General features: G+C 41.3%; 2 protein-coding genes across 2 annotated transcripts; both read right to left on the reverse strand.

Annotated features, from left to right (window-relative positions):
- Positions 1 to 27857: 27857 nt before the first annotated feature.
- On the reverse strand, positions 27858 to 34709 carry LOC110940710 (protein tesmin/TSO1-like CXC 5). Its single transcript, XM_022182270.2, has 8 exons — positions 34152 to 34709; positions 33312 to 33419; positions 33029 to 33206; positions 31534 to 31896; positions 31359 to 31462; positions 31014 to 31108; positions 29305 to 29670; positions 27858 to 28384 (listed from the first exon to the last, which is right to left on the reverse strand). The coding sequence occupies exons 1-8, from the start codon at positions 34379 to 34381 to the stop codon at positions 28131 to 28133; spliced, it is 1698 nt and encodes a 565-aa protein (XP_022037962.1). The 5' UTR covers positions 34382 to 34709; the 3' UTR covers positions 27858 to 28130.
- Positions 34710 to 67718: 33009 nt separating this feature from the next.
- Positions 67719 to 114856, reverse strand: LOC110943272 (keratin, type I cytoskeletal 9-like). The gene is made up of 5 exons (XM_035989904.1): positions 114674 to 114856; positions 103981 to 104260; positions 103767 to 103888; positions 68684 to 69269; positions 67719 to 67828 (listed from the first exon to the last, which is right to left on the reverse strand). Exons 1-5 carry the CDS (start codon positions 114854 to 114856, stop codon positions 67719 to 67721), a joined length of 1281 nt encoding a protein of 426 aa, XP_035845797.1.
- Positions 114857 to 144179: the final 29323 nt, after the last annotated feature.

Raw genomic sequence — 144179 nt, forward strand, 5'->3', positions numbered from 1 at the left:
CATAAATACGGCAGGCGCGTTCGTTAACCCGAACGGCATGACAAGAAACTCGTAGTGGCCATAACGAGTTCTGAAGGCTGTCTTGGAGACGTCCTCATCCCGGACTCTCAGCTGATGATAACCAGACCTCAAGTCTATCTTCGAATAGTAACACGACCCTTGCAACTGGTCGAATAAGTCGTCGATGCGCGGAAGAGGATAACGGTTCTTCACCGTCACCTTGTTGAGTTCACGGTAGTCGATGCATATCCTGAACGTACCGTCTTTCTTTTTCACGAAAAGTACTGGAGCTCCCCAAGGCGAAGAGCTTGGACGTATAAAGCCCTTTTCCAAGAGCTCTTGCAGTTGCTTTGACAGTTCCTCCAATTCTGATGGAGCTAGACGATATGGTGCGCGAGCTATGGGTGCTGCTCCTGGAGCGAGCTCGATCTGAAATTCGACCTGACGATGAGGCGGTAAACCAGGTAAGTCTTCAGGAAACACCTGAGGGAAGTCACGTACAATTGGAATATCCTCCAATTTCTTTTCTTTTGCTGATGCGTCTGTAACGAGTGCCAGAATAGCAGTGTGACCTTTACGTAAGCATTTCTGAGCCTTCAAGAAAGAGATGATGCCAACCACAGCACCACTCTTGTCGCCTTGAACTTTTAGGGGTTCCTGACCCGAACGAGGAATGCGAATAACCTTCTCGCTGCATAAGATTTCTGCCTGGTGTTGGGATAACCAATCCATCCCAATCACGACGTCGAAACTACCCAAAACTATGGGAATGAGGTCGATAGAGAAAGCTTGGCCAGCTAGGATAAGATTACAACCCTGAACTACGTGCGTGGCTTCTAGACTTTTACCGTTAGCTAACTCTACTACATGTTTGGTGGGTAAAAGTGTTGGTGCACGTTTTAGCAGTTGACACATTTTCACAGACATATAGCTTGTATCCGCACCCGAATCAAATAAAACAGTAACGTAAATATTGTCGAGGAGAAACTTACCCATGACAACGTTGGGATCGTTCACTGCGTCTCCTCTTCCCAAAACGAAAGCTCGACCTCTTGCCTCGTTGCCATTATTGTTGTTGTTCCCGCCGTTGTTGTTGCCGTTGCCCTGGTTGTTATTTTTGTTGTTGCGGTTCTGGTTCAACTGAGGGCAATCGTGTTTGAAGTGACCTTCAGCCCCACACTGGAAACATCCCCGGTTTCCACGCTGTGGCTGCTGTTGCTGCTGCTGGTTCTGTGGAGCTGGTTGCTGAGGCTGCTGATTCTGATTCGCAGGACGAGGGCTCCTACAATCTTTGGCCTCGTGGCCCATCTTTAGACACCTTTGACAACGACCCTTGTTACACGGGCCATGGTGATGCCTGTTGCAGTTGTGGCACCTAGGTTGACTACCCTGATATCTCCTCTGTCTGTGACCACTAGAAGATTGCTGACTGGGACTCTGATAGTGGTCAATCTTCTGCTGCTGAGATTGTGGCTGAACAGATGCTGAACCTTTACTAGAATCTCCATCCCATTTTCTTTTACTGTCACCAGATGTAACAGGAGTAACTGAGGTGGTGACGTTAGCAGTAGCATTAACACGCTTGGGCAGTTTATTCTGATCCACTGCCTGATCGGTGATACGGTGAGCGAGACGTTGGATTTCCTGGATGTTTTCGAGGTTAGCCGACGTCACGTGGCTCTGAATTTCTGGCGCCAATCCCTTGAGATACAATTCAATGCGCTTGTATGGAGGGTCCACCATAGTTGGACACAGAACGGCCAGCTCATTCGACCGTTTAGTATACGCTTCGATCTCTGATCCAACCATTTTCAGATTATACAGCTCGTCTTCTAGCTTGTGTATGTCTTCACGCGTGCAATACTCACGCTTGATGAGTTCCTTAAAATCGTTCCATGGGGTGGCGTTAGCAGCTGCCAACCCTAAGATCTGAACTTGGGCGTTCCACCAAGTTAGTGCTATTCCTTCTAAAGTGCCGGTGGCAAACTTGACCTTGCGAGCTTCAGGGCACTCGCACATTTCGAATACTGATTCTAACTTTTCAAACCAATGGAGGAGTCCCACTGCCCCCTCTGTGCCGCTGAAGGAATTCGGACGACAGTCCATGAAGTTCTTGAAAGTGCAGACAGGCTGCTGCGCGTGTTGACCTATTGTGTACGAATAGGACGAAGTTAAATACTAGAGTTAATGTAGGATCTAAAGATCCTAGTGTGTGCCTAGACTGCAGGATATACTACCTGCTTGAGCTGCTGCAACTGCCGCAGCAACTTGAGCTTGAACGAGAGCCTCTAGCTGGGCTTGTGTCATGTTGATTCGTCCAGACATGATCTTCATAGTAACAAGTAGCATAGGTAAGAATGGTTCGCGAGTAGGGCGATGACAGAAAAGTGTAAGCACATAGGGATTCTCATGCTATGGTATCATGTGTATCAAGGCGTAATGCGAGCAAAGTTCTAAACAGTTCTAGCAAACAGGCAATAACATAAACCTTATTACCTAGGATGTCGAGTCTTGCACGTGGAGCGAAGCGTCGTTGTGGATCGTTGAGAGCACTGTACTGGTTATAGTCCGGTTTTAATAAAAACGTTTTCCCATATTAAAACCAAGTTCTCTATAACCAATGGCTCTGATACCAATCTGTCACACCCCCAAAATCCACCCGCGGAGTACCACCGCTTGGGAGCGTGACTGACCAGGATCAAGCCATCAATCATATCAAACATAGCATTTAATAATAAAAGTAATCAATGTAAATCATCATGACATGATTGATGTTCCAAAACCAAACATCGTTTAAATAGCGGAAGCATAGTATGTAATCTCAAAATAATTATAAGTTCGAATAACGTTCATGAATCCAAATCCCACAACGACCTGCTCCTCCCTGTGCAAGCTCCATAAAGAACCTAAGGTCCTGCAAGGCATGCAGCAAATAATCAACAAACTAGTTGAGCGAGTTCACAGAAAGTAAGTTCATAACATAGTGCATAAGTATAGCTAGTGGGGGTTTCCCATACTAGTGTGTACTGGTGGGGGCTTCCCATGTTTATCCTGGCTAATGAGGGCTTCTCATTAACGGTACTTACTAGACTAACTTCCGACCATGTGTTCTTCTTTACCGAGAACAGGAAAACGTACAGGGTCACGTAGGCTTTACGTGACGTGCCCTTCCCCGAGGACAGTGGTACGCGTGGGGCTACGTAGGCTTTACGCAGCGTGGCCTTCCGACCTGGAAGCCAGCGGATGGTATTGGGTTACGTAGGCTTTACGTAACGTGTCCTCCCGACCCGGGAGACAAATGGCAAATAATCTGGGTTACGTAGGCTTTACGTAACGTGTCCTGACTAACCTGAGGACGATGGTCTATAGTCTAGAGAATGCGTAAGTACGAGTAACCCTTTTAACAATAACATATCCAACCCAATTCCCAACCCGGGAATCCCATGCCTTGGCTGTGTGAACTCACCTTGGTTTGCTCGGCAGATACACAAAAAGTACAGGTAGCAAGTAAATGGTCAACCACGTCCTATCATGGTTATTTATGCAAGTTAGGTTCGTATATAGCACGTTTGTATCACTTATGGTATCAAGTATGATCATGGCAAATCACATAACGTATCAGCAGTTCATATCGTGTAACGAGTCCAAGTAATCGGCCCAATAAATACAAGCAGTCCAATAACAATCAGTTAAACAGAATCCAAGTGTTCGGCCCAAACAGATAAGCAGTCCAATAGAATAGCAGTCATAAGTTTGGGCCCGTAACAATGAAGGCCCAACAGTGTACGTGCATAGCCGGTCTCGAGTCGCAACGGGGATCTCGATTCGCAACCGGAGTTTACGAGTCGCAACAGCTGGTTGCGAGTCGCAATGGTGATCTCGGTTCATCATGGTCTAGTTACGAGTCGCAACGGGACTCGCAACCGTGGTCTCGGCTGGTGCTGTTTGTGGTCTCGAGTGGGGTTCCGACTCGCAACGAGTGATACCGAGTCGCAACCGTGTGTGTAACTGGTTTTCCTGATTTCATGCAGATCGGTTACAATCACATAATAGTTTCCAATTATACTCAACTCAATTAACAGATTTCTAACAATTCGTTTAGCATGATATCGATCAAACAAGGTATTTTATCAAGAACTTCTCATGAACCCTAACAATCATATGAACAATTTTTAACAATTCGCATGAACATATATCATAACATTTAATCCGAATCGTCTAGCACATCGACTGCTTACAAGCATTCCGATTACCGTTTAACTTATATCATACCATCCGATTTCTTGTGACCCTTGACTATACACATGAGCCGATTAACATCATACAAAACACATATATCCGATTTCATGAGTAAGCCAATTACATGGACATTATCTATCATCGACCCAATCTAATAATATCATACACAACAAGTTTCGGTATCAAGAAATCATCAACATACAAATCATAACACACAATCAATCAATACATAACCACTAACCGGATTGGAGAAGAAACAAGGGTGATCCGAATAGAATCCCTGTGCCGTCGGGTTCCAAGTAAGCGAGAGAGAAAAGTAGCAACTAGGGTTCTTGCGTGAGTTATGTGTTTGTAACAAATGAAATCGTAAACCCCATAGGGGTGTTTACACGTTTGAAGGGAGTGGGCCGAGCCCAACTCGGCAACCTATGTGCCCGCTTACAAACCACACGGCCCAAAGAGGCTTGTGCGGTTGTGTTGTGTGTGTGGGTTGTGCGGTTCGGGTCGTGTGCTTAACATACATACATGTAACACATTAGCACATAATATTTATCATTCACGAATGTTCACATAATTGCACATCATAATGTCATGGCATTCAATAATTACATCAAGTTCATATATGTTGCACATAATACAAACGGTTTCGAAATACGAGTTGTCACATCTTGTCTCACATAATTGATTCTATGGGCTGAATTTGGAACACCCATGGTTTTCTAAATCAGGGGGCATACTTATAGGGCTGAGATCGAATCCCATTTACCGAGGAACGGTCCTAACGGCTCTCAAAATCCTATAAATACCCCCTTTGATTTTGGGTTTCACTTGCACCATTCATTCTTTTCTGATTTGCCTGAATTCTTTGAGGGTCTTGAGCTTCTTGAGAACCTCTTTCAGTCCTTTGGACTCTTGTAAGTAATCCCTTCATGCTTAGTTTAATTATTTAGCGTTTTAAACCGAAAAGTCAAGCGTTATCGATAAACGCTTTGAGTTTTAAATGGTTGAGCCATGGTTCGCAACGAACATAACTACGTGACCGTAATTAGGTAGGTGATTAACCCTCAAAAGGGCACCTCCTAATTACCACGTTTACTTAGTTAAATTGTCGGGTCAAATAAAAGTCAAACGGGTTAGTTTTAAATAAAATACATAACTATTAATATAAAAGCCATAAAATCAGTTTTCTCACTTTAATAACTTAGTAAATATTAGTTGAACATGCCTAAGCATGATTCAACCCGACAATTCTAAGTATAGGCTCGGTTCGGAACCGAAAGTCGCAAAAGTTGACTTTTGCTTTGACTTTCAGTTATGACCCAATTTACTTTGTTTTAGATATGCCTTAGGATTCCATTAGGACCATATTATAGGTTAGTATAACCCTCCGAGGTTATACAACTTGGTTCCATAGAAATCCTAGTTCATGCATGTTTCCGTTAAATGCCTAAATGTTGACCATTATGCCCTCTTGACCCTAAAGCAAGAATTTTGAAAATGTGATAGGACAATAATCTTTATTACTGAATTATAAACTTGTCCCTAAAATTTGACATCAGTTTGAGGTCTAGATTAGGAGTTATGCTCAATAGCGTAATTAGAAAGCTTTTTATTAACTAAACGGCGTAATTAGCATAAAGCCTATTTAAACTCATTTTTTTATACCAAACTTTTTACCTACTGATATAAAATAATATTTTGGGATTTTTAAAGATTTTTATTTATTTTTAGGCTGAGCATAACATAGGGTTCTAAGCTTGATTCAGTAGTTGTCGGTTGTGCCCTTTTTGGCTATAAAATGAGTTTTACAAATCCTTTTGATACCAAACTTTTTTCTACTGATCTAATATGATAAATAAAATATTTTGAGCCTTCTGGAATAATAAAAAAACATCAGCTTTCTTTTGAAAACCCGGAAATGGCTCCAAATCGCCTTTTTAAGCGTTTTTAACGCATAGTATGTATCAAAACTATTTTAAACATATAAGGGTTGATGCCTACTGATATATTTAGTGAATTTTTATATTTTAACAGTAAGGAAAAGTTTTAAACTCAGGTTTTCAGTTTTGACCTTTTAAGCCTATGAGAAATTACCAAAATGCCCCTACGGTGCATAGTATGGTTATAATAAATAAATTTCACATATATGATACCCTACTGTTATAACTTATTAAATTAAGTATATTTACTGATTAAATCAGACTTGTAACTCAGAATAATATTTAATCTCTCTTAAAACCTTTAAATGACCAAAATACCCCTACGGGGCATAAATTTGTCTTAAACTCGTTTTGGGCATAATGGAAGGTATCCTACTGATATCACAACATATTTAAGGCATATTAACTTAGGAAACCTGTTCATGACTCTTGTGGTTACCCGTTACGCCCTTTTCGCGTTCGGATCGGCTTATGTAACTAGTTTGCATAAATTAGCCGAAACGGGTCAAACCTTATCATTTTTATATCAAAATCCAGAATGTATTTAGTTTACCCATATTAAACAAGTATACAAGCTTGTCGGGTCTAAACCACATTCTAATCCGGTCTTCGCATAATAATGCGTTTTGAACCGTATCCTCCTTTAAAACTAACCGGTCTGAGCTTAGGCTTAATTAAAGACCCGTTAGGAATCTAATAGGTTGATAAAAACCTTCGTTCCAGATTTAGGAGCCCAGTAAAAGCTGTCTGTACTTGCTTGGTGGTATTCGGTTGGGATAAATTGTATAAATTTGCTCAGGTAAATACTTTTAACTTATTTTCCTTATACGGGCTTGGGGTACGGTATATAAAATACCGCTTGGTCGGGCATTTGACCTTAATCGATTGGTGGTTAAGTATTATCAAGATGACCCGTTTAAAAATTTGATTTTGTTTGTTTAACGCCTTTGGGAGTTTAATGACCATGTCCCGGATATCATTGGCATCATTCATAGAATGGCCACGACCTTAGCACACAGGTGTAGGTGTACACCCGTCAGTGCATTTATAATTATTAAAGTATAACCACCGGTTACAAGAATAACTCGCCGCGGGATTATACTATGTGGTATGTCTATTAGTCTTTAACCCGACATGAACCGGGCAACTGAACGCATAACAAACATGTAATTCTTTTACAAGTTTATATAGAAATAATTATCCCAAGTTATAAAAATGTTTTTGTGCCTTGTGCATTCAAATCAATTTTCTAAACCTTTTCAAAATGAGTCAGTTAAATTGTATATACCAGTGTAAACTGGCGTATTTTCCCAAAAAGGCTAAGTGCAGGTACTACGCATAATAGGTTGGCCATATTAAACAAGTATACAAGCATAATAGATCGGCTTATGTAACTAGTTTGCATAAATTAGCCGAAACGGGTCAAACCTTATCATTTTTATATCAAAATCCAGAATGTGTTTAGTTTACCCATATTAAACAAGTATACAAGCTTGTCGGGTCTAAACCACATTCTAATCCGGTCTTCGCATAATAATGCGTTTTGAACCGTATCCTCCTTTAAAACTTACCGGTCTGAGCTTAGGCTTAATTAAAGACCCGTTAGGAATCTAATAGGTTATTAAAAACCTTCGTTCCAGATTTAGGAGCCCAGTAAAAGCTGTCTGTACTTGCTTGGTGGTATTCGGTTGGGATAAATTGTATAAATTTGCTCAGGTAAATACTTTTAACTTATTTTCCTTATACAGGCTTGGGGTACGGTATATAAAATACCGCTTGGTCGGGCATTTGACCTTAATCAATTGGTGGTTAAGTATTATCAAGATGACCCGTTTAAAAATTTGATTTTGTTTGTTTAACGCCTTTGGGAGTTTAATGACCATATCCCGGATATCATTGGCATCATTCATAGAATGGCCACGACCTTAGCACACAGGTGTAGGTGTACACCCGTCAGTGCATTTATAATTATTAAAGTATAACCGCCGGTTACAAGAATAACTCGCCGCGGGATTATACTATGTGGTATGTCTATTAGTCTTTAACCCGACATGAACCGGGCAACTGAACGCATAACAAACATGTAATTCTTTTACAAGTTTATATACAAATAATTATCCCAAGTTATAAAAATGTTTTTGTGCCTTGTGCATTCAAATCAATTTTCTAAACTTTTTCAAAATGAGTCAGTTAAATTGTATTTACCAGTGTAAACTGACGTATTTTCCCAAAATGGCTAAGTGCAGGTACTACGCATAATAGGTTGGCCTCTCCTAGCATCAAATAGAAGTCTCGCAAGCTTAGATGCCTAAAGTCTGTTGAACTATGTTTCCTTTTTATTTAGATCCGCCTGTGGATCTGTTTCAACTACTTGTGATACTTAATATTACAATCTATTCGGTTGAAATAAATCTATCTTTTGCTTCCGCTGTGCATTTATATTTGTGTTGTTTGACTATGATGATATCAACTACGTCACGATACTCCCCTCCGGGCCCACCGGTAATACGTGGAAATATCGGGGTGTGACATTTCGCATGGTCCCCAGCAGACATGACCGGCGTGCCAAGAGAAATAACAGAACATTGCTTGAATGTTCGACCTTCCGTAGAATGAGTAGCACAAGGAAAGTGCAGTCTTGGTCCGAAAAAGGCTCGCGCAATGAATGAGCAAGTAGCTGAACTACTTCAGGCTGGGATTCTGCGTGAAGTTCGATATCAAACCTGGGTAGCTAACCCGGTAATGGTGCAGAAGCACAGCGGTGGGTGGTGCATGTGCGTTGATTTCAAAGACCTCAACAAAGCCTGCCCAAAAGACAGTTACGCCCTCCCAGAGATAGATAAGAAGGTGGATTCCTTAGCATCCTTCCATTGGAAATGCTTCTTAGATTGTTACAAAGGACATCACCAAGTACAAATGAAGGAAGAAGACGAAGACAAGACAGCTTTCTGCACAGAAAAAGGTATATTTTGTTACACAAAAATGCCTTTCGGTCTCCGCAACGCAGGAGCCACTTACCAACGCCTAATGGATAGAGTCTTCGGGGAAGATATCGGCGTAATAGTAGGAGTCTATATGGAAGACCTTGTCATCATGAGTCGCGAAGAAGAGTCAATGCTCACAAACATCCAACGCACTTTCGACTCTCTGTGCAGAGTCAATCTAAAACTGAATCCTGTAAAGTGTTCGTTCGGAATGGAAGAAGGCAAATTCTTAGGATTTATCGTAATCAAAGATGGTTTCAAAGTAAACCCAGAAAAAGTAGAAGCTATCCAGCTTATGCCGTCACCAGCATCTATAAAAGAGATGCAACACCTAGCCGGACGGTTAGCTGCGCTTAACCGATTTTTGGCAAATCATGCTGCCAAATCATATCCATTCATCAGCACATTACGCAACTGCGTAAAGAAGAGCTAATTTCAATGGACTCCGAAGGTAGAAAAAGCTTTCCAGCAAATGAAAGAGTGCCTAATTCAACTGCCTACTTTAACATCTCCATGAAAAGAAGAACCATTAATCTTATATCTCTCCGCATCAGAGGTAGCAGTTGGCGTAGTGTTGATGGTCGAAAGGGACGGAGTCCAAACTCCAATTTATTACATCAGCAAAATGTTGACCGGTCTAGAAACGCGTTATTCCATCATGGAAAAACTTGTTCTCGTGCTAGTCCACGCATCGCACAGATTGCGAAGGTACTTTTCTGGCCATGTCATAATTGTCCTTACCAACTACCATCTGGGAAAGATCTTGTCCAAACCAGATGTCGCGGGAAGATTAGCCAAATGGGCCATTGAACTGGGCGGATATAACATTTTGTATAAGCCGCGCCCAGCTATCAAGGGCCAAGTCCTAGCATATTTCGTTACTGAGGTTCCCGTCGATAAGATCCAGGAATGCGAAGCCATACAAAATCCTACCCCAGTCTTCGACGACAGGGTCTGGACCCTACATACAGATGGTGCTTCCAACGATGACGGTGTAAGAGCTGGTCTCCGCCTAGTTAGCCCCGACAACCACGAACTTACCTACGCCATTCGGCTAGATTTCCAAAGCACCAACAACGAAGCGGAGTATGAAGCATTCCTCGCAGGCCTCCGCCTAGCACTCAAAATGGGGGAAAAATGTTGAAGCACATGTCGATTCCAAGTTGGTAGCCGAGCAAATTAATTGTCGTTTCGACGCAAAAGGCGAAGCGATATCTCGAGCAGGCAAGAACACTGATCAATCAGTTCCAGACCTTTAAAATAATCCACATTAACAGAAGCGAGAACAAGCATGCGGATGCGCTAAGTAAGCTAGACGCTACAAGCTTCAAGCACCTGTCAAAAGAGGTCCGCATTGAAGTTCTCTCAAACCCATCTGTTCCTATGAGACACGTGAACGTGATAGAAGTTAGGAATCCATCGTGGATGTCCCCAATTATTATGTATTTGCAACATGGAACTCGTCCGGAGGGGAAAACAGAAGCAAGAAAGATTCCACACAAGGCGTTAAATTATGAGATGGCGGATGGAATTTATATCGCAAGTCTTACATGGGTCCTCTCCTAAGGTGCGTAGACAAGCATGACGCGCAGTACCTTGTCCGGGAAATCCATGAAGGGCTATGCGGAATCCATGCTGGCCCACGCATGGTAGTAGCAAAATTCATGAGTACAGGCTATTACTGGCCTGGCATGCATTTGGACGCAGGAGAGATCCTGCGCAAGTGTACATCATGCCAACGTCATGCTCCAAACACACTTCGCCCAAAGGACCCGTTGGTTCCAGTCACCGCAGCATCGCCTTTCCAGCAATGGGGAATTGACCTAGTAGGTCCCTTTCCCGATGCACCGGGCGCAGTAAAATTTATAATAGTTACCGTGGATCACTTCACCAAGTGGGTAGAAGCCAAAGCCCTAGCATCAACCACCGCAATGGAAATCAGAAAATTAATCTGGGAATATATCATATGCCGGTTCGGATTACCATTGCGCATTATCACTGTTGGAACCTTAAGGTTTATTCATAGAGAAATATGATAGTATAGGGTTGATTTTGTAATGTTTTAACTAGTATGTTTTAGGTCAGATATTGTAATGGGTTTGGGTGATCTCGAGTGGGCCTTGGAATGGTCTCGGTCCATTCTAGTTAGTATATAAGCAGATCTTTGTTATGTTTAGTGGGGAATCGTCTAGTAGAAGGTTGAAGGAGGCCACTCGAGATCAGTTTGTTCTTGTGTCTTGTATCGGTCATCAACTTAAAGGTGAATGCAAGATAGTTTTTATTTGATTATCGCATTTATTAACTTTACTGTTTTCTTGAATCCGCTTGTGTTTGGATTCCGCACTTACACAAGTTAATATTGATATCATTGAGAGATCCTATCGGGTTTTACAATTGATATCAGAGCCAAGAAACCAAGTCTTGGTTCGGTTTTGATATCATTGGATTCAAGAAGGCATTAATTGGTACTGATCTTGTTTGCTAAGTGTTTTACAGAATTTAAGTATTGTTACTGTGTTCGGATTCAACTGTTCTTCACAAATATTGATTAAAGTTGCTGATTTTGGATTGTGATTCGTTGCAAAGGTGTTTGCTGAATTAACAGAAGTTTGTTGAGGATAAAAGATTCAAAGATATCATATCTTTGAATTTTTGGAAGCTGCTGAAAATCAGGAATCACGGTTGCTGTTATCTCATCAATTTGTTTTGCAGGTCTCGATTGAAAGTCTTTGGTCTCGACTCGCAACCTCCCTGGTTCTCAAGTATTGAAGCTTTGTTCTCGACATCGGTCTCGACTCGCAACGACTTTGTTCTCGAGTATTGAAGCTTTGTTCTCGACGTTGGTCTCGACTTGCAACAATTTTGTTCTCGAGTAGTGAAGTTGTGTTCTCGACATCAGTCTCGACTCGCAACATTCTTTGTTCTCGAGCATAGAATTCTTCTGTCTCGAGTGGTCAGTTCATCTTGTCTCGACTCGCAACTGCTGTGGTCTCGGGCTGTCATTTGACTCGCAATTTCAGTCTCGACTTCTGGTCTCGACTCGCAACGTCATTTGCAACGTCATTCAGATTGTTAACTTTGGACACCTGGACCTTTGAACTTAATGAATTAATTAATCAGTAAATTAATTAAGGACTTAAGTAACCATGACTTCGAACAATCAAACTGTGGACTAGGCAGCTATGTCTAAACATCAAGAACTGGATTCTATCATTGGAACTACCACTCGTATTCCCCGGTTGTTGGATGGAAATGAATTTCCTGAGTGGAAGTGGCGTTTCGAGAAACATGTTAAGGTCAAAGATGCAAAAATCTGGCGTAGTATTCTAAGAGGCCCAAGAGAAATTATGATGGATAGTCCTACTGATGAGGGTGTGAAAGTGAAAAAGCCTGTTGATAAGTATACTGAAGAAGATTTTAAGATTGTTGAGGAGGATGAGATGGCATTTTCTTACCTGACCATGGCATTGGGACTAGACATTGCCATTGGTTTTCGCACTTGCAAGTCTGCTAAGGAATTGTGGGAATCATTGATAGACGTCTACGAAGGCAATGAAGATATGAAAGAAAGTCGTAGGAATCTATTGAGTCAAAATTTCAAAAACTTTAACCATATATATGGAGAGACTGTTGATAATCAAATTCAGAGATTCGTTAAGTTGGTTACTCAAATGCAGATGGAGGAAATGCACACGTTGAATGCTTCATCAAATAGGCAGCTTCTAAATGCTTTACCAAAAAGCTGGGATCATCACGTCGCAATGATAAAGAAAACCAAGGATCTAGCAAGATGTAGCTTGTCTGAAATGATTTCTCACATTAAGGCTTGTGAGCTAGATGATAAACAGAGAGAAACAAATTACAAGAATAGCATGTTGGCTGCAGGATTTACCGCAACACCCCCGACTTCAAGCAACAATACTGCTTTTGTATCTCATGCTGGTTTTCAAATGTTCAGCAACTCTGCTTCTGCTAAAGCGATTCCTACCTCACCAAATCTGTACTACTCTGGAACTCCAGCAGGAACTCCAACACCTGCTGTTGCTGCACCACCTTCTGCTAATGCTACTGCTACTGCTACTGCATCGTCAACTCCCACTGCTACAAACGAGATGATTGCTTTCTTCTCGCAACAGTCAAAGGAAAACCTTGAAATAGCTGCTTTTGTCATAAACTGCTTCAATGCTTTTGCTACTGGTAAACTTGGTCCTCCTAAGTTTTCTATGGATGACTTAGACCAAATTCATCCCGAAGATGTAGAAGAAATGGATATAACTTGGCAGATGGCTATGGCAGCATTTAGAGCCAAAAATTTTGTGAGGAAAACCGGGAAAAACAAATGGCAAGGTCTTACCTTTACAGGACCCACAAAAATGCCATTTGAGTTTCGTTGCTACAACTGTCATGAACAAGGTCATTTGGCTAGAAACTGTACCAAACCTAAAATCAATGGTGAACAAACTCCAGCCCAACCTGCTGCACCTGCTACACCCAATCGAGAGAGAGCTCTTGTGACCACATCGAATATGTCTGCTGATGCTGCTAACAATGGAAGTCCTCAACCTCTGGGATTGGCTCAAGCCTTGGTGGTTCAGCCTGATTCGCCCTTTGATTGGAATTCGGAAATTGAACGACTGAACATCTCAGCTCCAGAAAATCAAGCCAATTCAAGCAACATTGCCTTCATGGCCACAGATGATCAAGTTCCAGCGACTGAAGATGAGACGTCAGCACCTGAGGAGGAGATGTCAGCTGAAAATCTTGCCTTCATGACTCAGATTCTTTCAGCTCCTGTCAAGGGTCTCATGAAAGAAGAGGTAATTTCCGTTTTCTGTACCCCTGAATGTAGAGAACGGGTTGAAGCCTATAGAATACACAACGCTGAGCTAATCGAAGATTATAATGACATTAAAAGAAAAAATTTCACCTTAACTAATAACGAAAAACTTTTTAAGGAGAAAATCGAAGCTCAGCGAAAGGACATCATTCAACTTAAGGATGATGTTAGTGTAGCTACGGCCCAACTTTTCATGGTTAAAGAAAAACTATGCGTAGTGACTAAAGAACTGGAGGATATCAAAGATAAATATCAAATAAATGAGCTAAATATTAAAAAGTTTGATTCCTCTAGCAAATTAGTCAAAAACCTGTGTGATCAACAACTAGCATACCATAAAAGGAAAGGAAAGGGTTGGGATTGGGTTATAATCAGGCTCCTCCTCCGTATAATGACAATTATACCTACTTGCCTATGACTGAGGAGGAGATGATGAATGAAAGCAAAATGACATATGGCCCTAAAAATAATAAGTCCTTAGTAAATGTCAAACCTGCTGAAAAACAGGTGATTCCACCAGCTTGTTTTGTATCTAAGGGTACTTTTGATCCTAACGTTTCTTCATCATGTGCAGATAAAGTACCTGAAGTGATTTGGGGAGACTTGTTTGGGAATGAACAAGTTTTAGATTCTGATTTCTCTAAAACTACTTTTGATAATACTGATTCTGGTTGTGTGTTTGGACAAGCGTTTTTGAACTCGTTTCATAGTTATGTTTCGTCTTCTTTTGGGCCTGATGTTTTGGGCAAAACTGTGAATGCTTGTGATGAAACTTTTAATAATGTGTGTGATGATGAATGTTTTTCAGTAGCTGAAAATTGTGATTCTAATGTTTCTAACTCTTCAGCTGATGATAGTGTGACAGGTGAGGTCCCTCAGGACGCATTCAGTGAAACCACTGAAACTGCTTCTCAAGAAAATCAACAGTGTTCTGATTCTTCTTCTGAATCAATCTCAGTGGATGTCCCTAATGTTGAACCTAGAGGGACCCCATTAGAAACCGAGGTTGAAAAGGAACCATTATTAAACTCAGATGATTTATGTGTTGATGAAGTTTCAACATCTTCTGAGATTAAAACTGATACTGATTTTCAAAAAGAGAAAGAGGTTGTTTTAAATGATAAATTGCAAGAAAAGTTTTCTGAAGAGAAAATTAAAACGGAATCTGAAATATCCGTTCAAAATGGTTCTGATGAAGTGGTAAACAAAGATAAATCTAATTCATCCAAATCTCATGCTTGTGCCAGTACTAGTTCTGACCAACAGGTATCTAAAAGCTCAGAAAAGGCACAAGCCAGTCAAACAAAACAGAACAAGCAAGCTCAATCCTTAAGACCCAAGAGACCCGCATCTGCTGTGAAGCATCAAAACTTTCCCACACTGAAACGACAAACTTGTTTCAATTGTGGAATTGCTGGACACATTGCCAGAAACTGTGTTCATCTCCCAAGTGTGCAGTCTAAAAATAAACATGCACAAAATCAGAAAGTCAAGTCAAACCGATATCGTTATTCGGAGTCAGTGACGACTGAAAGGTCTAAGACATTGAGGAATAACTATCGTAAGGTTAGGCCTTCTGATCAAGATTGGAATGCAGCCAAACGTAGAAATCAAAATCAACAAAAGGATTTTTCAAAAAATCAATATGAAGCGTTAGGTCATTACAACTCTAAATGGTCGAATAAGCATTGGAAACCTAAAGCTAAGGCCACGCATTCCAATTCATCTCATACATCTCATCAAAATTCTGCCGTTAAAAATCCTTCGAAATTTTTAAATAAAGACAATTTGGTATGGCAGAGAGTAACTTACGTTGATGCACAAGGGAAACCCAGATCCACTATGGGTTGGGTTCCTAAATCTAACTGATCCCGCTATTCGTGCAGGAACAGCTGTGGAGGACTACCGTGCGCCTCTGGTACATGGATAGTGGCTGTTCCAGGCATATGACGGGAGACTTGTCTCAACTGGTCAATGTAAAAGAATTTGACGGGGGATATGTCTCTTTTGCGGGAGGAGAAAATCTGGAAGAATCACATTGAAGGGAACAGTGAAAAACGGCGTTTTAAGCTTCGAAAATGTGAATTATGTCCCAGAACTGAAACACAATTTGCTGAGCATTTCACAAATTTGTGACCGAGGAAATTCAGTTCATTTTACAAAGAAAGGATGCTATGTATTGAAGCCAGGGATCGTTATTCCTGAAGATTGGTTTTTTATGACAGCTGAGAGACGGGGAAATGCTTATGTCATTGGTATGAACAAGAAGCCGTGTGAAGAAATTACTTGTCTATTTTCGAAGATATCAGAACATGATGGTTTATTGTGGCATCGTCGCCTTGGACATGTGAATATGAAGAATTTGAATCGACTTGCCAAAGGTCAACTGGTCCGTGATCTGCCAATCAAAGACTTTATGTTGGTAGAAAATTGTGTTGCTTATGCTAAGGGAAAAGCTCATCAGAAGCCTCATAAATCCAAGCCTACACCTTCAACCAAAGTTGTGCTTGAATTACTTCATATGGATCTGTTTGGTCTAGTGAACGTGTTAAGTATTGGCAAGAAGGCTTATTGTCTCGTGATAGTCGATGACTATTCACGCTACACCTGGGTGTACTTTCTAAGTCACAAGAGTGAGGTTGCGGGCTTGATCAAACAATTTATTACTTTGGTGGAAAATCAAGCTAGTACGAAAGTGAAGGCTATTCGATCAGACAATGGGACGGAATTCAAAAATGTTACCATAGATACATTCTATGCAGAAAAGGGAATTGATCAACAGTACAGTGCACCACGAACTCCTCAACAAAATGGAGTGGCTGAAAGAGGAAATCGTACTCTTATAGAGGCTGCGCATACTATGCTGGCTGACTCAAAGCTTCCTAGTTTCTTCTGGGCTGAAGCTGTTAGCACGGCCTGTTACGTCCAGAATCATGCTTTAGTAAACAAACTCCTTATGAAAACTCCTTATGTTACTACTTATGGACACCAATGGAAAGTTTGAAGTCAAAGGGGACGACTGTTACTTTGTTGGATACGCTAAAGGTTAAGCCTATAGAGTATACAACAAGGTAACTAAAAAGGTCGTTGAGTCGTGCAACATTGAATGGATAGAAGAAAATGCTACTGATGCTAGAGTTAGACCAGATTGGTCATATGACTATGCTGCATTATTTAAATCATTTAACATGTTGTCAAGTGTCCCTACAGCTGCAGGTATGTCTACTCCAATACAACCGTTGTCATTTGGTGACACTGAAGAAGAAGAACAAGCTGAAGGAAGATCAAGAAATCATACCGTTGACCCACCGGGAATGGTTTTCACTCGACATCCTATGCCTCAGCAAACGTCCCATCAATCCCCTGAAGGTATTTCAACAGGTGGTGTTGTATCTAATGGTTCAGGATCTGCACTATTTCCTGAATCCATTCCTGAAGATTGCATTGTTACCACTCCATTCGTTCATGATACTGCAGCATCTAATGAGGGGGAGTCTAGCAACACCATTGCTGATAATCAAGATGCTTCTCCTGAAGACGAGACCGTACCTGACATGGCAATACCTACAAGTGTCCAACGAAATCACCCTATAGAGAATGTGATTGGTCCTTTAAATGCAGGAGTTTTAACCAGGAGCCAATCAGGAACCATTAATACATGCTTATATTCTTGCTACATTTCACAAATAGAACCTAAAACTGCTGATATAGCTTTGCAGGAACCAGGCTGGGTAGATGCTATGCATGAAGAGCTGAACCAGTTTGAGAAGCTTGGAGTATGGAAACTTGTCGAGTTGCCAAAGGGAAAGCGCAAACTTGGAACTAGATGGGTGTTTCGAAACAAGCAAGATTCTACAGGGGTTATTGTTCGAAATAAAGCAAGGCTGGTGGTTCAGGGTTTTCGACAAATAGAGGGTCTGGATTATGATGAAGTATATGCTCCGGTTGCCCGACTTGAAGCCATCCGGATCTTCTTAGCTTACGCGTCATATATGGGGTTCACTGTATATCAGATGGATGTCAAGACAGCGTTTCTATATGGAGATGTGAAGGAAGAAATCTTTGTTGAGCAGCCACCAGGTTTTGTGCATCCAGATCATCCAGAATATGCCTACAAGCTAGACAAGGCATTGTATGGATTACACCAAGCACCACGAGCTTGGTATGCTACACTAACTGAACATCTTTTGGCTCATGGGTACACATGTGGCACGATAGACCAGACTCTGTTTATCAAGAAAGTGGGCAAGGATCAGATCTTGTTTCAAATTTATGTCGATGATATTATCTTCGGATCTACAAGTGAGGAGCTTTGCAAGGAGTTTGAGAGAGTTATGAAAAAGAAGTTTGAAATGAGTGCTCTCGGGGAAATGACACTGTTTTTGGGTCTACAAGTCAAACAGAATTCTCAAGGCATTCTTATTCATCAAGGGAAGTATGTGGATGATGTGCTAGCAAAATTCAAGTTTTCAGACGCAAAATCAGCTGAAACTCCAATGGCAGAGAGACCGTTATTGACTGAAGATGAAGAAGGATCTCCTGTTGATCAACGTCAGTATAGGTCTATGATTGGGTCGTTGATGTATCTGACAGCTAGCCGTCCGGATATCATGTTTGCTGTCTGCAACTGCGCAAGATATCAGGCTAATCCTAAAACTTCTCATCTTACTGCTGTTAAACGAATCTTTCGGTACCTTAAAGGCCGACCTCGGTTTGGTCTGTGGTATCTGAGGGATTCCAATTTTGACTTGTTTGCGTTTTCTGATAGCAACTTTGGAGGTACTGACAGTGACAGGAAATCTACATCAGCTGGATGCCAATTTCTGGGTGACAGGCTCATTTCTTGGCAATGCAAGAAACAACAAACGGTGGCAATTTCTACAGCTGAAGCTGAGTACGTTGCCGCCTCTACATCTTGCTCTCAAGTGGTGTGGATGCAACATCAATTGCAGGACTACGGTTTGACTTATCTCAATACTACTATTTACTGCGATAATGATGTTGCAATACAAATAGTTAGAAATCCTGTTTTTCACTCCAAAACCAAGCACATAGACATAAAAGTTCATTTCATTAGAGACTGCTTTGACAGAGGTCTTATTACTCTCGAGCAAATCGACACAGATGCAAATGCTGCCGATTTGTTTACCAAACCTGTCAGCAGCTCAAAATTCAAAGTGCTTGTTGATTTTCTGAAAATGATTCGGTATACCGACTGAGCTTGGTTGTTTGTGTTTAAGTAAATTTGTTCATAAAGTTTTCTATTCTTAGGTAGTTTTTATTTATGCACAAATTTAGGGGGAGAAATTCTGAAAAATACAAAAACAATAAAAATTTTAAAAAATCCAAAAAGAAACATTGCCATGACTGGGAAATGAAATGAATTTTCACATTATGGGTGAGGGCTGACTCATGTAAGACCAGTATTGAAACAGTTAGACTCTAGAACGATGTGTTGGTAGGCTCTATCCTTAAAGACTGGAAACATCGGCTGTTCTGTTCAGAACTAATTTAGTACATGACCTCAGGAAAGAAAATCACTTGGGATTAGCTCATTTCTATTTGAATGCTTGAATGTTGTCCCGATACACACAATTTTGGTCTGGCTCTGAAATTTTCTCTGAAAAAGTCATGTATCTCCTTTGCTGCATCCAGATATATGCTGACCTGGAGGTGCTAGGCAACGTCAGCTTCTGCTGCATTCAGATACATGCTGACCTAGCTGTACGTTGTCGCGCTGTAGATCATTTATACACCCGAAAGAGGCCCTCAAGTGCCCAAAAGAAACCCAAAGAAACCTATGTCAAACTGAGAAATTCTCATTTGATTTGTATATTATATCATCTCTGCTTAAGATCTATTCTGTTCCCAGTTAAAATTTCAGAGATCTGGACTGGACTTGTGAAATATGTGGTAGGGAAGCTACCTGCATGATAGAGTGTGCTGTTTATATATTTCCGGGATTTGATTAGTATTTGCTTGGGTGTTCATTGTTAAGGGGTCAAAGCATGATAAAATTTCTTACAGGCAATTATATGAGAAGGTCTAGGGAGATGAGTTTAGGTGGATGAATATATTGGCAATCGTCTAGATCATTCAGTGGTAGATCAGTGTTGATAAGTGTGGTTAAGCCCAAAACCTGTGTTTTGATCCCTGAGCAAATTATGATATTTCCTATTTTATTTTTGTAAATAATATTTAGATATTGATTAATTTTATGTTTGTAGGTTTTTGGTCTAATAAAACATGCTCAGGAAGTTGAAGGGTTGTATAAGGAAATATTGATTTTTTTTTAAAAAAAATTGGATTGCTGAAATAATTGAAAATTATATTTATTTAATTCAAATTTGTGAAATGATTGTGGTCTCGAATCGAGACTGTGGACTCGGCCCATATCATTAAAGGCCGGCCCACAGATTTGGGTATTTAAAGGGATCTCGACTCGAGACCCCACTGTGCTCTCGAAACAAATCACGGTCACTTTCAAATTCTCTCTCATTCTCCGGCGATCTCTTGTGTTTTCCGACAAATAACTCCGGTCTCGACTTGTGGTAAAAGGTAATTTCATGAGTTTGAGCTTGATGATGTTTTGGTGATGTTTTGGTTGAAGTTTTTGCAGGTTTTATTGAAGTTTTGATGAAGTTAGTCTGGAATCATATGAATGTTTGAAGATTCTCATGAACCCTAATATTGGATATATTTTGGTCTTCAAATGATTTTGAAAGTGTTGTTAGATTTTGATCCAAATTTCAACAGATCAAAAGGTGTTTGGGAGATCTCGACTCAGATTGAAGAAAAACTTTTTAGGGACTCGAGATCTGTGTTTGCGAGTCGCAATCTCTTCAGTCTCGACTGAGGTCTCGAGTCGATATCATATTGTTTGCGAGTCGCAATCTCTTCTGTCTCGACTGAGGTCTCGAGTGATTATTTTGTCTCGACCTAGGTCTCGACTCGAAACCGTATGGTCTCGACTTGAAATATCATGGTCTCGAGTGATAAGAAAACATCTTTGTTGACTTGTGCAATCTGAGTTGTTGGTCAATGGTCAGCGTATTGAATGTTGACCAGTTTTGTCTTGTTAATAAACTTCATCAAGTAAGAGATTCTTATGGAATTAATGTTTTTGTTGTGTAGATATCGATCTAAAGTTTATTTCTACGCATAATCAAGCTGGATACTTGGCTGCTCCTCCAGCAAAGCACAAGGGATTATATACGTCACTGATTAAAGGATTGAATAGCTACAGACTTGTTCATGCATTAAGAGAGAATCCCGTTGTCTACGAGAATTTAATTCAAGATTTTTGGAAGACTGCTAGTTTTGACGCTCTTGGAGCTGAAGGAAAGGGAGCTTTAATTGCTGAGATTCAAAAGAAACCAATCATTGTGACTGAACAGATGATCAGAGAGGTACTGCAGTTCAACGACCAGGAAACTGATTCTATTGAGCTGCCAGCAGGAACTGTGGAAGCAATTCTGCCAAGATTAAGCTATGAAGGAAAGTACCCTCCGTTAGTGAAGAAGTTCGTGCATCCCTATTGGTGTCTGTTGGTGCACATGTTTATTCTCTGCATGACAGAAAATCGAGGAGGCACTGATCAATTGAACATCACTCAATCTGCTACTTTTACCTGTCTAATAACCAACGCACCTTTCAATTACTCGAAGTACATATTCGAAGGAATGAAAAGGAATGTGACAGGAGTTCGAAAAGACAAGTTTCTGATGTATCCGAGGTTCTTGCAGATGATTTTAAATGCCCGTTATCCAGATTTAGTGCGATCTGGAGATACTCTGGAGTTGAAACCTATGGGCCCTGCTTGCTTTGGTGCTCTAACTCCGAAAAAGGGTACTGAAAAGAAGTTTGAAGGTTTGATTCCTCTGGAGAAGTTTGGTCAGTTTGCTGAGACAGAGGATGTAGTTGCTGATCCAGTGATGGTACAACCTGTACCTGTGAATGCAATGGTAGCTGAAGAACATGATGTCCAGGGTGCAGTTGCTGATGAGCCTGAGACAGAGATCTTAACAATTAACTCTGACGATGAAGGCATAGAGATTATGTGTGATTCGGGAGATGATGAAGAGCTTCCTCCTGAAAATGAAGCTGAAGTTGCTGTTTCTACTGTTCCAAGGGTGATTACTGCTGAAAATCTGGCTTTGTTATTAAAATCAGTGACTGATAAGATGGGAAATCCTCCTTCCGATCTTACAGTTTCAAATGAAGAGCCTGATGAAAACCCAAAGGATCCTGATTCATTGCCTTTGAAGCGTAAAAGAAGGGATCCTCGACTCGGAATGTATGTTGAGCAAAGCAAAGATCAACCTGTGTGTACTACTGAAGATGATGATGGATTGTATGATTTCGATTTTGAGAAAAAATGTCACTGACACCACCACTACAACTGAAGATATCTTTGAGTTCAACACTGATTCTCAAAGAGATGTTTTGGAGACTGCCACTGCAGATGTTCAGGTTATAAATGTTAATGTTGATACTGTAGGTCCTTCTAGAGTTGATCTTGATATGCCTAGCAGTTCAAGTGGTAAGAGACCTGAAGAGCCGTTTAGAATGCCGTTTGATGATGATTCAAGCGATGATGATGATTTCATTAGTGTGAGAGAAATGAAGAAACGGTTAATGGTGGTTGAGCAAGATTCAATTCATAAAGATGCTAAAATCATCCAACTTGAAGATACTATAGTTCAAAAGAATCAACAAATTGAACTGCTTCAAGGAGATGTCAGTTTGTTATTCAACATGGTATATGATTTACGTGGAAAGTTGGAGAAGAAGTTTGGGAATGAGTTTTCTGACCCAACAGATGTAGAGAACAGAAGAAAAGCCTTTGATAAAGATGATGCTGAGCGAAGTGCTGCAATGGAAAGGTATTTTGAATGGGTGATTGATCCTGTTGCAGAGAAGGAAAAAGGCTGAGAGAATTAAGAAGAAAAGGGAGTTTGTGATACTAAAGAACAAGAATCTTAATCCTGATGATGATGATGATGCTCAGGCAACTCATCATTTAATGGATGTTGGTGAAACTCTCTATGATATGGTTGGAAATGGATCTGGCATTATTAGCTGGGGATTTGATCATGATCGTAGAAGATGGTGGATTAAGAGAAAAGTTGGTCCTGTTGAATGGTACAAAGCTCCGGCTCAGTTCCAGACATTTACCAAGATTGATTTGACAAACTTGTCTAATGCACCTTATGTGGATGACAAGCCTGGAGGTCGTGGTCATTTGTTTTACGAGAGGTTGAAGAGGGAGGTTCTTCGTGGTTTTCCCTCCATGCATACTGCAGAGTCTCTTGTTAAACCAGTTAAAGGTGTTCGAGATCCTTATACAAACAAGCGAATGAAGGTAGTTCACTGGCCTGCAACTGACAAAGAGAAAGTGATTCCCCTAGTAAGAAAGATTCCGAAAGGCGCCTTGAAATCGTTACATTTTTGGGCTTATGATGAACATCTAGGGCAGGCAGTGATCGTTTGTGATGATGATGATGTGAATTTCCGCTTGGTGGATCAAGTCGATTTATTGAATCTTGCTTATGAAGATCTGGAAGTGTTGGCTCAGAATCAAATTAGAGCTACTGAGAAGTACGAAGAAATTGCTAAAGGATGGACTGCAGCTGTTGCTTCAGCTATTCACATTCGTACAAAAGGTTTTGGTGGGCTCAAAGATCGTTTGGGTGGTGCTCGTGATGGTTGAAGTCTCAAGACTCTCTATGCATAAACCTAGGGGGAGATTGTTGGAACCTTAAGGTTTATTCATAGAGAAATATGATAGTATAGGGTTGATTTTGTAATGTTTTAACTAGTATATTTTGGGTCAGATATTGTAATGGGTTTGGGTGATCTCGAGTGGGCCTTGGAATGGTCTCGGTCCATTCTAGTTAGTATATAAGCAGATCTTTGTTATGTTTAGTGGGGAATCGTCTAGTAGAAGGTTGAAGGAGGCCACTCGAGATCAGTTTGTTCTTGTGTCTTGTATCGGTCATCAACTTAAAGGTGAATGCAAGATAGTTTTGATTTGATTATCGCATTTATTTACTTTACTGTTTTCTTGAATCCGCTTGTGTTTGGATTCCGCACTTACACAAGTTAATATTGATATCATTGAGAGATCCTATCGGGTTTTACAATCACAAACAATGGTACCAATTTTGCGTCTGACGATCTACAAAAGTGGATGAAAGAAATGCGCATCGAACATAGTTTCGCCTCTGTGGCGCACCCGCAGGCAAACGGGCAAGTCGAAAGCGTTAACAAACAGATTGTAGATGGCATTAAAGCAAGGTTGGGAACTGCAAGAAGGGGGTGGGTTGATGAACTCCCAAGTATCCTATGGGCTCACCGCACTATGCCAAAGAGTAGTATGGGGGAAACGCCATTTAGCCTCGTTTACGGCTCCGAAGCAGTTATTCCGGCGGAAATCGGCCTCCCGTCACATCGAATACTAGCCATGGAAAAACAAAACAATGAGCATGAGCGCAGACTCGAACTGAACCTCCTCGAGGAGAGACGTGAAAACACAGCCATCAATGAGGTCAGGTACAAATCAAAACTGGAAAAATATTACAATGCTCGAGTGCGCATATGCACTTTCGTACTGGGAGATTTCGTCTTAAGAGACAACGAAGCGTCAACCGCTGAAAAACTGGGAAAACTCGCGCCCAAATGGGAAGGGCCCTACGTCATTAATGATGTTCTGGGAAAGGGCGCGTATACCGTAAGACGGCTCGACGGAACACACGTTCCGCGTACCTGGAATGCGCAACAGCTGCGCAGATGCTATATGTAACCTCAGGACCCTTCGTACTTGGACTACAACGTCAACCAGCATACAGTACAACGGTCATTACTTACATATGCATCATAATTATCGTATTTATTAACTACTTTGTATCTATTGGCCTCTGCGCCCTATCCAAATCAATACAAAGTTTTACTTCCACTATGCTTCTGTGTTTCATTACAAATGCATACAATTCCTTTTGGTAAGCACAAAAACACTATGATAACACAAGTCTCATGAACGGTCCGCGGTCATAAGTACCGCATAAGGTCCAGCCCTACGTTCACACATGAGCTTTATATCATCTTTATTTTTCCTACCTAAACAAAGTAATCGTACCCATGCAAACCTTGTAACTAGAATAAACAGAAACATAACTACTTGTGCAACAGCACATTAACAAAGACGTGCGGAAGCACATTAATACAGTTACTTGCGCAGCAGCGTAATAACAAAGTTGTGCAATAGCACAATAAGCAAAGTTGTGCGACAGCACATTAGTATAGTTACTTGCGCAGCAGCAATAACAAAATTCTACAACAGTACATTACCAAAATGTACGGCGGCACTAATACAACAGCACAGTACAGTATCGGCGCAACAACAGCCGGATTCAACGTCCCAACACAAAACCATTTGGGACAACCCTTACACAACTCGTATAATCATACGCTAAGGTCCTCACCACATCAGGAGGCAGACATAACTGTACATCCTTGATAACAATCAAGAAAACAGCCCTATCCTCACGTGTTCAGTTTCCACGGTGCATAGCTAGTCAACATCACACATTAAGTTTTCTGCTTTGCGCCAAACAAACCCGCTACTTCACACAGCAAAAAGCACACACTTCATTTTATGTAGTCCATTGCTCCACCTACTTGCGTAGAAGCAACACTAGACTGGGGGAACTTGAAGGGGTATGGTCCCAAAAACCTTGCGCAGACGCATAGGACCATACCACATTCCGATTTAAAAAATATCTTGACCAAGACCCTGCGCAGCCGCGCAACGGTCCTAGAACAAGATTTGGAAAGAAACAGATTAATAATGAAGTATCGTCCCCAAAACCTTGCGTAGAAGATCATACCATAAGCCTTATTCCAAGAACATCTTTAACAAACCGTGTGCGGCTGCGCAGCAAGATGTAGAAGAAAACAGTCTTCGATGACCATGCGCCGAAGAAAAGGAAAAACAAACATTCAACTAACACCCTTGCGCAGGCTCGCACAAGAGAACAGTTAGACTTGAAGATAAAATCCTAAACATCTCTGCGCGTCGAAAATCAAGACTTGAGCAAAGAAACCCTTTCTGTTACAACAAGACGGACACGTGGCAAAGGCATGACGGTTTACTACTGTAGATCTTCTAGAAGCCTTAAATGATCATCGTGCATAACCATTCGGTTATAACTAAATGATGACGTGGCATAATCCTAGACGCTCATCTAAATCACAATGATGGCATTAACTTGGAGAAGGATCTACCCAAAACCACTTTCCACGTGGCAACTCCCCAACCGTTGATCTAGGCCCACGATCCGTGGGCAAAGATGGACGGAAGGAAAAATAACCACCAAACGGAAAGCATTTTCCGTTGCTTTCTCCGTCGCACCAGTTTCCCGCGAAAACCGGCTATAAATAAAACGCTGCAGGTATGATCTCAAAAGTTACTTTTACTTCACTCTCACTTTATTACTTCTTCTTCATCAAGATCACTGTACTTATTCTCACGCTGGAGGGTGGTCACGGAGAGAACCCCCATTCTCCCCGTGGCGAGTCTAACGGCTTTCTGTTTTGAAGTAATCACCGGAGAAGAAAATCAGCCAAACCCCCGAATCAACGAGAGGATTAACCCTTTTATGCAGAGACTAAACCCCTGATCTGATTGATTCCGGTCAATTCCGATCATTGTTTCTTCACACATAAAATACTATAATGAAATCAAGTAATCACGTAATGTGTATTCAAAATCACGTAGTCACTTACTGGGTATTTAAAATCACGTAATCACGTAATGAGTATTTAAAATCCTGCAAAATTTTTTAAAGAAAAATATAGCAATATATAGCTAGAAGTAAAGAGAAAGAAATGCTCGTTAACACAGTGTAATTTTAATAAAAAAATTAACGTATGAAAAGATTATAGTCGTTTGAAAATCAAGGGGAAGTGGGTTTATAAGAGCATTCACATCCTATCCACCATTTTCCACCCTATAATTACACTAAAAACAACTACATTTTCTCTCTCCGTCTAATTAAATAATATTTTTATAACTTTATCATTACATTTTCTCTCACCTTCACTCACAACCATTTTCAAAATATATTAAAAAATCATAGAGGGTGAACAGTGTCCCTCAAATATACAGATGAACACTAACATTTTCTCTCTTCTTCACTCACAACCACTTTTTAAAATATAAAAGCATCTCTCTCAGAATTTGATGGATAGGATGCGAATGCTCTAAGTCAACAATATTGGATTTTTCTATTTTACTCTTTTCCTCACATGTTTCCATTGTTTTTAGTTATGTGAATTCTATATTTGGAGACCACTTAAGGGGTGTTTGGTGTTGCATTTTCAAAATAGATTATACGTTTTCAAAATAGAGTTTGCGTTTTTAAAACTGCGTTTTGAAAAAACATGTAGATACATGCTTCTCCAAAACTGCGTTTTGGAGACAGATAATCACTTTTTCATCCAAACACTTTTTTAGATTATTTATGTTTTACAAATGCAATAATCAAATAATCACTTCAAAACGTAATCCCAAACACCCTCTTAATCCCAACCATTAATCTTGCAAATTAAGGGCTAAACTTATCTCCTACACTTTGTACAATTCTTTCCTATTATACAATAACCTTTCTGGTTAAATATATTGTTACATTTGTCACTACTCACAATTTATTACTTTAGTTAAGTATATATTTTGTTATATTTGTCACTACTCACTATAAATATTCATATTTTTATATTATCAAAAAATCTAGCTTTTCACATTTTTTAAGCATGCAAAAGAAATTAGTAAAACAAATGTTTATTAAGACAATAGAACACAGGAAAATATTACATTACACCTTCACTGATCACTACTGTCTATGACAAACCCCATCTTAACGCTGAAAAATAAAAAGAAAAAAATTATGTTAAATTAGAAAAATAAACAATATTCATGTTAGCTTTCTAACAATAGGGAGGGGCAAAAGTGTAATTTCCAACTCTGCATCAAAGAAAAGCCATAAACAAAGAATGGCTTAATTACATAAGATGCAGGCTGCAGCTACTACCATAATTTGATGATCACACTTACTCATGCTAATCATGTTTCTATCTCTTTAATTCAAAATTTAATTTTATTTCTTTGTTTTCAAAACGAAACGGGATTTTCGAAAGTGAACTGTTATCTTCAGATGACCCCACTGCCACATTACCGGCTTGAGGTGGCAGGATTGTTGACCTTGGAAAGCCATTGCTGAAGGGTTGACTTTGAATTGTGTGTGCCGCGGTGGCGTTGCTTTCAACGACTTCCATGTGACTTTGACTTCCTGAATCGCTTCTGGCCAAGGAAGAGCATTGTGTTTCTGCAGGGTGTAAACCATGTTAAAAATAGAGGTATAATATCCTACAGAGAACCTGAGAGTAACAATGCTATGGTGAATTGTACATTGTGCTGTGAAAGTAGTAAATAATTGAAAAAACCTCCCAGAATAGAAAGTAGCACTTTTTAAGAAATTTCTAGGGGTGTAAACGAGCCAAGCTGCTCTCGTGAGATACTCGAGATCGGCTTGTTAAAAACTCGAATCAAACCGAGCTTAAACGAGCCTAAGCTTCACATATCAAGCTCGAGCTGACTCACGAGCATAAGCAAGCTTTCTATTTATATACTTTTAATTTAATCTATTAAATATAGGGTTGGGTTATATATATAGTAATAAAAAAAGTAATAAAAATAAATAACATATATCATGAAAAGGTAGGGATCCTAAAAGAAGTCCACCCTATTTGAGAAACTTGATAAGCATATATACATATATGTGTATTGTCAAATTTTGATTTATACACACATGTATATAGTCTATTTTAAACTATACATATGTATATATTACGAAAAGGTTAGGGAAAATGTGTGGTCCAGAATACTTCTCAAGTTTTTCAAATAACCTAGTGCTTCTCACACAATCCTAACCCTATCATGTAATATATAAAAATTATAATTATAAATATACATGTAAATAATTATAAATATATATAAACAAAATAATTAGATAATTAAATCAATATTAAATAATCAGATGATTCAGATGTATTGAAATAAATCATAGATAATGATGTAGATGTTTAATGTTTGAAATTGTAATAGTTAGATCATTAAATGTTACAAGTGTAATTTTACTGGGTACATTTAGTCTCATCCCTACCAATAGCTCTGCTATAAGTGAGATTTTACTGGGTATGTTTATTTGTATGTTTGACAATAACAAAGGCAGAAACCGAAAACTACCTTTTAACTCTCCTAAAGTGATGAGCTTGTTAAGGCAATCCCGAAAGGCTGTTAAGACAATCTTCTCCTGTGCAGCATAGGTTTCAGTCACTACTTGACCAGTTGGCAACTGAGAAGGCGCATCTGTAGGATTGGGCCCATTAGAAGTTGAAGAGGTGAATACTGTATCTTGTTCATCACACATCAAGGCTAGCGTTCCTGGAGACATGGGCCGCCCTTTTGAACCATCTGAAGTAGTAGTAGACTCATTCGGGCTAGTTTTATCAATCTGGGCCCCACCATCTCGCACCACTTTCTCCAAGTCGTCGGCTTCTTTCTGGTCCTGCATTTGATCCTTGACTGCTTCACTGTTTTCTCTCTGGTCATCTGTATTTTCACAAGTAAACATTGAATTGACAAGAGCAGGCCTGTAAACGAACCGAACGTTCGTGAATTGTTCGCCAACTTGTTCGGCGAAATGTTCATGAAAGTTCGTTTATTTACATTTGTTTATGTTTGTTCGTTTAAATTCAATAATTACATAAATAGTTATATTATATTTATGGAATAATGGATTTTAATAATCTCAACTGTTGCCCATTGGCCGGCAACGGTCCCAACTTCAAAAATTCCCACTGGCAGTCCCATCTTTTCACTTATTAATTTCCAATGGACCTTGATTAACAGAACCCTAACGCCGTTAGTCTCCGGTCCCCAGAAAAACGTTTTTGGCCGGAAAAGTCAACGTTTTCGCCTCAAACCTCTTTGTAATCTTATTACGCACCTTTAGGAACCTTTTCTAGTAAAAATCCCCAATTACTAAGGTCGCCGGAAGAACTCCTTTTTCACGGGAAAACTTCTTTTTGGTCGGAAAACTCAAAGTTTTCGTCCCAAACCTGTTTGTAACCATAGATCAGACCTTTAGGAACCTTTTTCTAACCAAAAACGTTTTACCAACGACCGGAGACTAACGGCGTTAGGGTTCTGTTAGTCAGGGTCCATTGAAGGCCGATATGTGAAAAGATAGGACCGCCAGTGGGAATTTTTTAAGTTGGGACCGTTGCCGGCCAACGGGCAATAGTTAGGATTATTAAAATCCATATTCTTATATTTATATACAAATATGAACACAGAAGTGGCTTTCTAACTACTTATATAAATATAACTAATTAGTAATTGGGCTTTCTAGTAATGAAAATGCACTTTCCAATGGAACTTAACATAGTTAATCTTATTATATAAAAACAACTACTTTACGTTCATTTATGCAGTGTTGCAGAAGTCGGTATAGGCGGCCGATTAATCGGCGCCTAGGCGCTAATCGGCTGTTCATCGCCTAAATTTGAGCAAATCGGCCAATAAATCGGTCCTAGTCGGTCAAGTCGGACTAATCGGACCAGGGTTTTTTGCTCAAAATCGGTCCTAGTCGGTCAAAATCAGTCCTAGTCGGTTAATTTTTTTCTAACCCTTTTGGCCCTTAACATTTAATGGATGAGGTTAGTGTTAGGGGCCAAAAGGGTTAGAAAAAAAGATGTTGGGGGCTCAAATGTTAAAAAATTCTTTTTTGGGCTGAGAGGGTAAAAGTGATATAACCACAGGGGCCAAAATCGTAATTTACTCTTTTGTAACTAATCTTATGGCCGGCAACAAAGAGGTCATATACTAACATTCTAACAAAAAGAATATTATTTTCCATCGAAATACGAGCATCAAGAATGCTATATATATACCTGCAATCATCCTGGCAGCTTCATTTGCATATACAACCAAAACAGAACAAAGCTCCTTCATATCTTCTGGTCTGATGAGATCTGCTAAAAGAGACCTTCACACAATACACAAGGTGAACGGGTCAAATGACGCCCATTTATTTGTAAACGGATCTATTTTGGTTGTGTAATTTAATCTCAGACGAGTAAAATTTAAAAAAAAAAAAAAAAAAAAAAAACAGCTAAAAGGAAAAAGGATCAGAATGTGAAAGTGTGAAACGGGTCAAAATCAGCCAAAGTCTAATTAACAGATTAATTGGTTGAATTTTTTTATTAAAGGGAAAGATATAGTTTTACAACATATACCTGTATGTAAATTTTGAAGGACCTACTGGTGCGGCATTAGCAACACGTGGGCCGGGAATAGAAGACGAGGAAGTAGAAGGGGCAGACGTTTTGATATGATTCGCCTGTTAAACAACAAGTCAAATTCAGAGTCAAAGTCAACTATTTAACAATTGACTGACTATGTACACAATACCTGTTGAAATGATGCAAGCCTGTGATTGGATGAATCTTTTTCTAAAGGCGCACCGAAGAATAGTTCTTGGGCTTTTCTCTTCCTGGAGACTGGTGGAGAACCGTAACCGGAGGTCCCAATCGCACCGGTGATGGCGGCATTTGCTGCTTGCTGAAGATATGCAATATTATTGACTGAATCTCCGTGAAAAAGGGCTTGTCGTTCTTCACTTCCTTCGAAATTCTTGCAATCCATGCATTTGCAATTCTCTGAGCACAAAATGTTGGCTTGAAAACACTCGCAGTATTTCTTTAAGCATCCGGATTTTTTGCAATGGCATCCTTTGTTATGCTTTCCCAATACAACAACTTCCCCAGCCTCTTCCTGAATACAAAAGGGATAAAATGCATCAAATATTGATGACATCATTTAATACAGTGCCCATAATAATACTGGCTCTTGGTAATGACTAATGACCAAAAATTTAAATGCTTTGACTTTGTCACTTTTGTAATTACAAAAGACCATAAAAAGGGTTTCTATAAAGAAAGACAAGTACAAATAAAAGTATATTTTCATTACTCGCAAAATGGGTCATAGAGGCTACGCATTGAAACAAGTTTCTAATACCCACATAAAGATTTTGTTTATTTTATATAAACAGTTGATCTATGCAGTTAAAGCGGTCCAAAATCGAATAGCGGTCAAGGTCCGCTATATGATATATAGGTTATAGCGGTGGTATAGCGCTGATATAGCGGTAATTTTTATACCATGCATAATTTATGTATTTATATATATATAAAAATATATCTTTAAAAAATATTAATAGTAATATCAAAATTCATAGTAATATCATTCCATTATCAAAAACCCGTTGCAAATCAAATACTAATAGTAACTTTGAAGTATTTTATATTTAATTTAAGAATTAACACAATCAAACACTGTCACTGCTATAACCGCTATAGGCCACCGCTATAGCGGTATTTAGCGCCGCTAATAGCGGAACCGCTATAGGCCACCGCTATTTGGACCGCTACACACCCTGAGGTCCGCTAACCGCTATAGCACCGCTATTGACTGCTTAGCAGTTGATGCGTTAAATATGTGGAAAAACTGTGCTATTACAAAAAAAAAAAAAAAAAAAAAAAAAAAAAAAAGTTGTAAGCATTAAATGTACACTTCAGGCAACTTTCCACCAGTTTGACTAACTGAAAGAATTGTTTGACACGTTAAGAATTAACCACGACCCATTCGATCCATTCACAAGTAAATGGGTTGAAAATGCCAACTCAAAGCGAGTGTGAGATGTCTATTTCACTAACGGAAAAGTAGAACTAACTGACAAATCACTCGTCATGCAGTAATAGTTAGTTTAGTAGACAGAATATATTTTTCTATTTAGATATTGTTGACAATCTCCTCCTGTGTAAACATGTAGCAATGTTAATCAAATAATTGTGAAGGTTTTTACATGTCAATCAAGGAAAAGACTGTAAACTGAGAAACTCACTCTATTATCACGATTTCCATGTGGGCTGCTAGCAATTTTAGGCCTAAATGCATTTGGATTGCGATCCAAGGTAGTTTCAACAGCCTCTTTCCTAGCAGGCTCATTTTCCACATTGTTATGACAGTTAACACAGTTGCAACCATCACAGTATATTCCGGATGCAAAACATTCACAATATCTGACGGACCACACGATGATAAATGTGTATAGCGTCAGAATGTAGAAAATTGATCAGGGATTACCAACATTGTGCTTCATTAATTAAGTAGATATATATACTTACAGCTTCAAGCATCGAGAGTGTTTGCAGTTGCATTGCTTTTGCTTCTTTGGAGTACCATCCTTTATTTCCGCATTTTGTCTTGGCCGTGCTTTTGGGGACTCGATTTTCCTGAAATGGCAAAATAGTAATTTTATTATAGTTAATAGATATCGCTGAAGCCTTTTTGTAGCAGAAAGTGTATTGGCAAGAATAAAAGAGAGGCTATGAGTTAATAGCAAATCGTTCATAATGTAGGTTATACTTTTACATTATAATTTATACACAAAACAAACGTCATCGTATGCAAAAAAAAAAAAAAAAAAAAACAGGGTATCGTCATTCCCAGTAACATAAGATAAAGGTGCATTCACCTTTTAAACGGAATTAGTAAGAAAAAGGAAAGATTTTTTAATTGTTTAAGAAGTTTTCTTGTGAAAATAGTTAGCAAAACTAATGCCTTCTCCCATCGAGTGATCATATCTCTACAAGGAAAAGTGAATAGTCCATGTAAAACATGGACTGCTTGAAGGTTATATAAATGAATTCACACATCAACAAGTTGAAGAAATATCATAAGCGTAACGTAATATCGGTTAATAATCTCATATAAAAAAATATGATTAGTTACTAAGGCAGCATAAGCGAATAACAAGTTCTATATCAGCACATACATCTTATGGGCTAACCATAAAGCATCTTACAAATATACTAAGATTGTGTATTGATTCAAGAGTTGAAATTAAAAAAAAAAAAAAAAAAGACTTAAATAACAACAAATTAATTTATTTCAACCTAAAGAAATACCCTTCAAGCTCTAATTACACATGAATTCAAGACCCTTAATTAATGCAAAATACTTACACAGGCCTTAAAGGTGGTTGCTGAAGAGTGGTCATAACATGAGACTGCTGCATCGATGTCATAATCGGTATTGGATGTGGCTGTTGCATCGCCGGTCCCTGCAAAACACCACTAGTCACGGTAGCACCAACACTATTAAAATCCAGCTGGCGCGCGAGCTTCTTAGCCGCCGGGATATCCGTCGGAGGTAAATTCAAACCCCCACCCCCACCCCCTTCACTCTTCTCCATTCTAACCTACCCTATTTCAAATTCCCCAATTCAGCCACTATTCGGATCAAAAATCAAAACCCACATGGACAATCATCAAATCGGTCTATTCCTCAACTCCAGCAGCTCAGATTCAGTGATTCGCAACTCCAATTTGTGAACAGATTCGGCTAAATCTTGAACAAACGCACCGTGGATCCGCTGGGTGTCGTGACAGCATTCGAAGACGTGTGTGAATAGATGAAGAATCGATTGATTTTGATGAAGAATCGAAAAGGGGGAACAGAGAAGCAAAATAGAGAGAGAGAGAGAGGGGCTTTGTTGTTGTTCCTCCCTCTCTTGAGCTTTTGAAATTCAATTTTTCTGAATATTTGATGGTAAGATTGAGTTTTGGTAATCTAATCGGATGGTTGAGGGTGAAGTATGTGATCGGATGGTTGTAGTTTGTAGGGGAGTCAATGGGTAGTTTTGGAACGTTGATTGGTGCAACTAGTAATGCTTTTGAAATAGTAAATTGATGATATAATGTAAAGTGGGAAGTTATGTGATAATTGGTGAAAAATTGTAAGGGTGTCTGGAGTGAGCGGTAAAGGAGTGCGGTAAATTCGGTTTGCCGAGCGGGAACATCGCCGCCGACCTCTTTACCGATCGGTGAGGTTGCGCGGTGAGTGATTGCCGACGCGGGGAGAAGAGAGAGAGAGAGTGAGGGAGCAGGAGAGAGAGAGAGGGAGTGTATGAGAGAGAGGGTATTGTGGGGTGGGGTCCATGCCATCTCTCAACCAATCACACTTTTTTCCTTTTTTTTAAAGTTTACCACTTCACCAAGTGTTTAAACCATTGCCAACAATTTTCAGCAAAGTTTAAACACTTTTGACTGATTGACATGGCGCGCTCTGATTGGTCGGTTTTTTGGTTTGCCACTCCAAAGTGTTTAACCACTCCTTACACCCTAAGTGAAGAGCTTTGTGTGTCATAAAAGGGTATAATCACAACCCCATCCCACATCATTATCATTACTCAATTATTAATTTTTTATTTTTTGTTATTCATTTCTTGATTTATAAAATTAAACACCATTAAAAAAAGTAAAAAAAACATTACAATAAAATTATAGAAAAACTCGAAAACTCAAAGATAACACTTTTTTTCGCTTCGCTCCTTTTGTTGTATCGCCATTTGCAACGCTTTTCCAGTTAGGTGACTGTGCGGTTTTGAATAAAATGCAAAGTCTTTTTTCTATTGTATATCCCGTATAATCTCGGTCACTTCCCGGTTCTCTTGCATACGTTGAGCCCCTAGGTCGCGTATGGCGCTGGTTCATCACCAAAAAGGCATTAGTCAAGTCGGACCCACCGACGATGACTCCAGCCTCCTCGATCTTGCACCGCTTCTTCTACCGTGTGGTCATGCTAGCTCTTCCGCCGGCTCATCCGCCCCAGCCTCCACGGTGAATAACAGATTAACATAGTTTACGTCCGTGTTTTAAGCGTCGAACGTTGGCGTTTCGGGTTCAACCGACTCGGTAGTTTTCGATTTCTTTGACGGCCTTTTATTTGCCGACCGACCCGAAATAGTTCCTACCGTGGTAGGGACGTTGGCCCATTTGAAGCTATTACGAAGAATTTGCCAACACTTCAAGTAGGGGAAATTCCCTTGAGCGACTTGATATTCTATTAAGGCGGCCTGCATAATGTCCTCGTCGTTATGGCCACTTTTCCATCTGTTTTTACCCATTGTTAAACTGATTGAAAATTTATACATTTTTTGTTGATATCGGTCCACTTGCCTGATATTGAATCCAGTAGCCAGTAGTTCTCCCCTACCTATGAGCCCGAAAAATAGTTCTCGGATTCGGTTCCAAAACACGCTTTTATTTTAGTTGTTTGCTAGAAAATGCAAAAAAATAATACAGAACCCTTTAAAAATTTTAAAAATATTACCTATTTCGGGGTCCTCCGACACGTCGAGCCAAGCTCGAGTTAATGTGTACTCCTCTTTATCATCCCATGGTTGCATGTTTTTTTCGTTTGGGTCTCGGTTTTATTTTTATGGTTGCGTTTGGTTTTGTTGCACCTCCTCTACTACCGGTTTTGTTAGGACCGGTTTTGACTCCGTAACGATTGCGAATCGAACGTGTGACGTGCGGAATCCGTACACGAACGTGTCCGAACACATGAGAATGTAATATAAACGGTGATTCTATTGATAGATCTGAAATCGTACAAGAACCTGAATCACGTGGAGCACTCTCTCTCTAGCTTCTCTCTCTAACACCAGAGCTCTCCAAGTCTCCAAATGGCAAAAGTCTCTAAAACTAACCCTAACTCTTCTATTTATAGGCCAAGGCTTATAAGGAAGTTCACCTTATTTACAAATATGCCACCTTGCCTTTCTTATCTAAATGTAACAATATAAGGCTAGTTAGAACAGTTTCTCGGTTTCTTGCTACGGATCGTATTGACAGAGGCGATAGACATAAATGCACCAACAGACTCCCCCTGGATATTGCCGCAGTCAATCCGTAGTCAAACTCGTAGCGACGTGTCTTTCTCTCTCTCTCTCACTGCTTTAACACGTTTTCATCAACGTAGACTCCCTTTTGCTTGAACAGAATCCCGTAGATCTGTCTTCAGCTTCAGCTCCCCCTTTCTGTAGACTCTTTTCTTCAGCAGGCTCCCTCTTTCATCAAGCTTCTGTGCTATTGGGATCGACACCTGGCTTTCCGAATACAAGCTCCTTCAGGATAGTTTCCTGGCACCTTGAATGCACGCTTCCTCTTGCGTTGATCTCGTCTTCAGAATTCCCCTTAGACTCGGCTGTCGGGATCGTAGTCTGGTACAACATCTGCAAATCTCAAACGTTTATAAGTAACAACTATTTGAACATCCAGGATTAATGTCCTGGCTTCCTCAACATATGCTAAAATATTTCGACAATTAAAGCAATTTCGATTTTCCAGGAATCGTAGCCTTGCTCTATTAAACTTTCTAAATCAAGATCTTGGCTCTAAGATATAATAATATGAATATATCCAGAAATACTTGATTCACTCCCCCTATCAACAATCTTCATAGATTTGACAGTTTTAGCAAACAGAATCGGAAACTGGCTCTATTACAGATTTTAACAATATGAGCAACCAAATCCCTCAGAGTTAATCATCCAAGTCCAACTTAATGACCTTGGAGATATCACAAACTGTTTTTTATTTTTGATTAAAAATTTAAGTTTCAACTTAATGAACTTGTTTTATTTTCAGAAACATGATCAGCATACTAAATTTTGAAACTCAGCATTCAGACATCGGTTGTCGAAAATAAAGCAGAAATCAAAATCTTTTTGTATTTTTCTGTAATGAAATGCAGTAAAGAAATATCTACAGACAATATTTTTGTTTGAGTTGCGTCAGAGGATCATATCAGTTTTTGACAATCACTAGCACCGTTGAGCTTTAAACACTTTAAGTTCTAAACGATTCACTTAGATTGTCAGTATATTGATCCACTTAAATTTTCACACAAACTTCAATTGCATCGAGATACGAGATTAGTGTTTTAAGAACTTAAACTTATTCGCGTGTCCCACCTTAGAATATACTCCCATATCAAAATTCCCTAGATTCCGTCTTACAGGTGAGTATACCAATTTGATATCTGTATCTGGGTTAGTGCGAGACCTTGAGAGCTCAGGTATGAACTTCCGTTCAGTTAAAGAGATGAAGGCTCGACTTTAGGTGTGTTCCCTTTAGGAAATCTTTTCTTCAACTGCAATTGATTCATATCTTTCGATATTTTTCAATTTTTATGCAGAGGGTAAGCTTTTAAAGCGCATAAAGTATTATACGAGATCTAGGCCACTGCTTCCGCAAAATCAGAAGACAAAGTATAATACCCCAGATATCAAACAGTATAAAGACCTAGTATCTCAAAATCAGGCAATCGCTCAAACAAGATTTCGAGGGTTACCCATATATCCGAGAGATGTTCCCCACGAGATAAGTAAAGTATTGATATTTAGGTTTATATCTCGAAAACAATCTACTAAGCGTGTAAAAACCTACTGGCATATCATCAGTGAGACCGTTTATCACATTAAAACATTCCATTTCTTTAGCGTACTGTGATTGTCTACTGATGTACTATCATTTCCTCTTTTTACACAAAACTCGTTTTGAATTTTATCATGTTTTTGGCTTTTTCAAATTTTCTAATGTTTTTGTATTTTCTGAAATTTTCTTAGTCCCTTAAATTCAAAACCATTAAAGAAAATTTGACAAACCGATGCTGATAGCTTTGTCTCGCTATCCATTTTCTGCATCTCATGCTCTGTTTTATAGAAAATATAATGTACCCCCATGATTTACAACACATTGATATTTTACAGTTTGAAAACCGTTTTTCAATCTTGTGAAATTAATCATGTTTGTTCAGCCGTGAGGGTTTCGGCATATTCACTCAACATCTATTTGAGTTTTTGAAATTTTTGACAAAATTTAAAAAACAAACATATTTTTTATTTTTTTTTAATTTTTTTGACAAAATAAAAACATATTTTTGGTTTTTAAAATTTTCAATTTTTAGGGTTTTTGAAATATTGTTTATTTATATACAGAAACAAAATCCCTGTTTAACCATTGCAGGGACTAGCAGCCTTTTCTTCTCGTGCCAGGCTGCTCCGACATTCTTCTTGACATTCAAATTTCTTCGGAAGCACCTGCACATTCAACAATTGAATTATTTGAACAATTTAGCCCAGGTCTGTTTGACCTTAGGCATTTCAACACAATATGCTTCATTCAACTTTGGAAAATCTTTGTCATTTTGTACAAAGACTTTTTCAATTTTAGCATCATCTACCGAAGTTAATTGTTTCTTAACAGTCCATGTTTGACCTTTAGGAGCACCTCTTTTGTAAAAATGTGAATCTTTTTGAACATTTTGATTTTGAACAACAACTTTTGGTTTCCAAAACTGGTTTAGTTTTGTTGCATCAACTGTTGTTTTCCAACTTTGTGTTGTTCTAAATCTAGGTGTCACAGGTTTCCATGTTTGTTGTGAGTCAGCCTTTGACATTTTCGGCTTCCAAGTTTGCTTTGAATCAAACTTGATTGACTTATGATTCACAACATTAGACTTCTGTTTTTCAACATCACCAGATTTCTTTTTCGTCTCAACACCAACAGATTTCAGATTTGGACACTTGCGAGCAAGATGTCCTGTTTGATCACATTTAAAGCATGTTCTTTTTTAGACATCTTTGACCTGTTGTTATTGATTTTTCTTTTGAGCATAGAACTCTTCATTAGACTGTCGTCTAAATTGGAGTTCTTTCTCTTCTTCAGAACTTGTTCCGTGAACAAAATTCATTTTTATTTGATAATTTGGCGTTTCATTTTTATTCCAACTTTGTTTCTTCTTATAACCCAACCCAGCCTTCATGTTTTTCTTCTTGAAACCAGGTTTGTTATAAAAAGTTTTGTGACGTTTTCCAGCAAATTTTGGAATTTCAGATTTTTCAATCTCAACCATTTTGAAAACTTTGTCAATTTTGTCTGAAATCACATTCTGAATCGGGAATACAATATCTAACAATAATTTGTCTGATCCAATCATGGTATAAACCAATCCTTTTGAATCATTATTCAATTTTTTCTCGGATTTTGAGTTTTTCAGATATTCTTAATGAAAACTTCCTTCATTTTCATCATGTGATTCAGATTTACCTGTATCAACTGACTCTTCTTTCAACACACTTTCAACGACCTTACCTACCACCTCTAAATCACTAGAATCATCAGATTTGGAATAGGTTACGTCAATGTTATCTGACAATTGATCTACCAAGTTGAAAGCTTTTTCGGCCTTTTCATCATCATAAAATGCAAACTTTTCCGTTGAGGAACTTGATGAAACTCTGAGCTAATACCTTTCTTGTTTTTCTCAGAATCATCATCACCCGGTTAAAGATTGAAAATTCTTTCAAGTACATATGATGATGCATGATAACTATGTAACTTGTTGTTATCCTGTTCTAAATCAGCTATTTGACGCTTTAGCTTAGCAACATCCTCAATGTACGAATTGACAACTTGTTGCTTTATTGAATATTGTCGCTTAAGCGTATCAGTTGTTTCAGAACAATATTTCAATCTGGATTGAACAAGTTTCATTTGACCTTTCACATTTTCATATGACTCTTTTGTAATGTGATATGCCAATTTTATTGAATCGTATTCCTTTTTCATTTCTTGAAAAACATTCTCTTTTTGATCACATTCTTCTGTCTTTTTCAAAACATTTTCTTTCAAAGCTTCATTTTCTTTTTCTAAATTTTTACATTTTTGAGAAAGTTTTTCGTCATTGTCTTTCAAAACTTTTTCATTTTCTAACATTTCTTTGCATTTATTTTTAAAAACTTCTTCGATTTTAGTGAATTCAAGATCTCTTGTTCTGAATTTTTCATCTTTTTCAAAACAAACTCTGCACGTTTCCATGCATTTCTTGCACTGTTCAACATTTTTGTTTATGATCTCAGAATCAGAATTTACCTCAGTGATTGGCACTTCGGTTTTTACTTATGTCTGTGCCTGATCAGTTTCACTCTTCATTTCTTTCTCACCAATACCAGCACCATCATTCACTTCAACCGAACTTTCCATCTTCACTTCTTCTTCTTCTTCTTTCTTCTTGTCTTGCTGTTCTTCAATAACAGCTTTTTCTTCAACAACTTCTTTTATCACTTTCTCTTCCTCTTCTATCTTCACATCCTCAACTTTCACATCTTCGACTTTAACTTCTTCAGCAACTTTCTTCAAATCGTTCACCATCTCATCAACATTCTTCTTCAGTCTCTCTTCATCCCTCTTCTTCAAACTCGTGGTCATCACATCACGAATTATCTTGTCCAGCCTTTTCAAATAGGTTTTATCTTTCGCAACATTCGAATAGTATTCGCCGGACAAAGGGATTACTACAAGAACATCATTGAAAACCACTTCTTTTCTGTGAACGACAGGATCACCATTTATGTTGACATATCAATCTCTCTTCTTGTCGTATCTTCCACAGTACTTTGCATCTTCGTATTCTTCTTGCATTTTCTCAATCCTGCATCCTGCAAATAATCTTTCTCTTTCGGTTTTCTCACTCAGAATTTCTTCTCGACTTGTCTCCTTAATTTCAGCAACAAAAGCATTATGTTTGTTCAATGCTTCCCATTTGGCTTTTGCTTTGAATCGTTCATCAGCAATATCATTTACTGGAAGAACTTCACTCCAGTCAAACCCTTCGTCATCTTGAATGACTACACATGCTCTTGATTTCTCTTTGGGATTATTTTCGATCAGTTTCGGCTCTTCTTTGCTACGGTGGTAGATCACCTTTCGGTAATAATCATCATTGAAAGGTTTCTCAGTTTCGTCAACTTCAGAGTTTTTGCATTCTCTTTTGAAATGACCTTTTTGCTTACATCTGAAGCAGGTCACTTTGGATTTGTCGAATCCCAGCTTTGTTGACGGACCACCTATTGACTGCTTCCTAGTAATCTCCATATATCTCTGTGCTCTTCGAATGCAACTTGCTAATCACCAGCGTATGTCAATGAGTTCCATTTCTGCTGGGTCGATCTGGTCATAGTCTTCCTTTGTCAGTTCTAAGTTTCCTATTTTCACAGACACTGGACCTTCATATGACTCTAGCATAGATGCCAGAAAACTCATTTGTTGTTTTACTGCATTGATGCTTATAGCCGGAGAATTCTTTAATTTCAAAGCAATGTTGCAGAGAACTTCTTTAGATTCTTCAGGCTTTGCTTTTGTAGAAGATGAATGATATCCTGGATTGTAGCCTGATGAGCTTTTCTGTGGTTCTTTTGACTTTTCAACACTGAATCCCGTCTTTGGTGATTCACCAACTTTCACCGAAGGTGTGTTACCTTTGTAATAAAGACCACCATTCTGTTGATGTGAAGAACTGCTCATCTTGCTTTGTTTCTGCAATTCAAGTTCATGACTTTCAATTTTTTCAATCAGCACATCAAGAGTAATTGTTTCATATAGCACATCATTTTTCATAATAAAAACAAACGTTTGCCACTGATCAGCTCGTGGTAACGCTTCAATTATTTTGTCAACTACTTCTTCTCGTGTTTTTACTATCCCAAACCTATCAAGCTCAATTTTTAGATGACAAAAACGTTCAATCATTTGCCTCACTGACTCTCCCTTTAAGCTATCAAACAAATCAAATTCCTTTTTCAGTAAAGCAATTTTGTTCTTTTTAATTTGTTTGCCTCCTTCAGCTTTAACCCTTAACGCTTCCAAAACCGATTTTGATGACCCATCATGATTTAACAAAGAAAATAAATCATCTCGGATAGATTGCTGAATCAATGCGATCATCTTCTGCTCATATGAGAATTTCCGTTTGTCTTCATCGGAAAGATCATTGAGATGGATCTCTTCTTTCTTGTCATTGATCGGTCGACTGTATCCAAACTCTAAGCAGAACCAGCTCTCGTGAGCATATGCCTTGGTCCAGTTCAGGAATCTTTCTTTCCACCATGTATAATCTTCTATATTCTCAAGCTTAGTTGGTTTTGAATAGGTTCTATAGAAGTTATCATGTTTTATGTTGTCATTGATCATTTTTGTTATAGATTTGGGTGTGACAGTTGAAATCTCAGACGATTCGGATGTAAACGCGTTGTAGAACGTGTTGCAAAATTCTTTAGCCATGACGTTTCTTGTTTATCACTTCGAATATCACCTTGAATCATCTGAATACAAACAAACAAACAAACAAACAAACATAATCAGTTTGAACACTTATCAATTAATGAATCAGACTGGTACTCGAACTGGTGAATGTTCTGTGCGAACTGAGTTTGATGCGAACTGAGTTCACTTCGTGTGAACTTCTAATGTTGTCAGTTGATGTGTGTAAAATGCAACATATAAATTACATCAAATAAGGCATAAAACTAACCCTTTTTAAGTACTAATGTTGGAAAAAGAGTGTTTTTGTCTTCCTTTTGTATTTTCAGGATTAAATGAGCTCAAATTAACAAAAGAAGCAAAAAGACGGCAAAATCTAACATAAATACAAGAAAAGGAACATAAGTGGATTGCCCGACCCCTCGACAGCATCCTCCCAAGCAAAACAGAGAAGGTAGAAGACTGAACACGCCCCGTGCTCAGCCAGCACGGGGCCGTGCCCAAGAAGCAGCAGAAAAGACAAACCTATAGAAGCTTCTATTACCCACCACGGGGCCGTGCCCAGTGAACACGGGGGTGTGGCGAAAGTACTGCAGGTGCATTAATTGTAATTGCGAATTACAATTAATGAGGAGAGAGATTGTCAGACGGGCACGGGGCCGTGTCCAGCGGACACGGGGTCGTGCCCAGGCTTCTGTTCAGCCTATAAATAGGAGTGCTTGGTTTCATTGCAACTCATCCCTTGGCACACCACCTCTCTCACACTTCATCCACCACCCACCACCATCACAACACCATCATCCACCACCATCATCCATTGTCCATCATAGAGTGTGTGAGTCGTCTCGGGATCCAAGATTGATCGTAAGAGTTCTTGACAATCAAGGCCATGTTTGCCTAAGTCTCTTACATCACTTGGTGAAGACAAGTGTTTAGTATAATACTTTTTATTTTTAATCTTTTGCACTTTTTATTTGGTTTTGTATTAATGACTTTAATAACTAGTTGCTTATGTTGAAGGTGACTTTTCCTTATCGTTTGTCCGTGGTGTCTTGGCATTATTTTACTGTCTATATAAAATAAAAGATTTTCACCATTCATATCTCCACGGTCTATATGGAGGTATGTTGGCTACCTGGTCGGGGTTAAGGGAACGGTTTGGTAAGGCTCTTGCCCTTGTTCAACGTTTAGAGGTCCTGCAAGGGACCTGGGTCAAATTTAGTAGGATCTCCTTCAATACCCATAGGTATTGGATGGCGGGGATCCAAACTCTTTGACCCCCTCATAAGTTAACTACTATTAATACTATAACCCGGCTATTTAGGACTGTATCCCTGCTGACTCAGACTACTTAGTCGAGGGTAACGTCACCTTCAAAAGAGGGGCCTACCATAATTTGCATTAATAACTTAATTCATTATCTTTCAATAATCCGACCCTTTAGGATTGTATCCTTGCTGACTCAAACTACTGGGTTGAGGGTAACGTCGCCTTCAAAAGAGGGGCCTACTACAATAACTAAGATAATCTCTTAAACAAGTGCAAAAGTGCGAAAATAATCAAAGGTTATACTAATACACGAGTCGGATCCAAGTGATTCATCTTGTCTATCTGTTTTTATTTTTATTTTTATTTTTCAGCATTTAGTTAGTTTTATTTTCTTAGTTTTAATCTTTTCTAACATTTTGATTTGGTTAGACGTTGAGGATAAACTGGTACTAAAAGCTCTTGTGTCCTTGGGCGACCTCGGTATCTTACCAACACTATACTACGTCCACGATGGGTGCACTTGCCCATATGTGTGTTTAGTGTTAGTAAATATCGTGTTTTATAAATTTAAAACTTGTCTAAAAGTGTAAAAAGGGCTTAAAATATACATCTAAAATATAACACACTTCACGCACATCATCAGTCTATGCGAACTGAACTAATTCCAAAACTTGTGAACTTATAATGACTTCGTGCGAAGTGGGTAACTAATACAACCTGAACCTACTTTCAAACTAGTTGAAACTTTGGTGCGAATTGGATTACAATTCGTGCGGACTGGTTCAATCCGGTGCAATCCATGTGAACTGAGGAACTCAATCCGTATGACCTGGACCTTTTTGGTGCGAAATGGACCTTTTTGGTACGAATTGGAGTCAAATTATGCGAAATGGACCTTTTTGGTGCGAACTGATGACACATTCACACGAACTGGATCCTTTCAAACGAATTGAACTTTGTTTCAAACGAAATGGACCACTTTCAAATGAAGTGGAGTTCAATATGTGCGAACTGATTTAGAACTCAATCCGTGCGAAGTGAACCTCCAAATGACCAACTCGTGCGAACTGAGTGAGTATCCTAAATGAACTGACAACTTTACGAACGAATTAGATTTCTCCTAAACGGCTTTGAATTAATATTTGAAACTTTATAGGGTTATAGATCAGGTATTTTTGCACATCATATCCAAAAATCAGCAATTTTGGACCATAAAATCTTGTGTAATTTGGCTATTTTCAGTTAAAAACATGAAGATATGAAAAAGATGAAGAAATAGATCAAATCTGATGCAATTTGGATCTGAATTTGATGAAATCCTGTACGAATCTGTGTGAATGATCCGTCTAATCGAGCTCTTGCTCTGATACCACTTGTTAGGACCGGTTTTGACTCCGTGACGATTGCGAACCGAACATGTGACGTGCGGAATCCGTACACGAACGTGACCGAACACACGAGAACGTAATATAAACGGTGATTCTATTGATAGATATGAAATCGTACAAGAACCTGAATCACGTGGAGCACTTTCTCTTTCTAGCTTCTCTCTCTAACACTAGAGCTCTCCAAGTCTCCAAATGGCAAAAGTCTCTAAAACTAACCCTAACTCTTCTATTTATAGGCCAAGGCTTATAAGGAAGTTCACCTTATTTACAAATATTCCACCTTGCCTTTCTTATCTAAATGTAACAATATAAGGCTAGTTAGAATAGTTTCTCGGTTTCTTGCTACGGATCGTATTGACGGAGGCGATAGACATAAATTGTGACAACTCGTATTTTAGATCCGTCTCTTGTATTACGTGTTAACTTGTATGAACATTGCGTGACTAGTTGATATGTGTGTTTGCGTTGTATGTTATGAATTTTATTGTGTTGCATATTTCTCTCGGCCCAACCTCACTCGCAAACCATGTACCCAACTCGAGACCTCAAGGGCGGCCCAATGATGGGTTTGGCCCACTCCAATCACACGCATAACACTAGGACTTGGGGTATACTCCTCATTGTTGCAAAACACTAACACACACACCAACCCTAATACCTCTCTCCCTCTCTCTCGAAGTCTCTCCCCCTTGAAGCCGGCAAAAGCCCCCTTGCTCACTCGAGACCTTACTTGTTCCATCATCATCCGGTTAGTGTATGTTTACCGATTTCATGTTTGTTGATATTGAGATATGCATGCTTTATGTGGTGAATACGGTTAATGATGTTATAAACTGTTAAGGTTGATATGCTTGAAATCGGCTCATTGGTTGATGTTTATATAACTCGAATGGATCAAAAACATGTTAACAGAATTTATGTACAGATAAACTAGGGTGCATGCTAGTTTAGAATCGGTTGGTTTAAGGATCCGATTGTGTGTTTCGTATGATGATTTGGTTAATGGTTATTGCTTAGATCATGATTAGGGATGGTAAATGATTATGATTGCTGTTTTGGTTCGTTTGAAATCATGTTAGAAACTGTTGATTGATCTGTTGTGAAACTGCCAAAGTTGTTTGCTAATGTTACGGAATGATTAATGCTGTAAATTAGGAAGGTTGTTACATTCCTGATCTCGACACAGATTGCGAGTCGAGAACTCCTAGTCTCGACTCGAAACCATAGCGCCGACACAAACAGCACAACCCGAGACCACGGTTGCGGGTCCGGTTGCGACTCGAGACCGTGTAGTCTCGACTAGTACATGATTGACCCGAGACCTCCTTGTTGCGACTCGAGACCTTGAGGCCAGCACAACTCGAGACCGCACTGTCTCGACTCGAGATCTCTAGTCTCGACTCGAGACCATTAACACGTGCACACTATTTTGGACTTTGCACTGTTACGAGCCCAACCATTTGGGCCGCATACTTGGACATTGTTTACGTGACTGATCTGTTGATTGATCTGCCATGATTATACGTGTATGCTATGGTCGTTACTTGTGTACAATACGTGTAGAATATACGTGCAATACTTGAGTCAAAACCTGACCTGTATGGTAACCCTGTTAGGACGTGGTTGACCACGCTTAGTTCAAGGAACCTTTTGTGTATCTGCCGAGCAAAACCAAGGTGAGTTCACACAGCCAAGGCATGGGGTTCCCGGGTTGGGAATGGGTTGGAAGTTTTGAAATGGATAATTACTCATACTTACGCTATTGCTATACTATATACCATCGTCCTCAGGTTAGTCAGGACACTCACGTAAAACCTACGTAAATTAGTATCTACCACTGTCTCCCGGGTCGGGAGGACACTTACGTAAAACCTACGTAAACTCATACCTACTACTGTCTTCCGGGTCGGAAGGACACTTACGTAAAACCTACGTAAACCCCACGCGTACCACTGTCCTCGGGGAAGGGCACTCACGTAAAACCTACGTGACCTTGTACGTATTCCTGTTCTCGGGCTAAGAAGAACACTCATGGTTATAGATAGTCTAGTAAGTATAAACATGGGAAGCCCCCATTAGTAAAGATAAACGTGGGAATCCCCCACTAGAAATAAATGTAATCATGGGAAACCCCCGCTAGTAATACATATAATCAGGGAAAACCCCCCTCTAGTAGTACATACATACATGGGAAGCCCCCACTAAATGAATATATGATTTGATATTACGAACTTACTTACTGTGAACTCGCTCAACTAGTAGTTGACTCTCTGCTGCATGCCTTGCAGGACCTTAGGTACATATGGAGCTTGCACATGGAGGAGCAGGTCGTTGTGGGACATGGATCATGGATGCCATGTTAAACGTTTAAACATTTGAACTTATGATTCACTTTGGGTTTACATACTTATGCTTCCGCTACTCAAATTATGTTTTGTTTGGTTTGAACATCAATTGTATTGAATTGGGTTTTACGAACTACTTTAATTATTATACACTATGTTCAATATGATTGATGGCTTGATCCTGGTCATGTCACGCCTCCAAGCGGTGGTACTCCGCGTGTGGATTTTGGGGGTGTGACAGATTGGTATCAGAGCCATTGGTTATAGAGAACTTGGTTTTAATATGGGAAAAACATTTTTATTAAAACCAGACTATAACCAGAACAGTGCTCAACGATCCACAACGACACTTCGCTCCACGTGCAAGACTCAACATCCTAGGTAATATGGTTTATGTTTATATTGCCTACTTGCTAAATTACATAGAACTTTGCTCGTAGTATGCTTAAGATACACATGACACTATTGTTTGAGAACACTTGTGTACTTACTCTCTTCTGTCATCGCACTTTTCGCGAACCTCTCTCACTGTGTCACCTTTACTATGAAGATCATGTCTGGACGCGTTAACATGACTCAAGCCCAGTTGACGGCTCTCATTAACGAACAAGTTGTTGCGGCACTTGCAGCTGCACACGCAGGAGGTATACCCTGCAGTCGTATCTCACACTAGGGTCTTTAGATCCTACACTTTTAGACCAACTCTTGTGTTTAACTCTTTCCTATTCGTACACAATAGGTCAACACGCACCACAACCAGTTTGCACTTTCAAGAACTTCATGGACTGTCGTCCAGGCACATTCAGTGGCACGGAAGGAGAAGTGGGACTACGCCATTGGTTTGAGAAGCTCGAGTCAGTGTTCGAGATGTGTGAATGCCCTGAGGCTCGCAGGGTCAAGTACGCCACTGGCACGTTAGAAGGAATTGCGCTAACTTGGTGGAACGCGCAAGTTCAACTCCTAGGGTTGGCAGCTGCTAACGCCACCCCTTGGAACGATTTTAAGGAACTCATTAAAAGGGAATACTGCTCACGTGACGACATCCATAAGTTAGAGGTGGAGTTTTTCAATCTAAAGATGACGGGGTCGGAGATCGAGGCCTACACCAAGCGGTCAAATGAGCTGGCCGTTCTATGTCCAACTATGGTGGACCCACCTATCAGGTGAATTGAGTTATATCTCAAGGGATTAGCGCCAGAGATTCAGAGCCACGTGACATCGGCTAATCATAACAACATCCAGGATGTTCAACGCCTAGCTCATCGTCTCACTGATCAGGCAGTGGATCAGGACAAGCTACCAAAACGTATCAGTGCTATTACTGCTACCACATCAGCCGCTACTCCTGCTACCCCCAGTGACAACAAAAGAAAGTGGGAAGGGAATTCTAGCAAAGGTTCAGCAACAGTTCAGTCTCAGGCTCAGCAACAGAAGACTGACCACTACCAGAGTCCTAGCCAGCAGTCTTCTGGTAGTCGTGGGCAGAGAAGATATCAGGGAAATCATCCAAAGTGCCACAACTGTAACAGGCACCACAGCGGCCAGTGCAACAAGGGTCGTTGCCAAAGGTGTCTCAAGATGGGCCACGAGGCCAAAGACTGTAGGAGCCCACGGCCTGCGAATCAGAACCAGCAACCACAACTACCAGCTCCACAAAACCAGCAACAACAACAACAGCGAGGCAACAGGAGATGCTTTCAGTGTGGTGCTGAAGGCCATTTCAAGCGGGATTGCCCCCAGATAAACCAAAATCGCAACAACAACAACAATCAGGGCAATGGGAACAACAATGGTGGAAACAACAACGGCAATGAAGCTAGGCGACGTGCATTCGTGCTGGGGCAGGGAGAAGCAAGGAATGATCCCAATGTAGTTATGGGTAAGTTTCTTCTTGACGACTTTTACGTTACTGTTTTGTTTGATTCGGGTGCGGATACGAGTTATATGTCTCTAAAAGTTAGCCAAGTATTAAAACGTGCACCAACTCCCCTAAACACCAAACACGTCGTAGAGTTAGCTAATGGTAAGAGTCTAGAGGCCACGCACATAGTTCAGGGTTGTAATCTTATCTTCGCGGGTCAGACTTTCTCGATCGACCTCATTCCCATAGCTTTGGGTAGTTTCGACATCGTCATCGGGATGGATTGGTTGTCCCAACATCACGCAGAGATCTTGTGCAAAGAGAAAATTGTTCGTATCCCTCGTTCCGGTCAGGAACCTCTCGAAGTTCAAGGCGACAAGAGTGGTGCTGTGGTTGGCATCATCTCCTTTCTAAAGGCTCAGAAGTGTTCACGTAAGGGCCACACTGCCATTCTGGCACTTGTTACCGATGCATCAGCAAAAGAAAAGAAATTGGAAGATATTCCAGTAGTTCGCGACTTTCCTCAAGTGTTTCCAGAGGAATTACCTGGTCTACCGCCTCATCGCCAGGTCGAGTTTCAAATCGAGCTAGCTCCTGGAGCAGCACCAATAGCTCGAGCACCGTATCGTTTAGCTCCAACTGAACTGGATGAACTGTCAAAGCAGCTACAAGAGCTCTTGGAAAAGGGCTTTATTCGTCCTAGCTCTTCGCCTTGGGGAGCTCCAGTGTTATTTGTGAAAAAGAAGGACGGTACCTTCAGGATGTGCATTGACTACCGAGAACTCAACAAGGTGACGGTGAAGAATCGTTATCCTCTTCCGCGTATAGACGACTTATTCGACCAGTTGCAAGGGGCGTGCTACTACTTCAAGATAGACTTGAGGTCAGGTTACCATCAGCTGAGAGTCCGGGATGAGGACGTCTCCAAGACAGCATTCAGAACCCGCTACGGCCACTACGAGTTTCTTGTCATGCCGTTCGGGCTAACAAACGCACCGACAGTCTTTATGGACCTTATGAACAGGGTGTGCAAACCCTATCTAGACAAGTTTGTGATTGTATTCATCGACGACATTCTGATCTACTCCAAGAGTCAGGAGGAACATGAGCAGCACTTACGGCTTATCTTGGAACTTCTTCGAAAGGAACAACTGTACGCCAAGTTTTCCAAATGCGACTTCTGGCTTCGTGAAGTCCACTTTCTAGGCCACGTGGTAAACAAGGATGGGATCCATGTTGATCCATCCAAGGTAGATTCGATCAGGAACTGGCCTGCACCGCGTACACCAACGGAAATACGCCAATTCTTGGGTTTGGCGGGTTATTACAGGCGATTCATTAAAGATTTCTCAAAGATCGCACAGCCGCTTACGTTACTGACATAGAAGGGTGTCACCTACCGTTGGGGAAATACTCAGGAAACCGCTTTTCAGCACTTAAAGGATAGACTTTGCAGTGCACCTATCCTCTCGCTGCTAGAGGGCACGGACGACTTCGTGGTTTATTGTGATGCATCCATTCAGGGTCTTGGATGTGTGTTGATGCAGCACGACAAGGTTATTGCTTACGCTTCGCGCCAACTCAAGGTTCATGAACGGAACTACACGACGCACGATTTAGAGCTGGGAGCTGTTGTTTTCGCGCTTAAGATATGGCGACACTACCTGTATGGTACCAAGTGCACTATCTACACCGATCACAGGAGTCTTGAGCATATCTTCAAGCAGAAGGAATTGAACATGCGTCAACGTCGATGGGTTGAACTACTGAACGATTACGAATGTGTCATCAAGTACCATCCAGGCAAAGCCAACGTTGTGGCCGACGCTCTCAGTCGAAAGGACACTCTACCTCGACGCGTACGAGCACTACAGCTCACTATTCAGTCTAGTCTTCCTGCACAGATACGAGATGCTCAGGTAGAAGCATTGAAACCAGAAAACGTCAGGGCTGAAGCCCTACGCGGCTCAAGGCAACGATTAGAACAGAAGGAAGACGGTGCCTGCTATGTAACAGGACGAATTTGGGTTCCACTTTATGGCAACTTGCGTGAGCTAGTGATGGATGAAGCTCACAAGTCTCGCTACTCGGTACATCCAGGGTCGGATAAAATGTACCACGATCTCAGGACTACGTATCTGTCACACCCCCCAAAATCCACCCGCGGAGTACCACCGCTTGGGAGCGTGACTGACCAGGATCAAGCCATCAATCATATTGAACATAGCATAATATAAATAAGATAGTTCGTAAAACCCAATTCAATATAATTGATGTTCCAAAACCAAACATAGTATCAATAGCGGAAGCATAATAATGTAAACCCAAGTAAATCATAAGTTTAAATATTCGAAACGTTAAGCATAGTGTTCATAATCTGTGCTCCACAACGACCCGCTCCTCCTTGTGCAAGCTCCATAAGTACCTAAGGTCCTGCAAGGCATGCAGCAAATAATCAACAACTAGTTGAGCGAGTTCACAGAAAGTAAGTTCATAACAGTAATGCGTAAGTTCATCTAGTGGGGGCTTCCCACGCATGTATGTACTAATGGTGGGGGTTTCCCATGCCTTGTATATATATTACTAGTGGGGGATTCCCACGTTTATCTTTACTACTGGGGGCTTCCCAATATGGTACTTACTAGACTATTTGCAACCATGTGTTCTTCTTAATCCAAGAACAGGAATACGTACAAGGTCACGTAGGATTTACGTGAGTGCCCTTCCCCGAGGACAGTGGTACGCGTGGGGTTTACGTAGGATTTACGTAAGTGTCCTTCCGACCCGGAAGACAGTAGTAGGTATTAGTTTACGTAGGTTTTACGTAAGTGTCCTCCCGACCCGGGAGACAATGGTAGATACTAGTTTACGTAGGTTTTACGTAAGTGTCCTGACTATCCTGAGGACGATGGTCTATAGTCTAGTGATTGCGTAAGTACGAGTAATCATTCCATATCAAACATTCCAACCCAATTCCCAACCTGGGAATCCCATGCCTTGGCTGTGTGAACTCACCTTGGTTTGCTCGGTATGCTAAGTATGTGCTCAAAGTAAATCAATCACGTCCTAGAGTACGCACGTATTCATAATCAGTTTGAATTCATACAGTTCTCGTATAAGCATAGTCAATGATCACCAAGTAGTACACACCACTAATCAACATCACACAAGTCATGCATAGTGTTTAACATCAGTTAGTTAACTCAGTTACACTTAACAGAATTAAACCAGTTTACTGTGCAGGTTTTCCAGGTTGGCGAAACAGAGGTTGGCGAAACACAGGTTGACGAAACACAATGTGTTTCGTCAACTACCCTTTGACGAATCTAATTCTATTTCGTTAAGGACCTTTGGCGAATCACACTTTCTATTTCGTCAAACATCCTTTGGCGAAACACAACTTCTAATTCGCCAAACATCCTGTTTCGTTGACAAGTCTGTTACTTCATTAGTCAGTTACGTCAATCACGCTAATCAGTTACAGTTTTGCAGGAAAACCCTAATCATTCTAGGACAGCCGTCACAGTCATGCAATCAACATCAGTCACCGAATCAACAAACCCTTGTACAAGAAACGTAACTCAGCAATCATAATCAATAACGTTTAACAACACCAAACCGACACGAGCATCGATAGTTCTAGTTCTACTAAATCACGTAATCACATCAACTCGATCAGTTTATCATAAGTCCCCAACCCACATCGTGTTTCGCATAAATCTATGCAACTGATCATTCATGTACATACGAAATCAAGATCACTGTATTCAATCATTCACAACCGTTTATGATCCTAAACATGCCTACACAAGACTCGGTCAAACAAGCAAATCATGGTATCAAACATAGCACGAATATGAATCGAAAATCATGAACACATAATAACTAACCGAGTAAGTGGAGAGATGAGTTAATCGCTAGCGGCTTTCGGGAACACACACACAATTGTCGTCTGCACACAGGAGCTTTAGGTTTTCTGTTTTGCTAAAGTGTGGTGAAAGTGGTTGTTCCGTCTAACATATACGTGTTTTAATGGTCCTGGGCCCTTAATGGGCTTGACGAATCATATGGGCCGGCGAAATAGGCTGTTTCGTTAAGAGTGGGCTGGCGAAACAGGATTGGCGAAACAGGTTTCCTGTTTCGTCGACTGGTTCTTGGCGAATCAAAATTCTGATTCGTTGAGATGTTTGTTGGTGAAACGCTCTAAGTGTTTTACAATGATCCATGTTATTCTTATAACAATAAGCCACATATGTGCACAATCATAACACGTTTCAATAAAACATAGCATGTATGATTACCAGTCAATCAGTCAAACAACTACACAGTCAAAGTTAACGGTCAAGGTCAACGTGCATTAAATACAAAATAAAAGTCAAAAGTTCGAGTTGTCACATTATCCCCAACTTGAAAGAAATTTCGCCCCGAAATTTGGTACGTACTTACTGAGGAAGCTAGATAGGTTGCATCGTTCACTGGTTTTCCTGGGGTGTCACATCCTCCCCCCGTTGATCTGGAATTTCGTCCCGAAATTCCGTGGTAGTAGCTTCAACCTCAGCAGTGGTTGTATTGGTTCCGAATAACTGGGGATACTTTTCTGTCATCTGGTCTTCGCGTTCCCAGGTGTACTCTGGGCCCCGACGGGAGTTCCAACGAACTCGAACAAGTGGGATTCTCTTGTTTTTGAGGACCTTAACATCCCGGTCCGTGATTTCAACTGGCTCCTCGACGAACTGCAACCGCTCGTCGATAGTGAGTTCCTTAAAAGGAACTATGAGGGTCTCATCTGACAGGCACTTCTTCAGATTCGACACGTGGAATACATTGTGAACTGCACCGAGTTCAGCTGGTAGGTTTAGCTTGTAGGCTACTTTGCCTATTTTCTCTATGATCTCGAATGGTCCGACATACCGCGGATTTAGTTTGCCCCGTTTGCCAAAACGAACCACACCCTTCCAGGGTGAGACTTTAAGTAAAACCCGGTCCCCGACCTGAAATTCCAAAGGCTTTCTACGCTTATCCGCGTAGGCTTTCTAACGGTCTCGTGCTGCCGCCATGCGTTGTCGTATTTGTGCAATCTTTTCCGTGGCATCCACTACAATCTCTGGACCCGTAATCTGACTATCCCCCACCTCTGCCCAACAGAGAGGTGACCGGCATTTACGTCCGTACAATGCCTCGAATGGAGCGGCTTGTATGCTGGTGTGATAACTGTTATTATATGAGAACTCCACCAAAGGGAGATGCTTTTCCCAGCCGTTGCCGAATCAATAACACATGCCCGAAGCATGTCTTCAAGAGTTTGGATCGTTCGCTTAGACTGCCCATCCGTCTGAGGGTGATACGCTGTGCTCATGTCTAACCGTGAGCCGAAAGATTTGTGCATCGCTTGCCATAGCTCTGACGTGAATCGTGCATCCCGATCCGAAATGATGGAGGTGGGCACCCCGTGCCTCGAAACAACTTCTTTAAGATAGACGTCTACGAGAGTGGAGAACTTATCCGTTTCCTTTATAGCCAGAAAGTGTGCAGACTTGGTGAGTCGATCCACGATCACCCATATGGTATCATTCCCCCGCTGGGATCTAGGTAAGCCCGTAACGAAATCCATGGAAATTTCTTCCCATTTCCATTGCGGTATCTTGGGTTGCTGAAGTAGGCCCGCTGGTTTCTGATACTCCACTTTGACCTTTGCACAAGTCAAACACTTGCTAACGTAAGTAGCGATGTAGGCCTTCATACTAGGCCACCAATATGTTGTTCTGATGTCGTGGTACATTTTATCCGACCCTGGATGTACCGAGTAGCGAGACTTGTGAGCTTCGTCCATTACCAGCTCTCGTAAACCGCCAAAAAGTGGGACCCAAATACGCCCTGTTACATAGTAGGCGCCGTCTTCCTTTTGTTCCATTCGTTGCCTTGAGCCGCGTAAGGCTTCAGCCTTGACGTTTTCGGGTTTTAAAGCTTCTATCTGAGCAGTTCGTATCTGTGCAGGAAGACTGGACTGAATAGTGAGCTGCAAAGCTCGTACGCGCCTAGGTAGAGTGTCTTTCCGACTGAGAGCGTCAGCCACAACATTGGCTTTGCCTGGATGGTACTTGATGGCGCATTCGTAATCGTTCAGAAGTTCAACCCATCTTCGTTGACGCATGTTCAAATCCTTTTCCTTAAGGATATGCTCGAGACTCCTGTGATCGGTGTAAATCGTGCACCTGGTACCGTACAGGTAGTGTCGCCATATCTTAAGCGCGAAAACAACAGCTCCCAGCTCTAAATCGTGCGTCGTGTAGTTCCGTTCGTGAACCTTGAGTTGACGAGAAGCGTAGGCAATAACCTAATCCCGTTGCATCAATACACACCCAAGTCCCTGTATCTATGCGTCACAATAAACCACGAAGTCATCTGTGCCCTCCGGCAATGAGAGAATAGGTGCGCTGCAAAGCCTATCCTTTAGGTACTGAAAAGCGGTCTCCTGGGGCTCTCCCCAGCGATAGGTGACACCCTTCTGTGTCAGTAGCGTAAGCGGCTGTGCGATCTTGGAAAAGTCTTTTATGAATCGTCTGTAGTAACCCGCCAAACCCAAGAATTGGCGTATTTCCGTTGGTGTACGCGGTGCAGGCCAGTTCCTGATCGAATCTACCTTGGATGGATCGACATGAATCCCATCCCTGTTCACCACATGGCCTAAGAAGTGGACTTCACGAAGCCAGAAGTCGCATTTGGAAAACTTGGCGTACAATTGTTCCTTTCGAAGAAGTTCCAAGATCAATCGCAGATGATGTTCGTGCTCCTCCTGACTCTTGGAGTAAATCAGTATGTCATCGATGAAGACAATCACAAACTTGTCTAAGTACGGCTTGCACACCCTGTTCATCAGGTCCATAAATACGGCAGGCGCGTTCGTTAGCCCAAATGGCATGACTAGAAACTCGTAGTGACCGTAGCGAGTTCTGAAAGCGGTTTTGGAGACGTCCTCATCCCGGACTCTCAGCTGATGATACCCCGACCTCAAGTCTATCTTGGAGTAGTAACTCGACCCCTGCAACTGGTCGAATAAGTCGTCTATACGCGGAAGAGGATAACGGTTCTTCACCGTCACCTTGTTCAGTTCACGGTAGTCGATGCACATCCTGAAAGTGCCATCCTTCCTTTTCACGAAAAGTACTGGAGCTCCCCAAGGCGATGAGCTTGGACGAATAAAGCCCTTTTCCAAGAGCTCTTGTAACTGCTTTGACAGTTCCTCCAATTCTGATGGAGCTAGACGATATGGTGCGCGAGCTATGGGTGCTGCTCCAGGAGCGAGCTCGATTTGAAATTCGACCTGACGATGAGGCGGTAATCCAGGTAAATCTTCAGGAAACACTTGAGGGTAGTCGCGTACAACTGGAATATCCTCCAGCTTCTTTTCCTTTGCTGATGCGTCAGTGACAAGTGCCAGAATTGCAGTGTGCCCCTTTCGTAAACGTTTCTGCGCCTTTAAGGAAGAGATGATGCCAACCACAGCACCACTCTTGTCGCCTTGAACTTCAAGAGGTTCCTGACTAGAACGAGGAATACGAATGACCTTTTCCTTGCACAAAATCTCTGCGTGATGTTGGGATAACCAATCCATACCGATAACGACGTCGAAACTACCCAAAACTATGGGTATAAGATCAATCGAGAAGGTCTGTCCAGCTAGAACGATGCTACAACCCTTGATTACATGTGCGGCTTCTACACTTTTACCGTTAGCTAGTTCTACTACATGTTTGGTGTTTAGGGGTGTTGGTGTACGTTTTAACAATTTACTCATTTTCAAAGACATATAGCTTGTATCAGCACCCGAATCAAATAAGACAGTAACGTAAATATCGTCGAGAAGAAACTTACCCATAACCACATTGGGATCATTCACTACGTCACCCCGACCTAGCACAAAAGCACGACCCCGAGCTTCGTTGCCATTGTTGTTGTTTCCCCCGTTATTGTTGTTATTGTTCCCGTTGCCCTAATTGTTGTTGTTGCGGTTCTGATTCTGGTTCAGCTGAGGACAATCGCGTTTGTAATGACCTTCTGCTCCACACTGGAAACATCCCCGGTTTCCACGTTGTGGCTGCTGCTGCTGTGGGTTCTGTGGAGCTGGTTGTTGCGGTTGCTGGTTCTGATTTGCAGGCCGTGGGCTCCTACAGTCTTTGGCCTCGTGACCCATCTTGAGACATCTTTGACAACGACCCTTGTTGCACTGGCCGCTGTGATGTCTGTTGCAGTTGTGACACTTGGGGTGAAACCCTTGATACCTTCTCTGTCTATGACCACCAGAGGATTGCTGACTAGGACTCTGGTAGTGGTCAGTCTTCTGCTGCTGAGCTTGAGACTGAACTATTGCTGAACCTTTGCTAGAATCCCCATCCCACTTTCTTTTGTTGTCACTGGGAGTAGCAGGAGTAGTGACAGCAGTAGTAGTAGCACTGATGCGTTTTGGCAGCTTGTTCTGATCCACTGCCTGATCGGTGAGTCGGTGGGCAAGACGCTGAATATCTTGAATGTTGTCGAGGTTAGCCGATGTAACATGGCTCTGAATTTCTGAGGCTAGACCCTTGAGGTACAACTCGATGCGCTTGATTGGAGGGTCTACCATGGTTGGACACAAGATAGCCAGCTCGTTCGATCGCTTCGTGTAAGCTTCTATCTCTGACCCCGTCATCTTCAAGTGATAAAACTCATCTTCCAGCTTGTGAATGTCGTCACGCGTACAGTATTCTCGCTTGATGAGTTCCTTAAAATCGTTCCATGGGGTGGCGTTAGCAGCTGCCAACCCGAGAATCTGAACTTGCGCGTTCCACCAGGTTAGCGCAATTCCTTCCAAAGTACCGGTGGCGTATTTGACCCTGCGAGCCTCAGGGCATTCGCACATTTCAAACACTGACTCTAGCTTCTCAAACCAATGGAGGAGTCCCACTGCCCCCTCGGTGCCACTGAAAGTACTTGGACGACAGTCCATGAAGTTCTTGAAAGTGCAGACAGGTTGCTGCGCGTGTTGACCTATTGTGTACGAATAGGACAAAGTTAAATATGAGAGTTATCGTAGGATCTAAAGATCCTAGTGTGAATCTATACTGCAGGGTATACTACCTGCTTGAGCAGCTGCAAGTGCCGCAACAACTTGAGCTTGAACGAGAGCCTCTAGCTGGGCTTGAGTCATGTTAATTCGTCCAGACATGATCTTCATAGCAAATGCAACATGAGTTAGAGAGGTTCGCGAATAGAGCGATGACAGAAGAGTGTAAGCACATAGGGGTTCTCATGTAACGACGTATAGTAAGCAATGTAATCTAGCAAACTACGAGCAAAGTTCTAAGCAGTTCTAGCAAGCAGGTAATAAACATAAACCTTATTACCTAGGATGTTGAGTCTTGCACGTGGAGCGAAGCGTCGTTGTGGATCGTTGAGAGCACTGTTCTGGTTATAGTCTGGTTTTAATAAAAACGTTTTCCCATATTAAAACCAAGTTCTCTATAACCAATGGCTCTGATACCAATCTGTCACACCCCCCAAAATCCACCCGCGGAGTACCACCGCTTGGGAGCGTGACTGACCAGGATCAAGCCATCAATAATATTGAACATAGCATAATATAAATAAGATAGTTCGTAAAACCCAATTCAATATAATTGATGTTCCAAAACCAAACATAGTATCAATAGCGGAAGCATAATAATGTAAACCCAAGTAAATCATAAGTTCAAATATTCGAAACGTTAAGCATAGTGTTCATAATCTGTGCTCCACAACGACCCGCTCCTCCTTGTGCAACCTCCATAAGTACCTAAGGTCCTGCAAGGCATGCAGCAAATAATCAACAACTAGTTGAGCGAGTTCACAGAAAGTAAGTTCATAACAGTAATGCGTAAGTTCATCTAGTGGGGGCTTCCCATGCATGTATGTACTAATGGTGGGGGTTTCCCATGCCTTGTATATATATTACTAGTGGGGGATTCCCACGTTTATCTTTACTACTGGGGGCTTCCCAATATGGTACTTACTAGACTATTTGCAACCATGTGTTCTTCTTAATCCAAGAACAGGAATACGTACAAGGTCACGTAGGATTTACGTGAGTGCCCTTCCCCGAGGACAGTGGTACGCGTGGGGTTTACGTAGGATTTACGTAAGTGTCCTTCCGACCCGGAAGACAGTAGTAGGTATTAGTTTACGTAGGTTTTACGTAAGTGTCCTCCCGACCCGGGAGACAATGGTAGATACTAGTTTACGTAGGTTTTACGTAAGTGTCCTGACTATCCTGAGGACGATGGTCTATAGTCTAGTGATTGCGTAAGTACGAGTAATCATTCCATATCAAACATTCCAACCCAATTCCCAACCCGGGAATCCCATGCCTTGGCTGTGTGAACTCACCTTGGTTTGCTCGGTATGCTAAGTATGTGCTCAAAGTAAATCAATCACGTCCTAGAGTACGCACGTATTCATAATCAGTTTGAATTCATACAGTTCACGTATAAGCATAGTCAATGATCACCAAGTAGTACACACCACTAATCAACATCACACAAGTCATGCATAGTGTTTAACATCAGTTAGTTAACTCAGTTACACTTAACATAATTAAACCAGTTTACTGTGCAGGTTTTCCAGGTTGGCGAAACGGAGGTTGGCGAAACACAGGTTGACGAAACACAATGTGTTTCGTCAACTACCCTTTGACGAATCTAATTCTATTTCGTTAAGGACCTTTGGCGAATCACACTTTCTATTTCGTCAAACATCCTTTGGCGAAACACAACTTCTAATTCGCCAAACATCCTGTTTTGTTGACAAGTCTGTTACTTCATTAGTCAGTTACGTCAATCACGCTAATCAGTTACAGTTTTGCAGGAAAACCCTAATCATTCTAGGACAGCCGTCATAGTCATGCAATCAACATCAGTCACCGAATCAACAAACCCTTGTACAAGAAACGTAACTCAGCAATCATAATCAATAACGTTTAACAACACCAAACCGACACGAGCATCGATAGTTCTAGTTCTACCAAATCACGTAATCACATCAACTCGATCAGTTTATCATAAGTCCCCAACCCACATCGTGTTTTGCATAAATCTATGCAACTGATCATTCATGTACATACGAAATCAAGATCACTGTATTCAATCATTCACAACCGTTTATGATCCTAAACATGCCTACACAAGACTCGGTCAAACAAGCAAATCATGGTATCAAACATAGCACGAATATGAATCGAAAATCATGAACACATAATAACTAACCGAGTAAGTGGAGAGATGAGTTAATCTCTAGCGGGTTTCGGGAACACACACACAATTGTCGTCTGCGCACAGGAGCTCTAAGGTTTCTGTTTTGCTAAAGTGTGGTGAAAGTGGTTGTTCCGTCTAACATATACGTGTTTTAATGGTCCTGGGCCCTTAATGGGCTTGACGAATCATATGGGCCGGCGAAATAGGCTGTTTCGTTAAGAGTGGGCTGGCGAAACAGGATTGGCGAAACAGGTTTCCTGTTTCGTCGAATGGTTCTTGGCGAATCAAAATTCTGATTCGTTGAGATGTTTGTTGGTGAAACGCTCTAAGTGTTTTACAATGATCCATGTTATTCTTATAACAATAAGCCACATATGTGCACAATCATAACACGTTTCAATAAAACATAGCATGTATGATTACCAGTCAATCAGTCAAACAACTACACAGTCAAAGTTAACGGTCAAGGTCAACGTGCATTAAATACAAAATGAAAGTCAAAAGTTCGAGTTGTCACATTATCCCCAACTTGAAAGAAATTTCGCCCCGAAATTTGGTACGTACTTACTGAGGAAGCTAGATAGGTTGCATCGTTCACTGGTTTTCCTGGGGTGTCACAGTATTGGTGGCCTAGCATGAAGGCCCACATCGCTACCTATGTCAGCAAGTGCTTGACCTGTGCAAGAGTCAAGGCAGAGTATCAGAAACCGTCAGGCCTATTTCAGCAACCCAAGATACCACAGTGGAAATGGGAGGAAATTTCCATGGACTTTGTTACTGGCCTGCCCAGATCCCAGCGTGGGAACGATACTATTTGGGTGATCGTGGATCGACTCACAAAGTCTGCTCATTTCTTGGCAATCAAAGAAACGGACAAGTTCTCCACATTAGCAGACATCTATTTGAAGGAAGTGGTCTCGAGGCACGGGGTGTCCACCTCTATTATTTCGGATCGCGATGCACGATTCACTTCAGAACTATGGCAAGCAATGCACAAAGCTTTTGGCTCACAGCTAGACATGAGCACAGAATATCACCCTCAGATGGATGGACAGTCTGAACGCACGATACAAACTCTAGAAGACATGCTTCGGGCATGTGTTATCGATTTCGGCAATAGCTGGGAAAAGCATCTCCCTTTAGTGGAGTTTTCGTATAATAACAGTTACCATACCAGCATCCAAGCCGCTCCATTCGAGGCATTGTACGGATGTAAATACCGGTCACCTCTTTGTTGGGCAGAGGTGGGGGATAGTCAAATCACAGGTCCAGAAATGGTAGTTGATGCTACTGAACGTATTGCTCAGATACGGCAACGCATGGCGGCAGCTCGTGACCGTCAGAAAAGTTACGCTGATAAGCGCAGGAAACCACTCGAGTTCCAAGTTGGGGATCGAGTGCTACCCAAAGTCTCACCCTGGAAGGGTGTGGTTCGTTTTGGCAAACAGGGCAAGCTCAATCCGCGGTATGTCGGACCGTTCGAGATCATAGAAAGAATAGGCAAAGTAGCCTACAGACTATACCTACCAGCTGAACTCGGTGGAGTTCACAACGTTTTTCACGTGTCGAATCTGAAGAAGTGCCTGTCAGATGAGACCCTCATAGTTCCTCTGAAGGAGCTCACTATCGACGAGCAGTTGTGATTCGTCGAGGAACCAGTAGAAATCACGGACCGGGATGTTAAGGTCCTCAAGAACAAGAGAATCCCTCTTGTTCGAGTTTGTTGGAACTCCCGTCGTGGCCCAGAGTTCACCTGGGAACGCGAAGATCAGATGAAAGAAAAGTACCCCCAATTGTTTGCGAACAGTACAACCACTACTGAGGCTGAAGCTACCATGGAATTTCAGGACGAAATTCCAGATCAACGGGGGGAGGATGTGACACCCCAGGAAAACCAGTAAACGATACAACTTACCTAGCTTCCTCAGTGAGTACGTACCAAATTTCGCGACAAAATTTCTTTCAAGTTGGGGATAATGTGACAACTCGTATTTTAGAACCGTCTCTTGTATTACGTGTTAACTTGTATGAACGTTGCGTGACTAGTTGATATGTGTGTTTGCGTTGTATGTTATGAATTTTATTGTGTTGCATGTTTCTCTCCGCCCAACCTCACTCGCAAACCATGTACCCAACTCGAGACCTCAAGGGCGGCCCAATGATGGGTTCAGCCCACTCCAATCACACGCATAACACTAGGAGTTGGGGTATACTCCTCATTGTTGCAAAACACTAACACACACACCAACCCTAATACCTCTCTCCCTCTCTCTCGAAGTCTCTCCCCCTTGAAGCCGGCGAAAGCCCCCTTGCTCACTCGAGACCTTACTTGTTCCAATCATCATCCGGTTAGTGTATGTTTACCGATTTCATGTTTGTTGATATTGAGATATGCATGCTTTATGTGGTGAATATGGTTAATGATGTTATAAACTGTTAAGGTTGATATGCTTGAAATCGGCTCATTGGTTGATGTTTATATAACTCGAACGGATCGAAAACATGTTAACAGAATTTAAGTACAGATAAACTAGGGTGCATGCTAGTTTAGAATTGGTTGGTTTAAGGATCCGATTGTGTGTTTCGTATGATGATTTGGTTAATGGTTATTGCTTAGATCATGATTAGGGATGGTAAATGATTATGATTGCTGTTTTGGTTCGTTCGAAATCATGTTAGAAACTGTTGATTGATCTGTTGTGAAACTGCCAAAGTTGTTTGCTAATGTTACGGAATGATTAATGCTGTAAATTAGGAAGTTTGTTACATTCCTGATCTCGACACAGATTGCGAGTCGAGAACTCCTAGTCTCGACTCGAAACCATAGCGCCGACACAAACAGCACAACCCGAGACCACGGTTGCGGGTCCGGTTGTGACTCGAGACCGTGTAGTCTCGACTAGTACATGATTGACCCGAGACCTCCTTGTTGCTACTCGAGACCTTGAGGCCAGCACAACTCGAGACCGCACTGTCTCGACTCGAGATCTCTAGTCTCGACTCGAGACCATTAACACGTGCACACTATTTTGGACTTTGCACTGTTACGAGCCCAACCATTTGGGCCGCATACTTGGACATTGTTTACGTGACTGATCTGTTGATTGATCTGCCATGATTATACGTGTATGCTATGGTCGTTACTTGTGTACAATACGTGTAGAATATACGTGCAATACTTGAGTCAAAACCTGACTTGTATGGTAACCCTGTTAGGACGTGGTTGACCACCCTTAGTTCAAGGAACCTTTTGTATATCTACCGAGCAAAACCAAGGTGAGTTCACACAGCCAAGGCATGGGGTTCCCGGGTTGGGAATGGGTTGGAAGTTTTGAAATGGATAATTACTCATACTTACGCTATTGCTAGACTATATACCATCGTCCTCAGGTTAGTCAGGACACTTACGTAAAACCTACGTAAATTAGTATCTACCACTGTCTCCCGGGTCGGGAGGACACTTACGTAAAACCTACGTAAACTCATACCTAATACTGTCTTCCGGGTCGGAAGGACACTTACGTAAAACCTACGTAAACCCCACGCGTACCACTGTTCTCGAGGAAGGGAACTCACGTAAAACCTATGTGACCTTGTACGTATTCCTGTTCTCGGGCTAAGAAGAACACTCATGGTTATAGATAGTCTAGTAAGTATAAACATGGGAAGCCCCCATTAGTAAAGATAAACGTGGGAATCCCCCACTGGAAATAAATGTAATGATGGGAAACCCCCGCTAGTAATACATATAATCAGGGAAAACCCCCCTCTAGTAGTACATACATACATGGGAAGCCCCCACTAAACGAATATACGATTTGATATTACGAACTTACTTACTGTGAACTCGCTCAACTAGTAGTTGACTCTCTGCTGCATGCCATGCAGGACCTTAGGTACATATGGAGCTTGCACAGGGAGGAGCGGGTCGTTGTGGGACATGGATCGTGGATGCCATGTTAAACGTTTAAACATTTGAACTTATGATTCACTTTGGGTTTACATACTTATGCTTCCGCTACTCAAATTATGTTTTGTTTGGTTTGAACATCAATTGTATTGAATTGGGTTTTACGAACTACTTTAATTATTATACACTATGTTCAATATGATTGATGGCTTGATCCTGGTCATGTCACGCCTCCAAGCGGTGGTACTCCGCGTGTGGATTTTGGGGGTGTGACATAAATGCACCAACATGTTTAGGTTCCATTTGTGTATCCGAGACGAAGTCGGACTCGCGTAGTGGCGAGCCGAAGGCTTGAGATGACCCGATTCATCCCATGTTGTGATTCGGGTTCCAACCGTATAGATTTGGGTCCCATGAGAGGGTTGGTTCAATAGGTTCATGAAGTCGGTTTGATTTTGATTTTACTTGACAAAACCGGATTCGTAGGGGTGGGTCGAGTGGGAACCGAAGACACGGGTTAGCTAGGATTGATCGTTTGGTTCGTGTCCGCACTAGAACGCGGAGGAACTAACCCGCGGTTGTAGGGATGCATTGTATAAAAACTAGATTTTTATAGAATAAAGATAGAGAGAAGATGGTGGTAGAATGTGTAGGTTTTATTAAAAAAATGAGTTGAAGATGTGAATATATATAGGTAAATTAAAAGAAATTATTTTTTAAAGCTTTTGACCGTTGAACGGTCGGATGTTTTGAAACTTGCCACAATTGTCGCGTTATAATTTTCACTTGGCATAAAAAATCTTTACCCATAGCGCCGACCGCAGTGGTGTGGCCGGGCGCTATGGGATGCCATGGTGTGTATCCGCGGCGTGCCATTGGCTAGACGTTGTTATTGGGATGTCCATGTGGTCTTTTCTGTGATAACCGCTAATTGAGGTTGAGAGGAGTCGAATCCGCGAACTGTGATTGGCTGGACGCCATTATCAACTTCACTTCTATTCTATCCTACGATAACCACTAATGGAGATCCATGGTACAGTGCTTCACGGGACGCCATTGGTTGTCACTTTCGCAATGTCGTTTTTGTTTCCTCTCCTGGCATATCTGACATGGCTGGTGTACCCGCGGATGATTTGTCTTAGCCAGTTGTCCAGGTTGTGGGATGAGTTTGGGCTTTCCCCGGACCCGTGGGGGTCCGGGCCCCTACTGCATGCTTACAGGTCCTTAAGTGCTGTGCTAGAGTCTGCTTGGAGGAGTGTAGCGTCATCTAGAATTCGTTGTTGATTCCTATTTTGAAGACTTGTGTTTTAAACTGCTAATGGACTTTTGTACTTAATGCTTCCACTAAATACTTTAAGTTTATTTTAAGACTTTAAAATGTGATGTCACTAATTGTATTCGTAATGTTGGTTTTACTTTATGTATCTTGAATGTTCAATATGATTGGTGGCATGATTCGGTCAGTCACACGCCTCGTGGTGATACTCCGCCTAGTGGAAAATGAGGGTGTGACAGAAGCGGTTTCCGACACGCTCACATGCAAAACCAGGAGTAAGAAGTAGGACGCGAAGCAACTAACAAGGATAAGTAGGACTGACAACATCATTCACATCCTTTTTATTCATACACCACATATTCCAACTTAAGTGGTGAGACTTGTTCCCTCATCCGACTGATGATCTGAATTCCTGCCAATTGTCTGAGTATGTTCTAGTAAGTCTACACTACTCTATTCCCTGTTTGCATGCCTCGAATACAAAGAGCATACGCATTATATACTTCTCATGGCAGTACTAATAATCGTATCGCATCCCTATCGAACACAACCCTATTTCTCCTAATTCCTTGTTACATGGTTAATCCTTATTCAAGCTTGACCATATACCTCCGCATACCCCAGCTCAGCAAATTGATATCTTTATAATGAATCAACGAATCTGGAAACATAGGAGGACCAAGACACGAATTAGTCAACTCAAAGACGAGCACGATGATCTAGACGCTTACCACGTCCTTTATTTGCAAGAGTCGTTAGTCTATGATGACCTTCTTGGTATGAGACTCCTTACGCTAACTTTCGTACCGACCAACGTTTATTGTTTAAGGCGATGCCTAATCTCCATTACTAACTCGGGTAAATCTATCATTCCTTTATCACGATATCCTCGTTCTTCATATAGAAAACCCTAATAAGATTTCCCTCTAGATTAGGGAATTCCGCAAGCTCGACTTCTAGTCAATAAACTTCTTGAATCCCGAAATTGGTGACGTGTTGATTCAATCATACCCTTTCAAATGTGTTTCACAACCTCGCATTGAAACCTCTCGACGACACAAGCGCTACTTCGGACTCATCCGCATAACTTATAACAATCCATCCGAATTTGATTTCTTGGCGGCCTAATAAATCACAAACTCATCTAAAGGACGTGGATGAAAGTGAATTGCTCCTCGTTCCCACGTGGCCCAGCTCAAACATCCTGCCAAGCGTTTCAGTCAACCTTAACCCTTCAAACTCATACGACAACCGTTCTTCTCTGGTTACTTTCCATTCTGCTAACCATCTCGACATAACACTTCTCTCAGCGAATACCGTCCTTTATTTTTATTTTTACACAACTTGCATACGACCAGCTATATCCTCGACATTAGATAAATCCTTACTACCGATCCCGAAATGTTTTTGCCTCAAGTTGAACGCATCGATTGCGACTACCCTTCCTGCATTTTTTCACTATTCATGTTATGTTCCACGAATTTTATGATTCTTGTCCCACTCCATTCTGTGCAAATCTCCGCTTGGACGAATTACTCTCTACGAACGATTCTCGAGTAGCAACAAACCTTGGATACCTCGAGGATAAAGATATCACAAGCACTGGCCTTCGAACTCAATACGACCAATACGAGTTCCTAGTCATGCCATTCGAATTTACCTATGCACCTACGGCTTTCACGGATTTCATGAACCATGTGTATAAATCCTATCGTCAAAACTTGTCGCTTATTTTCTTCGACGACATCTGAACCTACTCCGAGAGCCAGTGGGACCCTTAACGACACCTACGCTTTACCCTGGAACTTCTATGACACAAATAGCCTTACGCTCAGTTCTCAACGTGCAACTTTTGACATCATAAAGCCCACTTTTCTCGATCACATGCACAACCCCTCACAGCTTTACCTCGAAAGATGCTCAGGAATTCACAATTCTAGCAATTGAAAGATAAGCTATGAGGTGCTCCTATCCTATCCTAACCTATCATGTCCAAGACTCAGGAAGTTTCATGTTATGTGAATTACGTGACTTTAAGTACTATGTGGCTTTATGTGCTATGTGGCTTACATGATTCGTTTTGTGAACTTTCGTGAAACTACGTATATTTACGTATGACAATAGGTTATTGATGAATCTATAAATAAGAGTGTATCGTATGTCTTAGCTTAAATTTCGAGGACGAAATTCTTGTAACATGGGGAGAATGTGACAACCCGTACTCTCGACCCTAATCGTCGAGAGGGGTCTACTACTACTACTACTGCTACTACTACTGCTACTAGTACTGCTACTACTACTGCTACTACTACTGCTACTACCACCGCCACTACCACCGCCACTACCACCGCCACTACCACCGCCACTACCACCGCCACTACCACCGCCACTACCACCGCCACTACCACCGCCACTACCACCGCCACTACCACCGCCACTACCACCGCCACTACCACCGCCACTACCACCGCCACTACCACCGCCACTACCACCGCCACTACCACCGCCACTTCCACCGCCACTACCACCGCCACTACCACCGCCACTACCACCGCCACTACCACCGCCACTACCACCGCCACTACCACCGCCACTACCACCGCCACTACCACCGCCACTACCACCGCCACTACCACCGCCACTACCACCGCCACTACCACCGCCACTACCACCGCCACTACCACCGCCACTACCACCGCCACTACCACCGCCACTACCACCGCCGCCACTACCACGACTACCGCCACTACCACGACTACCGCCACTACTACCACCACTACTACCGCCACTACTACCACCACTACTACCACCACTAGTACCACCTCTACTACCACCACTACTACCACCACTACTACCACCACTACTACCACCACGACTACCACACGACTACCACCACGACTACCACCACGACTACCACCACGACTACCACCACGACTACCACCACGACTACCACCACGACTACCACCACGACGACCACCACGACCACTACCACGACCACTACCACGACCACTACCACGACCAATACCACGACCACTACCACGACCACTACCACGACCACTACCACCACCACTACCACCACCACTACCACCACCACTACCACCACCACTACCACCACCACTACCACCACCACTACCACCACCACTACCACCACCACTACCACCACCACTACCACCACCACTACCACCACCACTACCACCACCACTACCACCACCACTACCACTACCACTACCACTACCACTACCACTACCACTACCACTACCACTACTACTACTACCATTTAATTGTTAATTTAAATGGGCCAGTTTGTTTAAAAAGGACACTATATCTAACAGGTTTGTGCTCACGGGCCAGGCCCAACCCAACTCCCTTACACTTCAAAACCCTACCCTACATATTCATCTTAAACCCCCATCCCCTTCATTTAAACCCTAGCCCCCAAAAACATTACTCTCTGCCTCCTCTCAAAATTCCGACCATCGGACCGATCTCCGGTGAGTTTTCCGACACTCCAGCCACACACACATCCCACCCTGATGCCTTCTTACACTCTCATATACCTGTGAACACACACACCCCTAAGATTTTAGAGAGAAGGAGCTGCTGTGACACCTGTGTCACCACGACCATCAAACAAATACCAAGCCGATGAAATATCGTATTTCATACTTGGGATCTTGTATAAATATGTGTATCTATTGCACATATCAATTCTTGTTCAATTTCAAACTTTACATCGCTTGCTGGAGAATTATACACAACCTGGTGGGTAAACGTACTTAGTTTAAATGCGACAAATACTCCGGGACATCAACATATACTTAACATACCTTAAATAACCTTTACATAACTTAGAAATAAGTTTTGAAGGCTTTGGTATGGCAAAAACAAGTTAATTCGCTTACAGGGACTAAACTTGACAAACTGCGAAAGTATGCCAATTTGAACTGTAACGAACATTCCGGAACATGTCCATAAGTTAAACATACCACAAATATCCTTTACATAGCTTAGAAATAGGCTTTGAGGGGTTTGGTATGCTAAAACAAACTTTTGGATCATTCAGGGACTTAAAGTGTCAAAAAGTGCACAAGTTTGCACTTTCGCGCATAACTTACGTTCTGAATACATCCGGACATCAAAAAATTAATGTAAGCATTATAATATTATGCCTTAGTGTTTGGCATGAGAAAAATCCATTCGTCGCGTCATTTGGATCGTCTTTCGCGCTTATGCACATTCCGTCGTAATTAACCGAACATCGCGATCGTACGGCCAAACGAACCGACATCCGGAATATTTTTGAGCATATTTCAAGTCCCCTACACTTTAACTTCATCTTAGAGCCTTGAAATGAGGTTAACGGGGCTTAAAAGTGCCAAAAATGGGCCAAATTGCATGTTTCTGAAGTGCAGGGACTAAAACTGAAAATTCTGGTTTGTGACCCTCAGGCGGGGCGCGTAAGGATTGCCCAAATCCTTACGCGGGGCGCGTCAGACTCCCAGAACAGATAAGATCAGCTAGTCAGCAAATTTCAGCTGGTTTAACCACAACCACATGTTTTAAACTTGCCCTTTCAGCTCACTAAGGGGTATTTTCAGTAACCACAAGTTTACGACATGTGTACGCGCAAGATTCAATCACGTTTATCAAGAAACAATCCTAACGGTTCGGGAAATACTATAAATACCCCACCCCCATTCTTGCAAAAACCCACACAATCTGATCAAGAGCTCTAAGTTGGAACCTTTGTTTCATACCTGAGCCATTTTGATCTAGATTAGCATTCGGGGACCCTCCGTAAGTATTCTTTCGTTCTTTTATTCGCTTTTCGTGTCCGAAAGTCAACGTTTTGTTGACTTTCTGCATTGACCAGCCTATGGTCAACACGAAGTTCTTGGAACTTCATAACGTGAGCGTGATCACGATGGTTATAGTCCGTAGTAACTATACCTACTGATTACCACGTTATCTAGGCTCAGTGACGAGTCGTAGTTTCGGCCAAAATGCGCATTCTTGCGTATTTTGTAACCAAACTACTCGTGAGCATCAAAGCCGTTTGTTTTGATGCCAAACCTGTTTTCTAAACTTAGTTAAGCATGTTCTAACATGCTTAGCTCGTCACTTTTAGTTTAGTGCTTATATAGGGTCGTAAGGTAAGCGATCTAAACCATCGCTTATACTTTCGAACCCGACCCATTTGGTCGATCATTAGGATCCGACTAAACACATTAGGTGACCATAGCTATAACCTTCCGAGGTTATACCTTGTGGTCACGATGTTAGGCGTTCCAGACGCGTTCTACGCGAACGACGCGTAAGGTAGCATAAGCTACCTAAACGGGTCGTAATGGGTCGCAAGCACTTAGGTTAGGTTTCATTTTAGTATGTAGGCTTTGTTAAACCATATTACACGGGTCTCCATACTCGTTTGGTTTACGAACCCGCATACTATCCGATCCTTCCGATTTTGGTCCGGTATATTAATATAGCTACCTATTAGGTGCCGATTGATATCCTGTGATCTCTAGCATTGTGTGATTATTACACAAGGAAATCAAAGCAATCTCAGGTGAGTACATTGAACCCCTCTTTTACTGTTTTCCAAACTGTTTTGGGGTGAAACACATGTGCCTACCTGTTACTTTCATGTTTTCCATGTTTTCACATCATATACCTGCTACGTTCGTTAGTACATATTAGTACATGATTTCACTACATTTCATGCTACGTACGCCCATTGTGTGCATACGTAGTACATTGTTTCACATTGCATTTCTGTTGCATATGCTCATCCAGCATATGAACACATTATACTACATCTTGAATCGTTGTACTCTACAATACATTTCATGCTATGTACGCCCATTGTGTGCATACGTAGTACATTGTTTCACATTGCATTTCTGTTGCATATGCTCATCCAGCATATGAACACATTATAATACATTTTGAACCGTTGTAACCATTTGACTATGTGAACCGTCTTAACTCTTCGATTATATGAACCGTTTGTAACCATTGAACCGTGTAAACCAGTTGTATCCGTTGACATGACTTACAGTTGACAATAGACATTTGACTATACATAAACATTTCTACCGTTGTTAAACATTTCATCTTGATGGTTTGGTTTGAGTAAGTGATTTAAGTAACGAGGCGTGTGTAATATGATACAAGCATGGTGGATACGCCGCTGGTACTTCCTATATATAAGTGTTTGTATGGTATTACATATCGTAGCGTTATTTAAATCATTTCAATTTGATACATAGAACATTTTATACAAATAACACGCTTTTCACAAGACACTGAATTACAAACAACATATCTTATACAAACTCATTTTTTACATGGTTATTCAGTTAACCATGCATTGTTCTCTTATTTATACATATCATCTGATCTTACCGTTTTTAAATGATTTACAAGACAAAGCAAATTACAAGGTTCATGACTAAACATTTTCTCAAACATAAGTCATGAATTCCGTTTTCACAAAACCAATGTATCTCACAGGCATTTTTATGCTGACGTACCTATTTTCACATGTGTTTTCAGGAGATGATGCATAGGACTTATCAAGACATACTTAGGCGGACCTGTGCCTTAGTGACTTAAAACGAGACAAGAACTAGTTAAATTATGTTATGTATTCTTTGGTTCTTGTTTAAGACAGTGTAAACTTTCATGTTTGATTAATAAAACGAAACTTCGTTTACCATGGATTTGAAACAATTGATTCTGTTACAACACTCCCCGACATTTCCGCCACGTTTTGTATGTTCTACGTGGTCGGGGTGTGACAGAAAAGTTGGTATCAGAGCCAATGGTTATAGGGAATTAGGTTATTAGTAATGCTTTGACCTAGTCTATAACCTTCCTAGGACCCTAACGCGAGTTTACTTGCGTTTAGTCATAAAACAATACCGTCACCTATCCTTAGGCGACGACCACAACAAGAACATAAATTTCAAAACTGCTTTGAAAACTAATCATCTGTTCTAGGATGATTGATTACTAGGTTTTGAACCCTCTATTGTAAGGTTTTGAACCCTCTGTTATAAGGTTTTGAACCCCTTTGGGTTTTCAAAATCTCGTCAAGGTTTTGGGTCCTAAATAGTGTGAACACGTGCAAACTGGAAGAGTGAATGCCTGTACCCCGGGTTTTCTGTCTAAGGTTAGAGTGTTCGTACAAATCCACATAATCGGACCAGTCACTCTTACCTGGGAACTCTTGGGGTGAGTGTCCACTTATAGGCGAGCATGTCTTCGCGATACACTATGAGGATCTATTTGCTTTGATTCAGCCTTGGTGTTGTTTGTTTTGCTTCGTGGATTCAAACAAATGACCATCAACCATGATTATGGCCGGTAATTGTAACATCCTATTCTTACCCAATGCCATTTCATCTGTTTTCTTTCTTGTTTCTCTTTTAGAATGCCTCCTCGACGCGAAAACCAGATAGCAACTGCCGAACTGGCAGAGATCATTGCGCAGCAAATGGCTGCTCAATTCCCAAACCTTTTTGCTCAATGGAACCAAGCCAACAACAACAATAATGCCCCCTGCAACTTCAAGACGTTCAACTCGGCTAAGCCATCAAAGTTTTCTGGGTCTCAAGGAGCGACTGCACTTCTGCAATGGTTCGAGAGTTTAGAGAACACCTTTAGACATGTTCAATGTCCAAACGAGCGAAAGGTAGAATTCGCATCTAGCGTCTTTGAGAAACGAGCTTTGACATGGTGGAATGGTGTGATGAGAGATAGGGGTGCCGATGTGGCACTGGCTCAAACATGGCAAGAGCTTCGAGCTCTGATGATGAAGGAATTCTGTCCTCGTCATGAGATCAGGGCTTTGGAAACGGAGTTCGACGATCTTAAGCAAGTTAGCGGTGAGCATCGAGCCTACACGGACCGTTATGAGGAGTTAAGTTTGTTATGCCCAGATATGGTTACACCTTTGGATAAGGCAATCGAAAAGTACATTGATGGCCTCCCTGACTCAATACAAGACATTGTGACTGGTAGCAACCCTACTACAGTTAGGCAGGCCATTGAGCTATCTGCAACCTTGACTGAATCAAAGATCAGGAAAGGTAAACTTTTCCGGAAAGGTGACAAGAAACCGGTCGGGGAATCGAACCCAATCGTGGAATCAAAGACCATGGATGAACATACTGAATCCTCTAAGAAGTCAAAGAAGCGAAAGGCTTCTCAGAACTTCGCCGTGGTCGCTCACAATGGTCAAGCCGTCCCCAACCAACCAGCTCAACCCCCTGCTAGAAAACCATACAATGGAACTGCACCCTTGTGCAACCAATGTAGCCTCCATCATCACGCCAATGTACAGTGCCGCAAATGCTAAACTTGTGGACTCATAGGCCATACAACAAGAATCTGCCCAGCTATAGCTGCACCAAACCAAGCTGGTAACAATACCGCTCAAGGTCGTTTCCTACCAGGTTCTTGTTTCAACTGTGGCGACTGTGACATCTGTGCCTCCAAGACCATTGAACAAATACCAAAACAATGAAATATTGTATTTCATACTTGGAAAATTTTATAAGTATGTGTATCGTTTGCACATATCAATTCTCGTTCGATTTCAAGCTCTAAATCGCTTTCTGGAAAGTTATACGCAAACTGGTGTGTAAACGCAGTCAGTTTAATGCGACAAACACTCCAGAATAGTGAAATAGGCTTAACATACCTTAAATAACCTTCACATAACTTAGAAATAAGTTTTGGATGGTTTGGTGTGTCGAAAACAAGTTTATTCGATCGCAGGGACTATTTATGTCAAACTGCGAAACTATACCGATTCGTATGGTGTTGAACAGTCCGGAACTTGATCATAAGTTAAACATACCATATATAACCTAAAAATGGCTTAGAAATAAGCTTTGATAGGTTCGGTGTGCGAAAACATGCTTATATGATCTTACAGGGACTAAAAGTGTCAAAACAGCGTAAGTTTGCATTTTCGCGCATATCTTGCGTTCTGGACACATCTGGACATCCAAAATTTTTGTACACACTAAAATATTTTTATTTTAGTGATCACCATGCAAAAATTCCATTCGTCACTTAATTTGGATCGATTTTGCGTTCGTTACGACTTCCGTCGTAATTAACCGAACAACGCGATCGTACGACCAAACGAACTGACATCCGAGATGTTTTTGAGCATGTTTTGAGTCCCCTATACTTTAACTTCATTTTAGAGCCTTGAAATGAGGTTAACGGGGTTTAAACGCATCGAAAAAGGCTTTAAACACGTGCAGGGACCATTTCTGCCATTTTTGAAACTTTGCTGAACCTGATACATGGTAGCGTAGCGCGAGCACCTACTGCCTATGCCGTCGCGCTACGCGAGCGTCACACCTGGGCAGAAAGTGTTTTTTCAGCAACAGTTTGTAAATTTAGGGGCCAATCTTGCAATTTCTTTGTGTGGTAACCAAGTTACCACCTCTCCAAGGCTTTGCACCTGCTCCTAACAAATGTATGGTTGTGATTTCATGCTTAATGGCTAAGAAAAACACTTGGAGTGATCTTGTTCTTCCTGTCCAACTATAAATACCATGCTCCATCAACTCATTTCTTTGCTCATTCACTCATTCCTCTCTTCACATCTGCTTTGGAGCTCTCTCTCAAGCATTTGGGACTTTGTCTTCTTGTAGAAAAGATAGCAAGGACCTTAAGTGAGCTTCTTTCATTCTTTTTCTTGCTTTTTCCTTATGTAGTGCAGAAAGTCAAGCAGTTTGGCCAACAGTTTGACTTTCGGTTTTGACCATCAATTGGTCAAGTCAAAGTTCAATTGAACTTTGACACGTGATTGTAATCACGATAGCTATAATCCTTCGCGATTATAACCGCTGATTACCACGTTATCTAGTTGTAGTGTCGAGTCAAAGTTTCGGTCAAAATGCGTTTTAGCACGCATTTTGCAACGGAACTACTTTAGGGTATCAAAACACTTTGTTTTGATACCAAATCAGTAGGTTAGACATGTTTTGACATGTCTAACTCGGCACTATTAGTTTGTGCTTGTTTAGGGTCGTAAGATAAGCGGTCTAAACAACCGCTTATACTTCCGAACCCGACCCGTTTGGTCGATCTTTGGATCCGACCAAGCTTAGTTAGTGATCATAATTACATAGGGAGTAACCACTGAGGTTATACCTTATGATCACGTAGGATCGGTTAGTCATTTGCTAGTTAGCTTGTATGCCCATAGGAAATGACCAAAATGCCCTTTTGAAGCTAGAATCCGTAATTTGACTATGTGAACATATTTTTGACTTGTAATCTGATTTAGTAACATGTTTAGGGATAATTGGGCATGTAAGACTTGGCATAGCACATAGATTACCGTCCGAACATAGTTTTACGCTAACGACGCATTATAGTGGCTTATGTTACCATAATGGGTCGAAACGGGTCAAAAGCACTTAGGTAGGCCTTTCAATTAGAATGTTGGGACTATTAAATCATACCATATGAGTTCAATTACTCATTTGATTTATAGAACCTCATTCTATCCTATCTCCCGATTTAGGTGTCGATTTATTTATCTAGCAATCCGATACTAGGTACCACTTGATTCCTTGATTGCCCGTGCATCGATAGTTCACAAAATCAAGGATACCCTACAATCTCAAGTGAGTACATAGTTCCCCTATTTTACTGTTTTCAATTGTTTTGGGGTGAATCATATGTACAAAACGATTTTCAAGGTTTAAACGATGATTTCAAAAACGATTAAGATGGTTTATACAAAACTAATAACGATTTAAATAAGGTGAACAAGACTTGTTGGTTGTAATTACATAACGAATGACATTCATTAGCTCTGATCAAGCCGACCATTATTAGGTTATGGTACCATAGGATCTGACAAATCCCGTTATCAGACTACACCCATGGTTATGTGTGGGGGTTATGTAGGTAACGACCGAACCTGATGATTGTTAACTTACCCTTTGGTGGTTTGTTAATACGAAACGAGAAACGAGTTAAACGAGTCACGAAGGTTTGAATGTTGTTAACGAGACGACCAAAAGTATTTTTCACTATTAAAACGAATACGATTTTGGGTCGAGTTAAACGATTTGAAACGAGATACACGATTTGAAACGAGATAAACGAATTAAACGATTGGCTTTGGGTAGTGATTAAATAATGGGATGGGTGTAGTATGATAGAATCATGGTAGATACGCCGCTGGTACTTCTTATATATAAGTGATTCTATCATATTACATTGCGTGTCATTATTTAGTGCACTTGGGAAAACGATTTGAAACGATATCACACAACGAGGTTTTCGAAACGATATAAACCATACGAGTTTTATTAACGAGCTTTTACGAGATGTTTCCAAATTATTTTACTAAAACAAATGTTTTTGGGTTAAGACTCATGGCTACGAGATTTTATAAACTATAACCAATTTGATTTGAGTTGGTTAATTATGTTGCAATACACTTTTCAAAACGAGGTTTGTATTTTTGACTCTTGTAGTCTAACGAGGTACTGCAACATATAAACGAGCCGATCCAATACTCCCACAAAACCTATGTACTCGCCAGCATTTCTTTGCTGACATTATTTTTTTTACATATGTTTCAGGAGATATTGCTTGATGTTGCTTGCTAGGAAGTTTGCGTCACATAGGACCTGGACGAGGCCTTAGTGATCTAAAAACAGCAATAAACAATATGTAGTTTGTTTGTTTTAAAGACAATGTACATTACATAATAATTCAATAAAACAAAACATTTGGTTACCATGGTTGTGAAACAATAATTCTGTTGCAACACTCCCCGACGTTTCCGCCACGGTTTGTTGTTTTAACGTGGTCGGGGTGTGACAGAAGAGTTGGTATCAGAGCCAATGGTTATAGGGAATTAGGTTATTAGTAATGCTTTGACCTAGACTATAACTTTAGGACCCTAACACAAGTTTACTTGTGTTTAGATTTTAAAACAATACCGTCACCTATCCTTAGGTGATAACCACAACGAGAACACAATAACGAATCCGCTTCGAAAATTAATCATCTATCCTTAGATGATTGATTACTAGGTTTTGAACCTTCTATTATAAGGTTTTGAACCCTTCCAGTCTGATTCATCTTTGGCTTTGTGCCTTTCGAGTTTTCAAAATCTCGTCAAAGTTTGAGTCTAAATAATGTGAACACGTGCAAACTGGAAGAGTGAATGCCTGTACCCTGAGTTTTCTGTCTAAGGCTAGAGTGTTCGTACAAATCCGCATTATCGGACCAGTCATTCTTACCTGGGAACTCTTGGGGTGAGTGTTCACTTATAGGCGAGCATGTCTTTGGTGATACATTATTATGACCTATTTACTTTGATTTGTCACTGCGTATCATTTGTTTGTTCGAGGTAACGAACGAATGATCGCCTTCCTTGTGTTTTGTCGGTGTTTTCATTGCCTCTTTTGTTTCCCTAATTGTCGACCTCACTCGTTTCCCATGTTTCCTTTTTAGACAATGCCTCCTCGACGTGATGCTCAAACTTTTACTGCTGAGGAACTCGCAGCCCTTGTCTCTCAGCAAATGGCTGCTGTACTTCCAGGCATCGTGACCCAAATCCACGAGTTATACAACAATAACAATAACAACAACAACAATGCACCATGTAATTTCAAGAATTTCAATTCTGCGAAACCGCTTAAGTTTTCTGGGTCACAAGGAGCAACCGCGCTCCTGCAATGGTTTGAGAGTATCGAGAGCACATTCAGACATGTGCAATGTCCGAATGCGCGCAAAGTTGAGTTTGCTTCAAGTGTGTTTGAGAAGCGAGCTCTTACATGGTGGAACAGAGTGATGCGTGATAGGGGTGCCGAAGTGGCACTAACACAGACTTGGGATGAGCTCCGAGCTCTCATGATGAGAGAGTTCTGTCCCCGACACGAGATTCGAGTGTTGGAACGAGAATTTGACGATTTGAAACAAGTCGGGGGAGAACACCGTGCTTATACGGATCGATTTGAGGAGCTTAGTTTGTTGTGTCCCACGATGGTTACCCCGTTGGATAAGGCAATTGAGAGGTATATCGATGGTTTACCCGACTCCATTCAGGACATCCTGACTGGCGTTAATCCTACTACCATTCGTCAAGCGATCGAGTTGTTTGCTACCCTGACTGAATCTCAAGTCAGGAAGGGTAAACTCACCCGCAAGGGTGATAAAAAGAAGTCAACCGATTCTGAAAAGGGTAAGGGTGAAAAGCAGGATGAGGCATCAAAGAAATCAAAGAAGCGCAAGGCTTCCCAAAACTTTGCTGTCACCAATCAAACTGCTCAGAACCCTCAGAACCTGTCACACCCCCAAAAATCCACCTGCGGAGTACTACCGCTTGGAGGCGTGACTGACCAGGATCCAGCCACCAATCATACTGAACAAGCATATAAATAATTATAAAAGTTTAACCAATACGCTTGGTGTTCAAACAAAACCAAGTTTAAGTTGTAAGCGGAAGCATAAGTTTAAAGTTATATCATAAGTTCAAATGTTTTCAAATAGAACATGGCACGCAACAATCCGCGTCCCACAACGACCCTCCTCCATGCAAGCTCCAGCTGAGTACCTATGGTCCTGCAAAGCATGTAGTAACGAGTCAACAACTAGTTGAGTGAGTTCACAGTTGGGTGTTCGTTTTAGTTGTTTCGAAAACAGTTTCCTTTAACTGGCATCCTGCCGTGGGGGTTACCCCATAGTTTAAAAAAACGTGACTTGTTCATTCCCAGTTACTCTGGCATTCAAGCCGTGGGGGCTACCCCATGTTAGTTATCAGGCATTTCGGCCGTGGGGGCTACCCCATGCGTACACTAGACCCGTTACCATATCGACTGCTGACTGTAGTCATGTTTATGTGCCCTGAAAACCGTCAATGTCTATCATCATTGACGTGCCCCAGATCCATTAGTTCACGCCCGCCCTCTGCGGCACGGTGTGAGGTTTGTCAGACCTAAATAGCGCTATCTAACTAATGACCCGCTCGCCATTGGCCCGGCGATTAAGTCGATATAAAAAGGAGGGACTTCGTGATAGAGTTTTTGGTCTAGTACGAGTTATCCGTCCGTCCGGACGAGGAATTACATTCCTGAACCACTGCTGTCCTACCCAAGGAGGACGAGGAACCCACGTTCCTTAACCCCATTCCCAACCCAGGGAATCCCATGCTTTGTAGAGGGGGTGAACTCACCTTGGTTTGCTCGGTAGTAACACAGAAAGGTCAATCAAGTCGCAAGTAGTCAATTACGTCCTAACATGGATACCACTTATAATCAGATTCAAACCAAGCAGTGCACGTACAAGTAGTAGTCATGGCATACAAGTTCTAGTATGGCAGTTCATCGATAGTTCACAACAAGTTTCACAGTTAACAATCAAATACAACCCAAAGTCCAAGTGTGAGGCCCCAACAGTTGGGCTCGTAATAACAGGCCTAAAACAACGCGTCAACAGTAACACAGAAGTCCATAAGCCCGGCCCACTAACTTAGGCCCATAACTAAGCAAGCCCATAAATGTGGTTTCGAGTCGCAACCGGACTCGCAAACATGGTTGCGGGTTATGCTGTTTATGTTGATCATGGATGGTTGCGAGTCGTAACCTATGTCGCAACCACGGTTTCGGCTGATCATGCTAAGGTTTCGAGTCGCAACGGGACTCGCAACCTGTGGTCTCGGTTTGTAAGGCTGTGGTTGCGAGTCGCAACCAGGGGTCTCGACTCCCCAACAGTTGCTGATTCTGCACAGTTGTACTATCCAATGAAATTCGAATGTCATGCAACATAATATGGTACTATCCACTAAAAGATGTTTTGTTGTCTAACACTAACCAAAATCGGATCAAATAGGCAGAATTCAAACATTCAAAACACATTCAAAGCATATTCAAGTAGTTCTTCATTTATTCAAGGCACATTCATCGAGTTCTTCAACATTCATAACATAAATAATCCTTATTCAAGCAAGATTATGTACAATCATCGAAACACTTAAGCATACTCATCTAATGGTTTCAAATCATCATATAATACCGATTTTTAGGACATTACCCGATTCTTATGCAAGCCGGTTTCATGTTCATCGACATAAGTGGTTTGAATCACATTTAAACACAAGATACTATAGTCCATCATGCAATATACTAACCGATTCTTAACATTATACATATTAGAACATCATATACATTAAGAACATCATGGAAACACTAATATCAAAACACAATAAACATCATATCGAGCTAACATCAACAATAAGCATCATAAACACTAACCGGTTGATGGGTTTCAAGTGTGTGTGTAAATCTTCCAACCGATTTCGTGTGTGAGCCGATCCAAGAGTTCAATCCGAGAATGAGGGAGTGTTTGTGAGGGAAAAGTAGGAGAGTGTGTGAGAGTGAGTGTGTATGGTTGCCCAAAGAATGGCAAAGTTGGCTAGAGGGGTGATATATATGCTAGTTCAAGTGGTGCACCCTAAAGGGTTTCGGATGAGGGTTTACGGCCCAAATGGCCCAACCGGCCAAAGGCCCAAACCGGCCTAAGGGTTACTGTTCACTCGAGACCACATGGTCTCGAGTCGGGTCCTTGTTGTTTCGGTTCATATACATACACGCATACACATAAATATAACATATATCATTACACCAATCATGTCAACTAATCACATAACGTTCAAGCATGTTACATCAAGACACAACGAAAGGTTCTAAATTTCGAGTTGTCACATCATCCCCAAGTTTAAAGAAATTTCGTCCCGAAATTTGATGGCACTCATTGAGGAAGCTATTTAAGTTGTATGGTTTTCCCGGTTTTCCTGGGGTGTCACATCCTCCCCCCGTTGATCTGGAATTTCGTCCCGAAATTCCGTAGCTTTAGCCTAAGTAGTGGTCGTACCGTTTGCAAACAGTTGGGGATACTTTTGTTTCATCCGATCTTCGCGCTCCTAGGTGAACTCTGGGCCGCGACGTGAGTTCCAACGAACTCGAACGAGAGGTATTCTAGTGCTCTTGAGGACCTTAACATCCCGGTCCGTGATTTCGACTGGTTCCTCGACGAATCTCAACTGTTCGTCGATCGTGAGTTCCTTCAGAGGAACTACGTGGGTCTCATCTGACAGACACTTCTTCAGATTTGACACATGGAAAACGTTGTGAACTGCACCGAGTTCTGCTGGTAAGTTCAGTCTGTAGGCCACCTTGCCTATTTTCTCAACGATTTCGAATGGTCCAACATATCGTGGGTTGAGTTTGCCTCGTTTACCAAAATGAACCACACCCTTCCAGGGTGAAACTTTGACTAATACCCGTTCCCCAACCTGGAGCTCAAGTGGTTTCCTGCCCTTATCGGCGTAGGCCTTCTGACGGTCTCGAGCGGCCGCCATGCGTTGTCGTATTTGAGCAATCCGCTCGGTAGTGTCTACCACATGTTCTGGACCAGTGATCTCACTATCTCCCACCTCTGCCCAACAAAGAGGTGACCGGCATTTACGTCCGTACAATGCCTCAAACGGAGCAGCTTTAATGCTGGTGTGGTAGTTGTTATTGTACGAGAATTCCACTAGTGGCAGATGCTTTTCCCAGCTGTTGCCAAAGTCGATTACACATGCACGAAGCATGTCTTCTAAGGTCTGAATAGTGCGCTCGGACTGCCCGTCCGTCTGTGGGTGATACGCTGTGCTCATATCTAATCGTGAGCCAAAGGACTTGTGCATTGCCTGCCACAGTTCCGAAGTAAAACGTGCATCTCGATCAGAGATGATAGAGGTGGGCACCCCGTGCCTCGAAACAACTTCCTTAAGGTATATTTCTGCTAAAGTGGAGAATTTATCCGTCTCCTTAATCGCCAAAAAGTGTGCGGATTTTGTGAGTCGATCCACGATCACCCAAATAGCATCGTTTCCGCGTTGAGATCTAGGTAAGCCAGTAACGAAATCCATGGAAATTTGCTCCCATTTCCATTGTGGTATTTCTGGTTGCTGGAGTAGGCCTGAGGGTTTCTGGTACTCTGTCTTGACTCGCGCACAAGTCAAACACTTGCTGACGTAAGTTGCTATGTGGGCCTTCATGCTAGGCCACCAATACGTAGTTTTAATATCGTGATACATCTTGTCCGAACTTGGGTGTACCGAGTAGCGAGATTTGTGTGCTTCATCCATCACAAGCTCTCGTAGGTTGCCATAGAGTGGGACCCAAATGCGTCCTGTTACGTAGTAAGCACCGTCTTCCTTCTGTTCTAGGCGTTGTCTTGACCCGCGTAGGGCTTCAGCCCTTACGTTTTCTGGTTTCAGTGCTTCTATCTGAGCAGCTCGTATTTGAGAAGGGAGACCAGAATGTATCGTGAGCTGTAAAGCTCTCACGCGCTTAGGCGCAGTGTCCTTTCGACTGAGGGCGTCAGCCACAACATTGGCCTTGCCCGGGTGATACCTGATAGAGCACTCGTAGTCGTTCAGTAGTTCGACCCATCGTCGTTGCCGCATATTCAGTTCCTTCTGCTTGAATATGTGCTCTAGGCTCCTGTGGTCGGTGTAGATTGCGCACTTGGTTCCGTACAGGTAGTGCCGCCATAACTTAAGTGCGAAAACAACAGCTCCCAGCTCCAAATCGTGTGTAGTGTAGTTCTTCTCGTGAACTTTGAGTTGTCGTGAGGCGTAGGCTATGAATTTATCTCGTTGCATCAATACACAACCAAGACCTTGAATTGATGCATCACAGTAAACCACAAAATCGTCTGTGCCCTCTGGCAGTGAAAGGATAGGTGCACTACAGAGTCTATCCTTTAGATGTTGAAAAGCTAACTCCTGTGCATTTCCCCAGTGATAAGCAACGCCTTTCTGCGTTAGCGAGGTGAGAGGCTGTGCGATCTTAGAAAAATCCTTAATGAATCTCCTGTAGTAACCTGCCAATCCCAAGAATTGGCGAATTTCCTTTGGTGTACGAGGTGCAGGCCAGTTCTTAATAGAGTCTACCTTGGATGGATCAACGTGAATCCCATCCTTGTTTACCACGTGGCCTAGGAAATGGACCTCACGAAGCCAGAAGTCGCATTTCGAGAACTTTGCGTAAAGCTGTTCTGTTCGAAGGAGTTCCAGAATAAGTCGTAGATGCTGTTCGTGCTCCCTCTGACTCTTAGAATAGATCAGGATGTCGTCGATGAAGACTATAACGAACTTGTCCAGATAAGGCTTGCACACTCGGTTCATTAAATCCATGAAGACTGCGGGTGCGTTTGTCAGCCCAAACGGCATGACCAAAAACTCATAGTGCCCATATCGAGTCCTAAAGGCTGTCTTAGAGACATCCTCTTCCCGAACTCTCAGCTGGTGATATCCCGATCTCAGGTCGATCTTTGAATAGTAGCTCGACCCCTGCAACTGGTCGAATAAGTCGTCAATGCGCGGTAGAGGATAACGGTTCTTCATAGTCACCTTGTTGAGTTCACGATAGTCGATACACATTCTGAAGGTACCGTCCTTCTTCTTCACAAATAGTACTGGGGCTCCCCAAGGCGATGAGCTAGGACGAATGAAACCCTTATCCAAGAGTTCTTGTAGTTGCATAGAGAGTTCTTCCAACTCTGATGGAGCCAAACGATAAGGTGCACGTGCTACAGGCGCAGCTCCAGGAGCTAGTTTAATCTGAAACTCGACTTGGCGATGGGGTGGAAGACCAGGTAATTCCTCAGGGAATACCTCAGGATAGTCGCGTACAACCGGAAAATCTTCTAGCTTCTTCTCTTTCTCTGAGGTGTCAGTAACTAGAGCCAAAATCGCAGTGTGGCCCTTTCGTAAGCACTTCTGGGCCTTAAGGAGAGAGATGATGTTCTCAACAGCACTTCTCTTGTCACCACGAATCATGAGTGGTTCACTACCCGAACCAGGAATACGAACGATCTTCTCGTTGCAAAGAATTTCTGCTCGGTATTGGGATAGCCAATCCATCCCAATGACAACGTCGAAACTACCCAAGACGATAGGAATAAGGTCAATAGAGAAGGTCTGATTAGCGAGGACAAGTTTGCAACCCTTGACTACGTGCGATGCCTCCAAACTCTTACCATTAGCTAGCTCTATAGTGTGCTTGTTGCTCAGGGGTGTTGGAATACGCTTAAGCATTTTACTAACTTCTAGTGACACATAGCTAGTATCGGCACCCGAATCAAATAAGACTGTAACATAAAAGTCGTCGAGAAGGAACTTACCCGTCACCACGTTGGGATCATTCCTTGCTTCACCTTGACCAATCACGAATACTCGCCCCCTGGCACCATTGTTGTTGTTGTTGTTCCCATTGTTACCATTCCCCTGATTGTTGTTGTTGTTGTTCTGGTTCAGTTGGGGACAATCTTTCTTGAAGTGGCCTTCAGCTCCACACTGAAAGCACCCTTTGTTGTTACCCTGTTGTTGCCGCTGATTCTGTTGAGGTTGCTGACGATTCTGGTTGGCGGGGTATGCGCTCCTGCAATCCTTTGCAACATGACCAGGCTTGTTGCACCGATGACAGTTGCCCCTGGTGCATGGCCCACTGTGGTGTAGGTTGCAACGATTGCATTTGGGGTGATTCCCCTTGTACCCACCATGACTTTGACCACCAGACGATTGCTGACTGGGGCTCTTGTGGTCGTCAGTCTTTCTATGCTGAGACTGAGATTGCACAGAAGTTGAACCCTTGCTTGAAGTTCCATCCCATTTCCGTTTGTTCTCACTAGAGGTACCAGAAGTAGTTGCAGCTCCTATGCGCTTTGGTAACTTGTTCTGCTCCACCGCCTGATCAGTGAGACGGTGAGCCAACTGTACAACCTGCTGGATAGTAGTCAAGTTTGCTGAAGTCACATGACTTTGGATCTCTGGCACCAAGCCCTTGAGATAGAGTTCAATTCGCTTATACGGAGGGTCCACCATAGTAGGACACAACAAGGCAAGCTCATGCGATCTCTTAGTATACGCCTCAATCTCTGACCCCGTCATCTTGAGGTTGTAGAATTCATCTTCCAGCTTATGAATGTCATCACGACTGCAGTATTCCTCCCTGATCATTTCCTTGAAAGTTTCCCATGGGGTGGCGTTGGCAGCAACCAACCCCAGCATTTGCACTTGAGCATTCCACCACGTGAGGGCCAAACCCTCGAGAGTACCAGTAGCATATTTTAGCCTGTGCGCTTCAGGGCATTCACACATTTCGAACACAGATTCCAGTTTCTCAAACCAGTGGAGGAGACCTACTGCTCCTTCAGTGCCGCTAAAAGTAGTGGGTCGGCAGTCCATAAAGGTCTTAAAAGTGCACACCGGTGCCTGAGCATGTTGACCTAAGGTAGGTGAAAGAAAGACTGAGTTTAACACAAAGGTTGGTTCACGAGAGTAGGATCCTAAAGATCCTAGAATAAGTTCGGACTGCAGGATATACCTCCTGCGTATGCAGCTGCGAGTGCTGCGGCAACTCGTTCGTTGATCAGTGCGGTCAACTGGGCTTGTGTCATGTTAACACGTCCAGACATGATTCTTCATATCAAGAGTAACACGAGTGAGAGAGGTTCGCGAAAGTACGATAGTAGGATAGAGTAAGCACGCACGTGTTCAAACAACAGTAGTTATACTAATCAAGCATACCATGAGCAATGTACTATGTAACTAGCAAGTAGGCAATATACACATATCATATCACCTAGAATGTCGAGCCTTGCATGTGGAGTGAAGCGTCGCTGTGGACCGTCGAGCACTATACCGGTTATAGTCTGGTTTTAACAAAAATGTTTCTCCTTTATTAAAACCAAGTTCACTATAACCAATGGCTCTGATACCAATCTGTCACACCCCCAAAAATCCACCTGCGGAGTACTACCGCTTGGAGGCGTGACTGACCAGGATCCAGCCACCAATCATACTGAACAAGCATATAAATAATTATAAAAGTTTAACCAATACGCTTGGTGTTCAAACAAAACCAAGTTTAAGTTGTAAGCGGAAGCATAAGTTTAAAGTTATATCATAAGTTCAAATGTTTTCAAATAGAACATGGCACGCAACAATCCGCGTCCCACAACGACCCTCCTCCATGCAAGCTCCAGCTGAGTACCTATGGTCCTGCAAAGCATGTAGTAACGAGTCAACAACTAGTTGAGTGAGTTCACAGTTGGGTGTTCGTTTTAGTTGTTTCGAAAACAGTTTCCTTTAACTGGCATCCTGCCGTGGGGGTTACCCCATAGTTTAAAAAAACGTGACTTGTTCATTCCCAGTTACTCTGGTATTCCAGCCGTGGGGGCTACCCCATGTTAGTTATCAGGCATTTCGGCCGTGGGGGCTACCCCATGCGTACACTAGACCCGTTACCATATCGACTGCTGACTGTAGTCATGTTTATGTGCCCTGAAAACCGTCAATGTCTATCATCATTGACGTGCCCCAGATCCATTAGTTCACGCCCGCCCTCTGCGGCACGGTGTGAGGTTTGTCAGACCTAAATAGCGCTATCTAACTAATGACCCGCTCGCCATTGGCCCGGCGATTAAGTCGATATAAAAAGGAGGGACTTCGTGATAGAGTTTTTGGTCTAGTACGAGTTATCCGTCCGTCCGGACGAGGAATCACATTCCTGAACCACTGCTGTCCTACCCAAGGAGGACGAGGAACCCACGTTCCTTAACCCCATTCCCAACCCAGGGAATCCCATGCTTTGTAGAGGGGGTGAACTCACCTTGGTTTTCTCGGTAGTAACACAGAAAGGTCAATCAAGTCGCAAGTAGTCAATTACGTCCTAACATGGATACCACTTATAATCAGATTCAAACCAAGCAGTGCACGTACAAGTAGTAGTCATGGCATACAAGTTCTAGTATGGCAGTTCATCGATAGTTCACAACAAGTTTCATAGTTAACAATCAAATACAACCCAAAGTCCAAGTGTGAGGCCCCAACAGTTGGGCTCGTAATAACAGGCCCAAAACAACGCGTCAACAGTAACACAGAAGTCCATAAGCCCGGCCCACTAACTTAGGCCCATAACTAAGCAAGCCCATAAATGTGGTTTCGAGTCGCAACCGGACTCGCAAACATGGTTGCGGGTTATGCTGTTTATGTTGATCATGGATGGTTGCGAGTCGCAACCTATGTCGCAACCACGGTTTCGGCTGATCATGCTAAGGTTTCGAGTCGCAACGGGACTCGCAACCTGTGGTCTCGGTTTGTAAGGCTGTGGTTGCGAGTCGCAACCAGGGGTCTCGACTCCCCAACAGTTGCTGATTCTGCACAGTTGTACTATCCAATGAAATTCGAATGTCATGCAACATAATATGGTACTATCCACTAAAACATGTTTTGTTGTCTAACACTAACCAAAATCGGATCAAATAGGCAGAATTCAAACATTCAAAACACATTCAAAGCATATTCAAGTAGTTCTTCATTTATTCAAGGCACATTCATCGAGTTCTTCAACATTCATAACATAAATAATCCTTATTCAAGCAAGATTATGTACAATCGTCGAAACACTTAAGCATACTCATCTAATGGTTTCAAATCATCATATAATACCGATTTTTAGGACATTACCCGATTCTTATGCAAGCCGGTTTCATGTTCATCGACATAAGTGGTTTGAATCACATTTAAACACAAGATACTATAGTCCATCATGCAATATACTAACCGATTCTTAACATTATACATATTAGAACATCATATACATTAAGAACATCATGGAAACACTAATATCAAAACACAATAAACATCATATCGAGCTAACATCAACAATAAGCATCATAAACACTAACCGGTTGATGGGTTTCAAGTGTGTGTGTAAATCTTCCAACCGATTTCGTGTGTGAGCCGATCCAAGAGTTCAATCCGAGAATGAGGGAGTGTTTGTGAGGGAAAAGTAGAAGAGTGTGTGAGAGTGAGTGTGTATGGTTGCCCAAAGAATGGCAAAGTTGGCTAGAGGGGTGATATATATGCTAGTTCAAGTGGTGCACCCTAAAGGGTTTCGGATGAGGGTTTACGGCCCAAATGGCCCAACCGGCCAAAGGCCCAAACCGGCCTAAGGGTTACTGTTCACTCGAGACCACATGGTCTCGAGTCGGGTCCTTGTTGTTTCGGTTCATATACATACACGCATACACATAAATATAACATATATCATTACACCAATCATGTCAACTAATCACATAACGTTCAAGCATGTTACATCAAGACACAACGAAAGGTTCTAAATTTCGAGTTGTCACAGAACCCACCGACTCAACCTCCTGCAAAGAAAGCATATGCTGGTACCGCACCTCACTGCACTCGATGTAATGGTCACCATGTTGCCCAACAGGCCTGTAAACAGTGTGCTACGTGTGGTAGGCTTGGGCATTTGGCCAATACTTGTCGTTTTGGTCAAAATCAGGCTGCCCAGGTCCCAGCACAAGCTCAAGGGAACGCTGTGAGATTCCCACCTGGTTCATGTTTCAATTGCGGAGAAATGGGTCATTTTCGCAACAATTGCCCGAGATTGGTAAATGCGAATGCGAATGTTAATCCAAATCCAAACGCGAACGTGAATGTAAATCCCGCTCGTGGACGAGTGTTTAACATCAACGAGGCGATCGATGATGCAGCTTTAAACAATTAGTATTTTGTATTTCTTCTGGTTGTTATCTTTTAAACATTTAACAGACAATGCGGTTGTTATATAAATAAAATTTGTGGTTTTATTTTAAACTACTGCAATTGCATGAATGTTTGAAGCAACCTTGTAATGTCAACACAAAGACAAACTGCTCGTGTGGTTCTGTCAATCCCATGATCACTTGTGATCTCCCCTAGAACCTTAAACGCTCATTTCCTTTAAAAAAAACCCATTTTTATTTGAGAAAAGGATTCATCTGTCCGAGCTTTTTCACCTTGGGGAGCTCCTGCCCTCTTTGTGAAAAGGAAAGATGGATCTTTTTGTATGTGTATCTATTATCGTAAGCTTGATAAGCTTACCATCAAGAACCGAATTCCTATTAAGATCTTCCTATCTTCATGGTTAGACTCTTGGAAATATTTAAAGTGCCAAATGAAATCCACGAATTGGATTCCTGGCGTACTTTAAATACCCTAGTCCAAAGATAACAAATTAAAGGTCGAATTAATCAATTATGCGATTTTGTGATTATGTGTTTATGTGTTCTCCTTTGTGTTTTGTGCGATCCGATTTGTTTTCAAAATCCTCATAGAATCTCCCATATCTTCATATGATGGATTCATAGTAGGATATTCAAAGGTACTACCTTAAATCCTTAATGGGCTTCTACGTGGTAGTTAAGACCCTTGGATTATATAAGTGCCATTTCATATTTCGAAAAAGACCCCTTGAGTGGTCTAGTTAAAGATTGATTCAACATCTGGTAAGGAATGAAATGTGATATAGCTGGAAAGACTTCTAGGTAGTCTGTTTTAAAAGATCATTTATTGATCTACAGGACTCAATGATGGTCTAGTCACGCTCATCACAGGTTCATTCATTTGGTTCTTCCCTACACATTATCAAATACACTACGGGGACTATGCAAGGAATTACGTAATTATGGACGCGTACATAATTATGAAATTCAGTGCACGGAAACCACAGTAAGATTTATCATGTGTAAGAACTGATAGTGGCAACAATGACGGAATGTGAACGATGTAATGGAGGTACGGTGGACGCACCAATGACACTTCATATACTTGTATATAAGTGTCCCTCTTACACTGCAAGCATAATGTTATTAAAGTTACTAGAAGTTCAGAACCCAACCAGTATTGTCTTATCTTTCCGACTTCATGTTTCGAGCTCTCACAAGTTTCCTCTGATTAAATTTCGGGACGAAATTTCCTGAAGTAGGGGAGACTGTGACATCTGTGCCTCCAAGACCATCGAACAAATACCAAAACAATGAAATATTGTATTTCATACTTGGAAAATTTTATAAGTATGTGTATCGTTTGCACATATCAATTCTCGTTCGATTTCAAGCTCTAAATCGCTTTCTAGAAAGTTATACGCAAACTGGTGTGTAAACGCAGTCAGTTTAATGCGACAAACACTCCAGAATAGTGAAATAGGCTTAACATACCTTAAATAACCTTCACATAACTTAGAAATAAGTTTTGGATGGTTTGGTGTGTCGAAAACAAGTTTATTCGATCGCAGGGACTATTTATGTCAAACTGCGAAACTATACCGATTCGTATGGTGTTGAACAGTCCGGAACTTGATCATAAGTTAAACATACCATATATAACCTAAAAATGGCTTAGAAATAAGCTTTGATAGGTTCGGTGTGCGAAAACATGCTTATATTATCTTACAGGGACTAAAAGTGTCAAAAACAGCGTAAGTTTGCATTTTCGCGCATATCTTGCGTTCTGGACACATCTGGACATCCAAAATTTTTGTACACACTAAAATATTTTTATTTTAGTGATCACCATGCAAAAATTCCATTCGTCACTTAATTTGGATCGATTTTGCGTTCGTTACGACTTCCGTCGTAATTAACCGAACAACGCGATCGTACGACCAAACGAACCGACATCCGAGATGTTTTTGAGCATGTTTTGAGTCCCCTATACTTTAACTTCATTTTAGAGCCTTGAAATGAGGTTAACGGGGTTTAAACGCATCGAAAAAGGCTTTAAACACGTGCAGGGACCATTTCTGCCATTTTTGAAACTTTGCTGAACCTGATACATGGTAGCGTAGCGCGAGCACCTACTGCCTATGCCGTCGCGCTACGCGAGCGTCACATCTGGGCAGAAAGTGTGTTTTCAGCAACAGTTTGTAAATTCAGGGGCCAATCTTGCAATTTCTTTGTGTGGTAACCAAGTTACCACCTCTCCAAGGCTTTGCACCTGCTCCTAACAAATGTATGGTTGTGATTTCATGCTTAATGGCTAAGAAAAACACTTGGAGTGATCTTGTTCTTCATGTCCAACTATAAATACCATGCTCCATCAACTCATTTCTTTGCTCATTCACTCATTCCTCTCTTCACATCTGCTTTGGAGCTCTCTCTCAAGCATTTGGGACTTTGTCTTCTTGTAGAAAAGATAGCAAGGACCTTAAGTGAGCTTCTTTCATTCTTTTTCTTGCTTTTTCCTTATGTAGTGTAGAAAGTCAAACAGTTTGGCCAACAGTTTGACTTTCGGTTTTGACCATCAATTGGTCAAGTCAAAGTTCAATTGAACTTTGACACGTGATTGTAATCACGATAGCTATAATCCTTCGCGATTATAACCGCTGATTACCACGTTATCTAGTTGTAGTTTCGAGTCAAAGTTTCGGTCAAAATGCGTTTTAGCACGCATTTTGCAACGGAACTACTTTAGGGTATCAAAACACTTTGTTTTGATACCAAATCAGTAGGTTAGACATGTTTTGACATGTCTAACTCGGCACTATTAGTTTGTGCTTGTTTAGGGTCGTAAGATAAGCGGTCTAAACAACCGCTTATACTTCCGAACCCGACCCGTTTGGTCGATCTTTGGATCCGACCAAGCTTAGTTAGTGATCATAATTACATAGGGAATAACCACTGAGGTTATACCTTATGATCACGTAGGATCGGTTAGTCATTTGCTAGTTAGCTTGTATGCCCATAGGAAATGACCAAAATGCCCTTTTGAAGCTAGAATCCGTAATTTGACTATGTGAACATATTTTTGACTTGTAATCTGATTTAGTAACATGTTTAGGGATAATTGGGCATGTAAGACTTGGCATAGCACATAGATTACCGTCCGAACATAGTTTTACGCTAACGACGCATTATAGTGGCTTATGTTACCATAATGGGTCGAAACGGGTCAAAAGCACTTAGGTAGGCCTTTCAATTAGAATGTTGGGACTATTAAATCATACCATATGAGTTCAATTACTCATTTGATTTATAGAACCTCATTCTATCCTATCTCCCGATTTAGGTGTCGATTTATTTATCTAGCAATCCGATACTAGGTACCACTTGATTCCTTGATTGCCCGTGCATCGATAGTTCACAAAATCAAGGATACCCTACAATCTCAAGTGAGTACATAGTTCCCCTATTTTACTGTTTTCAATTGTTTTGGGGTGAATCATATGTACAAAACGATTTTCAAGGTTTAAACGATGATTTCAAAAACGATTAAGATGGTTTATACAAAACTAATAACGATTTAAATAAGGTGAACAAGACTTGTTGGTTGTAATTACATAACGAATGACATTCATTAGCTCTGATCAAGCCGACCAGTATTAGGTTATGGTACCATAGGATCTGACAAATCCCGTTATCAGACTACACCCATGGTTATGTGTGGGGGTTATGTAGGTAACGACCGAACCTGATGATTGTTAACTTACCCTTTGGTGGTTTGTTAATACGAAACGAGAAACGAGTTAAACGAGTCACGAAGGTTTGAATGTTGTTAACGAGACGACCAAAAGTATTTTTCACTATTAAAACGAATACGATTTTGGGTCGAGTTAAACGATTTGAAACGAGATACACGATTTGAAACGAGATAAACGAATTAAACGATTGGCTTTGGGTAGTGATTAAATAATGGGATGGGTGTAGTATGATAGAATCATGGTAGATACGCCGCTGGTACTTCTTATATATAAGTGATTCTATCATATTACATTGCGTGTCATTATTTAGTGCACTTGGGAAAACGATTTGAAACGATATCACACAACGAGGTTTTCGAAACGATATAAACCATACGAGTTTTATTAACGAGCTTTTACGAGATGTTTCCAAATTATTTTACTAAAACAAATGTTTTTGGGTTAAGACTCATGGCTACGAGATTTTATAAACTATAACCAATTTGATTTGAGTTGGTTAATTATGTTGCAATACACTTTTCAAAACGAGGTTTGTATTTTTGACTCTTGTAGTCTAACGAGGTACTGCAACATATAAACGAGCCATGAATCCAATACTCCCACAAAACCTATGTACTCGCCAGCATTTCTTTGCTGACTTTATTTTTTTTACATATGTTTCAGGAGATATTGCTTGATGTTGCTTGCTAGGAAGTTTGCGTCACATAGGACCTGGACGAGGCCTTAGTGATCTAAAAACAGCAATAAACAATATGTAGTTTGTTTGTTTTAAAGACAATGTACATTACATAATAATTCAATAAAACAAAACATTTGGTTACCATGGTTGTGAAACAATAATTCTGTTGCAACACTCCCCGACGTTTCCGCCACGGTTTGTTGTTTTAACGTGGTCGGGGTGTGACAGAAGAGTTGGTATCAGAGCCAATGGTTATAGGGAATTAGGTTATTAGTAATGCTTTGACCTAGACTATAACTTTAGGACCCTAACACAAGTTTACTTGTGTTTAGATTTTAAAACAATACCGTCACCTATCCTTAGGTGATAACCACAACGAGAACACAATAACGAATCCGCTTCGAAAATTAATCATCTATCCTTAGATGATTGATTACTAGGTTTTGAACCTTCTATTATAAGGTTTTGAACCCTTCCAGTCTGATTCATCTTTGGCTTTGTGCCTTTCGAGTTTTCAAAATCTCGTCAAAGTTTGAGTCTAAATAATGTGAACACGTGCAAACTGGAAGAGTGAATGCCTGTACCCTGAGTTTTCTGTCTAAGGCTAGAGTGTTCGTACAAATCCGCATTATCGGACCAGTCACTCTTACCTGGGAACTCTTGGGGTGAGTGTTCACTTATAGGCGAGCATGTCTTCGGTGATACATTATTATGACTTATTTACTTTGATTTGTCACAGCGTATCATTTGTTTGTTCGAGGTAACGAACGAATGATCGCCTTCCTTGTGTTTTGTCGGTGTTTTCATTGCCTCTTTTGTTTCCCCAATTGTCGACCTCACTCGTTTCCCATGTTTCCTTTTTAGACAATGCCTCCTCGACGTGATGCTCAAACTTTTACTGCTGAGGAAGTCGCAGCCCTTGTCTCTCAGCAAATGGCTGCTGTACTTCCAGGCATCGTGACCCAAATCCACGAGTTATACAACAATAACAATAACAACAACAACAATGCACCATGTAATTTCAAGAATTTCAATTCTGCGAAACCGCTTAAGTTTTCTGGGTCACAAGGAGCAACCGCGCTCCTGCAATGGTTTGAGAGTATCGAGAGCACATTCAGACATGTGCAATGTCCGAATGCGCGCAAAGTTGAGTTTGCTTCAAGTGTGTTCGAGAAGCGAGCTCTTACATGGTGGAACGAAGTGATGCGTGATAGGGGTGCCGAAGTGGCACTAGCACAGACTTGGGATGAGCCCCGAGCTCTCATGATGAGAGAGTTCTGTCCCCGACACGAGATTCGAGTGTTGGAACGAGAATTTGACGATTTGAAACAAGTCGGGGGAGAACACCGTGCTTATACGGATCGATTTGAGGAGCTTAGTTTGTTGTGTCCCACGATGGTTACCCCGTTGGATAAGGCAATTGAGAGGTATATCGATGGTTTACCCGACTCCATTCAGGACATCCTGACTGGCGTTAATCCTACTACCGTTCGTCAAGCGATCGAGTTGTCTGCTACCCTGACTGAATCTCAAGTCAGGAAGGGTAAACTCACCCGCAAGGGTGATAAAAAGAAGTCAACCGATTCTGAAAAGGGTAAGGGTGAAAAGCAGGATGAGGCATCAAAGAAATCAAAGAAGCGCAAGGCTTCCCAAAACTTTGCTGTCACCAATCAAACTGCTCAGAACCCTCAGAACCCACTGACTCAACCTCCTGCAAAGAAAGCATATGCTGGTACCGCACCTCACTGCACTCGATGTAGTGGTCACCATGTTGCCCAACAGGCCTGTAAACAGTGTGCTACGTGTGGTAGGCTTGGGCATTTGGCCAATACTTGTCGTTTTGGTCAAAATCAGGCTGCCCAGGTCCCAGCACAAGCTCAAGGGAACGCTGCGAGATTCCCACCTGGTTCATGTTTCAATTGCGGAGAAATGGGTCATTTTCGCAACAATTGCCCGAGATTGGTAAATGCGAATGCGAATGTTAATCCAAATCCGAACGCGAACGTGAATGTAAATCCCGCTCGTGGACGAGTGTTTAACATCAACGAGGCGATCGATGATGCAGCTTTAAACAATTAGTATTTTGTATTTCTTCTGGTTGTTATCTTTTAAACATTTAACAGACAATGCGGATGTTATATAAATAAAATTTGTGGTTTTATTTTAAACTACTGCAATTGCATGAATGTTTGAAGCAAACCTTGTAATGTCAACACAAAGACAAACTGCTCGTGTGGTGATTCCTTGTAATCAAAAACCGAATTTTGTGAGATCTTTCTATCTTCTCAGATAGATCCAAGTGAACATTGAGACCCGTCGATTGGTTTCCATATCCGTATTCAATCAATAACAAGTTAATAACAAATTATAATCAAGTTAAACAATTATGTGACTTTGTGCTTATGTGTTCCCATATGTGTTGTTGTGTGATCCAAATTATGTTATCCAAATCCTCGTAGAATCTTACATATCCTTGTACAAGAGATTCATAGTAGGATACCCAAAGGTATTACTTAAAATCCTCAATGGACTTCTATGTTATAGTTAAGTCCCTTGGATTATAAAGTACTACTTCATAATTAGACCCCTTGAGTGGTCTAGGTAAACAGATTGATCCAAAAATCTGGCTAGGGATATCATGTGATGATATAGCTGAAAGGACTCCTTGGTGGCCTAACTAAGAAGATCCCCTGTCGATCTAATTAAAAAGGAACCGATGGAAGTCTAGTCACCCTCATCACAAGTTTGATATCCTTCCCCAAAACATTACAAAACAAACTGTGCGGACTGTGCAAGGGATTACGTAATTATGGATGCATACATAATTATGGAATCTAGCGCACAGAAACCACAACAAGTTCTGTCATGTGTCTAGAGTTAACCCTATTCATTTCCAACTCTGATGAAGCAACCGTTGAAAATGACCCCGTTAGTTCATTTTCGTTTCTGAAGATTTATCCGTTGGGGAAATGAAAATCCGTTGTGTAATCCTTCATTTCCAACTCTGATGAAGCAACCGTTGAAAATGACTCCGTTAGTTCACTTTCGTTTCGGAAGATTTATCCGTTGGGGAAATGAATATCCGTTGTGTAATCCTTCATTTCCAACTCTGAGGAAGCAACCGTTGAAAATGACTCTGTTAGTGCATTTTCGTTTCTGAAGATTATCCGTTGGGGAAATGAATATCCGTTGTGTAATCCTTCATTTCCATTTCTGATGAAGCAACCATTGAAAATGACTCCGTCTGTTCATTTTTGTTTCTGAAGATTTATCCGTTGGGGAAATGAATATCCGTTTTGTAATCCTTCATTTCCAACTCTGAGGAAGCAACCGTTGAAAATGACTCCGTTAGTGCATTTTCGTTTCTGAAGATTATCCGTTGGGGAAAATGAATATCCGTTGTGTAATCCTTCATTTCCAACTCTGATGAAGCAACCGTTGAAAATGACTCCGTTAGTTCACTTTCATTTCTGAAGATTTATCCGTTGGGGAAATGAATATCCGTTGTGTAATCCTTCATTTCCAACTCTGAGGAAGCAACCATTGAAAATGACTCCGTTAGTGCATTTTCGTTTCTGAAGATTATCCGTTGGGGAAATGAATATCCGTTGTGTAATCCTTCATTTCCATTTCTGATGAAGCAACCATTGAAAATGACTCCGTCTGTTCATTTTCGTTTCTGAAGATTTATCCGTTGGGGAAATGAATATCCGTTGTGTAATCCTTCATTTCCAACTCTGAGGAAGCAACCGTTGAAAATGACTCCGTTAGTGCATTTTCGTTTCTGAAGATTATCCGTTGGGGAAAATGAATATCCGTTGTGTAATCCTTCATTTCCATTTCTGATGAAGCAACCATTGAAAATGACTCCGTCTGTTCATTTCGTTTCTGAAGAATGACCGTTAAGGAAATGACAGGACATTACTTTGCATATCGCTGATGGTTATTTGGCAGAGTCACAAATAGACTCCTACGAATAAATTTCAGGACGAAATTTCCTAAAGTAGGGGAGACTGTGACACCTGTGTCACCGCGACCATCAAACAAATACCAATCCGATGAAATATCGTATTTCATACTTGGGATCTTGTATAAATATGTGTATCTATTGCACATATCAATTCTTGTTCAATTTCAAACTTTACATCGCTTGCTGGAGAATTATACGCAACCTGGTGCGTAAACGTACTCAGTTTAAATGCGACAAATACTCCGGGACATCAACATATACTTAACATACCTTAAATAACCTTTACATAACTTAGAAATAAGTTTTGAAGGCTTTGGTATGGAAAAAACAAGTTAATTCGCTTACAGGGACTAAACTTGACAAACTGCGAAAGTATGTCAATTTGAACTGTAACGAACATTCCGGAACATGTCCATAAGTTAAACATACCACAAATATCCTTTACATAGCTTAGAAATAGGCTTTGAGGGGTTTGGTATGCTAAAACAAACTTTTGGATCATTCAGGGACTAAAAGTGTCAAAAAGTGCACAAGTTTGCACTTTCGCGCATAACTTACGTTCTGAATACATCCGGACATCCAAAAATTTATGTAAGCATTATAATATTATGCCTTAGTGTTTGGCATGAGAAAAATCCATTCGTCGCGTCATTTGGATCGTCTTTCGCGGTTATGCGCATTCCGTCGTAATTAACCGAACATCGCGATCGTACGGCCAAACGAACCGACATCCGGAATATTTTTGAGCATATTTCATGTCCGCTACACTTTAACTTCATCTTAGAGCCTTGAAATGAGGTTAACGGGGCTTAAAAGTGCCAAAAATGGGCCAAATTGCATGTTTCTGAAGTGCAGGGACTAAAACTGAAAATTCTGGTCTGTGACCCTCAGGCGGGGCGCGTAAGGATTGCCCAAATCCTTACGCGGGGCGCGTTAGACTCCCAGAACAGATAAGATCAGCTAGTCAGCAAATTTCAGCTGGTTTAACCACAACCACATGTTTTAAACTTGCCCTTTCAGCTCACTAAGGGGTATTTTCAGTAACCACAAGTTTACGACAAGTGTACGCGCAAGATTCAATCACGTTTTTTCAAGAAACAATCCTAACGGTTCAGGAAATACTATAAATACCCCACCCCCATTCTTGCAAAAACCCACACAATCTGATCAAGAGCTCTAAGTTGGAACCTTTGTTTCATACCTAAGCCATTTTGATCTAGATTAGCATTCGGGGAACCTCCGTAAGTATTCTTTCGTTCTTTTATTCGCTTTTCGAGTCCGAAAGTCAACGTTTTGTTGACTTTCTGCATTGACCAGCCTATGGTCAACACGAAGTTCTTGGAACTTCATAACGTGAGCGTGATCACGATGGTTATAGTCCGTAGTAACTATACCTACTGATTACCACGTTATCTTGGCTTAGTGACGAGTCGTAGTTTCGGACAAAATGCGCATTCTTGCGTATTTTGTAACTAAAGTACTCGTGAGCATCAAAGCCGTTTGTTTTGATGCCAAACCTGTTTTCTAAACTTAGTTAAGCATGTTCTAACATGCTTAGCTCGTCACTTTTAGTTTAGTGCTTATATAGGGTCGTAAGGTAAGCGATCTAAACCATCGCTTATACTTTCGAACCCGACCCATTTGGTCGATCATTAGGATCCGACCAAACACATTAGGTGACCATAGCTATAACCTTCCGAGGTTATACCTTGTGGTCACGATGTTAGGCGTTCCAGACGCGTTCTACACGAACGACGCGTAAGGTAGCATAAGCTACCTAAACGGGTCGTAATGGGTCGCAAGCACTTAGGTTAGGTTTCATTTTAGTATGTAGGCTTTGTTAAACCATATTACACGGGTCTCCATACTCGTTTGGTTTACGAACCCGCATACTATCCGATCCTTCCAATTTTGGTCCGGTATATTAATATAGCTACCTATTAGGTGCCGATTGATATCCCGTGATCTCTAGCATTGTGTGATTATTACACAAGGAAATCAAAGCAATCTCAGGTGAGTACATTGAACCCCTCTTTTACTGTTTTCCAAACTGTTTTGGGGTGAAACACATGTGCCTACCTGTTACTTTCATGTTTTCCATGTTTTCACATCATATACCTGCTACGTTCGTTAGTACATATTAGTACATGATTTCACTACATTTCATGCTACGTACGCCCATTGTGTGCATACGTAGTACATTGTTTCACATTGCATTTCTGTTGCATATGCTCATCCAGCATATGAACACATTATACTACATCTTGAACCGTTGTACTCCACAATACATTTCATGCTACGTACGCCCATTGTGTGCATACGTAGTACATTGTTTCACATTGCATTTCTGTTGCATATGCTCATCCAGCATATGAACACATTATACTACATTTTGAACCGTTGTAACCATTTGACTATGTGAACCGTCTTAACCCTTCGATTATATGAACCGTTTGTAACCATTGAACCGTGTAAACCAGTTGTATCCGTTGCCATGACTTACAATTGACAATAGACATTTGACTATACATAAACATTTCTACCGTTGTTAAACATTTCATCTTGATGGTTTGGTTTGAGTAAGTGATTTAAGTAACGAGGCGTGTGTAATATGATACAAGCATGGTGGATACGCCGCTGGTACTTCCTATATATAAGTGTTTGTATGGTATTACATATCGTAGCGTTATTTAAATCATTTCAATTTGATACATAGAACATTTTATACAAATAACACGCTTTTCACAAGACACTGAATTACAAACAACATATCTTATACAAACTCATTTTTTACATGGTTATTTAGTTAACCATGCATTGTTCTCTTATTTATACATATCATCTGATCTTACCGTTTTTCAAATGATTTACAAGACAAAGCAAATTACAAGGTTCATGACTAAACATTTTCTCAAACATAAGTCATGAATTCCGTTTTCACAAAACCAATGTATCTCACAGGCATTTTTATGCTGACGTACCTATTTTCACATGTGTTTTAAGGAGATGATGCATAGGACTTATCAAGACATACTTAGGCGGACCTGTGCCTTAGTGACTTAAAACGAGACAAGAACTAGTTAAATTATGTTATGTATTCTTTGGTTCTTGTTTAAGACAATGTAAACTTTCATGTTTGATTAATAAAACGAAACTTCGTTTACCATGGATTTGAAACAATTGATTCTGTTACAACACTCCCTGACATTTCCGCCACGTTTTGTATGTTCTATGTGGTCGGGGTGTGACAGCTGCAGTTAGAGAGAGAGAGAGAGAGAGATCGATGAGAAAGAAAGAGTGATCGGAGGAACAGAGAGATAGACGGCGGAGATAATGGGGAGCTACTCAACTCCGGCGACCTCCCCTTCTTTCCGACAGCTGCGGCGCCTGTCACGGTGGCGGTAAAAGTTTACAGCGACAACTGCATGGCGGCGGTGGGCTCACGTCTGAGTAGTGGCGGTGTCCAGTGACATTATGGTGTTACGTCAGCAGTGAGGGAGCTCCGGCGAAGAGCTAGGGTTCCGGCAAAGCTATGAGATATCACGGGTATGTCTGATCCTTCCCCCTCGTCCTCAGATCTGAAAATTGTGATCACTATTTTGACTAAGTTTTGGTGCCTTACGGCCGTGGTTGGTGGATCTGCAGCCGAGTGGATGATGGAAGAACCACCAGAGAAGGCTACGACGACATTGTGGAGTTGCTGGTGGCCGCTACAGGATGAAAATAGAGACATTGACAATATACACCTACTCGTTTCATAACTTCCTCGGTCGGTATGTGTTATCTTTGACTTTCCTACAATTTTGTGGCTTCTTGGTTTTTGAACTAATGTTTGTTTACTGTTTGTTAAAGAGAGGATTAAAAATGTGTTTTATGATGAGTACAAATTGGTTTGAATATGTATTCGATGCATGTATTTAGTTACGAGTATTAAATTGGGTTTAGAAGGGTTTGTTATGTTCATGTGGAATTGCAGTGTTTGCTTTTAGTCTGTTTATGTAATTTAGGTTATTTCCTGTCAAATCGGATTTCACTTGCATGTAATTGATCATTATTTTAAGTGGATTGTGGCGGATTTTGTTTAGCAATGTACGGTTTGAATCTTGGTGAATTGGTCTCTTCTGTTGCATTTAAAGTATGTAATTCTCAATTAATGATATGGATGGTATTTAAGAAATAGATTTGGTTATATGAAAACTAGGGGTTGGTATGATGTTAGTGTTGTGAATGATTCGGTGTGGCATGTATTGTTAAATGAGTAAGTTATGAAATAAATGGATTCCATGACAAGTTAGTCTTAAAATGCTAAGAAATATGCAACAATAATCAATATAAATTACATGAGTTAAACTGATGAGAAATTGGTGTTTTTGTCTGATGAAATAAGTGTTCCCGTACACATGTTAGTCGCACACTCACCACTGTACCACTTAGTTTGCATAATGTACGACTTAGCACTGCATGACCGCACACATGAGGAGGTCGCACACTCCAGTGTGCACCGCACACCCTCATGTGTGTCGCATAATCACTTTGGGCCAGGGACGGTGTTAGGCCACTGGTGTGTGCAAAGCGTGATATATTTTTACTGATATTTTAAGCTCATTTTACACATTAGTCAAGTTTTAAATTTATAAAACACGATATTCTACTAACACTAAACACACACTTGGGCAAGTGCACTCATCGTGAGCGTAGTATAGCGTTGGTAAGATACCGAGGTCGTCCAAGGACACAAGAGTTTTTAGTACCGGTTTATCCTCAACTTCTAATCAATCTATTTTTTTTGAGAAAAGTTTTGAAACATAAAAATAAAAACTAAAAATGCAAATAAAAATAAAGTAAAAACAAATAGACAAGATAGAATCACTTGGATCCGACTGGCCTTTAATGTATCCTTTGATGATTTTCGCACTTTCGGACTTTTTAAAAGCATATATTAGTTATAGTAGTAGGCCCCTCTTTTGAAGGTGACGTTACCGTCAACCCAGTGGTTTGAGTCAGCAGGGATACAATCCCAAAAGGTCAGAATATTGAAAGATAATTAAGTAAGTTATTAATGCGAAAAGTGGTAGGTGTAGGATCGATATTGACGATCTAGTGAGTCAATCAGAGTCAAAATACCACTGTTTATGTGGCGGAATCACACAAACAGTTTGAATCAAAGAGAATGGAGTAGAAATAGACCGAATATCACTTTAAAGACTGTTTCTCATTAATTGATCACAGAAAAATTTGGCAGCAGTTCGGTATACAACTTGACAATTCGGTACCAAATGAGAAACAGACACACATATTTATACTGTTCTGATTTCGCTTGAAATGACATGCTGTCATCACCCCCTTCATCATTGAAACAGACACACTTTTTCATCATCATCATCATCATCTTCTTCGTCATCACCCCCTTCATCATCATCCTCCTCATCATCTTCTTCATCATCATTCCCAGCAAGATCTTCAAGTGATACATCTTCCTCAAAAATAGCTGATACAGAAGATATCGAAAAAGGATTCTCAACAACTAGTGATGGAACAATGATCTTTCAGCTACTGCAACACTGCCTGCAGCATTCTTGCCTTTGTCTTTCATTAAAGCTTCAATCTCAGCTTGGCGTTTAGCCCTGACTTCTTCAACTTGAATTTCCTCAAACCTTTGCTCTATCGACTTTCCGAGCATACTCTCAATCACCTTGTTCATCATATAAAATTCATGTTCCTTTAATGCCTTTGCAGCTTCAAGTTCTTTGTTTTTCAATTCAAAGTACTTGTTCTGTTCATCTCGGCGAGTCTTTTCTTCTTCTAACTCTGCCACTCTCACCTTCAAGAAATCAATCTCTGTCTGATCAGTATCTATCTTCTTCAATAAAGACTTTGTTGGTGCATGTTTGTGACAACAGCTTAGATTTGGTCTTTGGATATCTTGTAATTAGTTAAACGATAAACAGTTAGCGGGTTTAGCTTTGTAATAGTTAGTTGTTATGTTTGGGCTAACTAAACCCAAGGAATTGGGTGATGGGGGCGAATTGGGCCTGTCCAATTCGCAGCCCAGGAGTGTAAACCTAGCCCACTTGTAAACCTTGTGTTATATAAACAAGGTTATACATTAGGGTTAAGGTTAATCAGCAAAAACAGAGTTTGTGAGATAGAAATTCGTGAGAGCACTAGCTTGGACGAATTAGGGTTTGGTTTGATTGTAATACGCAAGTTTGATAATCAATAGAAACCCAGTTGAAAGTGAATTCTGTTTCCTACACGTTTTCTGCTACAATCTGATCTAGAGGATTCCGCACTCTAGGTTAGATAGACGATTCTGTAACGATCCGTAAGACTCAAGGGGACCTACAATTGGTATCAGAGCTTTAGGCTCTTGATTGCTCGGTTCAGAATTGTTTGCTGCAGAAACAGGGAGTAAAATTTTCGAAATTTTTGAAACCTGATAATTAGGGTTCTTAAAATTTTCGAAATTTTTTTGTGTGTTTGATCTTGATTTTCGAATTTTGTTGGCTGATTTGATATTCTGGTGGTTTGTTTGCTGATTTTCAGGTTTTCAGGATAGTTTCTGATTGATTGTTTGAAGGATTTTGGCTGATAGACTTGAAGATTCGAAGACTGTTCTTCGTGTTCTTGAGTTTATTCAATCTGTTCTTGATAAATTTTCGAAATTTTTTGCTGATTTGCTGCTTTGATTTTGCAGGAAGTTGTTAGAAAATCCAGAAAATCATCAAAAATTTCGAACAGATTGACTTTCCAAAGTTACCGGGCGAATTTGACTGTTTTTGGCGAATCTGGTTAATTTTGCTGACTGACCAGCGAAATTAATTGTTTCTGGCGATTTTGACTGATCTGCGAACTTAACCCAGCAAACTTACCGGCGAAGCTAAATCCAAAGGCGACTTTGGTGACCGTGTAAATTTTCCACAGCGAAATTAACACGGTTTCTCGGCAAATTTACTGGTCGTCGTAATAGCGAAATTGACCAGCGAATTTGACGATTTTGGAGCGAAGTTGTCAGCGAATTTGACCTGCGAAGTTGACCTGATTTTCCAGTGAAATTGAACTTGGACTGACCAGCGAACTTGACCTGATTTTCCAGCAAAATTGAACTTGGACTGACCTAGCGAAATTAACATAAAACTAGCGAAATTAAGAAAGAACCAAGTGGTGGAATTTCAGTTGGCAAGCGTCGGAAATTTTTCGGTGTTTTGCAAATAGAAATTGATCCGTAACTCGTTAGACAGAACCGTTTGCACCGTTGAACTCGTGTGATTTTTAGGACAAAAAAAAAAAAAAAAAAAAAAAAGTCTGGAAAATCCCGATTTCGGTCTTTGACATTATATATCATTGGATTCGTCTTTTCGAGACGATTCTAACGGTGTAACTTAGTAACCACTGCTTTCGGAAACTTTCGTACGGTTTTCTCAGTCTGTTACGTTAAAATGTCGAACATGTCTAGTTTGAACGAGCTGTTGAGAATGGAGCACGAGGTTGGCACTACCAACAAACCACCTAAGATGATGAAGGTGGAGAACTATTTGACATGGAAGGATCGTTTTCAATCCTTCATTGAATATCAGGATACGCGCATGTGGATATGCATCGAAGATGGTTACGTGAATCCAACACACGACTTTGAGGGCAGACCACGTCGAACAGAATATGTGAACATGCAAGACAATGATAAAAAGATGTATGAGGCTGAAAAGAGAGCCTTGGCTGCAATCAAAATGTCGTTGCCTGATAGCATCAAACATACCTTCAAAAAGTACACTAACTCAAAGGATATGTGGGATGCTTTGGAGAAAAGATACGCTGGTAATGCTGATGTCAAGAAGAACAAGATTGATCTACTGAAGAAGCAGTTTGCTGTCTTCAAGTACATGAAGCATGAGTCACTTGAAGACGTCATCACACGTTACTACCATCTGATGTCAGAAATGGACAATTATGAGATCGATTGCTATTCTGATGTAGAGAAGAATGACAAGCTGCTAGATGCTTTGCCTACTAAGTGGGATATCTACACTTTAATGATCAAGGGTGAAGCAGATTATGAAACAAAAGAGCTTGAAGAGGTTGTAGGAAAGTTGAGAGCTTATGAGCTCAGCATGAAGAAGAAAGATACTGGATATGATCAGGTTCAAGATCCGGCAGTGTACAATGGGCTTACATCTTCTTCATCTCACAACGCTTCTAGCGACTCTGCTACTGCGTTTTTATCATGTGAGAATGAGCAGGTTATGGTGAATCAGGATGGTGATGTTTGTTTTGTTGCTGCTTCAGGAGGTTCATCAGGAGTTAAGAAATCGTCAGCTTCTAAGCAGAGTACTACTGCTAAGTCAATGCCAATGAGTGTGAAGTCTGCTGAAGAGCATCTGGCTCTCCTTGCTTCGTTTGTTGCCTCCTATGAAAACTATATTCAGGGAAAGATTTCTGATCCTGCCACTTTAGATGAAGACTATGATCAGATTGACCCTGATGATCTTGAAGAGATGGATTTGCAATGGCAAATGGCCATGATTTCTAGGCGTGTGAAGAGGTTTATGAATAGAACTGGGAGGAAATTTGTTGGAAGGAGCGTTGGTTTCGACAAGACCAAAGTGAGGTGCTTTAATTGTCAAAGTTATGGGCATTTTGCTAGGGAATGTCAGAAACAAAAGCAAGATAATTCGAGCCAGAGTTCAAACAACAGAAATGCATCAAACAACTCTAGCTCAAAGGCGTTGATCTCTACTGCAAGAGAGGGTTCATATGATTGGAGCATTCACTTAGAAAATGATGGGGATGTCTCTCAAGCATTCATGGCAGAGATTACTCCAATCGATGATGGTGAAGCCAAAGTAGATGATGCAGAAGTGAAAGTGGATGCTGAGGTGAAGGTAGAGAATAGAGCTGAAGAAAAGAAAGTTGATCAGACAACAGGTGCTGAAGATGAAAAACAAAAGTCAGAATATGAAAGAGAAGCTGAGGAAAAGGATGCTAAGTATAAACAATTGGAAGCTCAGCTTGCTGCTCTAATGGCCAACCTTGACAAACAAACAGGAGAGGTAAAATCTAATTCTGTGTGTTTAAAATGTCATGAACTGCAGGGTGAGGTTGACAGGTTGTCTGCACAAAACAAAAGTTTGGTAAGCGAAATGTCTAACATTAAAGAATCAAACTTTTTTGCTAAAAGAAACGAAACGTCATACTTGAAGAAAATAAAAGGTTATGAAAGTGAACTTGAAGCCGTAACCTGCAAATTAAATGAAAAACTTCAAGTCATTGACTTAGCTCATGACATGATGGCTGAAAAAACAAAAGAGATTTCTGATAAAAACAAAGAGTTGTCAGATGCTCAACTCAAAATTGTTGAACTTGAAAAGAAATTGGGTCAATTCAGGGATTCTGCTTTTGTTATGAAACACATGATGGGTGGGTTAAAGAAGAGTAATGACAAGACGAGTGTGGGATTCCAAGGCTTTAATGAAGTCCCACCTCCTCTTAGTCATGATTATTCATTCCTACCTGATGAAGATGAGCTAACCAAATTCATGTCAACAGCACCGAGTAGTTCCACAGCAGGTCGAGGAGAGGAGTCTGAGAGAGATGAGGCCAAGAAGGATAATAACAGCAAACCTGTTTTGGAAACGAAAACCTCACAACCTAGGAATAAAAACTCAACTTCTGTTAAAAAGATTAGTTTTGTTCAAGGAAGTGACATGCAAAACGAAACAGCTGTTATTGAAAATGAATCGAACGTAGAGTTTGCTAAAAATAAAAACAATGAAAATTCTGAAATTAAGCAAACTAAACCAAATCCTTCTGTGCCATCATCATCAAAACCTGAATCTAGTTCAAAGGCTTCAGATAAGAAGTCTTCGAAAAGGATGTCATGCTTCAAATGTCACACCAAAGGACATGTAGCTAGCTGCTGTCCTAACAAAACGAATGAAGCACAGGTGAATGAGAGGAAGAGAGAGAAGTCACCAGAGAAGAATGGTGATAAGCAGGAGAGAGAGTCCAACTCTCCAAAGAAATCTGCTCCTAAGCAACCAGAGCCAGTTGCTGTTGGTGAGGATAAGGCTGAAAAAGGAACTCCACAAGTTCCTCGTTTTCAAAGAAATCAACCTAGATTTCAGCCTAGATCTCCACCAGGCAGATTTGAGAGACCTAGAAGCAGTTCACCAAGAATGAACAATCAAAATACCAATAATTTCAGAAGTCAAGGTCAATATCAAAATCGATACCAAAATAATGGTGGTCGAAATTTTTATAACAATGGCTTTAGAAATTATAACTATAATGCTTCTTGGTATCAAAATCAAAATTTTCAAAGGTCAAATAGTCCAAACACACATAGGAACCCTCAGGACCAAAGACCTAGTGGAAGTCAAAATCAATTTCCAACAGGTCTAAGATCCAAGACTCCAGTTAGGAGTAATGGATATTGGATGGATGTTCCGGTGGTTGGTGAATTTGGACGACCCAAGACCATTAAGGCTTGGGTCCCCCAATCTAACTAATTTCTTGGTTGGTGTGTGCAGGAGCTGCTAAGGAGGATTATCAACTTGTGGTATGTTGATAGTGGCTGCTCCAGGCACATGACGGGGGATGCGAGGTTGTTGACTGAATTTGAAGAATATGATGGAGGACAAGTGAATTTTGCGGGTGCAAAAGGTGGTAGAATTACTGGACGAGGAAAGGTGACCAACGGGAAGATCACACTGGACAAAGTGAACTATGTTGAGCAACTTAAACACAATCTTATGAGCGTGTCACAGGTCTGCGACAAGGGTCACTCGGTCCATTTTACCAAGAATGAAGCTTTAGTGCTGAAACCAGGTTTGAAGATACCAGACGATTGGATAGTCATGCGAGCGCCAAGGAGAAATGACACTTATGTCATGGACATGGGTGCTAAGGATCCAACTGCAGTGGTGGCGTGTTTGCTATCAAAAGCATCTGAAGCTGAATCGATATTGTGGCACAGACGCATGGCCCATATTCACTATCGCAAAATGAACTATCTTGTTAAAAATGAGCTAGTGAGAGGGGTTCCATTGCGGAGGTTTCAAGTGGAAGACAAATGTCTTCCATGTCAAAAGGGAAAACAACACAAGAAACCTCATAAATCAAAAACAGTAAATTCCATAGATGCCCCTTACGAATTACTTCACATGGATTTATTCGGTCCAGTGAACGTGAGGAGCATAGGTGGAAAGTACTATTGTTTAGTTGTCACTGATGATTACTCACGTTATTCATGGGTTTTCTTTTTAGGTACAAAAGATGAGACAGCAGAGATGTTGATAGATCTTTTTACAAAATTGGAAAACGTCCATGATGCAAAGATCAAGAGGATAAGGAGTGATAATGGCACGGAGTTCAAGAATCGTATTCTGGATCTCTATTGTCTTCGCAAGGGAATTGAACATCAATATTCTGCTCCTTATACGCCTCAACAGAATGGAGTTGCTGAGAGGAAAAACAGGACGTTGATTGAAGCCGCTAGGACGATGCTTTCAGATTCTAAGCTACCAGTTCTTTTCTGGGGGGAAGCTGTGAATACAGCTTGCTACGTCCTAAACAAAGTGTTGACTGTTAAACGTTTTAACAAGACTTGTCATGAATTAATGTTTAACAAGAAACCAAACTTAGAAGGCTTTGAACCATTTGGATTACCCTGCACCATTGTGCGAAATAAAGATAAACAAAAATTCGGTGAGGTGGCTGACGAGGGCTACTTTCTAGGTTACGTACCTGGCGCACCGAATAAAAGGGTTTTTAATCTAAAAACTGGTAAAATTGAGGTTGTGTTTAATGTTGAAATCACTTCTTACAAACCTCAACAGTCAACGAGTGGACCAGCTATATTATATGATTATGAAAGTGTTTTTAAATCATTTAATATTCCTGAGTTTTCCAATGCAGATGAGTCTCAGCTGATTCAAACAGTGATTGGTGATGATGAAGGCGAGTTCATGCCTAGATCAAATGTTGATACAACAGATGCTCCGGGACCTTCTCAAGATGCTGCTGATACTGATTCAAGTGACGATGAACCCGAACCCAATCAGGGGGAGGATTTCATTAATCCGTTTGCGGATCAGCATATTCAGGGGGAGGTTGGCTCAAACCTTGGTGACAATTTGGAAGTCGATGCGGTTGCTACTACACGAGCAAATAGGGATCATCCAGTTGACATGATACTGGGAGATCCTGCTGCAGGTGTTCAAACGAGAAGAAGCATAGCAGCGAATACAGGGTTATTTGTGTCGATTGAGAAGACTGGGATAGTGAATGAGTGCTTGTATAGTTGCTTTATTTCCCAAGAGGAGCCGAAGAACATTCATATGGCTCTTAAAGACAATTCATGGGTTGAAGCTATGCAAGAGGAATTGGCCCAGTTTGCAAAGTTGAAGGTTTGGGAGTTGGTTGATCTTCCTAAAGGTGAAAGAGAAATTGGCACTAAATGGGTGTTTAGGTGCAAGAAGGATGAAAGGGGTATAGTCACGCGAAACAAGGCTCGATTGGTGGTCAAAGGTTTCAATCAGCAAGAAGGGATTGATTACAATGAGGTGTTTGCACCAGTGGCAAGGTTGGAGGCAATTCGTTTGTTTCTGGCTTTTGCTTCATTCAAGGGCTTCAAAGTTTTCCAACTAGACGTGAAGAGTGCGTTTCTTTACGGGAAAGTCCAAGAAGTGGTGTATGTCTCACAACCAGATGGGTTCGTTGATCCAGATTATCCAGATCGAGTGTACAAACTTGATAAGGCTTTGTATGGGTTACATCAAGCTCCCAGGGCGTGGTACGAGACACTGTCTACACATCTGATAAAGAATGGTTTTGAAAGAGGTCAGATTGACAGTACACTGTTCATCAAGAGGAAGAAGGAAGATTTTCTGCTGGTACAGGTGTACGTGGATGACATCATCTTTGGGTCATCTGATGAAAGCATGTGTAAAGAGTTCGAGCAGGTGATGAAGAGCAAGTTCGAAATGAGTGCTATGGGTGAGCTGTCCTACTTTCTGGGATTACAAGTTGAACAGAAGGCGGATGGGATGTTTATTCATCAAACAAAGTATGTGTATGACATTTTGAGTCGGTTCAAAATGAATGATTGCACTACTGCCAACACACCCATATGTGAAAATCACAATCTTGGCCCAGATCATGAAAGTACTGAAGATGTTGATCCTACTCAATACAGGGCAATGATTGGTTCTCTAATGTACTTGACTGCTTCAAGACCCGACATCATGTTTGCCGTATGCTTGTGTGCCAGATATCAGGCGAATCCTAAAGAGTCACACATGAAAGCAGTGAAGCGCATTATTCGTTACTTGAAGGGGAAACCTAAACTTGGGTTATGGTATCCAGCTGATAGTGATTTGACATTTGTGGCTTACACTGACTCAGACTTTGGAGGATGCAAGTCGAACAGAAAGTCTACAACAGGTGGTTGTCAGTTCTTAGGAGGCAGGATCGTGTCTTGGCAATGCAAGAAGCAATCCTGTGTGTCTACCTCTACGTGTGAAGCTGAATATATTGCTGCTGGAAGCTGCTGCTCTCAGGTTCTCTGGATACAACAGCAAATGCGCGATTACGGTTTGGATTTCACTCGTACTCCTATTATGATAGACAATAATGCCACTATTTCAATAACTAATAATCCCGTGAACCACAGTCGCACAAAACATATTGACATACGTCATCATTTTATACGGGATTGTGCTGAAAAGCGAATGATTGAACTTCATCGAGTCGACACAGAGGATAACCTGGCAGATCTTTATACTAAAGCATTTGACAGGGCTCGCTTTGAACACTTAGTCGAACTCAACGGGATGAGGAATCCTGAATAACTGGTTTTTCATAAGAATTTTTTGTAAATAGTTTACTTCTTTTCTTAAAAAATCAAAAACACAAAAAAAATTGAAAAATCAAAAACATAAAAAAAAATAGAAAATCAAAAATGAGATATCACTGTGTGAAAAAGAAGAAATGATAGTACATCAGCAAGTTAGACTGTCACACTGAACTTAAAATTAAATTGCTTAAGTGTGATAGCAGCTTCATTATATGATGTACCAGTAGGCGAAAAGCATGAAATAATCAACTTACCAATGTGATATAAACTTAAATGACCTGAATATGAGTGGGGAACACATCAGTGGTGTATGGTTTAATGACCTTAATTCTTGCGTTGATAGATTGCCAAAATCTGAAGTTTTGGGTCTTTATACTGTTGTTTCAACTAGGGATATCTTGGCTGTCTGTCTGTTAGAACTAAAATTGTACATGACCCCAGGAAAGATAGTCACTTGGAATTAGCTCATTTCTATTTGAATGTCTGTATAATTCCCGATACACACAATTTTGATCTGATTCTGAAATCTTCTCTGAAACAAGTCGTGTACCTCCTCTGCTGCATCCAGATATATGCTGACCTGGAGGTGCTAGGCAACGACAGCTTCTGCTGCATCCAGATACATGCTGACCTAGCTGTTCGTTGTCGCGCTATAGATCTAATACACCCGAAAGAGGCCCTCTAGTGCCCAAAAGAAACCCAAGAAACCTATATCAAACTGAGAAAATCTCATTTGATCTGTATATTATACCATCTCTACTAAAGATCTATTCTGTTCTCTTCTCAACCTATTCCCAGTTAAGATTTCAGAACTCTGGATTGGACTTGTGAAATATGTGGTAGGGAAGATACTTGCATGATAGAGTGTGCTGTTTATATTTCCAGGATTTGATTTGTATTTATTTGGGTGTTCATGGTTACGAAATCAAAACATGATAAAACAGGTTAAATGCAGAACTAAACACAGACAGGATATCTTAATGTATGAATTCAGTATACTCACCTACTACGATGAATCTTTGTGCATACCTTGATCGTGGGGGTATATCCTGAAGTGGGACACGCTCGTATTTCAGAAAATAAAATTACCTTAACGTATCATATGGTAATGGTACTTGAAATGTTCATGCATTTTGTTTAAGTGGACAAACATACTGGTAATCGTCTTGAACTGCTTTTCACGAGAAAAATTAAATAAAGAATTATATGATTGTGTGAAACAGTTTGCTTGTGCTGATATGATCTTCTTACCAGTGATTCTCACAAAAATAGAGTGTTTATTGCTTTTGTTATTTACTTGCTTTCAGAAAATATAAAAATCCAAAAATAGTGTCATTTTCTGTTTAAAATTCTTAACGTACGGAAAACTGTTATTCTTGGAGGAATTATTACTGATAGGGGGAGACGGTGTTAGAAAGTGAGTTCAAAATTTTTAAATCAGGCAGGTTCTTCTGTGTTGGACAAAAGTTTTGCGTGTTGGTGATGAAATTGAAAAAGCTTAATTTGTTATACAGTATAACTAATCTCTTGAAAAATAATAATTTATTTAACTTATGTTGAAAAATTCTTATGGTTTCTCGAGATGTTTGTTTTATAGTATACAGATTGAAGCCGTTTGTTGCTGAGAAGTTGCTGTGACGTGTGAAGATGAGAGTTTTGATTGGATGCATGGTAGAACCTCCTTTCTATATTGCAGACAAGATTGAAGAGTTTGAAGATTGCTGTGCAAATGCTGAACTGGAGTTTACTCAAACGCTAACGTGTTGAAGATTTGGTGATTGGATGCATCAGCTTAGGGGGAGTCTGTTACTGACAGAAGCTATTGAAGCTGAAGCTGAAGCTATCCAAAGACCAAAGACAGTGCAAGATTACTTGAAGATTGCAAGAAGACTGAAGACAAAGTTTTGACTCAAGACAAAGTTTTTATGAAGCTATTGTCAAGGGGGAGTTTGTTGGTGCATGTTTGTGACAACAGCTTAGATTTGGTCTTTGGATATCTTGTAATTAGTTAAACGATAAACAGTTAGCGGGTTTAGCTTTGTAATAGTTAGTTGTTATGTTTGGGCTAACTAAACCCAAGGAATTGGGTGATGGGGGCGAATTGGGCCTGTCCAATTCGCAGCCCAGGAGTGTAAACCTAGCCCACTTGTAAACCTTGTGTTATATAAACAAGGTTATACATTAGGGTTAAGGTTAATCAGCAAAAACAGAGTTTGTGAGATAGAAATTCGTGAGAGCACTAGCTTGGACGAATTAGGGTTTGGTTTGATTGTAATACGCAAGTTTGATAATCAATAGAAACCCAGTTGAAAGTGAATTCTGTTTCCTACACGTTTTCTGCTACAATCTGATCTAGAGGATTCCGCACTCTAGGTTAGATAGACGATTCTGTAACGATCCGTAAGACTCAAGGGGACCTACAGACTTGTTTTTAGACTCTAACTTCTTTACTCGCATCTCGAGAATATTTTCACAATCACCCACTCTTTTGCTTTCAGCTGTTAATCTTTTGTTTTCATCCATCACAGCATCAACTTTACTTTCCACATTCTTCAATTGAACATTACTCGCAAAATCAAAGTCTCCAATCTCATCAAGTCCCATACTCAAGTTCGGAGGAACGGGTGGAAAACCTCTGTACCATGAAGAACCAGGTGTGGTTTGGATAAGTGGTTGTGAAGGTGGTGGAGTTTAAAAGATTGGTTGAGATGTAAGTAAGGTTGTTTCTTGTGGTGGTGTAATGGTATGAATTTGTTGTGGCGAATGAGGTGGTGTGAGATGGAATGGTGAAGGTTGTCTTGGTGGTGTTGGTTGTTTAGGAGGTGATTGGTGAGATGGTGAGTGTATAGGAGATTGATGTGGTATAGGTTCAGGTGGTGGTGATGGTGGTTTACTTGATTCTTGGGAAGGTTTCTTCTTTAGAACAATCTTTGTAGGCTTCTTGATCTTGGGAGTAACCTTTTTGATTTTAGGAGAAACAATCCTCTTTCTCGCACCCGCTTTTTTCCTTCCACCTGAAGGCGATTGAGATTCAGATACATGCTCAGGAGATGGAATATAAGCAGCATCATCCTTTTCCTGTCTCTTCCTCTTTCTCAACTATTTCTCTTTCTCTGTCTCCTCTTGAATTCTTTTCAAACGTTCAGTTTCATCGATCTCATCATCAGAAGAACTAGAAGAGCTCGTAGTACTTTTGTCAACATCATCATCTTCTATACCATCAACAACTTTTTCTTTCTGAGCAACTTCAGCTGCTTTTTCTTTTTGTGTATTAAACAACTTCAGTTTCTTCAGCAAACTTTGAGAATTTGGTGAAAGACGAACATCAACTTCTATATTAGCTTCAGCTTCAGTCTCAGCTTCAGCTTCAACATCATGTTCTTCCACATCAGGCTCATCAATAAGCATAGTCTTTGCAACTTTCTTTTGTCGTTTCTTGGGTTGTGACGATGAACCCTCTCCCTTTTGTACTTTGGGAGTAGCTTTCTTTCCTCTCTTCCTCGGTTCTTTCACAAACCAATCATTGCGAGTACTTTTAATTTTTTCAAGAGCTTCTAACTCATCAGCATAGGCAGCTTCTTTCATCTCCTCTTCATTCCTCCAGTTTTGGTGATTTACTGGATCTGGATCAACATAGTTTGCATCCTTGATAAATCCGAAAAATTCAGCTACTTTCGTTGGCTCAGGATGATTCGGATGATATCTTGCTAGCTGCTTCAGAGAATCATTGCTCATGTGTGAAAGAACTAACAAGTCGTTGTTTACATCTCTTTCAATATCAGAATATGCATGACCAATCAACATTTGTACAAATCGTGGATAAATCCAAGTTCTACTCTTTGTTGTGATGTTTTCAGCCATGTAGTGAAATATGATGTGAGAAAATTTGTATTTCTTGTTCAGAACCAACGCTGTAACCATATTCATCTGGTAATCACGCATTGCATCATATCCTCCCTTGCATTGGCTTAAAGCCTGCAATACTGAATGAACAATAAACTTGTACGGCTTTTGAAACTACGACTTCAAATAATTTGCGTTGTTCAAAGCACCATCATATCCCATCCTCAGCATACATCCCTTGACCATTCTTTCAGGAAACTTTGTTGGCGAGTTTGCATCATCCGAAAAATTCAAAACTTCATGAACAAGCGCCTCTGTAACAACAATTGTCTTCTTTTCATTATGCTGCTTCACAACTGAATGAATCACTTTGTTTGCTTCATCATAAGTTGCATGCTTCCAGAAACGTTTAACGTGAGATTTATACACCAAATGTTGATCTGTCATTGCTTTCTGAATCGGTACTCTTCTCATAAACTCTAGAATGCTGCTAAACTCCGACAACTTGGTATTCTTTTCTTCGTCAAAGTCACAACAGCTGTTGTGCAACGGATCAAAGATCACATTTGAACCCTGCAATTCAACACAGCACAAAATGAAACATCACTTAGAAAAATTTCATCTTCAAACAACTTTCAAGCGAAAACACATGAAATGCAATAACATTCCAAGCGAAATCACATGAAGTAATTTGAAGCGAAATAACATGATAGTTAAAGCGGAATCATATGTTGGTTTTGAAGCGAAATCACATGTCAAGGTTTGAAGCGGAATCACTAAAACAGATTTAAGCGAAATCATGAAACATCTGTTTCAAGCGGAATTACATAAAACCTTTTGAAGCGGAATCTCATGATTCAAGCGGAATCATGACATACTTATCAAAACCTTTCTGATGATCAAATTGAACATGATGGCTTGTTAATCAGTGAAATCCGACCATAGGGTTATGTTTTAATTTCATTTTGACCCTCAAATATGCCCTAGATCTAAGTTTGTTCATACTGATTATCGTCAAACATACAAAAACCCTAGATCTGATTCAATCTAACTCACACACATGATTTATACTATAATCCAACAACACTATGATGATTTTGTTTGATTTACCCAAACATTAAACCCTAAAACTAAGTTTCAGTTCATGTTCTTGGCCGACACACACAATCAGACATGATATGGGTCAAATTATCCGGATTACTCACCTTTCCCATTGTTGGTGCATACATCTGTCGACTTCGTCTTGTATCGAGTCTTAGACTAGACAGAATAGATTAGGGCACGTTGTACGAGAAATTAGCATGTTTTAGTGTCTAAGAAGCTGATTCCGCTCGAAGAGAGCTATTCCGATTGAAATGACATCAGTCACTTTCGAGCGGAATCACATTCTTGCTAATTTCGCTCCAACAGGTCCTATGTTATTTCGAGCGGAATCAAGAGTGCTATATATAGTCACTCCGAGCGAAATCAGTGAGAACGATTGTCGAATTCCATACTGAACTGCTGCCGGTGTGAAGACTGATTGTATTTGTTTCTAAATCAATATAATCAGTGTTTAAAGTGAATTGATTGCTGTATCTAAGTCTATTTCTTGTTTTCCGCACCTAAAATATGTGACAACTCGAATTTCCAAGATTCCACTCTCGCATTTATTGCACGTTCATTGTTCGTTTAGCTATTTAATTGCACAATTAGTTTGCTATGAAACTGTATATGTTTTGATACAATAAAGTGTTTTGTGATTGTGCATGGTTATGTGTTACTTGTGAAAGATTTGACAAATAATGGAATGTGGTGATGAAACTGTAATGGATAATACTTAAGGGTGTTTAGTGTTAATAGAGAAACTTTAACAACTAATAACCCTAATCTCCTTCCCTAATCATTCACTAATCATCACACAAGAACCAAAACACGTACCCTCACATTCTCTAATCCTCTCTACAACCATCTTCTCATCATTCTTGGCTTCACAAGTTCTTTGGCATCAAGTTTGATTACCAATCCATCTAGAAGCAATCCAAGGTAATTGTTAATGATCGTTTGTTGTTATTAATCCTTGATTTTGTGTTTCATGTAAACCCTAGCTCGTTATATGATATTCTGTGTTTAATCGATTCTGATTGATTGTGAAATGGGTATGGTTATTGTGGAATCATTTGCTTGATGATTAAGATACAAGACACGTTAGAATGATCGATTGATAATTGATGATTGTACTGTGAAAATGTATGAAACTAGGGTTTTGGATCGCTGAACGTAAAGAACGTAACTGTTGCAATTGTTGCTATGGAATTGAAAGTTCATGAATTATGTTTGTCCGAGTTTTTGAAATGTTAACATATCCGACCTTTAGAGAGTTGATTATGTCCGAATTTTTGAATGCACAAACATGAGGTCCGACCTTTGTTGTTAGATGATGAGTCCGAGTTTCATGATGTTGTCCGACTATTATTTGATGCAAAGGATCCGAACTTTAGGTGTGGATGTTAATCCGACTTTTGTTGAATATGTGAGGTCCGAACTTCTGTGATATGTTTAAAGGGTCCTATTGGTGCACAATGTCTAAAGCCTGCGTCTTTGTAATGCTAGTTTAATGTATATGGTCTAGATAGGTTATTTTGTAAAAGTTCAGGGGGTTTATATGTAATTTTATGAAAGATTGTATGTTGGACCGCTTTTGTGACACATGTCCACAAAAGCGGACCATGTTGGTAGTCTGGACCGCTCTTGTGGACATGTCACATGAGCGGACCAAGACCTCTATATATACCCCTGAAGTTCATTTCATTTGTAAAGTTGTCTTGTACTCTACGTCGAACTGCTGACCGTGTGGCAATCGTTATCAAGTGAAGAAAAAGTGTTTAAAGTGTGAATTCATCCGTTTCTACTCCTTTCTGTTACGTTTATCTTTGTATCATGCTGAAAATGTGTTTCCGCCACATTTTCAGTAAGCACTAGCTCTGATTGACTCATTCGTGTGGTCAAAACTGATCCTACAATTGGTATCAGAGCCAGTTGCGAGTTAGTTGCTAGATACGAAGTGGTTTTCACGGTCTTTTGTAGATCTGGACTGATTTAGCGGTGGAAATGGACTGAGATTTGGACAGTAGGTGTGAAACACAGTAATAACAAACCCTTGAAAGTTTCGGATCAAAATACGGCCTAAAAATGACCTAAAAACACTCGTGAAAGTAGGCTCGCTCTGACGTCATCACTGAACCGCTTTTGTGGACCGCTCCAAAGTACAGTTTTTGCTGGATCGCTCGTAATTTTCAGTTCTGGATCGCTCCAAATGGATATTTTAGTAGCTGGATCGCTCTTTTGGTCCGCCTGAACGACAGTCTTCTGGACCGCTCCAATATCATCTGTGGTGGAAGTGGATGGAAAATTGGAGACCATACTGGTGACTGAAGCGTTAGTTCGCGAAGTGATGAACTTTCCTGATGAAGCCAACTATCCAACAAGATTTCCTGAACGAATGGTGAAGGGGTGTATGCTACGTTTGGGATACAGAAGCACATTGAACACCGGGAACTACTTAAAGTCAAAATTTCAGAAATCGTTCAAGTTTTTAATCCATTGTATTTTGATTTCTCTAAGTCACACGAAGGGCAGTTATGATCAGATGAGGGATTACCAGATGAACATGCTAACGGCATTGGTGTTGAATAAGAAATACAACTTCTCACATATAGTTTTTCATTATATGGTGGAAAATCTCTCGTCGGATGTTAGAGTCTGGAGATATCCACGTTTTGTACAAATGATGATTGATCGTGCATATCCAGGAATTGATAGAAACATTAAGGATGATCTTCTTGTTCAAGCTCACATGTCAAATATCTCGTTGAAGAATCTTGTCAAGTATCATCCTCATCATCCAGAGCCTGAGTTAGTAATTGAAAACTTTGGATTGCTGAGAGATGCAAACTATGTGGATCCTGATCCAGAAAATCATCAGAATTGGAGAAATCAAGAAGAAATGAAAGAAGCATTGTATGCTGTGGAGTTGAAAATGATTGAGGGTTTCAAACCAACAAAAAATGAGTGGTATGTAAAGGAGTCTGGACGCAGACATAGACTTGCAACTCCTGTAGCTGAAGGTGAAGGTTCTTCTTCAAAGCCAAAGAAGAAACAAAAGAAGAAGGCTGAAACTGTGTTAGTAGATGAGTCTGAAGAAGAAGTTCCTGAGGTGAACATTGAAAAGGAACAAGAGGCGGCTAGTGTGGCACATATTGAAATTAATACAGATTTGTTTACATCTGATGCGTATTTTGTTGATATTGTTGATATTCAACAGGAAAGAGAGAAAGTGGTAGAAGATGTTGAAGGTGATGATGTAGATAAAGACACTACTAGTTCTTCTAGTGTGTCTGAGTTTGAAGTAGTTGATGCAAGAGAACGTGAAAGGCGAATGAGAGAGGAGGTAGAAAAGGAGAAGTTACTCAGAAAGAGGAAGAGAGAAGAGAAAGAAGATGCACCTTATGAACCTTCTCAAGAGCATGTTTCAGCATCACAATCTACTCCTAAGGGTAAAAAGAAAGCTGGAGGTCGAAAGAAGGCTACTCCAAAGTTTAAAGTGTCAAAGCGCCCTCAGAAGATTATGCAAACACAATCTACACCTCCACGTCATCAAACACCTCCACATCAACCAACACCTCCACAATCTCCAATACATCAATCTCCTCCTAGACAACCAACACCACAACAATCATCAAAACAACCTACTCCTCCATCACACTCAACACCACCCAGACAACCTACTTGTGACAACTCGAAATTTAGAACCTATCTTGTATCTTGATGTAACTTGCTTGAAACATTTCGTGACTAGTAACTTGTTAATGTAATAACATAAGTGAACATTTTATGTGACTATGTGCTTGCTTGTACGTATGGTATATATGTATGTATATTACGTGAACCGAGAACCCAACTCGAGATGACAAGGACCCGACTCGAGACCATGAGGTCTCGAGTGAATAGTGACCGATTTGGGCCTTTGCGCCGTGACCTCCTCTAACCGGTTTTGGTAAGCCCTTTAGGGTGGATCATGAAGAACTAGTATAAATACTACACTCATGACCAAACTCACCATTTCCTTGGACTACACACACCCACACTCTCATACTTTCCCTCTCACTAAAACCCTAAGAACACAAGCACACTCCCCCATTCTCGGATCCAATCGGTTGGCACTAGGATCTTCGGTTCAAGCTTGGAAATCGACATTAGAGTTCACCTTTCCTACCTCTTAACCGGTTAGTGACTCATATTGTATTTCGGTTTGTTGTTGATGTGTAATGAGGTTGAATGATAATATGTGTTGGCTTGATGATTGTCTATCTATGATAAAGATGTTTGCTAGATAGAAAATAGTTGTTTGTTGTCAAATAATGATATTGTGAGATGATGAAATGTTATAATCGGCTTTGTATGGGTTTAAATCCGAATGACTTGTTTATGCTAGAAGGTTGTGTTCATGATAGTGTTTGAATAAGGGAATTTCTGAAATCGGTTTGCATGTGTGAGGATTGAAACCATTAAATGAATATGCTTGTTATAATAGGGTGCATATTAGTGAGTTATAGTCCATGATTTTTGCTTAAACAAGGATTGAACATGGTGAATATGTGTTTGAATGTTTGAAGAACATGAAGAACAACTTGAATGTGCCTTGAATGTTTGAATTCTGCTTGTTTGATCTGATTTCATGAATTGTTAGACAACAAAACATGTTTTAGTGGATAGTACAATATTTGTGTTGCATGACATTCAAATTCTATTGGATAGTACAACTGTGCAGAATCAGCAGCTGTTGGGGAGTCGGAACCCCTGGTTGCGACTCGAAACCTCCACGTTGCGACACCAATTGCGAGTTGAGAACACCTGGTTGCGACTCGCAACCATAGCATGACAAGCCGAGACCACATGTTGCGAGTCCCGTTGCGACTCGAGACCTTAGCATGACGAGCCGAAACCGTGGTTGCGACATAGGTTGCGACTCGCAACCACCTATGATCAACACAAACAGCATGACTCGAAACCATGTTTGCGAGTCCGGTTGCGACTCGAGACCACACTTAGTGGGCTTGCTTAGTTACGGGCCTTAGTTAATGGGCCGGCCTAGTGGACTTCTGTGTTAACTGTTTAATGCGTTGTTTTGGGCCTGTTATTACGAGCCCAACGGTTAGGGCCTCACACTTAGACTTTGGGTTGTGTTTGACTGTTAACTGCGAACTGTTAATGTTAAACGTGTTGCCATGATTATTACCTGTGTACAATACGTGTTGAACATACGTGCACTGCTGGCTTGAATCTGATACGAAAAATATCTGTGATAGGACCTAATTGATTACCTGCAAATTGATTGACCTTTCTGTGTTACTACCGAGCAAACCAAGGTGAGTTCACACCCTCTACAAAGCATGGGATTCCCTGGGTTGGGAACGGGGTTAAGGAACGTGGGTTCCTCGTCCTCCTTGGGTAGGACGGCAGTGGTTCAGGAATGTGATTCCTCGTCCGGATGGACGGATAACACGTACTAGACTAAAACTCTATCACGAAGTCCCTCCTTTTTGTATCGACTAATCGCCGGGCCAATGGCGAGCGGGTCATTAGTTAGATAGCGCTATTTAGGTCTGACAAACCTCACACCGTGCCGCAGAGGACGGGCGTGAACTAATGGATCTGGGGCACGTCAATGATGATAGACATTGATGTTTTCAGGGCACATAAACATGACTACAGTCAGCAGTCGATATGGTAACGAGTCTAGTGTACGCATGGGGTAGCCCCCACGGCCGAAATGCCTGATAACTAACATGGGGTAGCCCCCACGGCTGGAGTGCCGGAGTAACTGGGAATGAACAAGTCACGTTTTTTAAACTATGGGGTAACCCCCACGGCAGGATGCCAGATAAAGGAAACTGTTTTCGAAACAACTAAAACGAACACCCACTGTGAACTCACTCAACTAGTTGTTGACTCGTTACTACATGCTTTGCAGGACCATAAGTACTCAGTTGGAGCTTGCATGGAGGAGAGTCGTTGTGGGACACGGATCGCTGCGTACCTTGTTAAACTTGAAAACCTTTGAACTTATGTTTTACTTTTGAGACTTATGCTTCCGCTTGCAACTTAAACATTGTTTGTTTGAAACACCAATCGCATTGGTTAAACTTTTATAACTATTTATATGCTTGTTCAGTATGATTGGTGGCTGGATCCTGGTCAGTCACGCCTCCAAGCGGTAGTACTCCGCGGGTGGGATTTTGGGGGTGTGACAGATTGGTATCAGAGCCATTGGTTATAGTGAACTTGGTTTTAATAAAGGAGAAATGTTTTTGTTAAAACCAGACTATAACCGGTATAGTGCTCAACGGTCCACAACGACGCTCCACTCCACATGCAAGGCTCGACATTCTAGGTGATATGATATGTGTATATTGCCTACTTGTTAGATACATAGTACATTGCTCATGGTATGCTTGATTAGTATAACTACTGTTGTTTGAACACGTGCGTGCTTACTCTACCCTACTATCGTACTTTCACGAACCTCTCTCACTCGTATTACTCTTGTTATGAAGAATCATGTCTGGACGCATTAACATGACACAAGCCCAGTTGACGGCTTTGATCAACGAGCGAGTTGCCGCAGCACTCGCTGCTGCACACGCAGGAGGTATATCCTGCAGCCCGAACTTATCCTAGGATCTTTAGGATCCTACTCTCGTGAACCAACCTTTGTGTTAAACTCTGTCTTTCTTTCACCTACCTTAGGTCAATACGCTCAGGCACCGGTGTGCACTTTTAAGACCTTTATGGACTGTCGACCCACTACTTTTAGCGGAACTGAAGGAGCAGTAGGTCTCCTACACTGGTTTGAGAAACTAGAATATGTGTTCGAAATGTGTGAATGCCCTGAAGCGCGCAGGGTGAAGTATGCTACTGGTACTCTCGAGGGTTTGGCCCTCACGTGGTGGAATGCTCAAGTGCAAATGCTGGGGTTGGTTGCTGCCAACGCCACCCCATGGGAAAATTTCAAGGAAATGATCAAGGAAGAATACTGCAGTCGCGATGACATTCATAAGCTGGAAGATGAGTTCTACAATCTCAAGATGACGGGGTCAGAGATTGAGGCATACACTAAGAGATCGCATGAGCTTGCCTTGTTGTGTCCTACTATGGTGGACCCTCCCTATAAGCGAATTGAACTCTATCTCAAGGGCTTGGTGCCAGAGATCCAAAGCCATGTGACTTCAGCAAACTTGACTACTATCCAGCAGGTTGTTCAGTTGGCTCACCGTCTTACTGACCAAGCGGTGGAGCAGAACAAGTTACCAAAGCGCATAGGTGTTGCAACTACTTCTGGTACCTCTAGTGGGGACAAACGGAAATGGGATGGAACTTCAAGCAAGGGTTCAACTTCTGTGCAATCTCAGTCTCAGCAGAGAAAGACTGACGACCACAAGAGCCCCAGTCAGCAATCGTCTGGTGGTCAAAGTCATGGTGGGTACAAGGGGAATCACCCCAAATGCCATCGCTGCAATCTACACCACAGTGGGCCATGCACCAGGGGCAACTGTCATCGGTGCAACAAGCCTGGTCATGTTGCAAAGGACTGTAGGAGCGCATACCCCGCTAATCAGAATCGTCAGCAACCTCAGCAGAACCAACGACAGCAACAGGGTAACAACAAAGGATGCTTTCAGTGTGGAGCTGAAGGCCACTTCAAGAAAGATTGTCCCCAACTGAACCAGAACAACAACAATCAGGGGAATGGTCACAATGGGAACCACAACAACAATGGTGCAAGGGGACGAGTGTTCGTGATTGGTCAAGGTGAAGCAAGGAATGATCCCAACGTGGTGACGGGTAAGTTCCTTCTCGACGACTTTTATGTTACAGTTTTATTTGATTCGGGTGCCGATACTAGCTACGTGTCACTAGAAGTTAGTAAAATGCTTAAGCGTATTCCAACACCCCTGAGCGACAAGCACACTGTAGAGCTAGCTAATGGTAAGAGTTTGGAGGCCTCACACGTAGTCAAAGGTTGCCAGCTTATTCTCGCTAACCAGACTTTCCCTATTGACCTTATTCCTATCGTCTTGGGTAGTTTCGACGTTGTCATTGGGATGGATTGGTTATCCCAACACCGAGCAGAGATTCTTTGCAACGAGAAGATCGTTCGTATTCCTGGTTTAGGTAGTGATCCTCTCATGATTCGTGGCGATAAGAGAAGTGCTGTTGAGAACATCATCTCTCTTCTTAAGGCCCAGAAGTGCTTACGAAAGGGCCACACTGCGATTTTGGCTCTAGTTACTGATACCACAGAGAAAGAGAAGAAGCTAGAAGATTTTCCAGTTGTACGTGACTATCCTGAGGTATTCCCTGAGGACTTACCTGGTCTTCCGCCCCATCGCCAAGTCGAGTTTCAGATTGAACTAGCTCCTGGAGCTGCGCCTATAGCACGTGCACCTTATCGTTTGGCTCCATCAGAGTTGGAAGAACTCTCTACGCAACTACAAGAACTCTTGGATAAGGGTTTCATTCGTCCTAGCTCATCGCCTTGGGGAGCTCCAGTACTTTTTGTGAAGAAGAAGGACGGTACCTTCAGAATGTGCATCGACTATCGTGAACTCAACAAGGTGACTGTGAAGAATCGTTATCCTCTACCGCGCATTGACGACTTGTTCGACCAGTTGCAGGGGTCGAGCTACTATTCAAAGATCGATCTGAGATCGGGATATCACCAGCTGAGAGTTCGGGAAGAGGATGTCTCTAAGACAGCCTTTAGAACTCGATATGGGCACTACGAGTTTTTGGTCATGCCGTTTGGGCTGACGAACGCACCCGCAGTTTTCATGGATTTGATGAACCGAGTGTGCAAGCCTTACCTGGACAAGTTTGTTATAGTCTTCATCGACGACATCCTGATCTATTCTAAGAGCAAAGAGGAGCACGAACAGCATCTACGACTTATTTTGGAACTCCTTCGAACAGAACAACTTTACGCAAATTTTTCGAAATGCGACTTCTGGCTTCGTGAAGTCCATTTCCTAGGGCATGTGGTGAACAAGGATGGGATTCACGTTGATCCATCCAAAGTGGACTCTATTAAGAACTGGCCAGCGCCTCGCACACCAAAGGAAATTCGCCAATTCTTGGGATTGGCAGGTTACTACAGGAGATTCATTAAGGATTTTTCTAAGATCGCACAGCCTCTCACCCTACTAACGCAGAAAGGCGTTGTCTATCATTGGGGAAATGCGCAAGAGTTAGCTTTTCAGCATCTAAAGGATAGACTTTGTAGTGCACCTATCCTTTCACTGCCAGAGGGCACAGAAGATTTTGTGGTTTATTGTGATGCATCAATTCAAGGTCTTGGTTGTGTATTGATGCAACGAGATAAGGTCATAGCTTACGCCTCACGACAACTCAAAGTTCACGAGAAGAACTACACTACGCATGATTTAGAGCTGGGAGCTGTTGTTTTCGCACTTAAGTTATGGCGGCATTACCTGTACGGAACCAAGTGCGCCATCTACACCGACCACAGGAGCCTAGAGCACATATTCAAGCAGAAGGAACTGAATATGCGGCAACGACGATGGGTCGAGCTGCTAAATGACTATGAGTGCTCCATCAGGTATCACCCGGGCAAGGCCAATGTTGTGGCTGACGCCCTCAGTTGAAAGGATACTGCGCCTAAGCGCGTAAGAGCTTTACAACTCACGATCCATTCTAGTCTACCTTCGCAAATACGAGCTGCTCAGATAGAAGCACTGAAACCAGAAAACGTTAGAGCCGAAGCCCTACGCGGGTCAAGGCAACGCTTAGAACAAAAGGAAGACGGTGCTTACTACGTAACAGGACGCATTTGGGTCCCACTCTATGGCGACTTACGGGAACTTGTGATGGATGAAGCACACAAATCTCGCTACTCGGTACACCCTGGTTCGGACAAGATGTACCACGATATTAAAACTACGTATTGGTGGCCTAGCATGAAGGCCCACATAGCAACTTACGTCAGCAAGTGTTTGACTTGTGCGCGAGTCAAGACGGAATATCAGAAACCCTCAGGTTTACTGCAACAACCAGAGATACCACAATGGAAATGGGAGCAGATTTCCATGGATTTCGTTACATGCCTACCTAGATCACAGCGCGGAAACGATACTATCTGGGTGATCGTGGATCGACTCACAAAATCCGCACACTTTCTGGCAATTAAGGAGACGGATAAGTTCTCCACTTTAGCGGAAATATACCTCAAGGAAGTTGTTTCGAGGCACGGGGTGCCCACCTCTATCATCTCTGATCGAGATGCACGTTTTACTTCGGAACTGTGGCAGGCAATGCACAAGTCTTTTGGCTCACGTCTAGATATGAGCACAGCGTATCACCCACAGACGGACGGGCAGTCCGAGCGCACTATTCAGACCTTAGAAGACATGCTTCGTGCATGTGTAATCGACTTTGGCAATAGCTGGGAAAGGCATCTGCCACTTGTGGAATTCTCGTATAATAATAGCTACCACACCAACATTAAAGCTGCTCCGTTCGAGGCATTGTACGGACGTAAATGCCGATCACCCCTCTGTTGGGCAGAGGTGGGGGATAGTCAAATCACTGGTCCAGAACATGTGGTAGACACTACTGAGCGGATTGCTCAAATACGACAACACATGGCGGCCGCTCGTGACCGTCAGAAGGCCTACGCCGATAAGGGCAGGAAACCACTTGAGCTCCAGGTTGGGGAGCGGGTATTACTCAAAGTTTCACCCTGGAAGGGTGTGGTTCGTTTTGGTAAACGAGGCAAACTCAACCCACGATACGTTGGACCTTTTGAAATCATTGAGAAAATAGGCAAGGTGGCCTACAGACTGAACTTACCAGCGGAACTCGGTGCAGTTCACAACGTTTTCCATGTGTCAAATCTGAAGAAGTGTCTGTCAGATGAGACCCACGTAGTTCCTCTGAAGGAACTTACGATCGACGAACAGTTGAAATTCGTCGAGGAACCAGTCGAAATCACGGACCGGGATGTTAAGGTCCTCAAGAGCACTAGAATACCTCTCGTTCGAGTTCGTTGGAACTCACGTCGTGGCCCAGAGTTCACCTGGGAGCGCGAAGACCGGATGAAACAAAAGTATCCCCAACTGTTTGCAAATGGTACGACCACTACTGAGGGTGAAGCTACGGAATTTCGGGACGAAATTCCAGATCAACGGGGGGTGGATGTGACACCCCAGGATAACCGGGAAAACCTTGCAACTTAACTAGCTTCCTCAGTGAGTGCCATTAAATTTCGGGACGAAATTTCTTTCAACTTGGGGATGATGTGACAACTCGAAATTTAGAAACTATCTTGTATCTTGATGTAACTTGCTTGAAACATTTCGTGACTAGTAACTTGTTAATGTAATAACATAAGTGAACATTTTATGTGACTATGTGCTTGCTTGTACGTATGGTATATATGTATGTATATTACGTGAACCGAGAACCCAACTCGAGACGACAAGGACCCGACTCGAGACCATGAGGTCTCGAGTGAATAGTGACCGATTTGGGCCTTTGGGCCGTGACCTCCTCTAACCGGTTTTGGTAGGCCCTTTAGGGTGGATCATGAAGAACTAGTATAAATACTACACTCATGACCACACTCACCATTTCCTTGGACTATACACACCCACACTCTCATACTTTCCCTCTCACTAAAACCCTAAGAACACAAGCACACTCCCCCATTCTCGGATCCAATCGGTTGGCACTAGGATCTTCGGTTCAAGCTTGGAAATCGACATTAGAGTTCACCTTTCCTACCTCTTAACCGGTTAGTGACTCATATTGTATTTCGGTTTGTTGTTGATGTGTAATGAGGTTGAATGATAATATGTGTTGGCTTGATGATTGTCTATCTATGATAAAGATGTTTGCTAGATAGAAAATAGTTGTTTGTTGTCAAATAATGATATTGTGAGATGATGAAATGTTATAATCGGCTTTGTATGGGTTTAAATCCGAATGACTTGTTTATGCTAGAAGGTTGTGTTCATGATAGTGTTTGAATAAGGGAATTTCTGAAATCGGTTTGCATGTGTGAGGATTGAAACCATTAAATGAATATGCTTGTTATAATAGGGTGCATATTAGTGAGTTATAGTCCATGATTTTTGCTTAAACAAGGATTGAACATGGTGAATATGTGTTTGAATGTTTGAAGAACATGAAGAACAACTTGAATGTGCCTTGAATGTTTGAATTCTGCTTGTTTGATCTGATTTCATGAATTGTTAGACAACAAAACATGTTTTAGTGGATAGTACAATATTTGTGTTGCATGACATTCAAATTCTATTGGATAGTACAACTGTGCAGAATCAGCAGCTGTTGGGGAGTCGGAACCCCTGGTTGCGACTCGAAACCTCCACGTTGCGACACCAATTGCGAGTCGAGAACACCTGGTTGCGACTCGCAACCATAGCATGACAAGCCGAGACCACAGGTTGCGAGTCCCGTTGCGACTCGAGACCTTAGCATGACGAGCCGAAACCGTGGTTGCGACATAGGTTGCGACTCGCAACCACCTATGATCAACACAAACAACATGACTCGAAACCATGTTTGCGAGTCCGGTTGCGACTCGAGACCACACTTAGTGGGCTTGCTTAGTTACGGGCCTTAGTTAATGGGCCGGCCTAGTGGACTTCTGTGTTAACTGTTTAATGCGTTGTTTTGGGCTTGTTATTACGAGCCCAACGGTTAGGGCCTCACACTTAGACTTTGGGTTGTGTTTGACTGTTAACTACGAACTGTTAATGTTAAACGTGTTGCCATGATTATTACCTGTGTACAATACGTGTTGAACATACGTGCACTGCTGGCTTGAATCTGATACGAAAAATATCTGTGATAGGACCTAATTGATTACCTGCAAATTGATTGACCTTTCTGTGTTACTACCGAGCAAACCAAGGTGAGTTCACACCCTCTACAAAGCATGGGATTCCCTGGGTTGGGAACGGGGTTAAGGAACGTGGGTTCCTCGTCCTCCTTGGGTAGGACGGCAGTGGTTCAGGAATGTGATTCCTCGTCCGGATGGACGGATAACACGTACTAGACTAAAACTCTATCACGAAGTCCCTCCTTTTTGTATCGACTAATCGCCGGGCCAATGGCGAGCGGGTCATTAGTTAGATAGCGCTATTTAGGTCTGACAAACCTCACACCGTGCCGCAGAGGGCGGGCGTGAACTAATGGATCTGGGGCACGTCAATGATGATAGACATTGATGTTTTCAGGGCACATAAACATGACTACAGTCAGCAGTCGATATGGTAACGAGTCTAGTGTACGCATGGGGTAGCCCCCACGGCCGAAATGCCTGATAACTAACATGGGGTAGCCCCCACGGCTGGAGTGCCGGAGTAACTGGGAATGAACAAGTCACGTTTTTTAAACTATGGGGTAACCCCCACGGTAGGATGCCAGATAAAGGAAACTGTTTTCGAAACAACTAAAACGAACACCCACTGTGAACTCACTCAACTAGTTGTTGACTCGTTACTACATGCTTTGCAGGACCATAAGTACTCAGTTGGAGCTTGCATGGAGGAGAGTCGTTGTGGGACACGGATCGCTGCGTACCTTGTTAAACTTGAAAACCTTTGAACTTATGTTTTACTTTTGAGACTTATGCTTCCGCTTGCAACTTAAACATTGTTTGTTTGAAACACCAATCGCATTGGTTAAACTTTTATAACTATTTATATGCTTGTTCAGTATGATTGGTGGCTGGATCCTGGTCAGTCACGCCTCCAAGCGGTAGTACTCCGCGGGTGGGATTTTGGGGGTGTGACACTACTCCACAACGACAACCATCTCCTCTGTTTCCACCATCACCACCTCCACATCAACCATATTATTCTTCACAAGATCTTTTTGGCACACCTCCACTCGCCCAAGCACAACCTGGTTCTTCAAGTAGAGGCCTTGCGATACCGCATGATAATCTGCTAGACGTTGATTTCGATTTTGCAAACAATTCTCAAGTATTGAAGTTGGAAAAGAGAATTGATGAGTGATAGCTGTGACAACTGGCACAAAACCGGTAACTTCCGTACACTTTGATTATTATTTAATGACTGCAATTATGTGCTTAAATGTCAACATTGACTAATTAGATGCTAAGCAAGTGAATTCATGCACGTTGTATACTACAAAATATTGCTTTATGCAAAAACGAGAGCGTTGCGTCAGAAATATTAGTAAACTCACCGGTAAGACACAATGTGTCAACAAAACTGCAGAAAGCAGTCAGACATTAGAATTGAGGCCTAGGTGTAGGTCCTACGACAAAGGTACATTAAAACCCAAGAGTACATATCAGGGTTTAATTTATGGTCGTTACGAAAGCTAAAACACGCACTAAAAGGCACCCGAAACACACTTTAAGTGCAGAACTAATTACGACAAAACTGCGAAACGAACGTTGGTGGCCGCCCGGATAATATTTAATCCCACAAATATTCTGTTATGATTAAAATTTTATTTTAATCAGGTTCGTGTTGAAAAATAAATTAAAACGCTTAAAAACGTTATTTTTCAAGTTTAAGCGCGTACCGTGAGTTCCTGCGCGACACAGTGCTTACACTGCAAAACGCAGACAACGCAGAAAACCCAGGAATATACTAGGAATATACCATCCTGGAAAGGCAAATGACTATTCGAACGAACCTCACTTCACGTATTCGTGACGCACACCAAGAAGCCCTTAAGGCGGAAAACCGCAAAGCTGAATACCTCCGAGGTGCATTGAAGTACATGGCGCCAAATGAAGAGGGAGCCTTATACTTTAAAAAGCGTATTTGGGTTCCGCTCTATGGTGGCCTACGAGAAGTCATCCTTGATGAAGCGCACAAGTCAAGATACTCGATCCATCCCGGATCGGACAAGATGTATCAAGACTTAAAAGAATACTATTGGTGGCCGAGACACAAGAGCGACATTGCTGTTTATGTTGGTAAATGCCTAACGTGTGCTAAGGTTAAGGCTGAATATCAGAAACCGTCTGGCCTACTACAACAACCAGAGATTCCCATGTGGAAGTGGGAGCAAATCTCGATGGACTTCATAACAAAGTTACCCAGGACCCCAAGAGGGCACGATATGATATGGGTAATAGTTGATCGATTGACGAAGTCTGCGCATTTCCTACCAATCCGTGAGAAGGATAGCACTGGAAAGCTTGCTGAAATATACCTGAAAGAAATTGTGACACGTCATGGAGTGCCTATTTCTATTATTTCAGACAGAGATGGACGCTTTGTCTCAAGGATCTGGCAATCATTTCAGGAAGCCTTTGGATCTCAACTAGATCTAAGCACGGCATTTCACCCTCAGACAGACGGCCAGAGCGAACGGACTATACAAACATTGGAAGATATGCTTCGCGCATGTGTCATGGATCTAGGCGGCAGCTGGGATACTCACCTACCCTTGGTTGAGTTTTCCTACAATAACAGTTATCATACAAGCATAAAGGCCGCGCCGTTCGAAGCTCTGTATGGCCGCAAGTGCCGATCGCCCCTATGTTGGGCAGACGCCGGTGACAAGCGTATGGTTGGTCCTGAACTAGTACAAGAGACAACCGACAAGATTGCGCAGATCCGAGAGCGCATTAAGGCGACTCGAGATCGACAGAAGAGTTACGCTGATAAAAAACGAAAACCCTTAGAATTCGAGGTGGGAGACAAGGTGTTGTTAAAAGTCTCACCATGGAAGGGCGTAGCCAGATTCGGAAAGCGTGGGAAGCTGAATCCACGATACATCGGACCATTCAGAATCTTGGAGAGAATTGGTACCGTGGCGTACAAGTTAGAGTTACCGGAAGAACTTAATGGAGTACATGATACATTTCATGTGTCCAACCTAAAGAAGAGTCCAACACAAGAAAACATGATCATCCGTGCGGATGAAGTGCATATTGATGACGCCCTCCGATTTACAGAACAACCCGTCGAGGTTACTGACTGGAAAGTCAACAAGACCAGGAGGAGCAGTGTGAAACTTGTCAAAGTACGTTGGAACTCTAAGCATGGGCCCGAATACACATGGGAACGCGAAGACCAGTTCAAGGAAAAGTATCCCCACCTATTCAAAGAGACTCCTGCGAGGGTTAGTTCATCCTGAATTTCGGGACGAAATTCTTTTAACGGGGGGAGACTGTGACAACTGGCACAAAACCGGTAACTTCCGTACACTTTAATTATTATTTAATGACTGCAATTATGTGCTTAAATGTCAACATTGACTAATTAGATGCTAAGCAAGTGAATTCATGCACGTTGTATACTACAAAATATTGCTTTATGCAAAAACGAGAGCGTTGCGTCAGAAGTATTAGTAAACTCACCGGTAAGACACAATGTGTCAACAAAACTGCAGAAAGCAGTCAGACATTAGAATTGAGGCCTAGGTGTAGGTCCTACGACAAAGGTACATTAAAACCCAAGAGTACATATCAGGGTTTAATTTATGGTCGTTACGAAAGCTAAAACACGCACTAAAAGGCACCCGAAACACACTTTAAGTGCAGAACTAATTACGACAAAACTGCGAAACGAACGTTGGTGGCCGCCCGGATAATATTTAATCCCACAAATATTCTGTTATGATTAACATTTTATTTTAATCAGGTTCGTGTTGAAAAATAAATTAAAACGCTTAAAAACGTTATTTTTCAAGTTTAAGCGCGTACCGTGAGTTCCTACGCGACACAGTGCTTACACTGCAAAACGCAGACATCGCAGAAAACCCAGGAATATACCAGGAATATGCCAGGAATATGCCAGGAATATGCCAGGAATATGCTATATGGAAGGTCTATAAATACCACCATTCCATCACTCCATCTTCCTCATCACCACACTTCCACTCTCTCCCTCCCTCTCTCTAGAAAAGCTACGGCCAAACACCCCCTCTCAATCCAACAATTTTTCGGTTTTGATCACCACATTCCAAGTCCATACAAGTATCAAGGATCCCGTATAAGGAGGCTTGGTGCAAACGGAAAGCGAAGGACCTCATTCTCTTGCTTTTATCCACCCTATTTGCGTCTAGATTCTTCCCTAGCCTCGAGCTAGTGGTATGTTGCTTAAATCACATTCTTGAACTATTTTGAAGTGGTTAATATGATATGTAACGGTTAAAACTCGAAATCTTACAAATTGATGCATTAAAGTCTACTAAAAACACTAATAATGATGGTTAAAAGCTCATATGTTGTGTAAATGTTGTAGTAATTGATTTGTGTGGTTATTTGGACCCGATCTATGTTGTGGTAGCTCGGATCATCATTTAACCCGGGTTGGTCATGATCATGGATCATGACATAAGGATGTTTTGAAAGAAACAAGGGTTAAAGGGTGAAACTTTACTACACATGAATCATGAACTTGTGTAAAAAGGAATTTTTCTTGTAAAATGAAGTTCTAAACTAATAGATCTAAAGATCTACAAGTGGTATTTTCGAAAGACCAACTGTAAGACGAAACCATGTTTTAAAACCGAACCTTTCATGAACTAGAGGTGTTTTTGTGAACAAACAAGTGTGTGGACACTTGTGTAACAAAAGCTTTAACAAAGGAATAATTTTCATAAAAACCGACTAGAAGTTGTGAAACTTCATATTCTTTAAAAATAAGGTTTTTAAGAAATTAAACTTATTTATAAAGATAACAAGACTTACTAAATGTGCTAGTAAATTACTACACATTTTTGTAAATATTCAAGTTCATGAAATAGAGTAATTAGTGAATGTTGTTGATGATTATTGTTGATAATTGTTGATGTTGATTGTTGACGATTTAAAAGAAAATAAACACATGTTTTGAAAACATGGGAAACCTCCATTTTTAGGGGAAACTCTGTCAAAATTTTTATAAATTTTGACACTTAGAAAAAAATATAAGTTTTTGAAGAACTTATTCCCTAAAAATGTATTTAAGAGTATTACCAAGGTTTCCCTAATTTTTGGTGATAAGAAATGAGGATTTCTTCAAAAATATAAATGGATATAAGTATGTATATTTTTGAGAGAAAAATATATATTATTTTATCACCAACTTTTGTGCTAAGTGGATATAGTATGTGTTATACGTGCTAGCGTATTAAGACTTAAAAATACACATACATTATACAAGACACATAATTCGGGTGCAAAGTGTAAAACACAAGATACTTATATTAATTTAGAGAAAATAATATAAGTAAGATACTTAGTTAAAAATATAAAATATTTTTAACACAAGAATATATACACAAAAGAGAGTGACTGTACTTGTGCGATGCAAGTCTAGTGACTAACGTTAAGAAAACACGTATAGGTTACGACGTTAATTAAGCAAATCCGGTGAAGTTTACGACGCACAGGAACGCAAAGTTGTGAGTTCATGCTCCCCCTTTTCTCTTAACTGTTTTCAGTTTTATAACTTCGGGGGTGAAATACATGTTACAAATATTTTTATGTTTAACAAATGGTATGATAATAAAAAGCACACTTGGTGAGAACGAGTACCAAGTGTGTAGCGATATAAGAATAAAAGAAACACACTTGGTGAGAAACGAGTACCAAGTGTGATGTGATATAAGAATACGGGAAGCGCGCTTGGTGAGAAACGAGTACCAAGTAGGATGCGCTATGAAAAATGATGCGAGGAATCGTGTCACGAATAGGGTACAGAAGCACCATTAATCAACAATATACCTAGACCGCAGAACAAAAGGTTAGATCTAACGGGTGCCGGGCAGCCACACTCTCGGTGAGGGCGAGTACCGAGTAGTGCTTTTGTGTCTCAGAATATACCAATTAAATGCCTAAGGTTTGGTGACTTCCTATGTCGTGTCACATGTTAATGGCTTTGCAACCCATTAACAATCCTGAAACTTACAGGAATACTTATTTAAATAAAATTTCATACCATACTAAAACTTGATGAATACTTGAGTACGTGGGGTACTCAAGAAAAGCTTGAATTGTACTTGAAGTACATGGGGTACTCAAGAAAATGGGAATTATACTTGAGTACGTGGGGTACTCAAGAAGAATTTGAATCATACATGAGTACGTGGTGTACACATGAAACTGGATTTATGAAAACTCGATTTATTCACAAACTATGTTTTTATACAAAGTATTCAAACGTGAAATACAAAACTGCATGAATTTACACCAACATTATGTTGACGTTTTTCCAAAACTCACATGTATTTCAGGTAACTAGGATGGATGTGCGCGTGGTCTTACTTATGCTCGTGGATGTTGCTTATGTTTATCTTTAAATAAAGTTGTAAATTTTTAAGACAATGTTTTATGCGACCTAGCGATGTAAACGCTAAACGTATGTTTCAAGTTACGGTATTTGAAGTTATTTTCATGAGCATGTAGTATGTTTACCTTTCGTATGCAATGAGAACCTTTCATGATCACACCTCGTGCTTCCGCCGCAGAAAGGGGTGTGACAATAGCAGAAAATAAAAAGTTGGCGGATGAATGCAAAAAGATTGCTGAAAGAGAAAAGTCTCTTGCTGGTAAGGTGCAGAGGTTAGAAGGTGAAAACAAAGTGTTGACACTGAAAATTGAAGTTGATCAGACGGAAATTGACGTTTTGAAAGTTCGAGTGTCTGAATTAGAAGGGGAGAAGAATCGTCGAGAAAGAGAAAACGAGTACTATAAGTTGAAGAATAAAGAGCTTATGGCTGCTAAAGCGTTGCATGAACACAAGTTCTACATGCTGAATAGAGTTGTGGAAAGCATGTTAGAAACAACAGTGGATCAAAAGTATGAAGAGTTGAAGTTAGAGGACCTTCGTGCAGAACGTAAAGCAGAAGTAGAAAGGCAAATGAAAGATAAGGGTAAAGGGGTTGAAGGAAGTTCTGTAATGTCTATTGTGCCTTCGATGGTGGTAGATAATCCTGTGCCTATATCTTCAGTTCCTAGTATAGTCGAAGAAGAAATTCAATCGCCAAAGTTAATTGGTGGCGAAGAAGAAGAGGATGATGAAGATGATGATGAGGAAGAGTTTGTTTATTCTGCGAGCAGTCACAGTTCTAAAGGTGATGATGATGATGACGCTGCAGGAGGTTCAGGTGTTAGAGTAACTGAAGCTTCAAAAGAAAAAGTCGTTGAAGATCTGCTAAACGACACTGTCAATGAAGAAAGTAGTGAAGCTGAGAGAAAGGGGGAGTCGAGTAAGACTCAGATTGTAGAACATCATGAACCCTTGTTCTTATGTCTAGATGTGTATAGGGAGATGTTAAAAGATGTAAATCCCGAGAATCCAATTGATCTTGAAGCTGATCTGGAATCTTTTGATATCAATAAACAGAAAGATTACAAGTATAACTATATTGAGGATGCCGATCAGTATGATAGGGTTGAAGTAGAGGATGGTTCGGATAATGAAGATGTTCCTGAAGACACTTCAAAACTTCCGACGTTAATGGAATTCTTTGCTGCTGAAAACAGAGATGAGTTGCGTCAGAAAGTGACTGAAGCGGTGAATGATAATGTGTTCGAGTGTTTGAGAAAAGAAGCTGAACAGAAAGGCCAGTCTAATGTTGAAAAAGAAGGTCAATCGAGTGTTGAAGAGATTGATCGTTCTAAATGGTTCAAAGACTCTCATGAAAGAAAATTCAAAAGGCCGTTGAAATACTTCCAGCGAGATCGAAATGTGTCGCTTGGCGATATTATCAGTTGGGTTTTCTTCCGCAAGTTAACGCCTATGCAGTTCGAAGAGAATATGGTGTCCAATACTTTAAAGGTTTATATGACATTATGTCATTACCATGGTGGGATGTCGATGAGTTATCTCAGGTGAGAACATTGGATTATCAGGTGAGGCAGAATGATAAGGCGATGTGGGGATATATTAAGTACGAGACTCTGAGAGGATATCTAAAATGGAAGCCTCATCGTCCAAGACGTATTCAAAGAGTAGATCCAGTGACTGGTGTGACAGAAACTATTCTGAATGTAAAGCCTCCAAGAACCATGACAACAATTCCTATGCCAGAAATGGAGCAAGATTTTTATAAAGGGTTTATTGATTGGGTTTACAGCTGTCTGACAACTGAAGCAATCATAACGTACAGAGCTGGTGGTGAACTGAGATATATTCGTGTCTAAGATCCGATGTGGCTGGTGAATTGTTCGGCAAAAGACATCGAATGCTTGTTTATTCATAAGATTCGTTATAAAGCAGAAGATAAAGATCAAGCTCAACAGTTCCAGCGTGTTGTATCACTGTGCTTTCAAAAAGGAATTAATTCCGAAAGCAAGTGGAAATCGTCATGGTGGGAGTTAGATGAAAAGATGAAGAAGAAAGCAAAACGTGAACGTGAGCGTGAAAATCGTAGGATGGAAGAAAACAGAGGAAAGTTTATGAAGAAACAACAGGAAGAAGAGAAGACAGAGAAGCGAAAGAATGAAAAGATAAGAATTGCTTTGAGCAGGAAGCCTAAAGGGCGTGAAGAACATTACAAAGCTGCTATCTGAAGACCAACTTTCAAGACAAAGACTGCGGCTTCATCCAAGGGGGAGTTTGTTGGTGCACAATGTCTAAAGCCTGCGTCTTTGTAATGCTAGTTTAATGTATATGGTCTAGATAGGTTATTTTGTAAAAGTTCAGGGGTTTATATGTAATTTTATGAAAGATTGTATGTTGGACCGCTTTTGTGACACATGTCCACAAAAGCGGACCAGGTTGGTAGTCTGGACCGCTCTTGTGGACATGTCACATGAGCGGACCAAGACCTCTATATATACCCCTGAAGTTCATTTCATTTGTAACGTTGTCTTGTACTCTACGTCGAACTGCTGACCGTGTGGCAATCGTTATCACGTGAAGAAAAAGTGTTTAAAGTGTGAATTCATCTGTTTCTACTCCTTTCTGTTACGTTTATCTTTGTATCATGCTGAAAATGTGTTTCCGCCACATTTTCAGTAAGCACTAGCTCTGATTGACTCATTCGTGTGGACAAAACTGATCCTACAGGTCCGAGTTGTTTTGTAAATGAGCATAGGTCCGACTTTTTGTTCAAAGCAAGGTAGTCCGACCTTTTTAATGATAAAGTGGTCCGACTTTTGTACAAGGGACCACCTTGTCCGAATTTTTATGAAGGGGAAACCCCCCCCCCCACATGGTCCGAGTTTAGTAGGGCTTCCCCTTGGTCCGACTTTTGGGTTATTAAGACACCTTGTCCGACCTTGTAACCCTCCTCTTGTTCTTGTCCGAATTTTATGGCATCAAACACCCCCATCTTGTCCGAACTTGTGCCTAGGGAAGTCTTTGTCCGACTTTCAATTTATAAGAGCTAGTCCGACCTTTAAACTACTGATTGGGTGATGGGTGAAATTTCATGATGGTTAGATAAATTTTGTTTAGTGATCAACAATTTGGAACAGATATACTCATGAGTCTGACTTATGATTAACCTACAAATGCTGCTTTAATTTAATGAACTACCGAGGTCCGGATAATGATAATGCTACTTGATGATTCCGATAACTCACTTATGACCTTTGACTATTGAATGGTTCTGTTACGTGTGTTTTCTGCGCTAGGTGTGTAAATCTTGTCAAATGTGGAACCTCGTTAAACTTGTTAAACGCCGTTAGACATGTTGATGATTAATATTGCTCGAATAAACTGAGAAAGCCCTTATGTGAAACGTGGATTCTGTACGAATGTGATTAACTGATGAATGATGCATGATATCGATTGTCAAACATAATCTATGGTATTAAATTGCACGTGAAACTTTACAAAGTTGAACTGATTTATTATACGTGCATACAATAGGACTTGACTGATTTCTTGTGAGTGCATAACATAGCATACCGAGCAAACCAAGGTGAGTTCACACAGCCAAGGCATGGGGTTCCCAGGGTGGGAATGGGGTTGATTTATTTATTTGTACTTCCCTAGATAATGGAACGTAGTGATATGATCCTCTGGTGAGGAAGGTGATTGGTTAAGATACTGCTAGACTAGTGATGCTGATAGAACTGATCTTCGCACACACGCCGGGGTTGGCTGCGATAATATGACTGATCTTCGCACACATGCCAGGGTTGGCTGCGATAATATGACTGATCTTTGCACACATGCCAGGGTTGGCTGCGATAAAATGACTGATCTTCGCACACATACCTAGAAAGGCTGCGAACTATTCACTAAAACTTCGCACAGGTGCCGGGTGGCCGCGATACAAACATACCTAGTCTAGAATACTTGAGAACTTTCCCTAATCTTCGCATACATGCCTAGAGGGCTGCGATACGAACTATTACGATACATGACTTAATGAACGAATACAAGGCTTACTATACTATTACAATTACTGAACTATAAACTGTGAACTCGCTCAACTAGTTGTTGACTCTCTGCTGCATGCCTTGCAGGTCGTTAGATACATGGAGCTTGCACAGAGAGGAGAAGGTCGTTGTGGAGCATGGATCGTGGATGCCATGTTAAAACATTTAAACATTTGAACTTATGTTATACATTGGGTTTTCATACTTAAGCTTCCGCTACGCTTTGAACTATAATTATGTTTTGAACACTTATCGTATTGAATGATTGGTTTGCATTTATTTTACTTGATATTAATTACATGTTCAATATGATTGGTGGCTTGATCCTGGTCAGTCACGCTCCCAAGCGGTGATATTCTGTAGGTGGATTTTGGGGGTGTGACAGATTGGTATCAGAGTCATTGGTTATAGAGAACTTGGTTTTAATATGGGAAAACGTTTTCATTAAAACCAGACTATAACCAGAACAGTGCTCTCAACGATCCACAACGACGCTTCGCTCCACGTGCAAGACTCAACCTCCTAGGTAATAAGGTTATTGTTTATTGCCTACATGCTAGAATTACATAGAACTTTGCTCGTGGTATGTTTAGATCACATTGCTCACTATATGTTATTGCTTGAGAACACTTATGTGCTTACACTCTTCTGTCATCGCACTACTAGCGAACCATTCTCACTTACGTTACATTTGCTATGAAGATCATGGCCGGATATATCAACATGACACAAGCCCAGTTGACGGCTCTCATTAACGAACGAATTGCTGCGGCACTTGCAGCCATACAAGCAGGAGGTAAACCCTGCAGTCGTAACTAGGATCTTTAGATCCTACACTCCTAAACCAACTCTTGTGTTTAACCTTGTCCTATTCTTATACACAATAGGTCAACACGCTCAGTCACTTGTTTACACCTTCAAAAACCTTAAGGAATGTCGACCTAGTACTTTCAGTGGAACTGAGGGAGTTGAAGACCTCCTCCATTGGTTCGAGAGACTCGAAACTGACTTCGAGGTGCATGATTGCCCTGAGTCACGTAGAGTAAAGTTTGCTACTGGAACACTCGAAGGTGCTGCATTAACCTGGTGGGAAGCACATGTTCAAATGTTAGGACTGGCAGCTGCTAATGCCACTCCCTGGAATGAGTTCAAGGACCTAATTAAGGAAGAGTTTTGCAGTCGGGAAGACATCCACGAACTAGAGGTAGAATTCCTCAACCTACTGATGGTGGGGTCTGAAATTGAAGTTTATACGAAGAGATCGAATGAATTAGCCACATTTTGTCCTACTATGGTAGACCCTCCCACCAAACGTATCGAGCTATATCTCAAGGGTCTGGTACCAGAAATTCAGAGTCATATGACCGCAGCTAGTCTTGGCACTATCCAGCAAGTCACTAGGCTTGCTCATCGTCTCACAGACCAGGCTGTAGGATGAAAGCCTGAGCAAGGAATTAATTTTGGTCCAGCCTCTGGCGCAGCAGCAGGAGATAGATGACCACCAGAGCCCCAGACATCAGTTTTCTAGTAGTCATGGGCAGAAAAGATATCAAGGAATTCACCCATGGTGCAACAATTGTAACAGACACCACGGTGGCCAGTGCAACAAGGGTTGTTGCCAGCGGTGTCTCAAGATTGGTCATGAAGCTAAGGATTGTCGAAACTCACGTCCTGTAACTCAAGAACAACAACGACCGCCTCAATCTTCACAGAACCAGCAACTGCAACTACCAGCTCCACAGAACACACAGCAGCAGCCACAACGTGGAAACCAGGGATGTTTCCAGTGTGGGGCTGAAGGTCATTTTAAACGCGATTGCCCTCAATTAAACCAGGACCAGACTCTGAACCACGACCATGGAAACAGGGACGACAACGGGGATAGCGTTGGGGGAAGCAATGGAAACAATGACGCCGGGGCAGCGTGTACATGATTGGTCAGGGTGACGCAAGGAACGATCTTATCGTAATAATGGGTAAGTTTCTTCTTGTCGACTTCTATGTTACTATATTGTCTGATTCGGGTGTGAATACCAATTATATGTCTTTGAAAGTTAGTCGAATGTTAAAATGTACACCAACTCCCTTGAACACCCAACGTGTCGTAGTGTTAGTTAATGGTAAAGGTCTAGAGGCCGTACATAGTTCAGGGTTGTAATCTTATCCTCGCTGGTCAGACGCTTCCTGTCGACCTCATTCCTATAGTTCTGGACAGCGCCTATAGCTCACGCAACGTATCGTTTAGCTCCAACTGAACTGGAAGAACTGTCAAAGCAGCTACAAGAGCTCTTGGAAAAGGGCTTTATTCGTCCTAGCTCTTCGCCTGGGGGAGCTCCAGTGTTATTTGTGAAAAAGAAGGACGGTACCTTCAGGATGTGCATAGACTACCGGGAACTCAACATGGTGATGGTGAAGAACCGTTATCCTCTTCCATGCATAGACGACTTATTCGACCAGTTGCAAGGGTCGAGTTACTATTCCAAGATTGATCTAAGGTCAGGGTATCATCAGCTGAGAGTCCGGGATGAGGACGTCTCCAAGACAGCATTTAGAACTCGCTACGGCCATTACGAGTTCCTAGTCATGCCATTTGGGCTTACGAACGCGCCTGCAGTTTTCATGGATCTTATGAACAGGGTGTGCAAACCCTATCTAGACAAGATCGTCATTGTCTTCATCGACGACATTCTAATCTACTCCAAGAGTTAGGAAGAACACGAGCAGCACTTACGTCTTATCTTAGAACTTCTTCGTAAGGAACAACTGTACGCCAAGTTTTCAAAATGCGACTTCTGGCTTCGTGAAGTCCACTTCTTAGGCCAGGTGATGAACAGGGATGGGATTCATGTCGATCCATCCAACGTAGACTCGATCAGGAACTGGCCTGCACCGCGTACACCAACGGAAATACGCCAATTGTTGGGTTTGGCGGGGTATTACAGACGATTCATTAAAGACTTTTCGAAAATCGCACAGCCACTTACTATGCTGACACAGAAAGGTGTCACCTACCGTTGGGGAGATTCCCAGGAAATCGCTTTTCAGTACTTAAAGGATAGGCTTTGCAGCGCACCTATTCTCTCACTGCCAGGGGGCACAGACGATTTTGTGGTCTATTGTGACGCATCGATACAAGGGCTTGGTTGTGTATTGATGCAGCGAGATAAAGTTATTGCCTACGCTTCGCGACAACTCAAAGTTCATGAACGAAACTACACGACGCACGATTGAGAGCTGGGAGCTGTTGTTTTCGCGCTCAAGATATGGCGACACTACCTGTACGGTACCGGGTGCACTATTTACACCGATCACAGGAGTCTCGAGCATATCTTCAAGCAGAAGGAACTGAACATGCGTCAACGACGATGGGTCGAGTTACTTAACGATTACGAATGCGCCATCAAGTACCATCCAGGCAAAGCCAATGTTGTGGCAGACGCTCTCAGTCGAAAGGATACTTTACCTAGGCGTGTACGAGCATTGCAGCTCACAATCCAATCTAGTCTTCCGGTACAGATGCGAAATGCTCAGGTAGAAGCATTGAAACCAGAGAACGTCAGGGCTGAAGCCCTACGCGGCTCAAGGCAACGATTAGAACAGAAGGAAGACGGCGCCTACTATGTAACGGGGCGTATTTGGGTCCCACTTTATGACGGTCTACGCGAACTTGTGATGGACGAAGCGCACAAG

Source organism: Helianthus annuus, chromosome 5, assembly GCF_002127325.2.
Source record: "Helianthus annuus cultivar XRQ/B chromosome 5, HanXRQr2.0-SUNRISE, whole genome shotgun sequence".
Taxonomy (NCBI): Eukaryota; Viridiplantae; Streptophyta; class Magnoliopsida; order Asterales; family Asteraceae; genus Helianthus; species Helianthus annuus.

Excerpts from the sequence above, each read along its gene's own strand:
- LOC110943272 (XM_035989904.1), bottom strand. The coding sequence starts at position 114,856 with ATGGGACTTGATGAGATTGGAGACTTTGATTTTGCGAGTAATGTTCAA. Across the intron at positions 104,261-114,673 it reads TAGAGTCTAAAAACAAGTCT|AAGATAGATACTGATCAGAC; the intron begins GTAGGTCCCCTT and ends TCTTTATTGAAG. Across the intron at positions 67,829-68,683 it reads TAGTAGCAGTAGTAGTAGCA|GAAGGGTAGTCGCAATCGAT; the intron begins GTAGTAGTAGCA and ends GAAAAAATGCAG.
- LOC110940710 (XM_022182270.2), bottom strand. The coding sequence starts at position 34,381 with ATGGAGAAGAGTGAAGGGGGTGGGGGTGGGGGTTTGAATTTACCTCCG. Across the intron at positions 31,897-33,028 it reads ATGGAAATCGTGATAATAGA|GAAGAGGCTGGGGAAGTTGT; the intron begins GTGAGTTTCTCA and ends TTTTGTATTCAG. Across the intron at positions 31,463-31,533 it reads GGCTTGCATCATTTCAACAG|GCGAATCATATCAAAACGTC; the intron begins GTATTGTGTACA and ends GTTGTTTAACAG.